This window comes from Oryza sativa, chromosome 6 (assembly GCF_034140825.1).
Source record: "Oryza sativa Japonica Group chromosome 6, ASM3414082v1".
Lineage (NCBI taxonomy): Eukaryota > Viridiplantae > Streptophyta > Magnoliopsida > Poales > Poaceae > Oryza > Oryza sativa.
Genome location: NC_089040.1, coordinates 25,741,324 through 25,863,219, shown reverse-complemented (window position 1 = coordinate 25,863,219; position 121,896 = coordinate 25,741,324). Strand labels below are relative to the sequence as shown.

Genomic DNA, 121,896 nt, shown 5'->3' with positions numbered 1-121,896 from the left:
ATACTATGAATCTGGACAGTGATGAGTGAATGTGAGTGGGCTGTGGGTAGAGGTGGAAAAAAAGCTCGGGCGCATGAACTCATCAGCTCGGGCTTGGTTGGCTTAGCTCAGCTCGTAAGTCAAATGAGCCAAACCTAAGCCTCTTTTTCAGCTCGTTGCTAAAATGAGCCGAGCCCGAGCTGACTCGTGAGCTGCTTTGTTTGGCTCGTGAGTCTAGGCCATCATGTGCTTATATGGATTATTTTATTTTTTATAGAGTTATTATTTGTCAATTTGAAATTTTTCATTAAGATATTAAGAATTGAATATATAAACTTATTTAAATTTTATATGTTGATGATTTGTTCTTGATTTTTTTAATGATTACAAAATATATATGAAGAGGTGTTTCAATAGGAAATCTTGCAAGCCAGCTTGAGTTGGCTCGAGTCAGGAAACGAGCCGAGCCGAGATCAAGTTTTAGCTTGGTTTCCTAATCGAGTTGAGCCAAGCCAAGCCTAATTTGTTACGAGTCACCGCAAGCCTGACTTGGCTTGGCTCGTTTTCATCCCTAGCAGTGGGATGTATCATACCTTGGGATCCATGGTTGCTCTTTTCCTTTTTTAATCAAGCCAACTAATTTATCGAACTGTTGTTATTCGACAGGCGTACCTGTCGAACACAGGTACCTTATCAAACTACGGTTATTATATAGGGTGCTAAATTTGTGATTTGAACAATCAACATCTTTTTTTTTGACAATTTTCCATTAAAAGTGTATTATTTATAATGTTGTATTATTTCTAAACCTTGCCACAAAACATTAGAGCATTAAGTGTGCTTGGTTAGTCATAATTGTCAACTAATGTGATTATTAGAGGAAGATAATGATACCGAAGTTTACCCATCTTCTCCTGCAAAACAACGTAATTTCAATTAAAACCAAACTACGGAAACAAGCACCTAAATTTCACCTGATCATGCCCATGCACACAACACACTTAATTTTGGTGGTTGTGAGGCACTCATGGCGGTTAGTTAGACAATACACAAGGTATGCACGGTGATTTCACGCGGTGAGATAATAAAAGTGTAGATGGCAAACCCAATAACCCAATTAAATTTTAAATAAATTAAAAATGTATTTATTATTTTAATATAAAGAGTAAATTTCACAAAACTACAGGTATTTTGCATAATTTATCACAAATTATATATTTAAGAACTTGTTTCATAAAACTATAGATTTAGTGTACAATCTATTACAAAACTACATATACTTTGTATAATTTATTACAAAACTATATATTTAAGAACTTGTTTTACAAAACTATAGATTTAGTGTAAAACATATAGCTTTGTGATAATGGAGACACTAAACCTGTAGTTTCGTGATAAATGAAGATATTAAATCTATAGATTTGTGAAACAAATTCTTAAATATATAGTTTTGTGATATACTGTGCAAAGTACCTGTAGTTTTGTGCTAAATGAAGACACTAAATCTGTAGTTTTGTGAAACAATTTTTTAAATATATAGTTTTGTGATAGATCGTGCAAAGTATCTGTAGTTTTATGAAATTTACTCTAATATAAATTGTTTCATGACTGGATGATTAATTATTCTCTATCATAACGACACTACCATTATAGCCATTAATATGTGGGGACCGTATATCTTCCAATGTGGGTTCCCTCGTGTCAATCTTTAAGAGCAGGTACAATAGCAGAATATAAACAAGCTATAACCACATATTGAGCTATAACCACATATCCAGAAGAGAGAGAAAAAAGCGGGCTACAGATTTGTAGCCAGCTGCAACATGGACTCCAAGACATTATATGTCAACATGGACTCCAAGACATTATATGTGTATGAGAGGTGTGACCAAATATTAATAGTGTAGTACTCTCTCCGTTCTATAATATAAGAGATTTTGAGTTTTTATTTGCATTGTTTGACCACTTGTCTTATTAAAAAAAATTGTGCAAATATAAAAAACGAAAAGCTACGCTTAAAGTACTTTGGATAACAAAGTAAGTCAAAAAAAATAATAATTCTAAATTTTTTTTGAATAAGACAAGTGGTCAAACAGTGCAAACAAAAACTCAAAGTCCCTTATATTATAAGACGGAGGGAGTATATTTTTATAGTTAACTATTATATGAATAAGCTATTAGATTAGCTATAAATAATTTGAAGTCCGTTGTTGGCTGTACTATTAAACTTGCTCTAATACTACTGCCGTTATGGTAGAAGAGATAACCTTGTGACTTGTTTTGACGTGTGACGTTGGCGGACGGTCAAAATTACTGCAACGGTGAAAAAGAAAAGACTTGTTTTGATGTGTGACGTTGGCGGACGGTCAAAAATTACTGTAACGGTGAAAAAGAAAAGACTTGTTTTGATGTGTGAGGTTGGCGGACGGTCACAATTACTGCAACGGTAAAAAAAAAAGAAAAAGAAACAAAAAGAACAATCCCACGTGGCGAGGCTATATAGGCTTAGGGCTTATTCGGAATGGAGGATTGAAAAAACACAGGAATAGGAAAATCATAGGAATATGATAGGAATGCACGTGTAAAACAGAGAATTGAAAAACATAGGAATACTATATAAACATGCGTTCGGATAGAGCGTAGGAAAAACATAGGAATTTTTAAAGAACCTACCCACTAACTAAAATCATCATGTGTCAGAGGAGTGAAGCTTGTGAAGATTAGTTTGTTGATTGCCTCGTTCCCATGCACAGGAAAAATAAAAAGAGGTTGGAGTGGATTGTTTGTTTTCCTGTGGAATGGATGGCCAAGGAAATTTTCCTTCGAATTTCCTCTGATTTTCCTACAGGGGATTCCTTTGATCCGAATGCTGCTACAGTACCCGAATCCATAGGAATGCAGATCCTATGTTTTTCCTGAGTTTACCCTCCGATCCGAATAAGCCCTAAGGCTAGTAGGCGAGCGGAAGCGGCGTCCGCCTTCAATGCTCCTTCGTATCGCCAGCACAAAACACGCCCCGCTTCGCCGCGCCCAAAATCCCACCGCCGCCGCCTCCTCACCCGCTGCGCGCTCGCCGCCGTGGCCGCCGCCTCCGTCTCCGCCTCGCCTCCGATCCCTCCCGGTAATGCCCGCCGCCACCGCCAAGCCCTAGCTTCCTTCCGCTATCACTCGCGCTTCGTTTTTTTTTTTGGTGGTGGGGGGGTTGGTTCGCTACCACCGCCGTGGATTCCGGTGGTTCGTGTGTGCGTGTGTGCATGCGCTCCGCGGCCGGCGCCGGAGTGCTCGTGGGTGGTTGTTTTTTGCGAGAACCGGGGCTTGGGGGGGTTTGGGGTTTTGAGGCGAAGTGGGGTTTTTGGTGGTGGTTTCACGACTCGCTTGCGTGCAGTGGTTTGGTACGCGATCGGAGGCTCGATTTTTTTTTTCATTTTCTCCCTTGAGAAAAATGTGTCTAGTTCAAACCCCTCACCGCTCTGATTTTTTTCTCCTGTTCTTTTTTTTGGGGGTAAAAGTTACTGTGCGTGGCCTTTGACGTTTGGGTTTTGAGGTGAAGTGGGTAGTGGTGGTGTTCGTGACGTGCTTTGCGGTTGCTCGCGTAGTGGTTGGTGCGTGATCGGGAGATTCGGGTGCCCAAAATTTTCTCTTGGTTAGAAATGTGTGGAGGTGGTCCATTCTCTCTCCGCTTTCAGTTTTATTTCTCTCTCTGTTTTTTTTGGTAATTTACTTTGCAATCCTATTGATGCCTTTGATGCGCATTAAGAACTTGTTTTCTGAGATTTTTTTTTTGGGTGCTCATGGTCTTTATAGAAGACGGAGTCTTTTGGGATTTTTGTGGGGGTTGAAGGTGGTGTCTTTTACCGAGCTCGGTGTGTAACCAAAGTATTCACTCCTGCAATAAATGCTTAATGTTTCGGACAAGATTTGGTTAAACTTTTGAAACTTTGACCATGAGTAACTTCTCAAATGCTTAGTTTTGTGTAGATTTGCCTTGAAAAGTTCTATCATAGCATCATAAGCTTATTCTAATGGTGAATGTTTTAAAAGTTTAATCAAATCTTGTCCTAAATGCCAAATATTTATGATTGGAGGTGTTAAGTGACATAAATCACCACTTTGGACCGTGATCTCAAGTACTTTTTGTTGCTTTCTTTCTTCTATAGTGGAATCACATTAATATGTTGAGTTATGCGAGGCTGTAAGGAGGGCATTTGATGAGTCATGGCCTTCATTGAAGCCTTGGAGCTGCATTTAACATTTTAATATACTGGAGAGTTGAGCCTCGTTGCTGCTTGCTTGTACCTGACTTATGTAGTTATGTAGGGCTGAATCTGATGTTTTTATAATTTGTAGCATTGCTTAGTTCGATTCATCTGGATAGTTTTAAGCATGTTATCTGGCATGTATTTAGCATTCTGGGATATATTATTCACCAGCAAATTCTTGTCGTGTTTGACCTTTGTGATGAGTTTTGGTCGGATTGGCCTGTTTGCCCAGCTGATTTTTTTTTCTTTTGGCATTATTTAATAACTTATAGATGAATAGTCATGTAACTTGGGATTTGATAAGTTTGCTTCCTCTAGTTTGAACAATTAATGATGTACGATACTGTGAGTCTACTATACCACATTTCTGGATCTACTGGCTTGTTTAATGGTCATATGTTACTCCAGAATGACAATTGACCTGCTTAGTTAATACTCATGCTTGGTTTCAGTTTCAGTTTACATGCATGATGATCTTTTGCTTTTAGAAAATATAGTTATCATTTGATGGTTGTTGCTGTTCATAGGGGGTGAAGAGAAGGAGATGGCGGATGAAACACTTGATTTGAATGAGCCGCCACATGAAAATCAAGGTATGATTATATGAGATGCGTTGCCATAAAGGATGGCCAATTGGCCATATCCTTTCTGTAGACCAGGTTCCACTGCAAAATTAAGAGGAAACTGCACCAAGTCCACTTGTACCCCTGAAACTTCACATATTGCAAAATCTGTGGAAACTCTATCACCTATACTCCTAAGTTTATATTAACAGCTCTAGTTTTGTACTTTTAACTGATCAACAGTGTTGATAGATGTGGATAGGGTCCTAGTACCTCACTTTAACATGTGATGAAGTGGCAAACCTGTCCAGCCTTTTTTTATAACTTAAAAATGGTAGTAATGCCAATATGTTAACATTTATTCACATCAATTATGAATGATGCTTGCTTCTTTTATATTGTTGTTAGAATTATCCTTTTTGGTAGAATACATACTGTGTGAATTTTTGCCTGAAGGATATATTTTTTTGTGGTAGGTGGTGGCTTGAACTATGTATTATTACAAAAAGATTCTAAGAACATATGCCGCACCAAAGTCTGTGATATTCCAGTTAAAGTGTAAGTTGATCTCTTTTTCTTTTCCTGATCTGTGAATACTTTACAAGTTTTACATCATCATCCATTGGCCAAAACTATTGTCAGATAAATATTGTTGATGTTCTCTATCGCATACTGTCATCGATTGGTTAAATCTACAATCTACAGTGTGTATTAGTGGGTTTTCCTCTTCTGTTATAAAGTTCAATGCTGGTGTGTTCATGTTTTCATACTAGCATCATCTGACTGCTCCCGCTGTTTCACAGTACTTGTCAGAGACCCTGAGCCCTCCATTGCTCTCAGTCAAAATAAATAGTCACCAGCAATGATTTCAACCATACATACCCCCTGTTAAATGCCATGCTACAACTACCCAATCTCATATGCTATCATCAAAATAGTGGTAGAGCTTTTGTAAAAATATATACTACTAAAGTGAATTGCTGCAGCTATACTGTTAATTTACTCAAATCTACAAACATTTAATCAACATGTCGGTAAAAAAACCATGACTTTTTTTTGGGTGTGTTGTTGTGGGGGGTGGGGTGATTTGTTTCTTAATTTCATGGAGGTATCTTATGTCTGTGCTTTTCACATTTACAGGCCCTCGGTTTGGTCAATTGTTAGGTTTGTGCCAACTAAGGTGTACCAGCAGTGTGATTTCCTGAAATTTTCACTGCTTCCTGAACCTGAAGATGATCGTCAGAATATTGAATGGGGAAAGTTCATGCGTTTCCTCTGGGACAATCAGAGGGTAATTATTGTTTCTATTGCATGTCATAATTGCTAATAAAAATATACAAGATAGGTGCTCTAAAAAAATATATACAAGATATTTTATCTTTTTTTGTTACTTATTTGTTCAAGTAAAATGGGGCAAAGGATTGACCATTTGGATACTATCGTACTTCTTACTGAGAACCCGCACTAGGTGGGGTAGGTGTCGGACATGGGACAAATAACAGGGACATATAGGCTGATAGGGGGGAGGCCATGCACTGTAGTACCTTTTATCTTCCAATTAATCAACTTTTGTCAGGGTTTTGTTCCCCTGCAAGTCAGTAGGCATGTTGTATTTTATTATTAGCACTATTAGCATTGTTCTGTTCTCTACTTGCCATTTTGTATTTTATTATTAACATCATTAGCAATGTTCTCTGTTCTTTTCTTGCCTGTAATGTGGGGTCCTTGTTCTTTTTCGGTGCTTTTTTGAAGGTTGCTGTAGTTAGATTCAGCTCCTTTGCCTTACATATTTTCCCTCCTCAATCTCATGAATCTCATGAACGCCCTAACTTCTCACATGCGGTGGTCATGTATGAGCAAAAAGATCCTGGAGACTGCAAACCGATGGCTGGAGTATCTGGTGAGAGTTTTCCTATGCTGATTGTTGAACAGGAATGCTATGCTTGGATGGTTTACTTCTCCTTTTATTTTGGCTGACCCTATGCTAATTTTATATAAAAAAAAACTTGAAATTTAACAATTGGCAATACATTCCAGTAATCTTTGTTTCATCAATATTGGTCTATTAATCCCCAAGAGTTGCAATTGGAGTCCCTTCTTTTTTTTTATTACTTCATTTGTATTCTCACTTGTCCATGGTGTTGGAGGAAGCTCTCTCTATAGTTAACATCAAAGATATACACCATAATATGCGTGTAGTCAGCTATGAGCTATTTGCTGATTCGTTTCTTTGTGGTATTTAACTTTATTCACTTGTCTATTATGCCACCAGAATGACACATGAATATTGCTATGACAGATGCTTTAAAAAGGTCATACAGAAGTGATTTCCAATCTGGCTCGATGAATCCAAAGTCATATTTGAGAGAGGAGATTTGTGATAGTGGCCCAAATCCTAAGGAGATGAATGCCTCGCGTGTCACAGAGCTGCACAAATCAGTTCCAGAATCATCACCATGTGAGTCTGTTGAAGATGGCCCTAGAATTTTAGATCCAATAGTGAAAAAGAGAACCACCACTCTTGCAAAAAATTTTGTCAGCACGGATCCTAGTTATCTGCGAACACTCAGTCAGACACATGCTGGCTGGGTCTTTGGAGCAATAGCAGAGCTCATTGACAACTCTAGAGATGCAGATGCATCAAGGTATGCCCATTTCTTCAAGGTTGTGTAGCCAGAGATTGGGTGCTGTTTTTTCTTGAGATAATTTTTAGGGCTGATTTGGCATTTCCGGTATTGTGCTGTGCTGCAACATGCGATCTAATTAGTTAAGGGTTTCTTTACTGATTATAGTTACAAAATATTTCTATTGTGGCAAAACAGTGAACTAAAGCTCTAGACTACAATCTTCCACTATGCCAAACTAAGTTTTCTTTATTGTCTTGTTTTACATCTCTTCCAGATGAATATGCACATGCCCATTCTATTAGTATACAAACTTTACATATTTACTGCTTTTGTTGTAGTATTTACAGAATGTAATCTCAGTAATATGTGTAGTTGTGTAGGAAGCATTTCCTCTCTGAGGGTAGTGTTGTATACATAATTTAAAGACTATTTGAGGCTTTTGCTAATTTGACTGTGTTGTTAGCGTATTTTGAAGATTACCCCCCCTTTTTTTTTGGGGGGGGGTGCATTTGTGTTATTTTGATTGAGCTGACTTCTTATTTGTTCTCCTACCTTTCTTGAAGGTTGAATATTTCAGTCAAATCATTGTTTTCGAAGAAAGCAGACAAAAAAATCCCTGTCTTGTCTGTAATTGATGATGGGCATGGAATGACTTGTGCTGAAATGATGAGAATGATCTCATTCGGTCACAAAAGACCGGATAAGCAACGCCAGGATCAAATTGGGAGGTTTGGAATTGGATTTAAGGTAACCTGTTGGCGTCATCCTCCTCTCCGGTTATCAGTTTCTTAACATTTCTGATATTTAATAATTTAAAAAATAATTTATTTCACATCTCAAGCCGATTTTATGCTGTATTGATGTGGCATGTCTGACTTGTTTAAAATGTACCGGGAACTCTGTTGTCTGCATTCCATATACAAAACTTTGGTTATCGGCTTATATGATGCATTACCTGTGAGTAAATTAGAACTTGTTTCTGTATTATCCAATACACTTCTGAACATGCTTTCTGCAGCATATTATTCACCATGGGTGCTAGTTAGGTAGGTTTTGTGTAACACTGTAGCCCGTTTGCCACCTGTAGTGTGGTGTAGTTGAGGCCCATGGCCCAATTGTGGTTGTAGGAGGTGGTTTAGTACCATCTTGGAAGTTTAGGTGGGTGAGGGTCAGCGGCTTATAGCCTTGGTTCTCCAACCATTGTACGAGCCGGGATGAAAGTGTAAGCGGAGTGCTATGCAAACATAGGCCTGCTCCACATAAGAACTGCGCTAACACGGATTTTGGAGGCAGAGTGTAACATTTTGCTATGCAGTGAACAGCATCTCAAAGCTGACGTCCTTTCATTTCTTTTTTCTGTCTGTAAGCTAGCATGACTTAAAAGTCTTGGACTGTACAGTATTTAACTGCTCAACCAATGAACTTGAATAAATGTTAGTTATGTCAATTAGAAGTTAGGAATATCTATTCAGTAAACACACCCTCTGTTCATGCTCCTTTAGCCCTTTTATTGATTTTAAGAGGCAAATCCATACACTTCATGTGCTAGTGTTCAAAACAGTTACCGTATTGCATTCTTGTTCGACCTAAATTTATACTTGCAGATGTTTGTTTATGTGAAAAATTGTTCTTATTCTTGTTGAGTTTACTGTTTTCTTGGTGCTTATTTTGTAGACTGGTGCTATGAAACTTGGCAGAGATGCAATTGTGCTAACCCAAACTTCATCTTCCAGATCAGTGGCCTTCCTATCTCAGTCTTTTAATGAAAATAAAGATGTAAGCACGGCTCTATGTACTTCATTCTTAGTCTACTGGGAACTCTAAAGCTAGGTAGCTCAGTTGTAAAACGTAGCTAACACAGTGCTATTTGCTGCAGAATCTTGAGATACCTGTGGTGACATATCGTAAAGAAGGGCAATACATGGAAGTTGATTCAAGTGTCCAATCTGAAGCTACTGCTGAATATAACCTGAATGCTATTAAGGAATTTTCTCCCTTCAATGAGTATTTCATTGGAGAAAAGCTAGGGATATTTGGTGAAGACGGTACTGGAACACAGATTTATATATGGAATTTAGATAGATGGGGTGCAGATTACACCTTGGACTGGAGTTCAGGGAAGCCATCTGAAGATCCTGTCCACCATGGTCGTGGAGACATACTAATCCGTTCAAGAAGAGTCAGATTGCGCCCAGGACAAACAAGTAACAATGTATGGATTACAATCTTTCCTTGACAAATTTCACAAAACTACAGATACTTTGACCAAACTATCGCAAAACTACAAATTTTTGAAAATTTGTATTACAAAACTTCAGATTTAGCGCGAAATTTGTACCAGAACTACAGATTTAAAGCATCGTATCACAAAACTACAGATTTAGTAATGAGGTTATCAAAGAACTACAGATTTTTAGAGTTTATATCCATAGCACTATTGTGGTTACAAAAGTTGTAGTTTTGTGATAAAACTGATGTTAAATCTGTAGTTTTCTGATATATTGATCAAAGTACCTGTAGTTTTGTGAAGTTTACTCTTTTATTTTTAATTTTTATCTTGTAGATGGGAGCCAATTATCAGTTTCAATTACATATAAACCTGAAATTTATTATATCCTTCTGATGGGTTGCTGTGGCATTGGGAAATGTAAATTATTTATGGTCTGTATATTGCCCTTGAAGGTTGATTAACCTTGATGAGATGTAGCCGCATAGGCTTCACAATCTGTACTCTTATTCTGAATGTACTGTGTGTGTGTGTGTGCATGATTTTTAATCAAGACATCAGTGTTAATGGCTTATTTTTCCAGTAAACTTTGTTCCATGGAAATGCTGAAAACATGGTCTGGCTTCACTAATTGTTTCATGGTATTTTTTAGGTACCATTGGACTATTCTCTTCAGTCCTATTTGGAAGTTATGTTCCTGAATCCTCGGATGAAGATCTCTGTCCAAGGGTCTTCGGTAAATACCCATATGTCATTTCTCTCTATGTTTTGGCACATTCATATTCTTTTCTTTTACTGTTTATTTTCTTGGTAGGTCAAAACTCGCCCTTTAGCAAAGACCCTTAACAAGACATCTGTTATATCTGGTGAAATAATGGGTAGGACTATTCAATTGACCCTTGGAAGGAGCAATGTAGAATGGGACAGAATGAACTGTGGAATTTTCTTGTATTGGCATGGCCGTCTAATAGAGGTAAAGTCAGCATTTTTGTCCTCTTCCGTTCAGCATGTTCCCCTACAAAATTCTCCAAAACCATTTTTGCACTAGAATAATTTCTCCGTGTTGAAGCACACATGCAAATGCAACTGTTCAAGATCAACATTTGATATAGAACAGTAGAACACAAACCGTAATACATTTACACAAACAGGCTGCATAAAGTCTCCCTCTCCCTCTCTCTCTAGTGTAGAGTTGGAGGGCAAAATTTAGCCCCATCTTTGTTGATCATGGGAAATTTGAGGTCTGTTGAATGCTATGCAACAACTATCTGCAGGAATTATAATGAGATTGTGCCTCTTCTTATTGAATTTTATTTAGCTGTAGTTGCAAACAGGTCTTAATCACATATTTTGTTTAATGTTTAGTTGTGGAAACTATTTGCACTTTTTGGCTTTCATGTTGCACAATAAATAAATTAGTATGAACGATAACCTTCCCTCGTGACATGTGCACCCTTATTCTGAACTTCTATTTTGTGTTCTCTTCTCAGTCTTACAAACGAGTTGGAGGTCAAAAGCATAATGCTGACATGGGACGTGGAGTAATTGGAGTTGCAGATATCACAGACCTTATTGTATATTTCCAAATATACTTATCTGCCATGTAATTCAGTTCCTGTTACTTTTCCTTGTGGTGTCCCTTGAACAAACTTTTATGTTCCTCTTTTCTGCAGGATGATGAAGATGGTAATTCATGGGTTCTTAACAGTAAACAAGGGTTCCAAGATTGTGAAATGTATGCTAAACTGGAGGAGTGGCTTGGTAGGAAAGCGGATGAATACTGGGATACAAATTTTGACACTCTCGAATTGGTATGAATGCATGATTTAGTTCATATTTGAAAATATTTTAGATAACACTTGCATCTCTGGCCATGAAGTCCTCTTTAATTTTTCTTTGAATTCAATGGTCACTAGATCTCCCAAATGACAATAACAAGGTATAGAGTAGCTGACAGCATATGCTGACAGCTGACACAGCTTTTGATCATGCATATATGGAGTAACAAGTTAACAACCCTCAGTCAAGAAAAAAAGGAGAAAAAGTTGTCCTAACATGGCTGCACTCAGAATATTTAGGATTAATGGATATTTAGATGGGCTGTGTAAAAAAGGACATGAGCAGATTTATTTTGAAAATTACTGAGACAGAATTTATTATAATCAGGGGATAGCTATAGTACATGAACCTTTAATTAAAAATGCTGTCTCAATATTTCTTTCACTATTGTAGGTTGATAAATGGATAATGGGTTAAGTTTATGTAAAAAGTGCATAGATTATGTTATATGTACTATAATCGTTCTCGTTATAGCATGCTCTCAAATCCAGTTTTAGATTGTTGTATACATTAGTTAAGTCCTCATTTTGCCTTCCTTTTCGGTACAGAGCACAGAGAAGACACGCCTCACAAGCACCCCACTTAAGCTACATATAAATTGCATGTGTACATGTGTTAATAATTTTGTAGATCAGGAGATGTGCTTTCCTGTTGAATGCACACAATTGCATTGGCACACTGTCGATCTTGGTCATGACTCATTCCCTCCCACCACCAGGCTACTAGTACATCCTACTGGTTTGACTTTCAGAATATTCCATTCTCTTCTCTTTTTAAGCACTATTCACTCCATTTAACTTTCTTTATCCAGAGAAAAGGGAGTGAGCGCTATAAGGCTGATCATGAGTGGGTTCAGTGCTACAGCTGTCGTAAATGGAGAATATTGAATGCAGGCTTCGATACAAAGTCTCTGCCAGATGAATGGTTTGTATCAACCAACCATTCTCTTTTAACATTTGGGTTTGCATTTTCTATTGTAAGGGTATTTTTTGTGGCATACCAATGTTATATCAGCTATATGTTAAAGTTCATTTCTTAGTTTGCAAGATCAATTGCACCCTTCTGGGGTGAACTTGATGAGAGATTTCTGTATAGAAAGAATACTAGCCAAGTTCATCTTGTTGGCTCACCAGTTCACCAGTTGAATATTCAGGTTGCAGTTATATTTGGTATAATATAAGATAAAATGGTATTTGCATTGGGAATTCTATTTATTGAGAAAGTTCTGAAATTTCAGGTTTTGCTACATGCCACCATTCAATGGGAAATGTGAGGTTGCAGAGCAACAAATGGCACGTGGTGTCATTGTGATAGGTGAGAAACGATCTGAACATGATAAGCGTGATAGGATTACCCAGCAGGAAGAGGTGGCTAAGGTAAATGCAAGAGAAACTAGGTCCGATGACAGCCAGTCTCAAAAATTTACTCAAGATGAAGATGTGAAGGTAACTAGAAATCCAAATCTTGTACAATTTGTTGGAGGGTAAACTAACGGAAGGAAATAAATTATTCTTGTTATGCCTTCAGGACGTCAAACTAATCTCAACGGTTGTCAACAAGAAAAGGAAATCATCCAATGGGACCCGGTCGATGGACAAAAACAACAGCGAAGATAAGCATGGTGTGTAGACGAAAACACAATCAATGAAAGTGCATATTTTCTGCTGATCTCCTTTTCGTGAACTAACAATCTGCTATCAGATGATGCTGAAGGCGACTCCTCACAAACTCAGCCTGGTACCCCTCGCCCTGTTTTGAAGAGGATACGTAGGGGCCCTGCTAGAAGTTGTAAGCAGTCATGAAGAACGAAAATTGCCAGGTACCTGTTCTTTCCCTTTTTTTCAGCTGTAACGAGGCTTGAGCATTTACTCTCTTGTTATGTTGGAGTCAATTCTCAGAGTCTCACTCACCGTAATATGAAATCTTGCCTGTTCTCTCTTGCTATCTGCTTCATGCCTCTGATTAGTTCTTTTCTCTGCAGCTAGCAATAGATTCCTTTGTTTAGATGCCGATGCGTGATGCTTCTCTTGCCAAAGCAGCTCTTCCCGTGGTGTAGTTGGTTCCCGATTTGTCTCTGCTTGCTTAAGCAAAACTCAACTCATCAATCGTAGCGGCTTGTTTATATATGAAAAAAAAACTGCGACCTCGTCTGTAAGTAGTGTGCATCCTCGCTCATGGAAGTTCTATATATAGGCTTTAGCTTTTAGGTGCTGAAATGTGTACAGTAGCCTGTCAGCAAGCTAGGCGCGACAGTTTCGATAGCATGATTGTTGTGTGATGATCATCACCAGTATGACTAGAAAACTTCTTCACTGCACTAGCGTGTGCTTTACTGCTACTCTCTTCGTAGTTTTTCGTCACTGTGCCTGTGGTGAGTGTGAAACCCAGTGCCATTTGCATGTTCACCCAATGATTCATTCACTCCAGGCCTCGCGAATTGATTCAAGAATACTATGCCACATGACATGTCCTACCACAAAGCAGTGTTTTCCCTGTTATTTATTGTGTACTCTACATGCACTTTTTTATGTAGTTTATGCACCTCTATTATGTCACCAACCAAAAAAATGGTACTCCGTACTCAATTGTTTTTTCTTCAGATGATGCTACTCCAACACTGGACCACTGATAGCACATAACTGCTCTGATTAGCCAAACATTTTTTTTGTCAATCCTTCATTAACTGATTAACTCTATAATAATTTCGTTTGCCATGCTGAGCAGATCAAACAACAACATCCAAACCAAAACCAAACCAAAACAGTTGTTTTTCACCTGTATAATATAATTATAACCATAATAATTACAATCATTCCAAGAATGACACCCACATCGTCGACACCTACTCGACGAACTGCTTGCCTTCGAAGGTCTGCGCGAACATCCAGTCCGGCGGCGCGACGCTGTAGGCGACGACCGTGCGGCCCCTCCCGCCGGTGACCTCGAACGACAGCGGCTGGCCGCGGAGGTCGGCGTCGCACTGCCAGTTCTGGCCCCAGTTCCTCCCCATCGGGATCCACCCGGTCCTCGACCCTTTCACCTTCACCGCCGCCACCTCCCCGTCCGCCGCCACGTTCGTGATCAGCACCTGCAGGAAGCTGGCGCCGCCGGTGATGGTGAACCTCATCCCCCCTGCCCTGTCACAGCTCACCCTGCACCACCACCACTCATTTCGTTCATTCATTAGATGGAACCCGATATGAGCAATGTGCCGATGTGTTCTGGGGCGGAGCTAGAGTATTAAGGTGGCATGCCCAGGAACCTGGTCAAAAAAAAATTATAGCTATACCTAACCTATTTTCACCGTGTGCACCATTCTCAATACAAATTTAGACATCCGCATTAGCTTAAACTTAATATAAGACAGAGTAAATTAAACAAGTAGCACCCCCCTCAATCTCACTCTAGCTCCGCCGCCCATGGATGTGTTTGATGCTTTGATTCACGCAGAGCTGATCAGTAGTTGCAGCTAAATTTTTGGTTCTCTTATTGGAGTTGTAGTACTATCTAGAGTTCATCCATCAATGGCTAATGTCATGAAAACCCAAATTGCGGTAGTTTGTTATAAAACTTCATACTGTTTAATACGAGTCGTTAAAAAAAGTGATGCTTTGACTCATGCGGAATTCAGCAGATTGGCAGTAAGATTTAACCTTATCTTGTTAGAGTTGTAGTACTACTACAGTTCTAGAAAAATGGAATACTTGGAGTGTACTCCTGCATCAGCAGTTGGGGCAATGGGACACACTCATGGCAATTGTCTGAAACTGTGGAGGTGCTCATAATTAACAAAGCACAAGTCAGATTTAAAAAGGGGGAAGCTAGCAGCAGTGATTAAAGATTTAAAGCTGCTCTTTGCTCCATGCAAAGCAGCAGGAAACACGCACTGTCCGCATATTCTGTGTTCCATCTCCAATGATCAAACATCATTCTGAACTTTCGCAAAAGCAGCACTGGTTCAGCCTAGAGAAACACACTCCAAATGCACTACTCAAGAATGATAGCGCCATGCCCTTTTTGCATGGTCAGAATTCACACATCAGCTAGTTGCAGAATGATACGCTACAAGTGATCAATGACCAGCGAGCAAATCATGAACATGATGTGTGCAGTACTAAGAGCAAGTTTAATAGTAGCTCACTACTAACTCCAAATTATTTATAGCCAATGTAATAGCTAATTCATACAATAGTTGCTTACTATACTATTAATACTTGGTCCCATCTGTCATACACATATTACGTCTTGAAGTCCGTGTTGCAGCTAGCTACAGATCTATAGCCCACTGCTCTTCTCTCTCTTCCTTTATCTCTTTAAAATATGTTTATAGCTGGCTTATAGCCTGCTATTGTACCTGCTCTAAGAGCAAGTTTAATAGTATAGCCCACTACTAGCTCCAATTCATCTATAGTCAATCTAATAGCAGTTGCTTACTATACTATTAATATATGGTCCCACATGTCATACACACACTGCGTCTTGGAGTCCGTGTTGCAGCTGGCTACAGATCTATAGCCCGCTGCTCTTCTCTCTCATCTTTTATCTCATTAAAATATATTTATAGCTGGCTAATAGTCTGCTATTGTACCTGCTCTAATACTCCCTCTGATAGATGAAGTTCCAGAATACGGGCAATCAAACTTAAAACTGCTTGGACTACTCAATCGTACTAAGATAGTACTCTCTCCGTCCTAAAATACAGTAATCTAGTAGTATTAGATTAGACACAACCTAGTACTACAAATCTGAACACAACTAATTGAGTCCAATCTAGTACTTTTTTTTGCCGCGCCGGCTTTTCCGACCAAACATTGTACCAAGAAGGAGAACATTCAGAACAGTACAGGGAAAAAAAACAAGAGTCAAAACTCTCACACCAATAGGATCGATAAACAACCCATACTAGCAGAGCCGAAGCTAACACACACTAGATCTAATCTAGTATTAGCTTGCTATATTTTGAGACGAAGCAAGTAGTGAATTTGTCCTAAAAATGTATATCTCCATGTCGCTCTACTCGTTTCACTTCACTAACATATAACTATAAGTAACAAAAACATGTATTGGAGACTATGGTGATGTAAAAGAAAAGTGTGGGAGAAGCTTATTGTTTTACCTCCGGAACTGCACCGGCACAATGTCGGCCTTGGCCTTGGCGACGCGGAGGAACGCGGCCTCCGACATCTCGAAGTGCTCCTTGGGGAAGTTGCACCAGCCGCCGTAGTCGTCGGAGAGTCCGAGGTTGGGCGCGCAGAAGTCGGTGGCCGTCACCACCACCGTCGGGCTGCCGCGGAGGCACCACAGCACGTGGTTCACGCACCGCACCTCGTAGCAGCCGCCGCACGCGCTGCCGCGCCCGAACAGCGCGCCGCTCACGCCGGCGGTGTACCTCCCGTACCTGAAGATGTCCAGGTCGCCGTACCCACAGGCTCCACCACCTTGCATTTGCAGGTTCAAAGTTCAGACTTCAGACAACACATTGCATTCAGACAAAAAATTGATAATTTTTGCTCCGTTGTCAAGTGAGATGGAGATGATCAGCTTTACAGTAGCCAACAAGATGTCAAGATTAAGGCCCTGTTTCAAGATAGAGTTTTGAGCAGATTATTGCCGTGGATTATTGATTTGATTATAGCAGCAAATTAACATTTTATTTCATTTTTTTTAACAATTTCAGTAATTCAATAGAAGAAAGTGTTTTTTTTTCTTTTTATGAAACAAGTGGTTTTGTATTGGTATGTATGGAATGGATGAAAAATGAACTTATTTGGAACAAAGGGTGGTACTAGATAGTTTGATCATGTTGAGATGTCCTTGAATTCAGGATATCCCAAGTGAGGAAATGCAGTGTGGTTGGGCTGCCATGAATCTTGATCTGACAATATATGTTGCGTTACTTTGACACTTAATAATCCATGGAGCAATTACTGCAAATGTACTCTCAAGGACTTAAATGTGTACTACGTCATGGACAGTAAACAGCAAGGAAATATCATATGATAGTACCAGATTGCCTGTCATAACTATAGTAGTATTATTGTCAAATGCATTCAATGTGCCTCAGCTTTTCTATAACCTACCTAAAAGGAAAAAAGATAACTGGTACTACTAGGACAGCATTAGTCCAATAATTTAAGGCCCACTTAGTCCAATAATGTAGTATTATCGTTTGTTTTTTTCGTCCGACTAGGAAAGCATTAGTGCACTAATGCACATAAAAGGTTTTATCTAATGATATTAGACAAAATATTTGATTGGAATGATAGCTTTATTAGCATTGGCACCAACATTCTTTTATAACCCTGAAAGAAACCTTTTTACTAACCTTTTTTACAAATTAAAACAAAATGGACCTGCCAACAACAGGACACACATTGGAAGTTCAGTTCGAAGAGTCACAATCTATCTGAAGAAAGAGAAAGGGAAGAACAAGTTTCAGCAGTGAATCTTCACTCCTGTTTCCTACTTCTAACTTGAACTTCACTTCCCACTATGCCGGATCTGCACAATACTACACCATCTGCCCACCATTCATCCTTGCAAACTACATTCACCATCTCCATGATGAATCCATCCAAAGAAAAATGCAGAAAAAGGGCATATGTTCTTGATCCTACCAACTGACAAAGATTCAGAAGCTTAATCTGTTAAAAAACACACACACAGATTGCACATACCATCATTCAGCGGGTGCCCCAGGGACTCCTTGATGTAGGTCGCCGAGCCCATCCTCCACTCCTCATACCCGCCATTGCCAAGCCTTATGCAGCCACTCAAGCTCACTCCAGAAAGCAGCAGCAGAAGCAAGAACAGCAGCACTGAGCTCATCACACACACACACGCCCTGGCTCTACTCTCTGATGATCAATGCCTCTCTTGGAGGGAAGAAAAATGTCTGTGATGGATTGGAGGAGAGTTCTTGGTGCTGTTCTTTTTGGTATTCTTGTGTTCTTGGTCTGAACTCACTGTGAACTGTGAAGTCTGAAATGTTGCAGTGTTTTGGCCTGTGGTGGGAGACTGGAATCGTGGGTAGTCAAAGATGAGAGGAGCACAGGCACAACACAGGGGGAGAGTGGTGGAAGGGGTCCTTCCTTTCTGCTCTCGCTTTATTGGGATTTGCAGCAGCTGCAGACGCGGCGGCTTCCCTTTTAAGGACGAGTAGCGAAGCAATTAGCAAAGGTTGCCTTCTTTTGCTATTGCACCCTCGGCAACTTGTGATTTTGCAAAAGCAGTAGCACCTCTCGCTGATCCGTGTTTCTGCAAGCTCCAAGATCCCCAGCTTGCAGTCAGAGCGATTGTGAGACTTGAGAGTTCTGCTTATCTTGTCACCTCACCAAAACGAAGGTTGGTTTTTACCCTGTCTTTTGACATTATCGATATTTTGATAGTAATATTTACTTGTTGCTGTAGGAAACCAAACATAGCCAAAATACTATTCAAAATGCCGGCATTTTGGTAACGGAAGTTTTAGCTTCAAACCTAGACGGCAAAAATCACTACTCAGAACTTGAGAGTGATTTTTGGTTGGAAGAAAAAAGAACTGTGGTGAGTGAGAGTGACTCGAGTGTGTGACCGGATGACCGGAGAGAGCAACTGTTTTTTACCATCGAGATGACACGGTATAGAGAATATACTCTATAATATTGAGTTTATCATAGTTTAATGATTTATAATTGGCATTAATACTCCCTCCGTACTCGTAAATGAAGTCATTTTAGACAGCAGCACGGTCTCCAAAACACAACTTTGAGTTCTTGTTTCCATAAAAATATTTATTGAAAAGTTATATATATATATATATATATATATATATATATATATATATATATATATATATATATATATATATATATATATATATATATATATATATATATATATTCTTTTATGAAAGTATTTTTCAAGACAAATCTATTCATATAATTTTACATTTTCAAACTCAACAACTTGAGAGTTATTCATCACTTATATTCTCAAGATTTAACTTAAACATTGTACTCAACGACTTTCTTTACTAATATGAAGGGAGTATATCATTAGGTTGGCCTTACATGTAAGATTAACTATTGATTTATCCTATTAAAAGTTTTTAAAAAAAATTATGAATTTTTTTAGCCTCTATACACAATGTGAAAGTTTGTGTATAAGTTTAAAGATTTTTGTATTTCATTTTTTATAAAATATTATAATTTATCCATTTATGCTATATAAAATATTTTGTCTTTGTTTTTAATATAAATCATATTTCATATCCTACCCAACATAATTTTATGCTATTATATTTTACGTAAGCAATTTCTCTATCAGTTATCACATAAAATTATTTCTTTTAAAAAAATAAAAATGCCCCAATAACTTGAAAATCTATATGCAAACTTTCATATTGTGTAAGGATGCTATATAGACAATTTTATATCTTATTTAAATATTGATGAAAAACACGAGGCCTGAGAGATCTGCTTAATTCCAGTGCAGGTCCAAAAATCGTCTTCGGGTATGCTAGCGTACCAGTTGATTTGATCCTGTAATCAACAAGAAATAAAGACAACTATAAATTAAACCTATAAATTAATGCTAACTTCGATGTCTTTAAGGGTATTCTGCGTATTTTTCATAAAAATGATCTAGCCGAATGGCATATTGGAGAAGAATTAATAAACTCATCGGCATATTGCAGAAATAAACAACATCAATAGTATATTGTCGAACTGGAACAAACTCTGTGACATATAATACATTCTATTGGATGTAAAATAAATTTATCTAAAATACTTTCTTTGTCCAAACAACGAATTTTTTTTGAGCTTAAAGAGGGAAACTTTATTAATCACGGAGAAAAGGATTACATTCCTGGTCTATTAGGTCTATGATTCCTGCAGGAGCACACAACAACGAATTTGGATAGGTTTTTATTCATATTTGTTATATTTGGATATATTACATTCAATTCTAAATTTAATTTTTATGGGATAGAGGAAGGAGTATAGCACATCAACAGTTTCGATTGATCTACATTCGTGCTAGGCCTTTTCAGGCCTACGGGCTACGGACTCGGGGTTGGGGGCAGCATGAGCATGAGCATGAGCCAGTAACAGTGATTGTGAACTGAGCAGCGCAGTTACACTTACACCAGGATTAGCTGCGATCTTGATCCGAGCTTTAGGGAATGTTTAGTTCCCAAACGAAATTTTTCTCGCTGTCACGTAGCTGCAATTTTTCACGCGGTTTGGACACATGTATGGAGTATTAAATATAGAAAAAAACCAATTACACAGTTCGCCAGGAAATTACGAGACGAATTTTTTAAGTCTAATCGTGTCATGATTTGACAATGTGGTGCTACAGTAAATATTTGCTAATAACGGATTAATTAGGCTTAATAAATTCGTCTCGCACCTAGCGGAATCTGTAATTTGCTTTGTTATTAGACTACGTTTAATACTTTAAATGTGTGTGAGTGTGTTCATATATCTGATATATGCGGGGGCAATTTTTTTTTTGGACTATTAAACAGGCCCTTAGCTCGTAGTACTAGTAGCTCTAGACTTCTGGACAAAGGCCAGGCATGTAATTGCTCGAAACCGTACTTGGCGTCTGATCCATCTCACGCGGTACAAATTGCAAGCAACGCGATTACTTTTTCTTTCGCGGCCATGGAGGAGTCTGATGGTGTGATACCGTGGGATAGTGTGTTAGTAGGATCAGTGTCACCTGGCAAGACATCCTCCTTCTGTTAATATGTTTTACAATATGAATTAGGATATGGTTAAATCAGGCAACAAATAAAGAAACAGTTGAACACATCAACCGAGCACAAACTTGTGGAAACATTTGATTGCATTGATCTTCTGGTTCAACTTCTGAATATTTTGGTGATTGGCATACAGAGATTATTTTTACAGTCTAGTCTACCACCTTAATTTCCTTATTCTTAAGTATGGAGAATACAGGCTGGTTATCCACCAGTAAGGTTTGTTTGGATTCCTCGGTGTCAGTAGATCTCAGCATTGCCATATTCCACGTTGCTACACGCTCCATGCGACCATGCCCTGTTCCTGCCTCCTGCTCTACTGTTGTATCCATCCTTCTCGGAAGAACAACCATTTTTTTTTTCGAAAATAGGAAGAACAGCCTTTGTTCCCATGAGGCCATGACAGCCATGCCGACATCTCTACGAAGTTGCTAGCACATCCGTTTCATAACAACTGATACTAAACGGTGAATGCTTCACTATAGCCAATGTAATAGCTAATTCATACAATAGTATAGCCCACTACTAGCTCTATATCTTCTATAGCTAATGTAATAGCCAATTCATACAATAGTTACTTACTGTACTAGTAATACCTGGTCCTACATGTCATACACACATTATGTCTTGAAGTCCGTGCGTCCGATTTCGATTATTATTTGCATTTATTAATTTGAGGAATTAGCTCTAGATTAAATTGAACAATTTCTTCGGACGATTTATTTTACAAATTTTAAAGCTGGAAAGGGGAACTTCAGGGCGTGACACCCGCTGCTCTTCTCTCTCTTCCTTTATCTCTTTAAAATATGTTTATAGCTGGCTTATAGCCTGCTATTGTACCTGCTCTTAAACTTTAACCACTCATCTTTCTTCTTAAATAATTATGAACGCTAGAAATGATGTTATGGTATTAAAATGGGTTATTTCCTAAATATACACATAAAAAAAAGTCCATTTCGATCCAACAATATATAGGTAATTAATTGATGGTTAAAGTTTAAATGAGAAAGTCGAAATTATCAGTTGCTAAAACTTGGAAGGGGGAGTATGTTTTGGACGTCTAAAACTTGCTGGCGGTCATGAATGAATTCAGCCCACTATTTTCTCGTCAATGAATTCGGTCCACTGACTGATTCCAATGAATTCGGCTTGGTTAGTTCATGTCAGCAATTTGGGCCCAGAAGTGAATTCAGCCCACAAACATCCCATCAACAAAGTCAGCCCAATAAAGGCTAAAATGAATTCGGCCCACTTAAATTCCCATAACAAATTCAGCCTACAAAAGAAATTGGCCCAGCTACTGCGTATGAACGAATTAGGCCCATGAATATTATTGGCCCAACTTTAATTCCAATCTACGAACTGGGCCAAGAATAAATATGGCCCACCTAATTGCAGTCGACAATTTGGCCCACCAATGAATTTGGTCCACTGAATTCTCGTCAGCAAATGCAGCCCACGAGGGAATTTGGACCACAAAATTCCCGTCACCAAATTCAGCCCACTGGAAAATTTGGTCCACCTGTCTCGTCAACAGATTTCATCGCCCGCGGCCACCGGCGGCCGGCGAACGCCTCCGTCGCGGCCGGCGCAGGCTGGGGAATTCCACCGGCGGGTTCGCCCATGGCCTCCCCTCGCGAACCGAGATCCGGGAGCGCTGCACCGCCGAAAGGGAAGAAGGCGGCGGCGGCGATGGCGGCGCCTCCCAATTCACCGATTGGGTGGTGGCGCGAGGTGAGAGCGCGCTTGTGGCTGCACACGGTGGAAGTATGTCCCCCAGACCAATGGCTTGTTTGGCGCCGCTCGGCTCCGCCGTGCCGCCGCCACCGCCTCGTTTTGCAGAGCCGGCTGGCCCGCCCTGGTAACGCTTTTTCTTAATCTTAGGGTAAAGTCTCCGTAGAGTTTTTAAATGTCGCACATCGGTGAAGTCAATCATGTGTTGTCCTAAGGGAATGATTAGTGGATTAGTGGATTATTGAGAGGGAATGAAACTAATAGGAGTTGAGCGGGTTTGATGTTATTATTAACATTTTTTTTTCTTGTCAGTGGATGGATGTAGGAATTTAACAGGGATGGAAAATATAAGGGATTGATACACCATCATTTCAATACCATTTTTTTTCTTGTCTGTTGATGGATGTAGGAATTCAACAGGGATGGAAAATATAAGGGATCAACACCATCATTTCAATACAGGAGAGAAATCCTTTTTTTTTAAAGCAGAGAGATGAGTAGATCTTAGCTCCTTATGATACTACATCCAAGCTAATTTTTTTATAACCAACCAGATATTTTATATTGTAGTTGCTTGGTAAAACGCAATCAGCATTACACACAGAGCTAGGATTGGTAATAGAAGATAGACTTTAATCCCACACCAACACTTTCATCTAAACTCCTCCCCTTCCTCAAGACTCTAAGTGGCAAAACAGTCTGTATATTATTTTCTTGGCATCTCATACGGAACAATTTGTTAGTAAAACTTTCTCCACAGACCGACTGCCACTGCCTGCTTTGATGCATCGGAAGCCAAACCGCTGGAATTTCACGGTGATTCCACCTATTCTGCTAGGTGGAGTGTACCTACCTCCGCTCTCCAGCTGTTATAAGATTTGGTTGGTCGTCTCTTTGGTCAACCCGGCTAATAAAGCCCTCCAGCTGTTGTTTGTGTGAGAACGTGGGATGCATACAAGATACGGAGTAATTCTTTACTCAAAGTTGAAAAAACCTCTCCTTTTTTCTTTGTTTGAAGAGGTGGAAGTCAACTTTCTTGCACATCCATTTGTGGTTTACTCCCATTTCCCTCTGTTTGAATCTGGCTCTCCTCCTAGTTTCTCTCTGAAAGCAGCCTTGCATTTGATCAGCAAGAAGAAAGATCAAGGGCCTCTTCTTCTAGGAGTGAGCTGCAGTTCTGATCTTACTACTAGTCAGGTAAACAATATTTCAATAATCACTAGCTGGCAGTTGTCCTATTCTGTTTTCTGACTGCATCATTGAAGAATGAAGACAATATTTACTCTTACTCGTGTATCCAATTTTTGCCGTTAAAGTTGCAAATTTGTGTTTGAGGCCCATATTTCGGTCTTCTTATACATGGCCTGATAGAGTTTAAGAGTAGAGTAGCCCATATTGACTGCATCTTTGAGCAATAATTTCTTATTTTGGTTAGTTCTAATTATTTTCAATGTTTATTAGGTGAATGGATTATTGAGTTTCAAGCTGTAATGGTCATTTGAAGAAAACAGTATATTTTGAAAAAAAGGGAAATAGGTTTGTACATTGACCAACATGGCTACACTACCAATAGCCACCGGCATTGGGTGGGTAGTTTGTCCTATCATCAAGCTTATCTTTGAGAAGGTCCAATCTTATACATCAACCCAGTACAAGTGGCAATCTGACTTGGAGGATGATCTAAAAAAGATCGAATCCACTTTGATAAAAATCCAATTGGTGCTGGGTGCTGCTGAAAGGTCGCAAATGCTAGATTGCAACCAAGAAGCTCTACTTTGCCAAAATGAAAGATTCTGCCTATGATGCCGACGACGTCATGGATGAATTTGATTACCTGATTCTGAAGGCAAATGCTCAGCAGAAGAGCAAGCTAAGTAGCTTGGCCTCCAGTTCTCTTGCCATAGGAAAGCGTTTGGTTGGCCAAGACAAGTTCAGATCCAAGTTAAGGAGGGTCCTCAATAGCCTGATTAGAGTAAAAGAATGTGCTGACATGCTCATCAAAGTGATTGGGGCTGAAAACTCTAATTCATATATGCCTCCTCAGCCACTTCAATGGCGTGTCACCAGCTCAATTTCTCCTGGCCAAATTATCATTGGCCGACAAAATGAGCAGGATGATCTAGTGCACCGACTTCTGAGAGAAGCTGATGGACCAGAGCCAAGCAGAGGACTAACAATATCACCAACACCATCTATAATTACCATAGTTGGCAGTGGTGGCATTGGGAAAACTGCATTAGCTCAGCTTATTTACAATGACAGAAGAATAGTCAGTGGTTTTGATCTGAGGACATGGATATATGTTTCAAATATCTTCAATAAGGTCAAAATCACCAAAGAGATTTTGAAATCAATTGATAGAAACAGTGATATAACAAATTTCAGTTTTAACATGCTCCAGGAAGATCTTAAGAACAAGTTAACAGCAAAGAAGTTTCTACTTGTGCTAGATGATGTGTGGTATGATGAAAAGATTGGTGAGCTTACAAATGCTGATAGATGGAGAGAATTGTTTGCTCCTCTATGCTATGGAGCTAAAGGAAGCAAAATTCTTGTTACTGCTCGAACAAATATTGTTTCAAGGATTTTGGGTTGCCCAGCACCATTCCATTTGGAGGGTCTGAAGGGTGAAGATAGTTGGAACCTCTTCAGGATCTGCGCATTTGGCGCTGAAGATCCAGGAAATTATCCAGAACTAGAGTCTATCGGTGAATGTATTGTCCAAAAGTTGAATGGCTCAGCATTAGTCATAAAGGTTGTTGGTGCACATTTGAATGCTAACCTCAACGTTGAAGAGTGGACACGAGTTATGAAAAGTAGTTCATCAAACAAGGAAGACATTATGCAAATTTTGCGTCTGAGCTATGAATGCTTGCCAGGTCACCTCCAGCAATGTTTTACTTTTTGCAGCCTGTTCCCCAAAGGCTATTCTCTTGAGCCTGACTTGTTGGTGAATATGTGGATAGCCCATAAATTTGTTCATGGTCATATAGGCACATATGAAAGTATGAGAGAAACTGGTAGAAGTTATTTCAATGAACTATTATCTAGATCATTTTTTCAGGAACTTCAGTATGGCCATACAATACGTTATGTTATGCATGACCTCATGAATGACCTTGCTTCTCACATTTCCAGAGGTGAGTACTCCAGAATAGAAAGAGATGGTAATCTTGCAGAAATTTCAGGAACAACTCGGCATCTGTCTATACCTGTCGAAAGAGTAAATGAACTCCATGGATTCCATAACTTGCAAAGGCTGCGCACGCTAATAGTTTCTGAACGAAGGCAGGTCTCTTTGCTCAAAACTTTGTCTGCAGGCGGATGTTTTTAAGGAATTCAAGTGCATAAGAGTATTGGATTTAAGTGGCTGTTGCTTAGAATTTCTGCCTACATATATTGATCATTTGATACATCTCAGATTTCTTTATCTCCAACATGTTGGATAAGTCTTTGTGATCCTTGGTTGTGATTCTTCTTTTTGCTTTTGGATAGTTTCACCTTTTTCAGGACAGCATCTACCCTTTAGCATATTTTTCAGGTGCTAGGACAGCTGCGGTTAGTAGGACAGCAACAGTTAGCATCTTCTTTATGCCTCCTTTATGCTTTATTCAGTTTGGATGCCCTCTAGGACAGCATCCCATTCAAATTTCGAATTTTAGACTAGGAGGGTGTAGCAATAGGCTAGCAGCCAGCTCTGGCTATATATATGTATCCAACCTCCCTCGGGTAGGTATGGCTTTTGTGTTTTTGTGAATGAAGAAAACCAGAAAATTGCCCCATCTCGAGTGCCATCCTCTTCTCAATGAGAGTAACCATTGAAATTCTAACATCTGGTATCAGAGCCACACTTTCCTGTAGGCTAAACATCTCTTGTTCCACCCCTTCCCAAGCTCGGTTGAGCTCTCAGCCAGCAGCAGCAGCACTGGTTGCTCCTCCTTCCCCTTTCCCTTCCCCCTCTCCACGCAGCAGCCCCCCGGAGGTGCGCCATGTCCGACGCTCGGTCTCGGCGTTTGGTCGCCTCGAGCACTTGGCGTCAGCAGGACGCCGAGCTCGCCGCAGCAGAAGAGCGCAGGCGAGCAACGGCTCAGACCGCTGCAGCAGCAGCAGCGAGGGTGGCCAAACTGGCGGCAGTGGAGTTGGCAGCAGCCAGGGCGGAGGCGGAGGCGGAGGCGGCGGAAGATGCGGCACGTGCGGCGGAGGTAGAGGTTGAGACCTTGCGCAGCAGCATCAACGGCTCCATCGCCGGCGACATCACCGCCGACAGGGAGCTTGAGGAGTTGGCAAGAGGAAGGGCATGGGAGCGGGCAGAGCGGTGGGCAGCAGCCCACCTCCACGGCGGCGGCGGCGGCCCAAGGGACCGCGCGCCCGCCGACGGGAACCCAGACGGGCGCTGGCGTGCCGGCGGCAGCCCGGAGCCCGCACGCGGCCCTCGCAGGCAGCGCGGCTCTCTCTCCCCTGACTGGCGCCATGGTCACCACGGCGTCCAGACGGTGGTCAGGGACTTTGGTCCCGGCGGTGGGTGGCCTACCCTCACCAAAACCAACTACATCGAGTGGGCCGCGGTGATGAGGGTGAGGCTCCAGGTGCGGCACATGTGGGAGGCAGTCCGGTACGGGCGACGTCGACTACGACGAGGATCGGCGGGCACTGGATGCCCTCATCGCTGCAGTCCCGCCCGAGATGCAGTTCTCGCTTTCCCAGAAGCGGACTGCCAAGGAGGCCTGGGACGCCATCGCTGCGGCACGCATCGGCAGCGACCGCGCCCGCAAGTCCACACTGCAGGCACTCCGCAAGGAGTGGGAGAACCTGCCCTTCAAGCCAGGTGAGGATGTTGATGACTTTGCTCTCCGTCTCAACACTCTCTTGCAGAAAATGGTGCAGTACGGCGACGACACCTACGACGAGGAGAGAGCTGTCGAGAAGCTCTTCCGCTGTGTCCCTGAGAAGTACAGGCAGATCGCTCGCTCGATCGAATCTCTGCTGGACCTCTCCACGATGTCGATCGAGGAGGCGTTAGGTCGCCTCAAGGTCGTCGATGGTGATGAGCCACAGCCTCTCTCGGGGCCCATCACCATCGGCGGGAAGCTCAATCTCACTCGGGAGCAGTGGGAGGCCTCTCAGGGTGACGGGAGGAAGGGGGAGTCATCTTCCCCGACAGGCGGCCGTAAGCCGCGCAAGGCGCGGGGAGGTGTCCAGCTACGGTGGGCGCGAAGACGTGCCGAGGGTGGCGCCCGCAGAGGCGCCCAGGGCGTTGCCACCGGCAACCACAAGCCGGCACGAGACAACGCCTGCCGCAACTGTGGCAAGCTTGGCCATTGGGCCAAAGACTGTCGACAGCCACGACGTGGCCAGGCCCACGTCGCACGGGTGGAGGAGGAAGAGCCGGCTCTGCTCCTGGCTCATGCAAGCATCGAGCTACCTCCAGCGGCACCGGCCGCAGCGGCTTTCCTCCACCTTGATGAGCCGAAGGTACTCGTCTCCCTCTGCAACGGCTCCAGCAACGACAAGGCTGATGGGTGGTACCTCGACACCGGCGCCACCCATCACATGACCGGCTGACGGGAGTTCTTCACCGAGTTCGACTCCAGCGTCCAAGGCTCCGTCAAGTTCGGGGACGCCTCCGGCGTGGAGATCAAGGGTGTTGGCTCCGTCACCTTCACTGCCAAGTCCGGTGAGCACAGGCTGCTCACCGGAGTCTACTACATCCCCGCGTTGAGGAATTCTATCATCAGCGTGGGACAGCTGGATGAGAACGGCTCACGCGTGTTGGTCGAGGACGGACTCATGAGGATTTGGGATCGCCGTCGTCGCCTTCTTGCCAAGGTAACCAGAGGCACTAATCAACTCTACATCCTCAGCGCGCAGGTCGCACAACCAGTTTGCCTCGCCGCTCGTCGGGACGACGAGGCGTGGCAGTGGCACGAGCGCTTCGGGCACCTCCACTTCGAGGCCCTGAAGCAGCTCAGTGCTAAGGAGATGGTGCGAGGCATGCCGTGCCTGGACCACGTGGAGCAGCTCTGCGACGTTTGCGTGGTGACGAAGCAGCGGCGGCTCCCCTTTCCCCAGCAGACGAGCTTCCGAGCCAAGGAGCGGCTCGAGCTCGTGCACGGGGACTTGTGTGGCCCAGTGACAGCGGCCACACCAGGAGGACGACGTTACTTCCTGCTGCTCGTCGACGACCTCTCCCGTTACATGTGGGTGATGGTCCTCGGCAGCAAGGGAGAGGCTGCGGACGCCATCAGGCATGCGCAAGCTACTGCAGAGGCGGAGTGCGACCGCAAGCTGCGCGTGCTGCGCACCGACAACGGCGGCAAATTCAGTTCGCGTCGTACTGCGCTGATGAGGGCATTCAGCGCCACTACACCACGCCGTACAGCCCGCAGTAGAACGGCGTCGTCGAGCGGCGCAACCAGACGGTTGTGGGGATGGCTCGGGCCCTCCTCAAGCAGAGGGGGATGCCGGCCATCTTTTGGGGGGAGGCGGTGGTGACGGCCGCCTACATCCTCAACCGCTCGCCTACCAAGGCCCTCGATGGCAGGACACCGTACGAGGCTTGGCATGGGCGCAAGCCGGCGGTCTCCCACCTATGGGTCTTCGGCTGCCTCGCGTTCGCCAAGGAGCTTGGCCACATCGGCAAGCTCGACGACAGGAGCACCCCAGGGGTGTTCATCGGCTACGCGGAGGGCTCGAAGGCCTACCGCATCCTCGACCTGGAGACACAGCGTGTGCGCACTGCGCGCGACGTTGTGTTCGACGAAGGGCGAGGGTGGGTATGGGACAAGGCGGTGGACGATGGTTCGACTCCGATGTACGACGACTTCACCGTCGAGTACGTCCACTTCGAGGGAGCTGGGGGAGTAGGCAGCTCTTCTTCATCGAGCGTGTCTACCCCAGCCCCCGAATCTCCACCGACTCCGACACCAACACACCCTCGGGCCACGACTTCGACTACGACGAGCTCTTCGTCGACACCACCCCAGCCAGTGACTCCACATGCTCCAGCACCAACAGTCACTCCTCCAAGCACGTCTACTTCGACGCCAGCTCGTGTTGAGCGCAGCCCGGTGGAGTTCGCTACTCCGCTCTCCCACGACGGGGAGCGCATCGCATACCACGACGGTGAGCAGCTACGGTACCGTACGATGGAGGATCTTCTCGGCGACCAGCCGGTGCCGGGACTGGTGCCTCGCGACCTAGAGGCGCAGTTGCACCTTGCGTGCGACGACGGTGAGCCTCGGTCTTTTGCAGAGGCCGAGAAACACGCGGCATGGCGTGCCGCGATGCAGTCGGAGATGGACGCGGTTCAGGAGAACCGCACCTGGGAGCTTGCTGACCTCCCTCGTGGTCACCGCGCGATCACCCTTAAGTGGGTGTTCAAGCTGAAGAGGGATGAAGCCGGAGCCATCGTCAAGCACAAGGCTCGCTTGGTGGCACGCGGTTTCGTGCAGCAGGAGGGGATCGACTACGACGATGCCTTCGCTCCCGTGGCACGGATGGAGTCCGTGCGACTCCTTCATGCGCTGGCTGCTCAGGAAGGCTGGGGCGTCCATCACATGGACGTCAAGTCGGCGTTTCTGAACGGCGACTTGAAGGAGGAGGTCTACGTGCACCAGCCGCCGGGATTTGTGATCCCCGGCAAGGAGGGCAAGGTGCTACGCCTGCACAAGGCCCTCTACGGCTTGCGGCAGGCACCGAGGGCGTGGAATGCCAAGTTGGATTCCACGCTCAAGGGGATGGGCTTCGAGCAAAGCCCACACGAGGCGGCCATCTACCGGCGGGGCAATGGAGGAAATGCCTTGCTGGTGGGTGTCTACGTCGACGACTTGGTGATCACCGGCACCAAGGATGCGGAGGTCGCGGCGTTCAAGGAGGAGATGAAGGCCACCTTCTAGATGAGTGATCTGGGGCCTCTCTCCTTCTACCTGGGGATCGAAGTGCACCAGGACGACTCCGGGATCACGCTTCGACAGACCGCCTACGCCAAGCGCGTCGTTGAGCTGGCTGGGCTCACCGATTGCAACCCAGCTCTCACTCCGATGGAGGAGAGACTGAAGCTGAGCCGCGACAGCACGGCGGAGGAGGTGGATGCTACACAGTACCGGCGTCTTGTGGGGAGCCTTCGCTACCTCACCCACACACGGCCGGACTTGGCCTTCTCCGTCGGCTACGTCAGTCGGTTCATGCAGCGACCGACGACGGAGCACCAGCAGGCTGTGAAGAGGATCATCCGCTACGTTGCGGGGACTCTCGACCACGGTCTCTACTACCCAAGGTGTCCTGGCAAGGCACACTTCGTCGGGTACAGCGACAGCGACCACGCCGGCGACATCGACACCAGCAAGAGCACGAGCGGGATTCTCTTCTTCCTCGGCAAGTGCTCGTTAGCTGGCAGTCGGTCAAGCAGCAGGTGGTGGCCCTGTCCAGCTGCGAGGCCGAGTACATGGCGGCCTCCGCCGCTTCGACCCAGGCGCTCTGGCTTGCTCGACTGCTTAGTGATCTCCTCGGCAGAGACACTGGAACGGTGGAGCTCAGGGTGGATAGCAAGTCCGCTCTGGCCCTGACAAAGAACCCCGTTTTTCACGAACGGAGCAAGCACATCCGGGTGAGGTACCACTTCATCCGAAGCTACTTGGAAGAAGGGAGCATCAAGGCGAGCTACATCAACACCAAGGACCAGCTTGCGGACTTGCTCACCAAGCCTCTTGGGAGGATCAAGTTCCTCGAGCTCTGCTCCAGGATCGGGATGGCCCAACTTCCCCACAAGACGACGCACAAGACTTAGGGGGAGAATGTTGGATAAGTCTTTGTGATCCTTGGTCGTGATTCTTCTTTTTGCTTTTGGGTAGTTTCACCTTTTTCAGGACAGCATCTACCCTTTAGCATATTTTTCAGTTGCTAGGACAGCTGCGGTTAGTAGGACAGCAGCAGTTAGCATCTCCTTTATGCCTCCTTTATGCTTTATTCAGTTTGGATGCCTTCTAGGACAACATCCCATTCAAATTTTGAATTTTAGACTAGGAGGGTGCAGCAATAGGCTAGCAGCCAGCTATGGCTATATATATGTATCCAACCTCCCTCGGGTAGGTATGGCTTTTGTGTTTTTGTGAATGAAGAAAACCAGAAAATTGCCCCATCTCGAGTGCCATCCTCTTCTCAATGAGAGTAACCATTGAAATTCTAACACAACATACGCAAAACTCGCTTCCAAATTCACTCTGTAAACTTCACCATTTACTTGTGTTGTCCATACGCTGGCATTCATGTTTCATGGACAGGCGACTTGTTACTTTTCCTAAGTGCTTGGGCACCTTGAGCAGCATTTTGTGTATTGATGTTCATCGTATGTGCACTGTTGATTTAGCTGCCAGCAGCCATATGCCATGTCTTCGAGCGGCTGGGGAATTCTGTGTTGATAAGAGTAAAGTGCAGGGACTAGAGGTGCTGAAGCAGATGAATGAACTTCAGGGGTCGCTTGCTATTACATCTCTTGAGAATGTGAAAAGCAGGGATGAGGCAACTGATGCTCAACTATTCAGAAAGAGTCAAATCTTTAAACTGAAACTGCAATGGGGTTCTTCTAATGCTTCTAGCAAGTCTGACAAAGCGAATGATGTGTTCGATGCTTTAAGACCTCACTCGGGCCTTGAGGAATTGATTGTTCAGGGATATCCAGGGTGTGTGTCCCCATCTTGGTTGGAGTCAGAGTGGCTCTCTAGACTGAGACACATTAGCATTTCTGATTGCAAGTGTTGGAAGTTGCTTCCATCTTTAGGCCAAATACAATCTCTCAGGACACTTCGTATTGCTAGACTGAATGCAGTGGTTTGTATAGGCCCCGAGTTTTATGGGACTGCTGGCTTTCCCTCACTGGAGATTCTGGAAATGATAGAGTTGCCAGAATTGGCAGAATGGTCTTCTGTGGACTGTTTTTTTCCTGCTCTTCTTGAGGTGTGCATCAGAGGATGCCCCAAGCTGAAACAATTGCCACCAGTTGTTCTCCCACCTGTAAGAATGAGTATATATGTATCTACCGAAGTTTGCAGGCTGCGAAATCATAATCGCCTGGAGACATGTTTTACTCAGGAGGTGAGCTTAAGCACACTCTTGGATATGTTGCATCTTCGTCGTCTGGAACCTGTGAAATGTGTAAATATCATCTTTGAAGGAGCAAACACTCTGGAAGATGGACTTAAAGATGTAACAACAAATCTGCCATCCCTTGAAGAGTTGGTTATCAGGGGATGTTCTGATCTGCAGCATGCTTTTGCAGCTAGTAAACAGCGGGAAGAGGATGGGAATGTCTTTTCTTCGGCATCTATTCAATGTCTCAAAATGATTGGCTGCAACCTGACAGTGGACATTTTTCTTAGTGTGTTTCAGAACATTAGTTTCCTTTCATTGTGGATAAACGATTGCAACATCACTTATTCAACTCCTGAACGTGTGTTGGCCATGCCAAAGTCAGTGACTGGAGTACTTGAGAAGCTGTGTATTTTAAGCTGTGATGGGTTGACAGCTTTCATGGGCCTAGAAACATTCTTAAGGTTAAGCACAATAGAAATTGCAAGTTGCCCCAAGTTAACGTCAGTGCCAGACTTTAGGTGTCTTCCAGCCCTCCAGAACTTGATCATAAAGAATTGCCCTGAGCTCAAGGAACTACCTGAAAATGGTAACCTAACAACATTAACTGCACTGGTTGTGGAACACTGCAACGCGCTAATATCACTGAGGAACCTGCGAGACCTTTCTTTCCTCTCAAAACTGGTGGTCAGAAATTGTATGAAGTTAATGGCTTTGCCTCAGATGATTAGTTTCTCTTCCCTCAGAGTCTTGATCATAAAAAACTGCCCTGAAGTAGTTTCTTTACCAGAAGATGGTCTTCCTGTGTCCCTTAATTGTTTGTATTTGGCTGGATGCCATCCAGTGCTGGAGGAACAGTTTGACCAGAAAAATGGTAGTGAATGGGAGAAGTATGAAGTGTTGCCGTTTTGTTTCTTTGCTGATAAATCAATAGAAGATATCGAAGGTAAACATCTCCCATCCTCGGATTGCTGTCTGTGAAATTCAGGCACATAATATTTGAATTTTGATGATGATGAATCTACAATTTCTTTGTTGCAAAAATAAAACGTCAATTGACTGACTCCTATTGATTCCAATCTACTGCAGAGATAGCCAAAGAAGTACTTATGGCGGATGATCTTACCAGGATTTCCATTCAGGGCAATCGAGTTCATGCAACTGATTCTGCAGCAAGCTCGTCCAGTTTCCCTTAGTAAGCTCTCCGAGGGTAATATGAGCTGTTGTGATATGTTGATCATTTTGCATCATGGCCCTACCTGCGCAACTGTGCAGCTGCTGAAATTCATGTGCTTGTATATTTGTTCCATTTTAAACCGGACTCGTTTTTCCTAAAAGACAGGAAATCGAACATCGTATTACCAATTTATCATGCTGGTGCATTTACGGATGTTAACACATTGGATGCACCACACACTGTTCAACCGAATAATGATTGTGCAACTCATTAAAGTTAGTCACGGTTATTCCTCATCAAGGAAATTATTTTTTATTCTTGAAGGATAACTTGATTGTGATTCTGGAAGAACACATTGGATGCACCACACACGTTGCAACTTATGCTTTATTAGTATCAGTTGATGTAACAGCCCTATAGAACCGCGTAGCCTAGCCCAACCGACGGGTGGGCCCAATTACACATACCATTTCACACTTACATTTTCGTCCTCGCTTCGTGTAAAAGGGTTAACCCGAGAGTGGCATGGTTGAAGAGACAAGGCTTATAAGTTGGTTTCACCTTTACTAAATTAGCAATGTGTTAATAAACATACGCACACAGCTCTCATGGGCCACACATGCCGCATCTTAATTGGACCAGAATGTCACGTACACCTCCCTCAAAGGACTTATGTCCTGTCGGTCCAACTCACCACATAGCCACACAAGCATATAGGCAAATGTACAGGAACACGCTCCCTCTTAGCATTGGACCAACTCACCCACATAACCACCAAGAAGATAGGCAAATGTCCAGAAACATGCCCCCTCTTAGCACTGGACCAACTCACCCACATAACCACACATGCAAATGTCCAGAAACATGCCCCCTCTTAGCACTGGACCAACTCACCACATAGCCACACATGCATAATGTCCAGAAACATGCCCCCTCTTAGGAACACATGCATACATCTCACCCACATAGCCACACATGCATATAAACTCACCCACATAGCCACACATGCATATAAACTCACCCACGTAGCCACACATGCATATAGGCAAATATCCAGCAACACGCCCCCTCTTAGCACACGTCCAATGCTGGTGCTATATGTCATGCCATGTGTCTCACATAGAAGCCACATGCGCCATGCACCATAACACACTAACCCGCGCAACCGCGAGGGTCGGCTCTGATACCATTTGTAATAGCCCTATCTCCAGAACCGCATAGCCCAGCCCAACCGACAGGCTGGTCTACTTACACATACCACTCCACTTACACATTCGTCCTCACTTCGTGTAAAAGGGTTAACCTGGAAGTGGCATAGTTAGAGGGACAAGGCCTTATAAGTTGTTTCACCTTGCTAAACTAGTAAGGTGGTAATAAACATGCGTACACAGCTTTTATGGGCCACGCCGCATCTAATTGGGTTAGGATGTCACGGTTGATTGGTTGGTCTCCTAGCGGTTGTATCATAATTTCTCCATAAATTGGTCATGTGCTGTCATTTTTTTTCTGTACGATTGATTTAAGTTTTTGTGCATGTAGTTACTCAAAGTCATAATGAACGTCTGATCCATCTCTTGCAAATTACAAGGGCGTTATGATCAACGCGATAAGTTTTCCCCCCTGCAGATATGCAGAATTCTTATGGTTTAATTGCACGGTGATACTGAGATAAATACCATAGCAGACGTAGTTTTGCACTTTTGCTCATGTTTATCCATATAGCTTATCAAAAACTTAATAATACTGAATTTCTGAGTAAAACTTTTATATATATGCCATGATTAAAAATTCAAAAGTTAATGTAGTAAAATAAACTATGATTAAAAATCATAAAATTAACTCATGAGATTTAAAATTTGGCTTATAGGTATAGGCACAATTAAAATGATGCTCATTAAACCCAGTGTAACAGTGCAATATGGCAGGATCAGTTATCCATGAAGGCTTAATAGTTCTTTGAGCACTCTTGCCCCAGAAACAGGAGACCATCTGTTCGTGGCATGTCATTTTACTAAGCAAGTAAAACGAGAATCTGCTAACAACTTTTCCTCTAGCGTCGTCTCCTCTCGGGCGGCACGGGAGGTGCCCAGGCCGCCGTCGCCCGCCCTCCCTCCCTCCTCCTCTGCCTCCGCCGCCCGACCGGCCGCCAGTAAAGCCGCGCAGCGGCAAGGACAGCGGCGGCGGGGCTTCGCTTCGTCTCGCCGCACAAGGGCAGGGGGAGGTCTGCCGGCATCGGGAGGCAGAAACCGCCCAGATCTGCGTCGGCCAGCCGGAGTTCGCGGGGAGTTAAGCCGGCGGTGGGGCAGTGTGCTCGGGCGCGGCCTTTGGCGGGGATGGCGGCGGAGCTTTGGAGGCGCTGGCGGCGGTGGAAGAGGCCGCCAGATCCGGCGCGGATCTGGCGGGGAGGTTTCCGGCGGCCCCCGGTGGGGGTCCGGCGCCGGCGGAGGAGGTCGGCGTCCTCAGGGCGATAGCGACGACGGTGCCGGTGCCACGGCGGCCGGAACTGGCGGCGGTGGAGCCGGACGACGACTGCCGAGGAGGCGGCCGGATCCGGCGGCGACGGGCGTGACGGCGCGGAGACGCTGGAGAAGGAGGTGCGGTGGCTGCGACGACGGTCGAGGGGTGGCCGGGTTTGGTGGTCGGCTGGCGACAGCAGCAGCGGCGGCGTCGGCTGGCGACGACGGCGGAGGGCATGGAGGCGGCATCGGGGCGTTGCTGGCTCCTTGGTGGCGGAGAGCGACGGTGCAGCAGCGGTCTGCGGAGGCGATGACTGGTGCCGGTGGCAGCGGCGACGGCGGCCGTGACTGTGGAGGCGGTGGTGACGTCGGCGGCGGGGAAGGAGTCGGGTGCGAGTGGCTGGGCGTTCGACAACAGTGGCTGTGGTGGTGGTGACTGCGACTGCGGTCACCGGAGGCATGACAGTCTCGGACGGCTAGCCGAGGGCGTGGGAGACGGCTGCTTCTGGCAGGCGCGGCATCGTTCGGTGGAGGGGTCGGAGACCGGCTTGGCGCAGAGAGTCGCAGTCGATGGTAGCGGAGGCCGGCTCGGCGCGAGAGGCGCGGGCAGCGGAGATGGAGGCTGGCTTGGCGCGAGAGGCGTGGCCGGCAGTGGAGGAGGCGACCTAGGTGTGAGGAGGAGTTGCCGGTGGATGTGGCGTGGTCTTCGACGCATGAAAGATGGCCGGCGGGGGATGCCGGTGTAGGGGTCCCACATGTCGGCAAAGCTTATGTGGTGGTGGAGCATCGGTGCGTCAGCCGTAGATTTGCAGCCGGTGAGCGGCGGGTGAAAACCCAGTCCGGCCTTGGCTGGACCGACAACGATCCTCTTGAGGGCGTTGTCGTGCTGTCTCACCCCTCAAGGGTGATAGCCGGGCGAAAGCCCAGTCTTGATTGAGTCCCGACGGACGGCGGCGGCGGTTTTTCCGTCGCTTCTCTTCTTGCAGACATCGTTTTGGCATTCCTTAGGGGGCGATCTCGTCTGTGTCCCTTTGTTGGTCTAGTGGCGGTCGGTCACGCTTAGCGGTGGCCGCTCCGGTGCTAGCCTTCTCCTGGGCTTGTGTGTTGGCGATGTCGGTGTGTGGGTGGTGGTATTCTTTTTTCTTTTTCCTGGTTACGATCCTACAGGGTTGTAATCTCGTTTTTTTTTCCTGCTCTATCAATATAACTTCGCACCGTCTCGCGCGAGCCGTTAAAAAAAAATTTACTAAGCAAGTTTGGACCTTTGAGGGGTCTTCCACCGAGGGTATGCCACCTTCTCAACCACCTGATGCCATCGATCTTGCATCTTGAGGCCTGTTTAGTTTGCAAAAAGAAAATTTTGGGGTGTCACATCTGATGTTTGACTGAGGGTATACCACCTTCTCAACCACCTGATGCCATTGATCTTGCATCTTGAGGCCTGTTTAGTTCGCGAAAAGAAAATTTTAGGTTGCCATATCGGATGTTTGACTGTATGTCGGAAGAGGTTTTTGGACACGAATGAAAAAACTAATTTCATAGCTTGCCTGGAAATCGTGAGACGAATCTTTTGAGCCTAATTAATTCGTCATTAGCACATGTGGGTTACTGTAGCACTTATAGCTAATCATTGGCTAATTAGGCTCAAAAGATTCGTCTTGCGATTTTCATGTAAACTGTGCAATTAGTTTTTTTGTTTAATCTATATTTAATGCTATATACATGTGTCCAAAGATTCGATGCGATGGTTTTGGGAAAAAATTTGGGGAACTAAACCATGCCTTGGTGGCTGGATGCACGTGCAGGGCTTGACAAGCTGGGCAAGAAGGCGTTTGATGCGGCCTTTTCCCTGTTTTGATGGATGATCTGGAAGGAATGCAATGCGCGAGTGATGCTCCGCCCTTTGGTCTATGTTTTTTTGGCTTGTGATTGTGCTCCATAGTATCTTAGCACCTTGATACTAAGATTTTCTTTTCATCAACTGTGTTGTTGTTCACAGCAACCAAATTTCTCTTTAATCTTAATAAATTTTGGCCGGTTTCTCTTTGCGGACCCGACAAAATTTTTTTTAATAAATTGGATTAATTTGATCGTACCATTGTAAATGTGCCAATTCCTATAAATATCATTACAATTCGTCTATTCGTAACCGCATCACTCAAATTTTACAAAGTCGGAACCATGCCTTCGCTGTCACATTTTGCATCTTCTTCCTCATCTACACGTGGGGCCCATCTGTTAGATTCATCTTCTTTCTCCATCATTCCCTCTTCTCTTGGGGCATGTGGGGCGCACTCAGAACGCCACGGGGGCGTGACCGTCCCGGCATAGCTCCCGCGTCGACGACAGCGAGGCGGAGCGATGGGGACGACATGGAAGGATCGCGAGGCGTGCACAATTTCGCTTCGGATTTCTGTTGCACCGGAGCGCGCTGCCCACCGATGGGTGGTGATGTTGTTGCGAGCCGTGGGAAGATGATAGATTGGTGGAGAGGAGGCTAAGAAGGAGAGAGATGGGAAAAAAGAGAAGAGGCGGGGATGGAGGAAGAAGATGAATCTGACAGGTGGTCCCACCTACGAATGGGGAAGAGGAGGAAAACATGACGACGATGGCATCATTCTAATTTTATAAAATTTTAGTGCCACAACTACGAATAGATGAATTGTAACATTTTAATATATGACGACGTTGACGACTATTCGTCTTATTAAAAAAATTTATATAATAATAATTTATTTTATTGTGACTTGATCTATCATCAAATATTATTTAAACATGACATAAATATTTTTATATCTAAAATGGTCCAACGTTAAAGAAAACCAGGGGAGGGAGTAACATTTATCATCTGGATATACACATTTGCAGTGGCAATGGTTCAAATAGTTAAATGCCCGGGTTCATCGCCTGGCGCTGCGCCGCCCCGGCCAACGGCGGCGGGCGAACGCCTCCGTCGCAACTCGCAAGCCGGGGGATCCGGGAGCGCTGCGCTGCCCGACATGGATACATGGAACGGGAGCTCCGGTTCACCGGCTGGCCGGCGGCGAGGGGAGCGGCCGCATCGATCCTCCGCTTACGCCGGAAGCAATGTCTTGTGTGGTGTCGCTCGGCCGTGGTAAGGGTTTCGACTGCAATCAATCTCTCCACCCGTATTTTAATGATCTAATCAACTGCGTAGACAGCTTTTCAGGGCCCAGCGAAGCAACCACTACATTGGCGTCGTCCCGCTGCCATTTACGACCAGATCGGGTTCTTCGCCCTGGCGGCTAGCGCACGGGCCATGAATTTCGGTGATTTTCAATCGCTCTCCCTGTCTCATAAAAAATACCTAACCTCATAGTAAAATGAGACGCATCCTAGTACCAGTGGCAAAGCCAGAACAAATTGAAGGGGGTGCACCACTCAACTGTACATGTAGTGGCACGTAGAATTTTCAAGCCATGATATATAAAACGTACGATGAAATGTGATTAAAAATTCCTACTTAAAAATGTAAAATCAAGGGAGCCATAATAAAAGAGATACTCAGTATTGCATCGAACCATTAAATAAGGGTGTGTTTTTGTGAGGAGAGGAAAGTAGAAGAAAGCGTATGATTAATTAAATATTAATTATTTTAAACTTGGAAAATGAATTAATATGATTTTTAAAGTAACTTTTCTATAGAAGATCTTTGCAAAAACACACGGTTGGGGAAGTATGTGCGCAAAAAACAAGGGATTTTTCTCCATGCTTCAAACCAACGCACTCTAAAACTGGTGGAGTATGAATACTAGATATTAGAATGTGATAAAATTCAAAAGTCAGGGAGCTAGTGCCATAACTTCTCAAATTGAAATTTTAGTACTTAATTAGGATCAATATACAATTACTCCACTTTCCTAAATCCCAACGTAAATCCTAAACTAGTATGTAGAACCATTAAAATAATAACTGAAATTGAACTCTATATTTAAACTTTAACTCTTTAAGGTTTGAAGTGAAGAATTCAGATAAATTGAGGAAATACGATGAGGAAGATCTATGCCCTTGCCTCTATGTCATTAACATAAGCACATACGGGAGATACACATGATCAATAAAACGATAAAACAAATGAACAAAGCAGTACGCTGATGCAGCAAATTGGGCACCAACTGAACGCGTGCGGCCAAGTGACCTCGCGGCCGTGCGTCCGTCGTCCTGCCGCGCTTTGGCCAGCCGTCGGGGGGTGCACGTAAGGGAGCTGAGGGGGGTGCACATGTGGCAAAAACAGGATATCAAGCACTGTACAGCCAATATAACTTCGCCCCTGCCTAGTACAACGAATTTAGACGTAGAGTATATCTAGATTTATTGTATGAGGTTGGTTTTTTTTTTTGGGATAGGGAGTATGCCCCCATCTCTGCACTATTCAATTCGAGTCTATTCTCACTTATTAAATTGTTCACACTCCACACTGCAAACTAATCATGCGCCATTGTGAGGATTCTCCACCTAACCTCAACTTGGTCTGGTTCCGAGTTGCTTAGTGCTATTGCTACTAGCTAGAACCAGAACACGCTCTGCCTTTCTCCTGCTGGCTGCTGCTCTTTGGCCTGCTTCAGCCTTCAGCTTCTCCATGGTTTTCTTTTTGTTTGCTCCAGCTTCTCCATGGTTTTTTTTGTTTTTGTTCTGAGAGGAAAAAGGGATTTTATATATTGATAAGGTATTATTCTTGGTTTCTTTCACTTGATAGCATGAGTTCAGCATTTGTAGGCTGTCAAATTTTTAAGGATTTCTCACCATAGTAAAACGATTATATTGAATTTACTTGGTGGATCTTGATCCGTATGTAGCTCCTCTTTGCTTCCCAGGCATATGAGTTATCTATGTTTCCCTTTTGCTGAAATACATATGGAGTTAATTTTGCAAAACCATAGATATTTTTGTCAAAACTATAGATTTATGCCGCTGTATTGCAAAACCACGTACTCCCTCCATTCTAAAATATAATGGATTTTTGGAGGGATGTGACGCATCATAGTATTACAAATCTAGAACATAGTATTACCACGAATCCGGACAGCCTCTCTATCCAGATTCTAGAACTAGAACTAGGATGTGTCACATCCCTCCAAAATCGCTTATATGGGACATAGGGAGTATTTAGCATATGGAGTTCCATAATTCTTGACGTTTGGACAAAATTGAGGGCTATCTATAACTTTTAAAATATTTAGTTTGAAGAAGCTAGAACATGATATAGATTATTCTTAAAAGTATTTTAACAAAATTAAATATTTCATAATTTCCCTCCTAGGAAATTTTAGGAACTGAAGTCTACTTAACAAAAGACAACTGCAGCTGAGACACAGAGAGTCCGAGATAGCTGCAACATTAGTACTAATTTTTTTGGTGTCTAGGGGTCTACTGGTTTAACTAATTAATGGAATCAAGGAATAATGGGAAATTTTATATAGTTCCATCTCTGATAGTAATCTTACATGCATTTGAATAATGCGGATTTTATTTCTGAATTGTTCTATTAAATGTACTGACTAATGGACACCAGTATGCCTCACTTCGACATGTTTTCTTTATGTTCTTATATTTAATTAATTATCTTATCAATGCTAGGTACATCAGTTGAAAGCTGTAAGGAGAAACTGAAGAGCCAAGAGACAGTATATTGAGCAACATGGCCACTTTACCACTAGCCACTGGAGTTGGATGGGTAGTATCTCCTGTCATCAAGCTTATGTTTGAGAAGGTCCAATCATATATATCAACTCAGTACAAGTGGCAGTCCAATTTGGTGGATGACCTTAAAAAGCTGGAGACTATTTTAACTGAAATTCTCTTGGTAGTAGGCACTGCAGAAAGGCGGAGAACACTTGATTGCAATCAGCAAGCTTTACTCCGCCAGCTGAAAGATGCTGTCTACGATGCCGAGGACATCATGGATGAATTTGATTACATGTTTCTGAAAGCGAATGCTCAAAAGAGAAAGCTAAGAAGCTTAGGCTCCAGTTCTATCTCTATTGCCAAGCGTTTGGTTGGCCATGACAAGTTTCGGTCCAAATTGGGAAAGATGCTCAAAAGCTTGAGTACAGTAAAGGAATGTGCCCATATGCTCGTCAGGGTGATGGGAGTAGAAAACTTTAGTTCACACATGTTACCTGAGCCCCTTCAATGGCGTATCTCCAGCTCGATTTCAATTGGTGAGTTTGTAGTTGGTCGTCAGAAGGAACGGGAAGAACTAGTGCACCAATTGCTGGAACAATCTGACAAACCTGAATCTAGAAGCAAAGGAGCAAGGTCAACATCATTAGAGGTAATTACTATAGTCGGCAATGGCGGAATTGGAAAAACTACTTTAGCTCAACTTATTTACAATGATAAAAGAATCGAGGATAATTTTGATATGAGGGCATGGGTATGTGTATCACATGTCTTTGATAAGGTCAGAATCACCAAAGAAATCCTAACAACTATTGATAAAAGCATTGACCTAACGAATTTTAATTTTAGCATGCTGCAAGAAGAACTCAAGAACAAAATAACCATGAAGAAGTTTCTACTTGTATTGGATGATGTTTGGTATGATGAAAAGGTTGGGGTACCCATAAATGCTGATAGATGGAGAGAATTGTTTGCTCCTTTATGGCATGGGGCGAAAGTAATCAAGATTTTAGTTACAACTCGAATGGGTATTGTTGCAAATACATTAGGATGTGCCACTCCATTCTGTTTGAGTGGTCTAGAGAGTAAAGATAGCTGGGAACTTTTCAGAAGATGTGCATTTAGCACTAGAGATCCAAATGAACATCTCGAATTGAAGTCTATAGGTGAACACATTGTGCAAAAATTGAATGGATCGGCATTAGCTATAAAGGCTGTTGGTGGGCATCTTAGTTCAAACTTCAACTATGAAGAATGGAATCGAGTTCTAAAAAGTGGTCTATCGAATGAGAAAGATATTATGACAATTTTACGCCTAAGCTATGAATGCTTGCCAGAGCACCTTCAGCAATGCTTTTCGTTCTGTGGTTTGTTCCCAAAAGGTTATTATTTCGAGCCTGACATGTTGGTTAACATGTGGATAGCTCATGAATTTATTCAGGATCGTGGACGCACCTATGGAAGCTTGACAAGCACTGGGAAAAGTTATTTTGATGAGTTGTTATCAAGATCATTTTTCCAGGCACTTCGATATGGAGGTACAGTGCATTATGTTATGCATGACCTCATGAATGATCTTGCTGTCCACGTGTCCAATGGTAAGTGTTACAGAGTAGAAGCCAATGAACCTCAAGAGATTTTTCCAGAAGTTCAACATCTGTCTATACTGGCTGAAAGAGTTGACCTTCTTCGTGCCTGTAAGTTGCAAAGGCTGCGCACCCTAATAATTTGGAATAAAGAAAGATGTTATTGCTAACGAGTTTGTGTGGGAGTAGATTTTTTCAAAGAGTTCAAGAGCTTGAGATTATTGGATTTGACTGGTTGCTGCTTAAGATATTTGCCGGACTTAAATCACATGATACACCTTAGGTGCTTAATTCTCCCAAATACTAACCGTCCTCTACCTGATTCACTCTGCAGTCTTTACCATTTACAAATGTTGTTTCTACACCGGCATTCATGTTTTATATGTGCAAAACATGTCATCTTCCCCAAAAACCTGGATAACCTGAGCAATATTTTGACTATTGATGTTCATAGGGATCTTACTGTTGATTTGGCTTCTGTGGGGCATATGCCATACCTCCGGGCTGCAGGGGAATTCTGTGTTGAGAAGAGGAAAGCGCAGGGGCTAGAGGTGCTGCATGACATGAATGAAAAAAAAAACTAGAATATTAGGGAAGGACCTAATATCAAATAATTAGGAGGGGTGAGGCTTTGAACCCAGGTCGTCTAGCCCACCACCTTGTGGAGCTAGCCGGAAGACCCCTGGGCATTTCTCCTGCATGACATGAATGAACTCCGAGGGTTTCTTATATTTACATCTCTCGAGAATGTGAAAAACAAGGATGAAGCAATTGATGCTCAGTTAGTCAACAAGAGTCAAATATCTAGGTTGGACCTACAATGGAGTTTTTCTAATGCAGATAGCCAATCTGACAAAGAATATGATGTGCTCAATGCTTTAACACCTCATCCTTGCCTTGAGGAATTGAATGTTGAAGGATACTCAGGCTGTACATCTCCATGTTGGCTGGAGTCCAAGTGGCTATCTAGATTGCAACACATCAGCATTCATGATTGCACATGTTGGAAGTTGCTTCCACCTTTAGGTCAGTTACCATCTCTCAGGGAACTTCATATTGATGGAATGAAATCATTAGAGTGCATCGGCACATCTTTCTATGGAGATGCTGGCTTTCCCTCCCTGAAAACACTAGAATTGACAGAATTGCCAGAATTGGCAGATTGGTCTTCAATCGATTATGCTTTTCCTGTTCTTCACGATGTACTCATCAGTAGGTGTCCAAAGCTGAAAGAACTGCCACCAGTCTTTCCTCCACCTGTAAAAATGGAAGTGCTCCCATCCACCATCGTTTACACACAGCATACTGATCATCGCCTGGACACATGTATTACTCAAAAGGAGGTTAGCTTAACTAGCCTTTCGGGTATTTTTCACGTATGTCACCAGGAATCTGTGGAAATTGCAGAAATTAGCTTTGACGGAGCAGACATGGTGAATGATGGGCTTAGAGATCTAGGCCCCAATCTTCCATCCCACCAAGGACCATTTATCTGCTGGTATGCTGATTTACACCGTGCGTTTGCGAGTTTAACAGAAATGAAAATTGTTGGTTGCCCCAACATAACATCGTTGTTGGACTTCAGATATTTTCCTGTCCTCAAGAACTTGATCATACAAGATTGCCCCGAATTGAATGAACTACAAGAGGATGGACACCTAACAACCTTGACAGAGGTTCTTATAGAGCACTGCAACAAACTGGTATCACTGAGGAGCTTGAGAAACCTTTCTTTCCTTTCCAAACTGGAGATCAGAAATTGCCTGAAGTTAGTGGCTTTGCCTGAGATGTTTGACTTCTTCTCCCTCAGAGTCATGATCATACACAAATGCCCTGAAATTGTTTCTTTACCGGAAGATGGTCTTCCTCTGACCCTTAAATTTTTGTATTTGAATGGATGCCATCCATTGCTAGAGGAGCAGTTTGAATGGCAACATGGTGTTGAGTGGGAGAAGTATGCCATGTTGCCGTCATGTTTGTTTGCTGGTGAATCGATAGGATATGGTCAAGGTAATTCACAGCAGCTTGAATTTTGAAAAGGATAGGTCTAGCAATTATTTGTTGCAAAAATATTACCACAATCCACTGATTTGTGTTAGTGCCAACCTATTGCAGATATAGCTGAGGAAATACTTCGCGAGAATGATATAATCCAGCGGTCAATTCAATCCAGTCTACTGCATCCAACTGATTCTTCAGCAAGTTCTTCCAGTTTTCTTCAGTAAACTATCTGGGCTGTCCTCCGAAGCTGTAGGCCTGCCGGTGATCACCTACAGCTTCATCACATCTACCTGTGTGGCTGTGCTGACCTGGCCAAAAAAAAAAAAATTCCACCTGTGGGTTCTATTTTAATCAAGCCAACTTATTATGAGGCTTGTGCATTTTCACATCTAAACCTATTATTTATGCATTACAGAACATTCACCATTCATTGCTTGCGTTTTATACTTTTTCTACAAGATGCAATGTTGCCATCTGCTCACCAGGAGTATCTTTCTTGTGGAGTTATTTTTTCCCTTTTCTTTGGAATAATCAGATATGTATCACACAATATGTATGCTGGCTTTTGAGATAAATACCGGAGATTGAAATGACATTTTGAGATTTGAGCATATCACATTAAGTTGAGAAAACTCGGCAGCCTTTTTTGCCTGCATCATGGTCTTTCTAACCATACTTTCTATGCTACTAATGTATTATATATGATATACTGCTAGTATGTGATCATGAGGGATCCAAGCTGCATTTATAGAAGTCGTAGCTAGTTCGCAACATTCTTACTGTTTGTCATTCACAGAAGTCATTTATATCATTTACAGAAGTTATACTAGGCTTGTCCGTGTAGTTGTAGCCTGTTTATTTTGCTGCCATGTTATTAGTAGCTTTCAGTATGAGGATCAGCAAAAAGATGATGGTCCCCCCTTGCAAAATACAGTGATCACTGATCAGGTTGATCTCCTGAATCCTGGGTAAGGTCAATTTTGTTGTCTGCCCGGCTTTTTTTTTTTGGTTGTCTGCTCAATTTTCAGGGAAAATACCTCTCGGCTCGTTAAAACACTTGCCAATTCTGATGGTTTTTATTGCACGGCGTGATATATAGCTAGATATATAGCTTTTGCTCGTTAAACCCGTTATAATGGCAGGATCAGTCAACAGGCAACCCAATCCTCCATCCGTTAACATATACGAGTATATGATTCAAGAAATAGGTAAGGCAGAAGAAAATTTAAGAAACAGCTGAGCAAATCAACCAAGCAGCAACCTTTTCGAACTATATTTGACGAAGCGAATACTTTGCCATTTTGCCAACTGACCTATTTCTGCCACCTCTTTAGTCGTAACTACGGTATGGTCTTCTATGTTTACATAGGGGAGATTTGCTCTGAACCAGTAAAAATATCTTACGGTACCAAATATTCCTCTCAATATATTCGGCCCACAAATGAACTTGGCCCACCTAATAGCCATCAAAGGATTCAGCCCACCACTGATAATTCCCGTTAACAAATTCAGCCTGCGAGATAATTTGGACCACCTAATAACCATGATTGAATTTGGCCCATTACTGAATTTGCCCCCACTTAATTCTCGTCCATAAATCCAGCCTACTAATCTATTTGGCCCATCAGTTTCCAGTAACGAATCAGGCCTACTGGATTCAGCCCATCTCTTTCTCCTCAACAAATTTGGCCCACGTGTTAAAAAAACAAAACGGCCCATATACAGAAGAGAGTGAACTCATGGGTGTATTTTTTGGCCCACGAGAACGTGGCCGACGTGGCCACCGGCGGCGGGCGTACGCCTCCGCCGCGGCCGGCGCAGACCGGGCGAATACTCCGGCGAGGTCACTGGAGGTCCATGGCCTGCCCTCGTGAGCCGGGATCCGGGGGGCGCTGCACCGCCTACGTGGTGCGGGTGCTCCGGTTCACCGGCTTGGCCGGGCGGCCGCTGGCGGCGGGGCGGGCGGCCGTATCGATCTACACGCTTTGTGGCGGAAGCATGGCTTGTTTGGCGCCGCTCCGCCGATCGCCGTGGTAGGGTTTCGAATGCAATCAATTGCTGCATCCTTTCCCCCATTTTCTATATGGATTTCGAGACACCACCCGTATTTTAATGAATTGCATAATGTGCATAGGCTTTTTCAGGGCCCAGCTAAGCAAAATCATACAGCTGCCTTTGAAGACTAGATCGGCGTCTTCCCGTGTGGCTGGCTGCTGGCGCGCTTCCGACCAAACCGCCCAGGGATTCCGTGCATTTGTTATGTAGAAAAATATATGTGAGAGGAAGATTGAGATTAATGGGACAATTGTGGCTTGGTGATTTAGTGACCAATCCAATTCTCTAAAGATAAGTAAAGACCAAATCCCATCAAATTAGAATCGATCATAATCTGGTATAATTTATTTATTGAATTAGTGTTCACATGACAAACTAATCATGTGCTGGGGGAAGAAAATGACAACTGTATGGCTCACCATTTAACCCCATCTTGCTTTGGCCAATGCCCACCACTTTGTCAATCCCCATTGCTTGCAGTATCGCTACAGCTTCTTTATGGTTTCTTGTTCTGGAAGGGAAAAAAGAATTTATGCCATAATACTGATCAGGTATTATTCTTGGTCTCTTTCGCTTGATAGCAGGAGTTTATGCCATAATATTGATCAGGTATTCTTCAGAGTTTAAAGGCTTCTAAATTTCGAAGGATTTGTTTTTTGAAGCAGGAGCAGTGCTATTCATTAGCTTGACGGAAGTTTATTTACAAGGAAAAACAAATCAACTAAGACATGTACTTAGAATTGAAGTTCAACATTGCTACGCTATTGCTTCCTAGAAGGTTTCAATTTCTTCCTTGATCATGAAGCGCTCATCTACCATCTTCAGTTGATGTTCAACAATTTTCCTATTTGTCTCCTTCCATTATTCCAAACTGTGTATGTTCCTATTGTTATTATCCTCCTTCTCCTGCTTTATTTTTCCTACCGTCAGTGCATTCCCATGATGCCAGAGTATAACCATAATTTGTTGGATAGAGATTAATGTCCAGCCAAACAGAGATCTTGGGCCAAAGTTGTTTGGAGAATGGCCATTGATGAAGCAAGTGTTTTGCTTTTTCCTGTACTTGATCACATAATTGAAAAATATCATCATTCAGAAATCATCTTGCTTGTAGTTTGTGAGCTGTTAATATTTTCTCCTGCAATAGTAGCCACATGAAGAACATAAGGTTTTGTTATGTTTCCAACCTCCAGATACTAGCTAGGCATGTTTGCTGAACAGCGCAACAAATTGTACTCTATAATCTGATCTAGCACTGTGGATTCCAGAATGGCAGAATGATGTCCATTTCCAGGTTATGGAGTTTGGATGGTCATTAGAACTTATATTTTGCAATTTTATCCACAAGTAGAAGATTGCCAGGAAGTTAACATTTTTACTTCTATGCAATCCTCTCATCCTTTTGTTGCCTGTAAAATTTCGAAGGATTTCTCAGCATAATAAAACTCACAAAATCGAAATTTTCGAAGGATTTTTCAGGACATATGAATTATCTATGAGTGTGCTGGATTGAAGTTGGTATCCCCAGCAGTTCATGTTGTGCCCATGCTTTTGTTTTGTTTGGGCTGTATAAGACTCTCTATTTGTTCCTTTTGGCTTTCTCCAAAAAACCGGGTAATTAAAATTACCTGTTATCTAAAATAAGTATGATTTATCTATGCTTTACTTGGTCGAAGTATATATGTTGAACCTAATTCTGTCTTTTGATTACTCAAATAGATTTTGTGAACTATAAGGAACTTGTGAACCTGTGTGGTTTTGCATAATCAATATGATTGCCCTTCTGTCTGGACTGTTTCACGGGGAGAGGATTATTTATGTCTCAGTAACAGTTGCTGACAATTGAATTTGTTGGTCCCAATCATAGTTTAGTATCTTTGTTCTGAAACACCTAAATCAGGCTTACACAAGCTTTTATATTTTACACATTGGGCTCCTAGGTTGTTTCATCCTCTCTAGAAATTAAGCTTCTGAAAATTCTTTGCATACTGTGTTTTCGGCTATTTTGGTCCCCATAGTTATAACAATTCATTATTTATGATATCATGCAGGGAATTTCTGATTACATGGCTGAGTTTTCAGCAATGAGTTCTGTAGGATGGATTGTTTCACCTATCATTCGTAAAATGGTTTCTGTGGTGCAGTCCTATATATCAAGCCAGTTCACCTGGAAGTCTGAGATGATGTCTGATCTCAAGAATTTGGAGTCCACTTTGGTACAGATTTTGTTGGTGGTTGGCGCAGCGGAAAGACGAAGTAGAAAAGACAGTAGTCAAGTGATGTCATTGCACCAAATGAAAGATGCAGTCTGTGAAGCTGATGATGTCTTGGATGAGTTTGACTATCTGATCAAAGAAAAGATTGAAGACCTAGGCATGTTCTCATCTGTTCTCTCTATTGGCAAGCGTTTAGTTAGCATTGATAAGCTCAGATCAAAATTACAAGAAGTTATAAAAACACTGGGCAGAGTTAGAGCTTCCGCAGAGATGTTTGCTCAAGTTATGGCAGGGGAGGTCTCTAGCTTCAGTCAGTCTCCTGAGTATGCTCCAGCAAGAGCCACAGGATCTCTTTTGCGTGAAGATACAATTTTTGGACGGAAGAATGAGATTGATGAACTAGTAAGTATATTGGTGAAGGATTGTGATGAACATTTGTCTTATGATTGTCAGTTATTTAATACAGTGGTGCATTCTATTGTTGGTGTTGGGGGCATCGGCAAGACTACACTAGCACAAGCTATTTACAATGATGAGCGGATTACTGAGATTTTTGATCTGAAGATATGGGTTTGTGTCTCCCATAATTTTGACAAAACTAGACTAACTAAGGAGATCATAGCATGCACAGCTGGCACAGAACATATTGAATTGGCCAGTTTCAATTTCAGTATGCTCCAAGAAAAGCTTCGAGATAGACTGATGTGCAAAAGGTTTCTTCTAGTGCTGGATGATGTGTGGTATGATGAAAGAGTTGGAGAGCACATGAACAGAGAAACGTGGAAGGAGTTGATAGCTCCCATAAGAAATATATATATAAGTTCTGAGGCTTTAGAGAGAAAGAGAACAGGAAGCAAAATACTAGTGACAACCCGGGCAGAATTGGTAGCAAAAATGCTAGATTCGAGAAGCTTATTTTTCTTGCAGGGCCTTGGAAAAGATGACAGCAGAATGCTCTTCCGGAAATGTGCATTTGGAAACAGGAATCCAGAAGATTACCCAGAGTTGAAGATAATTGAGGACCAAATTGTTGAAAACCTAAAAGGCTCAGCTCTAGCCATTAAGGTGACTGGAGGCCATTTAAGTGGCAAATACAACGCTCTGGAATGGAACAAAATTCTTCAGAAAAGTGTACTCAACCCTAATGACATTATGACAATCTTACGCTCAAGTTATGAAAGCTTACCAAATTATCTTCAGCAGTGTTTTACGTACTGCAGTTTATTCCCTAAAGGTTACCGCATTGATCCAAACAGGCTGATCCATATGTGGGCAGCTCAGGGTTTTGTTCATTCAGACAGAAATATCAATACTAGTCTGGAGGATATTGGCAGAGGCTATTTCAATGATTTGCTACAGCGCTCATTTTTCCAAGTGTTCCGATGTGGAGACCAAATTTACTATATTATGCATGATGTATTGAATGATCTGGCACTTCATGTTTCTGGGGGCGAATGCCATAGGATTGAACATGGCAGTCCGAGTGAGTTACCCCATCATATTAGGCATTTGTCTGTTTCTGCTGAACTCCTGGAAAATTTTGTGAGTTTTGGTAGTTTGGGAAGATTGCGTTCACTACTAGTTTTTAACAAGTCTTGGTTTTGCTCAAAACTCAGCCTCACTCATGGTATACTTGCCAAGCTGAAGGGGGTGCGGGTGCTGGATGTAAGTGGCTGTTGCATGAAACGCTTGCCTGATGCTGTGTACAATCTCATTCACCTCCGTTTCCTAGCTATACAGCGGACATGTTACACACTACCTAAAACAATTTCTAGACTTCATCATCTAAGGGCCTTGTTTGTACAGTATCATTCATGTTATTCCTCTGGAAAATTTAGCTCACATTGTTCCTCTCACAAACTTTTGAATCTTTCATGGGGGCAAGTGAACATAGCTGGAGGTTGTTTCAGTCTTCCTGAAAGCATTAACAGACTCAGTAACTTGGTGCATGTTGATATAGAGAAGTCATATGCTCTCATGCTAACAGGCATGCATCAACTTCCATGTGTTGAAGGTTCAGGAGAATTTCATGTTGGCAAGAAGGGGCAAAGTATTGTTGGGCTGAAGGATCTGAATGAACTTCGTGGAGAGCTTGCAATTAGATTGCTGGAGAATGTGAAAACAAAAGAGGAAGCTGCTAAGGCCAATCTTGAGCTAAAGAAGCACATAAGAAAGCTGGAGCTAGAATGGGGATCGGGTGACCATGATGGTCACACTAGCAATGGTTGTGATGTGCTTAATGTGCTAAAGCCGCACCCTAATCTTGTCGAGCTAACTATAAGTGGATATCCAGGTGCTACTTCTCCCACCTGGTTGAATTCTGGTTGGCTGAGCAGTTTGCAATTGATTTGCTTACGTGATTGTAAAAAATGGGAGGTACTTCCACCTTTAGGGGATCTACCATTGCTTAAAGCTCTTGAAGTTCGGAGAATGGATGAATTAAAAATACTAGATCAGGAGTTCTTGGGCCGTAAAGGATTCCCCTCATTGGAGAGACTGCTGCTGGAACGCTTGCCCAAACTAGAATGGAGTATTGTAGAGAACGACCAGTTGTTTCCTGCTCTCAGAGATCTCTCATTTTCTGGATGCCCAAGGTTAAGAGAATACCCGACCTATGTGCGTACCCTCAGACATATTGCTATACTTGATAAGGAACAAATCCACTTCAAGGTTTTTATGGACAACTTTGAACTCACAAGATCATTTTGCTGCCTGTTGTCAAGCTTCTTCTATGTCTTGCGTGTTCATCACCTAGAGTTTGTTGAAAAGCTGAAGATCTACGTAGATCATTTGAGAGACATTCCTAAGGTAGCCTTCAATAATATGAAGCAACTCAAAGAGCTCACAATATTTGGTTTAGGATCATCTTGGGAGAATACATACCCCATAATTAGCACATTGTGGGATGAGGATGGGGTTACTGTGCTTCCTACATCACTTCAACGTCTTGAACTAATAAAGTGTCAGTTGCGAGCAAGTTCTTTATCCAAGTTGCTGAACAACCTCGTATGCCTCGACACACTAGACCTTGGACCTTGTGATACAGTTGGAATGCCATCTCAATTATCATTAAGCATGCACCAGTTGAGGATGCTCAGACAATTAAACATATACAAATGTTATTGGCTGATGTCACTCGAGGGATCACAATCCCTTGTCTCCCTCAAAGAGTTGAGATTGGAAAATTGTGATAATTTGGAATCTGTACCAGACATGGATAACATGCCATCCCTCCAAATTTTACTTTTACGAAGTTGCCCCCAAGTGACACGACTATATCAATCTGGTTGCCACACAGCTTTGGAGGAATTGAGAATTGAATCCTGTGATGGGCTAGCATCACTAGAAGATTTGAATGAACTTGTTTCCCTTAGAAAGATGAAGGTTATAGAATGCTCTGCTCTCATATCGCTGCCTGATATGAGCACCTTTTATTCACTAAAGATTCTTGTAATTGGTCGATGCACTCAACTTAGGGCACTGCCGAGGAATGGTCTCCCTGTATCACTTAAAGCTTTCTTCTTGATAGAAGGCCATCCATTATTAGGCAAGCAGTTTGAGCTGAAAAATGGTCCTGACTACAACAAGGTTGCTGCCCTTTCTGGATGCATGCGTCATACAAATCAGAGTAATATTACTTTTTATTCACTGTTCTGAATTTAGTATTGGAATTTGGAAATTGAATATGTCATTTATTTATTCTGGAATGTCAAATTTCTCGTTGATACATAGTACATAGATCTAATTCTAGTGCCATGACCCGTTCCTTGTAGGGAAAGTTTGGGAGTACTGGTCGAAATTCTGAACTGGCAACCAAGCGAAACTGTTGTGGACAAGTTCTGATCTGGCAACCAAGCTAAACTACTGTGAGTATAATAGTTCCGAGTTCGTAAGAAGTGATACTCCGTATTACACATACCGACACACCTACACGCACCAATTACATGACCATTTTGAAACGCAAGTTAGCGCTTACATTTTATATATTTTTGTATGCAGATCGCTTCTTAGCGTTTACATTGACTGTTTATGGGGATCGGAGAATTTGAAGATCACCAGAGTGGTCAGCACTTGTTAAGTTGCATGTTTTCATGAGGATTATGATGGGTTGCACTGGCTTGAGGAGCGATCTAGTTACCCAGATAAATTTGGGTGTCAGGGTGGCAAATGGCATGCGTCCCCTGCGTTGTGCTGCTGTTCCTGTGCAAATTCCAATTGCATGCTGCAATTTGGGTTTTCCATGTGCCAATGTTACTGAAATGGTGCACCGTTCGGTTTCTGATTATGCAAATGTGCTCATGATTCAATCGGCAAAATCCAATGCCCACGTTGTTCTCTTCGCTCTATATTGTTCCTGTTTAAAATGTAGAAAAGCTCAGTTGTTGCTAAAGTGGAATTACTGGATTTCAATTCAATGGCTATAATGATTATTCTAGGGGTATGCAACTAACAAATGTTGATATTTAGAAATAATGGGTAGAAATCCGAACTCTATATCCACAAATGGATACTCCCTCCGTACTCGTAAAGGAAGTTGTTTAGGACAATGTTTAAGTCAAACCTTGGGAATATAAATCATGAATAACTCTTAAGTTGTTGAGTTTGAAAATATAAAAATTATGTGAATATATTTGTCTTGAAAAAAGTATACATATATTACCTTTCAATAAATATTTTTATAGAAACAAGAAGTCAAAGTTGTGTTTTGGAGACCGTGTCGCTGTCCAAAACGACTTTCTTTACGAGTACGGAGGGAGTATACTCTATCAATAAATATTGATAGCAGCTGTCTATGCGACGATCGTACTCTTGACAGGCAAAGTAAATGAGAAATTTCCTCTCAATTCTAAGGCATTTAGCTTTTTACCACTTTTAAGATGTGGTAGTTAAGAATATGCCACTCACAGTATATGACATGTGGGCCCTCATGTGTCTGTAACATATAAGTTCAGTGGCAATTTCTTAATGGCCACTTATGAAAGTGGTAAGCCAATAGTTAAATACTCCCTCCGTACTCGTAAAGGAAGTCGTTTTGGACATGGACACGATCTCCAAAACACAATTTTGACTTCTTGTTTCTATAAAAATATTTATTGAAAAGTGATATATATATATATATATATATATATATATATATATATATTTTTATGAAAGTATTTTTTCAAGACAAATATATTCATATAATTTTTACATTTTCAAACTTAACAACTTGAAAGTTATTTATGATTTATATTTTTAAGGTTTGACTTAAACATTGTCCTAAACGACTTTCTTTACGAATATGAATGGAGTATCTCTGTAAACTCCCAATACCTCCTTAGGAACTGTCCTTCAGTCAGTGTCGTCTGTCGTGTCGTCCCCTTCCTTGATCCTCTGCTCTCTTTCCCATCCAGCCTCCGGGACTCCGGTCTCGCGTCAAACGCGGATTGATCGACAAGGAGATTGGAGTTCTGATCCTGCCAATCAGGTATGGCGTTTGTTTCCCCTGTAACCTAGCTTCATTAAGTTATCCTAGGACTCGTCGCGCCGCCGCGAAATCGTGCTTAGGTACTCCAGTGGCGCAGGATTCAGTCCTTATAATATCCTCTATTTTTTTTTAAATTTTTCGGAGGAAATACAGATACTTCGGGTTTTCGGGATAGTACTTCATACATGAAGCAACGAAGTTTTTGAGAACTTAGTTTATCTGGGGCAGCATGGGCCATGGAGAGATACTCCAGTTGATGCTTATTTGGATTTCGGAGAGGGATCTGCTCTAATTAGGAATGGAACTCCTACCAGTTTGGAGGCAAATAATTTTGGATGCGTGTATGACAAATTATCAACCCCCCCCCACCCCCCCCACCCAAAGAACTTAAGTTTCTTCTCTGTTTGGATATTTGTCTTTTAGCCTCTTTAACCGGGAAAAAAACGAGATAGTTACATCATTTGTACTCCTACCCTTATTTTGCCTAGGGGCCTAATGATCTGATAAAACAAAGCAGCAGAATCAGAGCATAATGGGAAATTTATGTACTTATAGTTCTAGTATCTCTGGCAGTAATCTTACATGCATTTGAGTAATGCGAAGGTTATTTCTGAATTGTGCTATCAACTATATGAACCAGCACCAATATGTTCCACTTCTACATGTTCACGTTATGTTTTTCTCTTTGGATAATTGATCTGACCAATACATGATAGGTAGATCAGTTGAAAGCTACACGGAGAAACTGAAGAGCCTTAAACACTATATTGAGCAACATGGCCACTATACCACTAGCCACTGGAGTTGGATGGGTGGTTTCTCCTGTCATCAAGCTTATGTTTGAGAAGGTCCAATCATATATATCAACCCAGTACAGATGGCAGTCCAACTTGGATGATGGCCTTAAAAAGCTCGAGACTATTTTAACTGAAACTTTATTGGTGGTGGGCACTGCAGAAAGGCGGAGAACACTTGATTTCAATCAGCAAGCTTTGCTCCACCAGCTGAAAGATGCTGTCTATGATGCTGAGGACATCTTGGATGAATTTGACTACATGCTTCTGAAAGAAAATGCTGAAAAGCGAAATCTTAGAAGCTTAGGCTCCAGTTCTATTTCCATTGCTAAGCGTTTGGTTGGCCATGATAAGTTTAGATCCAAGTTAAGAAAGATGCTTAAAAGCTTGAGTAGAGTAAAAGAATGTGCTGACATGCTTGTCAGAGTGATTGGACCAGAAAACTGTAGCTCACACATGTTGCCTGAGCCGCTCCAATGGCGTATTACCAGCTCATTTTCACTTGGTGAGTTTGTGGTCGGTCGTCAGAAGGAGCGAGATGAACTAGTGAACCAATTGTTAGAACAGGTAGGCATACCTAAGTCAAGAAGCGAAGGAGCAAGACCAACATCATCAGAGGTAATAACCATAGTCGGTACTGGTGGAATTGGAAAAACTACTTTAGCTCAACTTATTTACAATGATAAAAGAATAGAGGATAATTATGATTTGAGGGCATGGATATGTGTCTCACATGTCTTTGATAAGGTCAGAATCACCAAAGAAATTCTAACATCTATTGATAAGACCATTGACCTAACAAATTTCAATTTTAGCATGCTCCAAGAAGAACTCAAGAACAAAGTAAAAATGAAGAAGTTTTTACTTGTGTTGGATGACGTTTGGTATGATGAAAAGGTTGGAGGGTCTATAAATGCTGATAGATGGAGAGAATTATTTGCTCCTTTATGGCATGGGGTGAAAGGAGTCAAGATTTTAGTTACAACTCGAATGGATATTGTTGCAAATACATTAGGCTGTACCACTCCGTTCCCTTTGAGTGGTCTAGAGAGTGAAGATAGCTGGGAACTTTTCAGAAGATGTGCATTTAACACTAGAGATCCAAAAGAACATCTGGAATTAAAGTCTATAGGTGAACACATTGTGCAAAGGTTGAATGGCTCAGCATTAGCTATAAAAGCAGTTGGTGGTCATCTTAGTTCAAACTTCAACAATCAAGAATGGAATCGAGTTCTAAATAAGGGTCTATCAAATGAGAAAGATATCATGACAATTTTACGCCTAAGCTATGAATGCTTGCCAGAGCACCTTCAACAATGTTTTTCTTTCTGTGGTTTGTTCCCAAAAGGTTATTATTTCGAGCCTGATGTATTGGTGAACATGTGGATAGCTCATGAATTTATTCAGGATGGTAGGCACACCTATGGAAGTCTTAAAAGCACTGGAAGAAGTTATTTTGATGAGTTGTTATCTAGATCATTTTTCCAGGCGCTTCAGTATGGAGGTACAGTACATTACGTTATGCATGACCTCATGAACGATCTTGCTGTCCACACATCCAATGGTGAGTGCTACAGATTAGATGTTGATGAACCTGAAGAGATCCCGCCAGCAGTTCGACATCTGTCCATACTGGCTGAAAGAGTTGACCTACTTTGCGTCTGTAAGTTGCAAAGGCTCCGCACACTAATAATCTGGAATAAAGTCAGGTGTTTTTGCCCACGAGTTTGTGTGGATGCAGATCTTTTCAAGGAGTTGAAGGGCTTGAGACTATTGGATTTGACTGGTTGCTGCTTAAGACATTCACCTGACTTAAATCACATGATACACCTTCGATGCTTAACTCTCCCAAATACTAACCATCCACTATCTGATTCACTCTGTAGTCTTCATCATTTACGAATGTTATCTGTACACCCACATTCATGCTTTATGGATACAAGACCTATTATCTTCCCAAAAAATCTGGATAACCTCAGCTGTATTTTTCATATTGATGTTCATAAGGACCTTTTTGTTGATTTAGCTTCTGTGGGGAATATGCCATATCTTTGGGCAGCTGGAAAATTCTGTGTTGGAAACACAAAAATGCAGGGACTAGAGGTGCTAAAGGACATGAATGAACTCCAGGGGTTCCTTACAATTACATCTCTCGAGAATGTGAAAAACAAGGATGAAGCAACTAATGCTCAGCTAGTCAACAAGAGTCAAATATCTAGGTTGAAGCTGCAATGGGGCTCTTGTAATGCAGATAGCAAGTCAGATGAACAGAATGTGCTTAATTCTTTAATACCTCACCCTGGCCTTGAGGAATTGACTGTTGATGGATACCCAGGTTGTTCATCTCCGTCTTGGCTGGAGTCCGAGTGGCTATCTAGATTGCGACACATCAGCATTCACAACTGCACATGTTGGAAGTTCCTTCCTCCTTTAGGCCAGATACCATCTCTCAAGAAACTTCATATTGATAGAATGGATGCATTAGAATGTATAGACACATCTTTCTATGGGATTGCTGGTTTTCCCTCCCTGGAAACACTAGAATTGACACAGTTGCCAGAACTAGTATATTGGTCTTCTGTCGATTATGCTTTTCCTGTTCTTCGTGATGTATTCATCAGTTGCCCAAAGCTGAAAGAACTTCCACTAGTCTTTCCTCCACCTGTAGAAATGAAAGTGCTTTCATCCAACATTGTTTGCACACAGCATACTGATCATCGCTTGGACACATGCATTATTCAAAAGGTTAGTTTAACTAGCCTTGTGGGTATTTTCCATCTTTGGCACTTGGATTCTGAGGAAATCGCAGACACCAGCTTTGACAGAGCAAACATGTTGAACAATGGGCTTAGAGATTCAAGCCCCAATCTTCCATCCCTTGAAGGACCATTTATTGGCTGGTGTTCTGATTTTCACCATGCATTTGTGAGGTTAAATGAAATGGAAATTGTAGATTGCCCCAATGTAACATCATTGGTGGACTTTGGGTGTTTTCCTGCCCTCCAGAATTTGATCATAAGGGATTGCCCCAAATTGAAGGAACTACCTGATAATGGCAACCTGACAACATTAACAAAGGTGCTTATAGAGTCCTGCTACGGACTAGTATCACTGAGGAGCCTGAGAAACCTTTCTTTCCTCTCCAAACTGGAGATAAAACATTGCCTGAAGTTAGTGGCTTTGCCAGAAATGGTTAACTTCTTCTCCCTCAGAGTCATGATCATACAAGATTGCCCTGAACTTGTTTGTTTACCAGAAGACGGTCTTCCTATGACCCTTAACTTTTTGTATTTGAGCGGATGCCATCCATTGCTAGAGGAGCAGTTTGAATGGCAACATGGTGTTGAGTGGGAGAAGTATGCCGTGCTGCCGTCATGCTTCTATGCTGGTAAATCGATGGAAGATACTGAAGGTAACCCATCACGACTTGAATTTTGATGAGGATAAGTTTAGAAATTGATTTGTTGCAATAATATTACCGCAACATACTAACTCATGTCCTTTTGCAGATATAGCTGACGAAATACTTCTTGAAAATGATATGATTGAGTGGTCAACCCAGACCAGTCTACTGCATCCAACTGATTCTGCAGCAAGCTCTTCCAGTTTTCTTCAGTGAATTATCTGCATTGATCAAGACTTCGGCATGGCCATTGGGCACACCGCGCACCGACGCTGTTGGCCAGCTGGCCACGGCTGGCCATTCATGCCTGTGCAGCTCAGCCACCCTGGCATGAAATTCATTTGCATATTCCATTTTAATCGGGCCAACTTATCATGAGGTCTGTGCATTTTCGCATCTAAACCTACTCTTAGAGCACTACAGAACATTCACCGGTCATTGCTTACAGTTTGTACCCTTGCCGTAGGATGCAATGTAGCCATGTGCTCCTTTGAACATCAGGAGCATGGTTCTTGTGGAGTTTTTTTTTTTCTGAAACAATCGGGTATGTATTTTTTCTAGAAATCAGATCGATAATCGGGTAAATACCCATAAACAGGACATGGCCTTTTTAACCATACTGTCTGTACGTGTACAATATTAGTGTATGCTACTAGATTGCTAGAGTGATGGCTAGTTCTCGACTGCCTACTGTTTGTCATTTACAGAAGATACGTTAGGCTCATTAGATGTAATTTTGTAGACTGTACATTCTTTGGGATGTTATTAGCTTTGTATCTGGGGTTCTACAAATACAATGGACAGGTTGATCCCATGATTCCTGTGTAAGGTCGTGCTATGTGCTCAGTTTCTGTGTTTAGCATCTTCTTCTCAATGTCTTTGCTTAATTTTTTTATTCTCTGCGCAATTTCAGGGACAAAAAGAAGGAAATTTTGTGCTCGTGAAAACATGGGCCAATTCAGCAATTCTGTTTGCTGAATGTTTCCATATTGGGAGAGTTCAGCTAGAGTTGACGACGAGAAGATACCCTTGAACGGAAAATTGGAAGCTGCTTCCCAGTTGAATTCTCTTGTATGTATTCTGATTTCTGAGTTGAAGTCTATGCTACTAGTTAAAAAGATCTGAAATAGTATAATGCGTACTCTCTCCGTTATATATTAATTATAAGTCATTTTGATGAAGCTTATAAAAAAATTTAGCAACAATGTTTCATTAAAACTAACATTTTATATATTATTTAATATGTTTTGGTAGTAAGTTTGTTTTGTGTTGAAAATATTATTATATTTTTCTGTAAACTTGATTAAATTTAAAAAGTTTGACTAGGAAAAAAAACAAAACTACTTATAATATGATAAATAATGAAAAGGAGGTAGTAATATGTTGCAGTGCTCTCATGTTTTGGGGAGTGATCTGCTCACCCTTGCTTTTGATTCCCAGCTGATGGCTGATTTTTTTAAATATAATTCTTTCATGTATAAGAAATTGAGAACATTTTGTATTTTGTGCAGGCTCAGGCAGTGCAGGTATTGGCATAATTATTCGTGATAACTTCGGCTCAGTCTTGTTATCATCCTGGAAGTACATTCGACATGGAGCATCAGCAGAAGAATTGAAACTATTGGCTTGTCGTGGAGGTTTAGCTCTGGCCACTGAATGGGTTCATATGCCAGTAGTGCTAGAAACAGATTGTTTATCCGTAGTTATGCACTAAATTCTCATAAAGAGAATCGATCTAAATGATGTCATATTATCATTGATGTGCAATGTACAAAGGAGTTGCTTTCAGAGGTGAAGATTTGTCATGTTGTAAGATGAGGTAAGATGAGGCAACAGGGTAGCTCATGAGTTAGCACCACTGGCTAGCAAAACGAAGTATTGTGCAGTTTGGCGGGAACATGTTCCTACTTGCGTACAAGGCTTTGTTCTCAACGATTGTAATAACTTTGTTACCTATCAATGAAGCTCTCTCTTCCTTGAAAAAAAAAAGAAAATAAAAAGAAACTGAGAACATTATTTTCATGTTCGGATATAGTATGAAATTGTATCCGAGATATATTAATATCGTTATGATTTGATACGATTTGGTCTTCCCTTATCTATAGAGAGTTGATTTTAGACCGGACAATTTAGGAATCAATTTGGAACAAGTGAATTTTATTTTACAGAAAAAAATGTAGAGATTTTATGACCATATCCTTTGAAATTAACTACTCCAAAAGATGCTTTGTCAATGAAATGGAAATATCTGATGATTTACGTCAGCGAAATTGTTGTGAGAGAGAGAGAGAGAGAGAGAGAGAACAGTTGGTTTGGGCTCTACTTGGGCCGTGACTGGGCTAGGCACACTTCCACGGCGAAGCAGTTCGTCTGGCCGGCGGGGAAGCCAGAAGGAAAAAGTACACCGAAGGTCCCTGAACTTGTCATCGAGTTACAAAAACGTCCTGCAAATAAGATATCCGACGTCTCTTAACTAATCAAAATCAGTCACAATAAATTCGGTTTTGATCCCGGTTTGACCCTACGTGGCGGCTGAATCGGCATGGGACCCACGTGGACCCATATGTCAGCATGCCACGTCAGCCTCTTCTCTATTTCCCCTATTCTCTCCCTTCCTCCTCTCTCTCTCTCTCACTCCTCTGTGGGGCTTTGGACGGCCGGCGGTGGGGACGAGGTCGCCGGGGCATGGAGGTCCGACGGCCGGCCGGCAATGAGGCGGCGGCGACCCAGAAGGGAAGGGCGGCGGCGGCGGGAGCACGGAGGAGCAACACCAGCGTCTTGTGCCGCGTCCACAACGGCGTGCCAGCGCTGGCGGCCGGCAAGCAACACCAGCGTCTTGTGCCGCGTCCACCGCGGCAGCCGCGACCGCGGCGTGCCAGCGCCGGCGGCCAACGAGGTCGCGTTGGCGGCGCCGGACATTGCTGCTGCTGCCTCCCGGAACTCGATCGAGACACATCAAGGGATCCACCAGCTGGGATTTATCTACGGCCATCGCAGCCATTAAATCGGGAATCAAAGCTTGCAATTTTGGCATCCAGCAGAAACAGGCAAGAAATTAATCTCGTGCTACAAATGCCATCTCATCATACTCATCTCTTCTTATCTCATCCAACTAAGAGGCCATAGAAAATCAGTGTCATTCTACTGGCAAATCACAATTAGGCAAAAAAAAAAGCAAGAAGTTAATCTAGTACAGCTACCGCAGCTCGCATAAGGGCACCGGCGAGGAGCTCGCCGGAGCGCCACTGCCGCCGCTTTGCCTCAGGGCCCTTATCAAGGGCTTGGTCGCCGACCACGACGAGGCTGCGTCGGCCGTGCACGCACACGCGGCCAAGCTCGGCCTCGACCACCGCCTCGCCGTCCGCGATGGGCTCGTCGAGCTCTACCTCGCGCGCGTCGAGCTCGCCTCCGCGTGGGCGCTCTTCGACGGATTCCCCGCCGGCTGGCCGGGACGTCGTTTCTTGTACGGTCATGGCGGATGATAGCGGCGTGTGCATCGACACCGTCGCCGCCGCTGCGGCGTTCTCGGCGTGCGCGCAAATCGGGGGCCTTGCGCTGGGTCGGGAGCTTTAGGGGGATGCCCGTGAAGAAGAACGTCCTCGTCCCGGCCGCCGCCGCCACGTCGCGGCCGGCCGTCGGACCTCCTCGCCCCGGCAACGACCTCCCCACCGCCGGCCGGCCTGCCCAATCCAGAGAGAAGAGTGGGAGAGAGAGAAGGGAGGAAAGGAGAGGAAGGGAGAGGCTGGTCGCTGACGTGGCATCCTGACGTATGGGGCCCACGTGGGTCCTACGCTGACTCAGCCGCCACGTCAGACAAACCGGGGTCAAAACCGCTGAGGGATCTTCGGTGGATGCGTTATATCCTGTTTTGCGGTAAGGGGACGATTTTGTAACTCGAGGACAAGTTGAGGGACCTTCGGTGTACTTTTTCCAAGCCAGAATGGGGGAGGCGGCGGCGCTGGATGCTCGCTGTCGCTGGTGACACTCGCCGGCCGGGAGTCCCGGAAGCGCGCGGGAAGTAGAATCGGGGCGCTCCAGTTCACCCCACCTGGCACCTGGCCGGCGGTGAAGCGAGCGGCCTTATCCGCTGCATACGGCGGCATGTTATCCTCCCCGGCGACGGCGATGGCCTGTTTGTCGTCGTCCCTCCGCCGTAGTCTAGTTCAACAAGGTAAGTTTTAGTACTTCGTTCCAATTACTCGAGGGCTTCACAATGGCAAATTTTCCTTTTTTTTCTAATATTAGTGAAAAAAATTTGCTGATCTCACTGGCTTCCGCTCTTCTGTTTTATACGGGCTAGCTTGGTCTGACCTTACCAAAATTCTACTCCCTCCGTCCGTCCGACCTTACCAAAATTCTACTCCCTCCATCCCATAATATACCATCCCATAATATAAGGGATTTTAACTTTTTCTTACACTGTTTGATCATTTGTTTTATTCAAACAATTATTATTTATTTTATCTGTGACTTACTTTATTATCCAAAGTACTTTAAGGATAACTTTTGTTTTTTGTACAAATTTTTTAAATAAGACGAGTTGTCAAACAGTGTAAAAAAAAGTTAAAATTCTTTTAAGTAGTTTGTGGCCAACTAAACACACCATAAACAACAAAAAAAACAATACCATTTCATAAATTCTTTTAGTATTACCCATATATTTATATATCTTGTAGGAGTACATCAAATTTGTTTTTTTTTATCAAATCACACATGTCAACTTGACCCTGTCAAATTTTGGTAGGCAATATCATACCACAAACCAGCACTATATGTCTCCGGTTCTTCAAGATTTGGAAGAGTCGAAAGCCAGAACCTTCCGTGTTCTGTTCGTCCCCTTTGATCCAGCTCTGTTTCCGGTTTCTCCTCCGGGCTCTGGTCTCACGACAAAGGCAGCTTGATAAACAAGAAGATATTTTGGGAGCGTCTTCTTCTTGGAGGAGATTGGAGTACTGATCCTACCAATAAGGTAGGTGTTCATTCACTACCGTCGTTTTATACTTTTTACTAGTTACCCTAAACGTTTGTTTACCTGCGACCTAGGTTGATAGCTTCCTAGCTGTGTGCTCTCATAATACCAATCAGGCAGACATGCTCCTTCACCTCATGCCTGTGTGCGACTGTGCGTACGACGACCTATCTTCACTAGTTTATCCTAGAACTCGTCGCTGTGCGGCGAAATCGCGCCTAAGAACTCGATCTTGCTGCAGGGATTGGGTCTTTTTTGTACGCTTTGTGTTTTTCTTTTCTGTGAGGAATTAAGGATATTTTTGTGCTTGGATCAACGAAGTTTCCGAGACTGATTATTTGGAGCAGCATCGAGGCATAATCCACAGTTTGATCCGTATCCATGGAAGGCATATATTATCTAATTAATTATTAGGACGGGAGATATCGGTTTGTAGGTCCAATAATTTGAATACATGTATGACAAATTGTCAAAAGGCTTCCTTTTTGGGATAGTTTTGGGACTGAAGTTACTTCATCAAAGATAACTGTCTTAGGCCGGCCTGGTTAAGTGAATTTTTTTATGTGTACTGGTTCAACAAATCAAGGAATAATGGGGAATTTCTATAGTTGTCTATGACAATGATCTTACATGCTTTCGAGTATTAATTATACTAATGGGCACCAATATGCCTCACTTCTACATGTTCTCCTTATGTTGTTACCTTTAAATAATTATCTTACCAATGCATATTAGGTACATCAGTTGAAAGCTGTAAGGAGAAATTGAAGAGCCAAGACAGTATATTGAGCAGCATGGCCACTTTATCACTAGCCACAGGAGTTGGATGGGTAGTTTCTCCTGTCATCAAGCTTATGGTTGAGAAGGTCCAGTCATATATATCAACCCAGTACAAGTGGCAGTCCAATTTGGAGGATGACCTTAAAAAGCTCGAGACTATTTTAACTGAAATTTTATTGGTGGTGGGCACTGCAGAAAGGCGGAGAACACTTGATTGCAATCAGCAAACTTTACTCCACCAACTGAAAGATGCTGTCTATGATGCTGAGGACATCTTGGATGAATTTGACTACATGCTTCTGAAAGAAAATGCTGAAAAGCGAAACCTTAGAAGCTTAGGCTCCAGTTCTATTTCCATTGCTAAGCGTTTGGTTGGCCATGACAAGTTTAGGTCCAAGTTAAGAAAGATGCTTAAAAGCTTGATTAGGGTAAAGGAATGTGCTGAAATGCTTGTCAGAGTGATTGGACCAGAAAACTCTAGTTCACACATGTTGCCAGAACCACTCCAATGGCGTATTACCAGCTCATTTTCAATTGATGAGTTTGTGGTCGGTCGTCAGAAGGAGCGAGATGAACTAGTGAACCGATTGTTGGAACAAGCAGACATACCTAAGTCAAGAACTGAAGGAGCAATATCAGTATCACCAGAGGTAATAACCATAGTCGGTACTGGTGGAATTGGAAAAACTACTTTAACTCAACTTATTTACAATGATAAACGAATAGAGAATAATTATGATATGAGGGCATGGATATGTGTCTCACATGTCTTTGATAAGGTCAGAATCACCAAAGAAATTCTAACATCTATTGATAAGACCATTGACCTAACAAATTTCAATTTTAGCATGCTCCAAGAAGAACTCAAGAACAAAGTAAAAATGAAGAAGTTTTTACTTGTGTTGGATGACGTTTGGTATGATGAAAAGGTTGGAGGGCCTATAAATGCTGATAGATGGAGAGAATTATTTGCTCCTTTACGGCATGGGGTGAAAGGAGTCAAGATTTTAGTTACAACTCGAATGGATATTGTTGCAAATACATTAGGCTGTACCACTCCGTTCTCTTTGAGTGGTCTAGAGAGTGAAGATAGCTGGGAACTTTTCAGAAGATGTGCATTCAGCACTAGAGATCCAAATGAACATCAAGAAATGAAGTCTATAGGTGAATGCATTGTGCAAAAGTTGAATGGCTCAGCATTAGCAATAAAGGCCGTTGCTGGGCATCTTAGTTTAAACTTCAACTATGATGAATGGAATCGAGTTCTAAAAAATGGTTTATCAAATGAGAAAGATATTATGACAATTTTACGTCTAAGCTATGAATGCTTGCCAGAGCACCTTCAGCAATGTTTTTCATTCTGTGGTTTGTTCCCAAAAGGCTATTATTTTGAGCCTGGCATATTGGTGAATATGTGGATAGCTCATGAATTTATTCAGGATCATGGACACACCTATGGAAGTTTGAGAAGCACCGGGAGAAGTTATTTTGATGAGTTGTTTTCTAGATCATTTTTCCAGGCACTTCAGTACGGAGGTACAGTACATTATGTTATGCATGACCTCATGAACGATCTTGCTTTCCACACATCCAATGGTGAGTGCTACAGATTAGATGTTGATGAACCTGAAGAGATCCCGCCAGCAGTTCGGCATCTGTCCATACTGGCTGAAAGAATTGACCTACTTTGCACCTGTAAGTTGCAAAGGCTGCGCACACTAATAATCTGGAATAAAGACAGGTGTTTTTGCCCACGAGTTTGTGTGGAAGCAAATTTTTTCAAAGAGTTCAAGAGCTTGAGATTATTGGATTTGACAGGTTGCTGCTTAAGACATTCACCTGACTTAAATCATATGATACACCTTAGGTGCTTAATTCTCCCATACACTAACCATCCTCTACCTGAATCACTCTGCAGTCTTTATCATTTGCAAATGTTATCCGTACACCCACATTCATGTTTTATGGATACAGGACCTGTCATCTTCCCAAAAAATCTGGATAACCTCAGCAGCATATTTTATATTGATATTCATACGGACCTTCTTGTTGATTTGGCTTCTGCGGGGAATATACCATTTCTTCGGGCAGTCGGAGAATTTTGTGTTGAAAAAGCGAAAGTGCAGGGATTAGAGATTCTAAAGGACATGAATGAACTCCAGGAATTTCTTGTAATTTCGTCTCTTGAGAATGTGAATAACAAGGATGAGGCAGCTAATGCTCAGTTAGCCAACAAGAGTCAAATATCTAGATTGAAGCTGCAATGGGATTCTTCTAATGCAGATAGCAAGTCAGATAAAGAGTATGATGTGTTCAATGCTTTAAGACCTCACCCTGGCCTTAAGGAACTGACTGTTGATGGATACCCAGGTTATAAATCTCCGTCTTGGCTAGAGTTCAACTGGCTATCTAGATTGGAACACATTAACATCCATGATTGCACATGTTGGAAGTTGCTTCCACCTTTAGGTCAGCTACCATGTCTCAAGGAGCTTCATATTGATACAATGAACGCATTGGAGTGTATAGACACATCTTTCTATGGGGATGTTGGTTTTCCCTCCCTGGAAACACTACAATTAACACAATTGCCAGAACTGGCAGATTGGTGTTCAGTCGATTATGCTTTTCCTGTTCTTCAGGTTGTATTCATCAGGAGGTGCCCAAAGCTGAAAGAGCTGCCACCAGTCTTCCCTCCACCTGTAAAATTGAAAGTGCTCGAATCCATCATTTGCATGTGGCATACTGATCATCGCTTGGACACATGTGTTACTCGAGAGATTAGCTTAACCGGCCTTTTGGATTTACGTCTTCATTATCTGGAATCTATGGAATCTGCAGACATCAGCTTTGATGGAGCAGGCATATCAAACGATGGGCTTAGAGATCGAAGGCACAACCTCCCAAAGGGACCGTATATCCCTGGATTCTCTGATTCTCCTAGCACATTTCTGAGGATAACTGGAATGGAATTTATAAGCTGCCCCAACTTAACATTGTTACCGGACTTTGGTTGTTTTCCTGCTCTCCAGAACTTGATCATAAATAATTGCCCCGAATTGAAGGAACTACCTGAGGATGGAAACCTAACAACCTTGACACAGGTGCTTATAGAGCACTGCAACAAACTGGTATCACTGAGGAGCCTGAAAAACCTTTCTTTCCTCACCAAACTGGAGATCAGAAATTGCCTGAAGTTAGTGGTTCTGCCTGAGATGGTTGACTTCTTCTCCCTTAGAGTCATGATCATACACAATTGCCCTGAACTTGTTTCTTTACCTGAAGACGGTCTTCCTCTGACCCTTAACTTTTTGTATTTGAGCGGATGTCATCCATTGCTAGAGGAGCAGTTTGAATGGCAACATGGCATTGAGTGGGAGAAGTATGCCATGTTGCCGTCATGTTTCTATGCTGATAAATCGATGGAAGATACTGAAGGTAATCCATCACCACTACAATTTTGATGAGGATAAATCTAGAAATTTGTTTGTTGCTAAATATTACCACAACCAAGTAACCGACTGATTCGTGTTAGTGCCAACCTTTTGCAGATATAGCTGAGGAAGTACTTCGCGAGAATGATATGATCGAGTGGTCAATCCAGACCAGTCTACTGCATCCAACTGATTCTGCAGCAAGCTCTTCCAGTTTTCTTCAGTGAGTTATCTGGGAATCTAGCACTTGTGGCATTGATTGCAACTTGGCCACTGGGCACACTGCGCACCGGTGCTGTTAGTCAGCTTGTGCTTGCCCATGGCTGGGCATTAACTGTGCAGATAAGCTGTCATAAAATTCATTTATGCGTTCCATTTTAACCAGGCCAATTTATTATGAGGTTTGTGCATTTTCGCTCCTAAACTACTCTTTATGAGCTGCAGAACATTCATCAGTCATTGCTTACAGTTTGTACTCTTCCACAGGATGCAATGTATGTGCACCTTTGAACATCAGGACCATGGTTCTGGTGGAGTTTCTTTTATTTTTTTTTGGAAAGAACTGAGTATGTATTTTTTGTTTGAAATCAGATGGATAATCGGGTATGCATTACATCATATGTATTTTTCTGACTAGTTAAATACACCAGAGATTCAAACATGAGATGGCCTTTTTAACCATACTGTCTGTACGAACTAATGTACAATATGTGCTGGATTGCTAGAGGGATGGCTAATTCTCAACATGCCTATTGTCTGCCATTCACAGAAATTATATTTGGCTCATTACTGTTGTGTAATATCCCTGTACATTTTTTGCCATGTTGCTTTTGATCTAGTGATCTGCAAAAAAGTGCAGGCTCCCAGCTGCAAAATACAATGCACAGGTTAATCTTATGATTCCTGTCATCCTGTGTAAGGTCATGCTATGTGCTCAGTTTAAGTGTTTAGCATCTTCCTCTCCATGATTCCATGTCTCTGCTTTAATTATTTTTTGTTCTCTTGTCAATTTTCAGAAAGAGGTTCTGGTGCTCGTGAAAACATTTGTCGGGTTCAGCAATTCTGTTTTCATGAATGATTCCATATGCAAAATGGGAGAGTTTATCTAGAGTCGACGGGGAGAAGATGCACTCGAACGGAAATTGGAAGCTGCTTCATACCAGATCTAGGTGGCATGCCATGACTTCAGAAATTAGATTTGTACCACTGCCCTCAGGTGATGCAACATCTGGCCACCAGACAACGTTGAAGGAACTGAACCTATGATCTTGCATTGGCCTATCATCTATGGAAGGGTTGTGTGATCTTGTTTCCCTTACAAAGCTGTATGTTATTGATTGCTCTGATCTGTTGCAGCTTCATGATATGGATGACTTTTGCTCGCTTCGTTTTCTGAAGATCGATCAGTGCCGTCAGTTGAGGTCACTGCCCTGGAGTGGTCTTCTTGTATCACTTGAGACATTCATCTTGTTTGGATGCCATCAAGCGCTGGAGGAGCAGTTTCAGCGGAAAGAAGGTCCAGACTGGGACAAGAAGCGGGGAAGAGATCCGGGCGCCCAATGGCATTCATCACAATCCAACAGAATTGTGCGGATTCCGGGCAGAAGATCAGGATGTGGTCAATCGTTTCGTCGTGCTGGTCGCAAAGCACACACCTCGCCGGGTGAGGAAGGCAAGCCTCGCGGCCTCAGTCGATCCGCTGTCCAGCAACGACGATGAGCCACAAGCCACATGAAGTATCGGCAGCGGTGCGGCGTTTTGTTCCTCCAGACCAAGTTCACTGGGAATTTTTCTCTTCCAATGAATGAACATTGCCAGATACGCCGATCGAGCCGTGTAACATCCTGTGGTTGTCCAAGTCCAAATTAACTTATCTGGCTGATTGACGATCAGGGTCGTGGTTGAGACGGCAGACCATAAGTGCAGGTATTCCAAGAATCTGCCCCCTCAATCCGTAGCGAACCCAACTTCTGTGTCGCAAAGCATCAGCCACCGATATTTGACGGCGAATCCTCTTGGGAACCATGTCGTAAATCGACGGCGCGATCGATCTGATGCTTGTTCCTCCCAACCAGTGATCTTCCCAGAAAAGGGGTTGAGGCTGCAACCAGATCTTTTTCACGTGGAATAAGTTCACTTTAGGTCCCTCTATTTGTCGTCCAGTCCGATTTTTGTCCCTTGACCGCAAAACCGGGTATGACCCATCCCCCAACTTACGAAAATCTGTTAAACGTGGTTCCTCGGCGGTTTTGAAGGCGGTTTTGGCTGACGTGGCATCTACGTGGCTTGTTTGACTAGGTCTTCATCTCACGTGGCATTGACGTGGCGCTTACGTGGCAATTATATCTCGGAAAAATAATAAAAAGCGTGGCCCCACATGTCAGCTGTAAAAAAATAATTTTAAAATAGTGGGGCCCATGTGGCCCCACATGTCAGCCACACTCCTCTCTTCTTCCCTCTCCCTCTTTTTCTTCTTCCCTTTCCCCTCTCTCTCTCCCCTTCCCGGGCAGCGGACGGTGCAGGTGGGCGGCGGAGCAGGCGAGCTCCGGCGGTGGCGGAGGGCATGGTCGACGCTGCCCCCTGACCGGAGCGCCACTGGTCCGCGTGAAGGCAGATCTGGGGAGGTCCGGCAGCCAGCGCTACGGCAAAAGCTCATCAAGATGCTGCTCGATCCCAACCCGGGCACCCGCATCACCATCCCTGGCCTCTTCGAGACGCCGTGGTTCTGGAAGACGGCGCCCGTCCTACGCCCCATCATCGCCGACCTCGTGCCGACGCCGGTACACACATGGCAATGCCACCCGAGGTCTGCACGCGGTTCCACCTGATCTCCCTGTCCGAGGGCTTCGACCTGTCGCCGCTGTTCGAGCATGACCCCGCCGCGTTGCCAGGGCGAGCCACGGCGCGCGCGGGCGGCACGCGGTTCGCGACACGGGAGGCGGCAAGCGGCGTGGTCGCGCGGCTGGATGCGCTCACAACGGGCGGCGCCACGCCCACGCGCGTGACGAGGAGCGGCGCGCGCGGGGTGCGGCTCGCCGTGGCGGCCGATCGACGTCTTCAGCATGGCGCCGTCGTTGCTCGTGGTGGTCCTGGTGGACGTCAAGAGGGATGGCGGCGACGCCATGGAGTACCAGTCGTTTTGCAGCGAAGAGCTCCGGCCGGCGCTCAAGGACATCGTCTGGTCGCCTGCGGCGACCTGACGACACGGCGGGACGTCGTTGCCGCCATTATTGCGCGTCATCGAATTGTATCCGTTGCTATCCATCGGGGTGCATTATTGTTTGTGTGAGAAGATATGACTCAACGCAATAGATTGAATTAATCACGGAGTGCGTACATATATAGGCATAACCAACCATATCTACTCAACCGACTTATAGCAACAGAATCGGGAGGATAGGAATTGGTCCCATTGTGTTGGTGCACCAGGAAACCAACCCATGGGCTGCGCCGGCCCGTGAGGTGTGCTCGGCTGGCTTGAGGAAGACAGGCCGACTTGGAGCTGGGCCTGCGGGAAGGTGGCTTGGTAGGCAACCGGCGTCACGCCGATTGGGCCGTTCGGCGGCCCATTGAACGCCGCGCCAGCAAAAGGAGCGCCTTGTGGTCGTGGGCCGAGCAGTCCGCGCCCCGCTGGACCCGGCCACATGTGGATAGTGCCGGCCCAGGGGTTCGCGGGAGTGGGCCAGCCGGCCTGGCCCGGTGCGCCTTTGTAACGCCCCGATTTTCGTTCGGAATTAAAAATCATTTAATAATGCATTTCCTAGAAATTAAATAAAAAGTTAAGCAATTTATCCAAGTGAATTATTGGGAGAATTAAAATTTTCCCTTTAAAAATCATTGGCCGGGAATATTTTGTAATATTCTTTGTGCCCTAATGTACTCTCCGGAATTTTCCGTGAATTTTCGGAGCTCGAGAAATAGTTTTAATAGCACAAAGATCATTGCATCAATTAAAATAAAAAGAAAACAAATAAAATCCCCCTTCCTCTCTTTGGGCCATTTTCGGCCCAAGTCTTCCTTCTCTCCCGCGGCCCGCGCGCCCCTTTTCTCTCCCTCTCGGGCCGGCCTTCTCCCTCGGCCCGCTCGGCTCTCTCTCTCCCTCAAGTCTGCTTTACCTCCCTCGCCCGTTTTCCCCTCTCTCTCTCCCCGACAGGTGGGACCCGAGGCCCCACCTGTCATCTTCTTCCCCAACCTCCCGTCGCCCCAACCGCCGCCATGGCCGCCGGATTCGCCCCACGACGCCGCGGCTCCCGCGCCCCACCCCGCCCCACGAGCGCGTGAAATCGATCCCCTCCACCTCCTCCACCTTTCCCCCCACTCTCCCCGCGAAAATCGGCGCCGGTTAACCCCTCCACCACCCCACGTCGGCGCCCCACTTCGCCGGCCGATTCCGCCACGTCCAGCCTCGATCCCGCCTTCCCGAGCCCATAACAAGCACCCCCGTGCTCCCCTCGTCCATTTCCCCTTGTTTCCCGAGCCCGGCACTCTCTCCCTCGCTCTCCCCACGCCGCTCCCGCGCGCCGCCACACTTCGGCGAACTCCGGCCGCCGTTTCCCGTCGCTAGGGTCGCCGCCACACTGCTCCGCCGCCACCGCCAGCTTTGCCACCGCCCGGGCAAGCTCGGCCACCGCTCCATTTCCCCCCTCCACCTCCGTAGCGCCGTAGCCACGCGAACCACCTCTCTCCGCCGCCGCCGCCGACTCCAGCCGCGTCGCGCCGCCGCCTCGGTCGACGCCGACCCGCGCCGTTGCCTCCCTCAGCTCCGCAAGGACGAGGAGGACCTCGGCCGCCGCCCCTCTTCGCCGGAAATCCGCCGGAGCTCCTCCTTCCTCGGTCGCCGGTGAGATCCTTCTCATATTGTCGCGGTCGGCAGTCGTTACCGGTCACCACGCACCAGTCCTCCCCTCTCTAACCCCTCCTTTATCTACCTCAGATCGAGGCCGAGCCCGTCCGCCCCATCCCGAGCGACGCCCGTCGCCGGAGCTCCGTCGCGTCGTCTTCCTGAGGAGCCCCGTCGCCACCGTTCCTTGCCGTCGGCCGCTCCTTCGCCGTCGTGCATCTCGGTGAGCACTCCCCTCCCTCTCCCTTTTCCTCCCCTTCGTCGGCCGCCTCCCGGGCGTCCTCGCGACGCGCTGCCGCCGCCGGTGGCCGTCCGACCGGGTCGCTGCCGCCGCGCTCCGGCGCTCCGTGCCCGCGCCGTTGCCGGTGGTGTCGCCTCCCCCTTGCCGCGCCGCGCCGCTGCTCTCTCGCGTGCGCCGCTTTCGCCCACGGGAGCTGTTGCCGGCCGTCGCCGCGGGTGGCCGCGCCGCCGCGCGCCGTCGTTTGGCCAGCTGGCTTTGTGCCGTGCTGTGCCCAGTCGCGCCGCCCCTGGCCGCCCGATCGGCTTGGGCCGATCCGGACCGTCGGTTCCCGTGGACCGGCGGTGGACCGCCTCGGTGGTCCCGGTCCATGGTGGACCGGCGCCCTTGTGTCGCTGACCGGTGGGACCCGCTTGTCGGCGCCGGCCCCCTCTCTTGCTGACGTCAGCGGCAGTCCTTTTCCTTTGTGAAAATATTTAATAATTGCGCAATAATTCGGTAATAATTATAGATATTAATTTAATGGCTCAAAACCTTCTAAAATTCATATCTAATTCATTCGAACTCCGAATTGAGCCATTCAACTTGCAAAATTCATCTAAAATTGAGCTCTACATGTTTGTTTACTTTTTATGTACTGTTTCCTTGGTTTTTATTAGAGTTTTTCCTCGTTTTGCGTGCCAGCGTGTAGAATCCGTCCTTTCAGAAGATCGCGGTCGCGAGGAAAAGAGTTCAGAAAATCCAAGTGAAGAAGCAAGGCAAGTCACACATTCCCCTTGAGCATGTTGTTCCCAATTTATAAATGTTTTACCGTTTGCAAATAAATATGCATGTTTTGCTAATTACATGGGATCAGGGTTTACCTATCTGCTCGCTTGTGCCATGTTTACTTGATATCTGTCCTTTGTCAACCGTGGGTAATAAATCGCCTAGCTTGTGTTACTTTGATGACCTAGCTAGAACTATATGCTTAGCCATGCTTAATTACCACTAGCTCAGTCGATGGGATAATTGCAGTATTAGACATTCTAGTATCTTGTTGAGCCGCGTGCTCGAGACATCTAGCCATGTTTTATGGTCGTAATTATCCAACTAAAATGCGACTAAATGGTGGGCTGTGGGTGCATGGTTTTGTGAGTCGCACCCATGGCAATTAAGGACCGGTTCACGGGAAACCCTGGAAGACTTACAGCGCTTGCCACAAGCGGGAGTGGGTAAACTGCTTGATCTGAAGTATAGCTCGACCCTTTCCTAGGCACCGGTGGCGAGGGTGGGCGTGATGGAGTTGGGTCGGCCGGGGTGTCCGGTTGTCCAGCTGCCGGATTCACCGCGGCGCAAGAGGGGACCGCCCACTGCCTTTTGAGGGGTGGGGGTGAAACCTTAGCGTGGTGTGGATGGTTAGGGGAGGGTTATGCGAAGGGTCTCGTCACAATCACTCGACATGGTGACGTGTGCATCATGGGCACATGATGACGCGGTGACATGTCGGTGGGTTGTGTCTTGTGGGTACAGTTGTGCACCTCTGGCCAGAGTAAAACTATTCGAATAGCCGTGCCCGCGGTTATGGGCGATTGACCAGATTCACCGTGATTAGTCTCACACTTAATAAATCGACCCAATGCACTGTAGTATAGGTGGGTTGGTTGGGCCTGTTCAACGTGGTGTAGCGTTGATCAGTGGAGATCTAATTTACCTTAATTATTCAACAGTGTTACTGTTTTGCTCAACAAAATATTTTACAACCGCCTTTATGCAAATAGCCACAAACCCCTCCTTGTATCCCCTTGCACGTCTGCATCGTTGGTGTGGCTTGCTAAGTACGGTGGTTGTACTCAGCCTTGCTATTATCCCCCCTTTTCAGAAGTGTAGTGCTTCTGAGCTGAAGACGAAGTTAGAGGACCAAGGCTCAGACCCCAGTTGAGTTTTGCCTGTGGAGTGGAGCTGAAGCCCCGCTAGGATCGCCTTTTTCCGCTGTTGCTGCTTTTGTTTCTGTGTGAGGACTAAGTGCCTCTTCTGTAAGTATTTTACGCTTTATTTACGTTTGGAACTGTATATTACTTGTCGTTTTGTGTACCCTGGCTGGTCCTGGACAGGGATTTAATACGCAAAATGGTCTGGAAATTTGGGGTAAATTTCTGGGCGTGACAGCCTTGCGCTGGAGTCTTGGGGCCGCATGGTGTGTTGCCGCCGCCGCCGCCGCCGCCGGTGTTCGTCCCGCCGCCGCTGTTGCCACTGCCGCCGCCGCGACGACGGCGATTCTTGTTGTTGGAGCTGTTGCCGGAGCCGCCGGACGCGCCCGCGCCGTAGCCGGTGACGTGGGCAGGGTTGGGCGTCGATGGCGGCTTGCCTCTAGAAGCGCCGGCGAGGAGGACGGTGGACTGCCCGGAGGGGCGACTGGCCTTGGTGAGTTCTTCTAACAAGAGTTGCGAGCGAACGTCGGCGAAGGACGGGAAAGGACGCTGCATGGTTACGAGGCTACGCAAGGTATCAAACTTTTCATTCAAACCATTGAGAGTAGCAAGAACCAGAGCACGGTCGGTGAGAGGATCGCCAAGGTCACCAAGTGAGTCCGCCATCGTCTTCATGCGCCGGCAGTAGTCGTTGACGGAAAGGTCGCCTTGGTGGAAGGTCCGGAACTCCGTGGTGAGGTTGAGGGCGCGCTGCTCACAGTAGCCGAGAAACTGTAGCTCAAGGGCGCGCCATACCGAGCGGGCGGTGGCGTCGTGCGACATGACCTCTTGAAGCAGATCGGAGGAGATGGTGCCATAGAGCCAACCTAGCACCACGCAGTCCATCTGGATCCATTCAGCGAGGTCGGGGCGGCGCTCGTCGGAAAGAACGTGTGCCGTCAACGCATACTTGCCGAGGGCGATGAGGAAGAGGCCGCGCCAGCGCGTGAAGTTGGCGGTAGCGACGTCGAGGGTGATGGGAACTAGGGCCTTGATGTTGAGGACTGAGACGGCCTGCGCATGGAGGGCCGCGAGGGCGTCGGGGCCGAGCGCCGGCGCAGCAGGTGGGCACCGTGAAGGCTGTTGAGGAGTGCCAGGAAACCGCACCGGGTCGAGGATGGCTTCCAGGGCCGGCAGGAGCAACACCGCAGGATCCGGTGATGATGAAGTTGGAGGAGGAACTGCCGGGGCGGGCGGAGTCGAGGAAGAAACCGGAGCCGACGTCGAGGTCGAGGATGAAGTCAAGGAAGAGAGCACCGTATCGGAGGTAGACGCCGAGGAGGAAGCAGATATCGGCGATCCATCGATGTTGGTGGAGAGGACAAACGCGGTGAGGGCGTCGGAGAGAGCGGCATGCGCTGCCTTGGAGGCCCGGTTTGCAGCGAGGTTGGCAACGGAGGACCCGGTGGCAGGGTCGACGGCGCTGCCTTCACGGGGAGTAAAGGACGTGCGGACGGCGTCGGCGACGGCTTGGACGGCGTCGTCGAGGGCCGCGCGAGCGGAGTCAGGGAGGAGGGTGGGCGGCGCCATGAGAAACGCCGGGAGAGAGGAAGTGTGCGGAAGCTAGATGGAATCTGATACCATGTGAGAAGAAATGACTCAACGCAATAGATTGAATTAATCACGGAGTGGGTACATATATAGGTATAACCAACCATATCTACTCAACCGACTTATAGCAACAGAATCGGGAGGATAGGAAGGAAGCCGGAAACTACACATGTACATATATCACGCTAACAGTTTGGTGCCGAGGTGATGTCTGGCTCGCTCGTTTGTCCGTAGCAACTCGAAGTCAATGGCTGTTGCAGCCTGCTAGTGTTGCTGGCTGGAGTAGCTTGCTGCCGTGGATGTAGTAGTAGGTCGGTATCAAGATCATGGGCCTTTTCATCTCCAAACGGCGAGGGCGGGGACACGGCGGTGGAGGCGGCGAAGCAGGCCATCGCCATCGGGCACGTGGAGGCTGAGAGCGCGGCGAACGGCGTAGGCCTCACCACCGGGGAGAAGGGCGGCGGACGGCTAGGCGAGTGGCGCGCAAGAGAGAGATGGCCGCCGCCACCCCACACGCCTCGCGCGCCGTCGCCCGCCGCTGGCCATGCGCTGTCCATCTCCGCGCCGCCCGCCGCTGCCGTGGTCCGCCGTCGCCTGCCGTGCTGGACGCCGCCTGGCGAGAGGAGGGAGGAGAGATGGGGAGAGCCGGAGAGAGGAGGAAGAAGAGGATTGGATTTGGTCATTTGAGAATGGCATGTGAGGCCCACGTGGGCCCCACCATATTTATTTTTTTAGCTGACATGTGGGACCCACCATTTTTAAATTATTTTTTTTCTGTGGCTGACATGTGGGCCCACGATTTTTAATGTTTTTCCAATATATAATTGCCACGTCAGCGCCACATCAATGCCACGTGGGACGGATAACTAGTCAAACAAGCCACGTAGACGCCACGTCAGCCAAAACCACCTTCAAAACCGCCGAAGGATCTCGTTTGCCCGGTTTTCGAAAGTTGGGGGATGGGTCGTACCCGGTTTTATGGTCAAGGGACGAAAATCGGACTGGACGACAAATAAAGAGACCCAAAGTGAACTTATTCCTTTTCACGTTGAGAGACCGCCATGGACAGACCTTGCCACGGTTTCTCAGCCGCTGTGCGGGCTGACCAGACCCAGCGAGCGCGCATAGCGCAGCCCATCAGGTCGAGGTTGTGCACCCTAGTCCCAGCGATGTCAGCTTTGTCAGTGTGCTGTAAATTGTAAAACGATCGAAGACATATTTTCATTGCAACTCGTCTGGGAAAAAAAAAAGGGATGCTCCATACAGTTGTAAGCATCCCGATAGTGGTGCGGGATGTTTCTTTTCTTCTTGAAGGACAATTTGATTGTGATGTTGGAAGAAGACAAAAATTGGATGCTCCATGCTCAGTGTTACTTAAGCTTTCGTGGTAGTTGCTGGTATGACCTTTGGATGTGTTCTTCCCCATTATTTCCTGACTCACCTTTCTCTTTTTCCACATGCACGTTTTTCAAACTACTAAATGGTGCGTTTTTTAAAAGTTTTTCTATAGGAAAGTTGCTTTAAAAATTATATTAATCTATTTTTAAAGTTTTTTAGCTAATACTTAATTAATCACATGTTAATGAACAACACCGTTTTATGTGTGGAGAAGTGGAGATGAACCCAGCCTAAGAGTTCGGGACTGTTCACTTTGATGTCATTTTCAACCTTACCAAATTTTAGTACAATTACCAAAAAAATGGCTATATTTAGTTTACTGCCAAATTTTGGTAGCTATATAAGAAATCCTACTAAAATTTTGGTAACTATGCCAAAAGGTTTTTTTTTTATCAAAGTGAACAGGCCTTTCTTGTATCATAATTTTCTGTCAAAATTGTATCCTAATTGAAAAGCTTTTGTACGATAGATTCAAGCTTTTGCGTCTGTCAATCTCCATTGCTGACAAGTCAGCAACTGGGCATAACAGTCTGTTAGAAGCTGAGGACATATGATTTACATTTCTTCAAAGGGGGGAGAGAGAAAAAAATTGAGAAGATTTAGCAGATGTTCCTCTGTGGTATCACCAACTACACATCTTGGACCCTTGGTGTGATCACAAGCGAAAACCGAAGCGCAGGAAGAAGAAGCAGAGGTTGGCGAGGACGACGACCGACTCCACCACCCACAGCACGTAGAACACCACATTCTCGTACACTCGGACCCCAAGCCCAAGCCCAAGCCCAAGCCCGAGCCCGAGCCCAAGCCGCCGCCTCCGGTGCAGCACTGCCGTGGACACCGCCCGGACACGCCGCGACCACCGCGGCGACCCGCTCCCCGCCGCCGCCGCCGCCACCTTCCTCCGTATCCACTCCCGCTTCCTCCCGCCGCTCATCGCCGGAGATGCTTCTCTTCTCTAGTTCTCTTCTTCTTCTTGGCTGCTGTGCTGGTGGTCGTCGCCATGGCGTGCTCTGCCTTCGAGCTTTTTATGCCGGATTAACACGCGGTTTTGCGGTAAAAAGAAATGATTCCTGGAGGCGAATCAGCCAAGCAGGTGAGACTTTCTACTCACTAAAATTCTTGGAAAATGAGGTTGGTCAAGGGATAAAAGTCGCGTGGACTCGCGCGCCCGGCAGCTTCCTCCTCCTGAGAGGATCATGGAGTAGGTCGCCGCTCACTCTCACCTGACGAACACCATGGGCTAGAGCGCGCACGCGTCGTGGGCCGTGGCGCGGGCGCGGCGGGCCGACGAGGGCTGAGCCCAACGTTGGAACTGCTCGAGTTCTCATCCAAGAAAGAGATCCAAAAAGGCCCACAGTAATTTTGGATCGTATTCAATGGTTGCGATCCTTTAGACCCATCATAATGTTTGGGCCGCTAACATTTCAGGCCCATTATAGTTAGGCCCATCACGAGAAATATCCATCCGGCCCGAGTAGCGTCGTCTTCGTCGGTTCGCTCGACTCGACGTGGGATTTGCTCCTCTTCGCTGCGACGCGCTGCCTCCCTCTACTGCTGCCGCCGACGAATCCCAGCGGCGCCGCGACGCCGCCGGTGCGCCGCCGCAGGTGAGGGTTTCTTCTCTTCGTCCACCTAGTTTGCCCTCCCCGTAGGTATTGGTCCCAAATGCGGGGATCATCCCCTAGTGCGCGTGAGGGCCGAGCGAGCAGTAAACTGCCGCGACGGCGTGAGGGTTTCGTGGCCGATGCGAGCTTTGCTGCGTGTGCGCAAGGTCGCGGTCTTCTCGAGGGAGGCCGGCCAAGATCGCCGGTGCCATCCGAGATTCGGGGGAGGGGAGGGGGGGGGGGGAGGGGATGCGGTCCCAGATCTGGTCGGTGAGCGAGTTCCAGATGTTTTGGTCGGAATCTTGGGCCGTGAGGAAAGCGCAGGAAGGTCTCAGAATGGTTGGGGATGCAGTGATTGATCTTACAGCTCAAATGGAAGGATCATTTGGAGAGGGAGCGAATTGCAACGGGAATAGTTCTTCCTGCTTTTGTTTTTTTGGATTTTTCCCATTACATTCCCAACCCCAAGAGGCAAGCATTATTGTGCTATTTTTGAATCCTAATCCAAGAAAGTCTAGTGCATTAGTAGCTACTGTCCTGAATGACATTCATTCAGAAGGTACATCTCACCACTCCAGTTGTCTATTGAAAATGTTAAATGTTAGACGTGTTACTATTTTGAGTACAATTCTAGGCTACCTGTTGATCATCATGTGTCTAAGCCTTTTTTTTTAATCAACTGTGTCCAGTGGTATCAATAATCGTGTTCTCAGTGTTACATTGAAGGAGGTATTTCACTTGCCGTTTATCCGTACCTAGGGCTAGATGCCATATTTTGGTTGAAGATTTGGTCAGCGTGATAAAAATTTTGCTTTGGTGGTAGTGCAGAAACATTTTTGACCTGCTGTTGTTTCAATTGACACTGGATTTGCCATTATTTCAGTAGACTATGGATATGCAAATCCACGTTGGTTCTCCAAAAGCATTTGCTAGTTTTGTTTTATTTTATGGCAATGGCACTTGGTGAAGGTTATGGTACTATGCTAATTTCCCCTTATTCAAGTATATGTTTATGATACATCTTCTCCTCAGCATATCATGCTCAGTTGGTAGCTTGAATATGTCTATCTAATGGATAGGACATTAGTAATTGGTTCCTCAGCATGTTATTTTCCGTTTGTTTCTGAGAGCCACCGTAGGGGATATTTGTTAAGGTTGTAGACATAAGACGTTTGAGCTGACCTGAACATTGATACATTATTTTTTGAGTCTTTTTTTAGTTCGTTTTTGTTTATGCAGTTAGCATGGCAGCGATGAACAATGATCTGGGAGGACTGGGAGGCAGACCTGCTACTTCACAAGCTAATCCTTTTGAAAGTGCTTTATATGGAGCTGGACCTGGACTCATCCGAAGTGGGTTAGGAGCATACGGCGAGAAGTTTTTAGGTTCAAGCTCTGAGTTTATGCAAAGCAATGTAAGTCATTGGTAAAATTTCATCAAGGCAAATGTATGCTTTCTATATTTTGTGTACCACGTTGTCATCAACACACGTGTTTTCCCCGGAGACATTGAATCTTAACTTTGCTTCATCACATGGACAGATCACTCAGTATCTGTCCAATCCTCAGTACTACTTTCAAGTCAACAGTCAGTATGTGAGAAACAAGTTGAAGGTGATCTTGTTCCCTTTCCTGCACCGGGTAAGATTTATCCACCTTTTTGTAGGTATTATATGCTTATTGTGAAATTTCTTACAAGCCATTTACCAATTTACTTCCTTCAGGGGCACTGGACAAGGATAACTGAACCGGTGGGAGGAAGGTTGTCATACAAACCTCCAATTCAAGATATCAATGCTCCAGATCTTTACATTCCTCTGATGGCTTTTGGGACGTATGTTGTAATTGCTGGATATGCTTTGGGTGTTCTTGGGAGGTAACGACATATTTAGTCTCATTCAACTTTGTAGTGCTGACTTGCTTCTTCTTTAGTAGTAAAGAAAGAACGCTATGCATAGTGTGTTGAGTGACGGTAAGAACAGTAGTTATGTTGAGAATTTGAGAAGAGAAGGATGTGTGGAGAATGGACAAATGCTAAAGCGTGGGAGTATCTAGAAATTAACTTCTGTGGTGCACTGTTTTTCTTGAATGATGAATTCTTGAAACATATTTCTAGTTCAACCAAGTGCCCAAGTGTTAAATAATATTCATTTACTCATGATATTCTTGATTCAGTGATGCATGCATGAAACACATTTTTGCTGATTGCAGGTTTACCCCAGAGGCACTCACTCTACAGTTCACAAAAGGATTACTTGGCTGGTTTCTGCAAGTAATCCTGATCAGAGTTCTACTGTACACGCTGGGAAGTGGTGAAGCGCCATTGCTGGACATTGTGGCCTATGCTGGGTATGGATTTGCTGGTACATCACTTGCAATGCTTGTCCGCGTCTTCTGGAGCCCGTCATATTATTTTGTACTGCCATGGTTCTCAATCTGCACCGGAGTTTTCCTTGTCAAGACGATGAAGAGGGTTCTTCTGGGCGCACCAAGGAGCTATGAGAGACACCCCAGCCGGAATCACTACTTTCTTCTTTTCCTCGCGGTTGTGCAATTTCCCATGCTCTTCTGGCTAGGCAACATCAGCGGGTGATATTTCAGCCTTATTTTAGAACTACATAACTCGATTTATTCGGTATTACTGGAATAGGTTTGAGATTTAGGCATATATGTCGTTCATATTCTTGTGGAAGTGGTAAATTGCTGGACAAGAAGTTGCATACCAAATGTCTGTCCTTCGCCCTTGTCTGTCCGGCATTAACTGAAGACCAATGGATACACGAATGTTCTTATCGTACATCATCGCTATTTTGCCTTCTGTATCTCATTTTTGTTACTTAGTCACCGCGATCGCCTTCAAGCTGTCTTACGACCTGAGACATGTCTGTATAAAATCAGATGATAATGTTCCTTGTCGTGCACTTCAATTGCTTCTGAAATGTGATTCTTCAGTGGACTGGGGATATGGGAGTACATAGGACCAAGAGAGTGTTGTGTAATTCCTTACAAACTCCGTCTGAAATTTTCCTACTTACAAGTCAATACATAATCTATAATTAGCAAATCTAACTTTTTGTTCGCTTTTGTTTATGCTTTCATGGGTTCGTCCAAATGGGGTTTTATGCTTCTCCAGGCTGTATCTCTATTCATATTGGTGGAGGTTTTAAATATTTCTAGACATGTATTTGAGTTGAAACATATTTGTCTCACATTAAGAACAAAAACTGAAAATGCACGATGATATATGGATTGAAAAATGTGATTGATACAAAAGAAATTAAACAAAAACAATCACTTGATGTATGGTGGTCTGAAACTCTGAATAACAATCAAACCCTGTTATTTCCCGCCACCACTCATATTCCCCACCCGTGGACCTATCCTCCTCGATCGCCGGCGACGACGGGGCAGCCAATCACGAGCACCGCGGCGTCGCCTGCGCGGCGGCGAACTCCAGCGGCTGCTTCCACGCGTAGACGAACGTCACCGGCGAGCCCTTCGCCACCGGCATCCCGTCGTTGACGAGGCAGAGCCCGGCTTCGTCGGCGCGGATCTTGCTCTCGTCCACCGGCTCGACGCTCGGCACGCCGCCGCCGCCGCCGCCGGGGCAGCTCACCCTGACGCCGTTCTGCGGGCACGCGCACCCGTTGGACACGGCCACCTCGTACTCCGGCTGCCCCTCCACCACCTTCCCCGTCCTCGCCGCCGTGACGGTGATGTCCGACAGCTTGCAGTCGCCGGCGGCGGCGGCGGTGGCGGTGGAGTTGCCCGCGCGTGCTGCGTGACAGCTAATGACGGCGGCGGCGGCGAGGAAGAAGAAGACGACGGTGGCGTTGGCCATGCATGCCATTTCTGTTTTGCTGATTCTGTGCTGTGATTATATTCTGATTTGATTTTCGTTTGATTTGGAGTGGAAGAAGGGGATTATATGTACAGCGGATTGATCATTGATGTGGTAAAGAGTCAAATTTGGTGTGTGATGATCCGGAGGAGAAATGTATCAGAATGCACTGATTTTCTGCCGATCGCTACTGCTGCTAGTTTTCTCGAATTATTGCCTTCCTAAAGTGAAAAAGTTCCTGTATTAGTTGAAAACTTGAAACCAGCTGATTCATTCGTCTTAATTTTAGAGGAGAGCTGAACCTATTCCAAAATATAAATCGAACTTAATTCAGCAGTAAACCGGGAGCAGCTGCAAACGAGCGATACCGACTTACAAAAATCGCTATCGCCAGGCTGCAATATGATGATGTGGAATAGTTTTGCAGCTCGCCGAGTCAAGTTATTGTACCTGCTTCTTAGGGCACTCACAATGCGTCCTGAAAATTGCTACACCTGGACTACCAACTGGACTAAGGAACACCAAAAGACACTTGAACCACAATACATGGGACTTAAATTCGCACCTGCAAAGTCTGAAGACACAGATGGAGGCTACTCGGCCAACAGTGGGCATGGCACAGCCCACGTTGCCCAAATGGCCAGGAGGGTGTGAAATTTCAGTTTTACCCCCCCCCCCACCACCACCGGATGCGAGCCCACGACTCATCTGCTCTGCCTCGCCTCCATCGCGTGCCGTCTCGCCTCCATCCCTCCTCTCGCGTCTCCTCTGCTTTCCATCCTTCGCTCGCTCTCCTCCGTGTGATGGCGAGGATGAAGCTCCGCAGTGGCTTTCAGTACGCTTGCCCTAGCCCATGGCCATGGGCAACCATATCGGCGGCGGCACAAAACATCACTTCAAAAAAAAGATCTTTCCCAAGAAAACATATAGGAATTAGATATATATTCATCACATTATGCATATGTACATCACTCATAAGTACTATATTTGAGCATAACAATATGCACTCAACTCCTAAAACACAAAATTCACTTAATACATTGAATAATTATCGCTTATACACCATTTATGTAAGAATAACACCTATACATCACATATACACACAAAATTCATTCAATTCCAAGAGTAATCATTATTTATAATGTTGTAATCATTAAGGACAAAAATTGAACATCACTTCAAAAAATTTGATCTTTCCCAAATAACATATAGGGATTAGAAGTTTGTAAATTAAAATATATTGTCCAGCAGCTCCAGTCAATTCCATCGACAACGAACGACATCGATCTGACTCGTGCCTATAACAATATAGAACTTGTAGATTGTACGCCGTTGTTGTAGCCATCCATCGTGCACCACCTTGTCGTCAACACATCTCCATCAGTACCAAGGATCCGCCCGCTCCGACTTCCGATTGAACGCCATCAATCTAGTCGAGAGCCGAAGCCGACAAGTCGCATGCCATCTTCCCAGCCACCGAACGACCCGAGCGTCACGTCTAGCCATCTCCCCATCGAACGCAGCTCATCGAAAGGCCCAGGCCACCCTGCCTAGAGTGTTCGAATCCATCGACCGAGAACACCGATCGCCTCCAGCTTCAATCAATCCCGAGCGTGAGGCCTCATGTCTCCTTGTTGAAAGTGGCTCACCGGAAAGTTCAAGACACCCGCCTGAAGTGTCCGACCTACCGATTGAATCGCCAATCGCTTCCGCCGCCATCAACCCGAGCACCACGTCTGGTCATCTCTCTGTTGAAAGCAGCAATCGAACGGTTCAAACCGCTGCCTGAAGTGTCCGATTCCACCGATCAAATTCCGTTGACCGCTGTCGTGCTCTACCTTGCGTCCTTGTCCGTCCCTGGACATCCTGTGTAGTTTTCGTGGCGTGGAGCACCTCCCTCGCACCTCTACCATGGATCTCCCGCAAGCTCTGATACCACTTGTTAAAAAACTAGTCTTGAAATCACATTGGAAACCAAACTCGGAAGAAAACGTCATAGGAGATCCAAACACGGTGACGACACCGAGGCATGATATTTGATAATGGAGTTCAGCCGAGGCCTACATCTCCGGGGGACTGATTACGGGCGCTCCTCCCCGATCCAGCATATTACAGCGTATCAGAGTTACAATGACTCACGGCCGGTCGCCGCTGGCAGCCGCTCCCTCTCGCTATGCTAAGTCGCAATACGGTTACAACAGGTACACCCCTCTATTTATGAGAGATCCTAGGATAGAGTCTGACTCTTACTCTAATCCTATACCTAGTACAACTCCAAGTCCTAAACTATAACCGACTACGTTTACATATTCAACATAAACTCTATCAGCATCATCCTGTGCTGCCACTTTTCTATGAAACCCAAAATAACCTTGCTTGGCGTGAGAGTCTTCACTCACAAGGAACTCTCCAAAGCAACAAACGGGTTTACAGAGCTGCTGGGGCATGGTGGTTTTGGCAAAGTGTTCAAAGGGATTGTGCATTCACTGGGACCTCCTGAAATTGCAGTGAAGGTACTCGACCAGTGACCACCCTGGTGAGTTTAAGGAAGAGGAGTTCATAAACGAACTACAATCCATCGGTCCAATCCACCACCGAAACCTAGTTCGAATGATTGGGTACTGCAAGGAGGGAAATCATAGAATATTGGTGTTTGAGTTCATCCCAGGAGGCTCCCTTGGCAGCTTCATATTCGACCAGCCGGAGATGCCTCCATGGAGGTGGCGAGCGGAGACAGCAATAGGAATTGCCAAGGGGCTAGAGTACCTACACTATGGGTGCACCTTCCCGATCATCCACTGTGACATCAAGCCCGACAACATACTCATGGATCACATGGAGAATCCGAAGATCACTGACTTTGGGAATCGCCAAGCTCCTTAACAACCAGCAGGTGCACTACACCATCACCAAGATCATGGGCACCAAGGGCTACGCAGCGCCTGAGTGGTTCGTGGAGATAATATGCTGCGGGAGGCTTCCTCCCGATAATCATAGGATCGGCACAATGGTGCCGCTGCTAAACTGGGTTGAGAGCCTTATCGAGGACGGGAGAATGTCTGAAGTCTCAACTCGTGGGGGAAGAAGAGAGAGGGCCGGGGCACCCATGGTGTTAGGCTCGAGCATGGCTGATAGCGCCGAGAGGTACGCACGTGTGGCGTATATGGTGCATACAGGTGGACCCATCTATGAGGCCAACAATACGCGAGGTGGTGCACATGCTCATGGATGTTGCCCCTCTGCCAGCCTTATCTAGGCCTCCTGACTTTTCGGCATTACTCCACCTCCACGGCGGTAGCGGAACCTATCACAAGTTCACAACAACACCACGGGTCTTGGTCTCCAGATCGAGTGAGTGAATGAGTCTGAAGTTTACTATAGTCTGTTGTATTTCTTGTTTGCTAGTTTGCTACTATGTTTATGTTCCTTATAAGATGTGGAGAACAGACCTTATAGGGTTCTTTGTGTCAACTGTTAGGAAGTTTCCATTGCTACAATTATTACTTCCATGTTCCATTCTGTTTAGATGCCTGTGTATGTTTATATATAAGACAACTGTCCTAGTTAGCATTAATTACGTTGTGTTTGTGTCTAATGACCCAGAAGTTTTCTTTAGCCTACGCAAGTATAACAATGGAAGCCAGGCGTCCCTTTCCAGGTTCAGAGTTAGTTGGAGCATCAACAATATCTTAAACCATCCTGATAAGGCTACTATTATACTCCCTCCATCCCAAAATAAACGCAACCAAGAGTTTCCACATCCAACTTTAATTGTCCGTCTTATTTAAAATTATTTTGAAAAACTAAAAAGACATTAGTCACGCATAAAGTACTATTCATGTTTTGTAATCTAATAACAATAAAAATACTAATCATAAAAAAAATTCAAATAAAATAGACGATCAAAGTTGGACACGGAAACTCATAGATGCGCTTATTTTTGGGACTGAGGGACTACTTTTACTATATGCTCCAGCGAAATTAAAAGTACTACCTACTACATACGATTACCAGTAGCCCACATATTAGAACTCCCGTGACCCCCGCGTCGCCCACTCGCAGGTGACACGGGGGGCGAAACCTAGTGCCGCCCCCCTTCCCCCACCAGCCGCCGCCGGAAAGCCTGCCGGTGAGCTAGGAGGGTGGCGGCGGGGCCTTCTCCTGCGGTAGCATCTCCTCTTGGCGCGGGGGAGGCGGTGAACACCGGCGGCGGGGAGTGGTGGCGGCGAGCTCTCTGAGCAAAACGGCGACGGATCCACAGCTGCCGTCGCCGTATCTGGCCTGGTCCAAGCCGGATCTGGCCGAAGCGGCCGGCGCTGTGGCGCAGCGCGATTGGAGGCGGCATGGATGGCGGCGGAGACGGCTCGCGAGGTCGATGCGTGCACCGGTGCACGCAAGCGGCGCGCAAGGCGTCGCCCGACATGGAGCCGTGCTGTCGTTGGCGGGGGGCGTCGGCGACTCTACAGTGCAACGGTGGATGGGGCGACGCTGTCCTGGCCGCCGTGCCGTCCGCCCCCTCCGTCCTGCCCCCCTTGCTTGAGTTGGCGGCAGGGTCGGCCGGTCGGGCGGATCTGTGGCGGTGGCCTAGGGCTGATTGATGAAGAGTTGATGTGGCTTGCGACGTTCCTTCTTGTGCGGGTTGTGTGGATTTGAATGGGGAATCACTGGCGAAAGCTTTGCCGGGCCGTTGGCCGGCTTGACGACGGCGGCGCCTTTCGGCGTCGTTCCTCTCCTTGGAAGCGTTGTTATAGCGTTGACCCCGTGTTAATACATCTTCTCATTTTTTTCAATTTTTTTCATAACCACTTGAGTGACATGATGTAAACAACGAGGGAACATCCTCTCGAGTAATCAGAGTAATCAAAATAGTTTCCTATAAAGGGAGTCGAGGAGTGCACAGTAAAATTGCATTGCAAGTTTGCATTATACCATCATCTCTATTTTTTAATATATGATGTCATTAACTTTTTAACATACATTTAATCATTGTGTAAATAGTATTTAGTGATAAATCAAGTTACAACAAAATAAATGATAATTACATAATTTACTTTAAATGAGACGAATAGCTAAACATATGTTAAAAAATGAACGACATCCTGTATTAGAAAACAGAGGAAATAGCAATAACCAATTAAGCCTATATTTATGTCTATACTTTGGCTCTCTTTATTTACGCTTAGACTTATTGGCTTAGCATTTTAAGTTACTTGTTGGCTTATATGATTTATAAGCCGGTGGATTTAATGTCGTAAGTTTAATGGTGGAGTCATGCATATATCTCACATAAGTCAAAAAAGCTTCTCTAACCTAGCTTTTGGCTTAATAGTGTTAGAGTGGTTTATAGCTTCAAAATAGCCAAACAAAAAAGTCACTTGTTTGTTTAGACTTAGATTTTTCGACTTATAAGTTGGCTTATAAGCCTAAACAAAGAGGGCCTTTATACCACCTCTATTTTTAATAGGTGACACTGTTAACTTCTGGACACATATTTGATCATTTATCTTATAAAAAAATTATGTAATTATCTTTTATTTTATTGTGAGTTGTTTTCGTACTAAATATAATTTAGGCATGATTTATATTTGATGTATTTGTATAAAATTTTTGAATATGACGAATAGTTAAACGTGCGATCAAATTAAAAAGCAATTATTAAAAAAGAAACAGAGGGAGTCCAAGGGTGTGAATTGTGATGCTTGACCTTGACAACCACATGAGACCACGTATACAAACGACGAAACCGCCGTCCGATGCAAATTTTTTTTATCAGCTAACGTGTATATTGAACAAATGAACTATCACGCGCATCCGATTTTATTGAAAACATTATTTTATAATAAAACTATTTAGATTAATAATCTTAGAATATGTCACTTCCATTTAAAATTCTTTATATTTTAAGATAGAGAGTACGTACTACTCTATCCATCCACAAAGTTACACCTATTTCACATTAAAGTTTTTCTAAATAAGTCGTTTCTTTTTTTAGTCTTTATACATTCAAGACTTAAATGAAGAGATAAATTAAATATTTTATTAGAACTGAAGGAGTCATCTAAATACTCATTGGTTGCATGCTTGCATTCATTCTTTAATTTTGTAACATCTAAGGTGATTTAATTTCTCTCTGGTCTTGGTGTCAAAAGTAATACGTGTAACTTTTGTGGACGAAGGGAGAAACATTTTTTTTAAGTACGATGAAACAGGACGTCCGGAGATGTAAAATTCGGCCAATCAATGCAAGTTACTACTACATGACTATGAAGAAAGCTGGCACTGGCACCACTATAATCACAATCACAAAATTGGTGTGACCAGCTGCAATAGCAGCTTATTGAGCAGAAATGAAGTCATTCTCGTTCGTCCCGCTGCTTCTGATCGCACTGCTGCTGCATCAATCATCCTGTCTGCTTCAAGTTGAAGCAGAAAACCTGACGGCAGGATCGACTCTGAGGCCTCCTCACTACATCACCAGCCCGTCCGGCGACTTCGCCTTCGGCTTCCGCGCCCTCGGCTCCGGCCGCCCGGATGGCTGGTTTCTCCTCGCCGTTTGGTTCAACGACGCCGTACAGGAGAAGGCGGTGGTATGGTACGCGAGGGACCCGGGCTCCGGGTCGGCGGTGACGGCCACGGCGCAGTCTGTGTTCAGCGTCACCCTCGCCGGCCAGCTGTCGCTCGCCGACACCGCCGGCAGCAACGTCTGGACGAACGCGAACCCGGGCCAGCAGTACGGCTCCGTGCTCGTGCTGCTCGACTCTGGCAACCTCCAGTTCCTCGCCGCCGGTGGCCGCGCCGTGGTGTGGGAGAGCTTCAGGGACCCGGCCGACACGCTCCTCCCTGGCCAGTCCATGGCCACCGGAGCCGGAGCTACGCTTGTGTCCAAGCGCTCCGATGCCGACTTCTCGGCTGGCCGCTTCAGCCTGTACGTGCAGGCCGACGGCAACGTCGTCCTGTACCTCAACCTCGCCGCCGGCAACGTCGACCCGTACAACGCGTACTGGGCGACCGGCACCAACCAGCCCGGCAACACCCAGGACGGCAACACCACTCTCTTCTTCGCCTCGCCGGGGCGCGTCTATTACCAGGTCAAGGACGGGACGGTGCACGACCTGACAACTCCCATGGCGAAGGCGAACTACTACCAGCGCGCGACGCTCGACCCGGACGGCGTCGTCCGCGTGTACGTCCGGCGAAGGAGCCCGACGAGCTCCACTTCCACCACCACCGCCAACGCGTCGTGGGCCGTCGCCGGCATGTTCCCCGGCGACGGCTGTAGCATGGGGACCCGTGGCCTGGACGGTTTCTGCGGCCCCAACTCGTACTGCGTCGTGTCCGACGACGGCCGGCTCGACTGTGCGTGCCCGAGCGGATACTCCTTCGTCGACGCGCAGCTACGGTACCGCGGCTGCTCGCCGGCGTTCGCGCCGCCGAGGTGCGACTTCGTCGGGGACGATGTCGCCAACCGCTCCGGCGAATTCGTGATCGCCAAGCTGCCCAACACCACCTGGACGGCCTCGCCGTACAAGGTATACTCCTACACGGCGGAGGAGCAGTGCGGCGGCTTGTGCCTGAACGACTGCTTCTGCGTGGCGGCGCTGTTCGACGGAACCCGCTGCACCAAGATGGCGTCCCTCACGGGCGCCGGACGGCAGGGGAGTAACGTCACGGGGAAGGCGCTGATCAAGGTTCGGACGCGCAGTACCCCTCCGGCGGCGGCGGTGGCGCGGAGGAGGGCGCCACCGCTGCCGTACATACTCCTCCTCGGTTTCTCGGCGTTTCTCCTGCTCGCCTCTACGACCAGCCTCGTGCTCCTGCACCGCCGCATTAGAAGAAGAAGCTCCAGCGACCATGACATGGTGATGAGACTCTTCACCAGGAAGGAGCTTTACGATGCCACCAATGGTTTCCAGAGGTTGCTAGGAAGAGGTGGCTTCGGCGAGGTCTACCATGGCGTGGCGAATTCGCTGCATCTGCTGCACTCACCTGACACTGACATCGCGGTGAAGAAGCTCATCGTCTCCAACGAGTACACCGAGAGGGAGTTCGCGAACGAGGTGCAGTCCATCGGGAGGATCCACCACCGGAGCCTTGTCCGCATGATCGGCTACTGCAAGGAGCGGGAGCAGCGGATGCTCGTCTTCGAGTTCATGCCGGGGGGCTCGCTCCGGAGCTTCCTCTTCCACCAGCAGCCTCGACGACGGCCGCCGCCGCCGCCATGGACCTGGCGCGCCGAGGCGGCGCTCGCCATAGCTAAGGGCATCGAGTACCTGCACGAAGGGTGCGCTTCGCCGATCATCCACTGCGACATCAAGCCGGACAACATACTGCTGGATGACAAGAACAACCCAAAGATAGCCGACTTCGGGATCTCCAGGCTCCTCGGCGATGAGCAGCTGCACACCACGGTGACCAACGTGAGGGGAACCAGAGGGTACATCGCGCCCGAGTGGCTGCACGGCGACAGGCGCATCGACACCAAGGTGGACGTGTACAGCTTCGGCGTCGTGCTGCTGGAGATGATTTGCTGCAGGAGATGCCAGGACCCGATCACCAGCCAGCTTCATCAGGATGACAATGGCGATTGCGATGATGACACCGTCACTCTGTTCGGGTGGGCAGCCGGGCTGGTCAGCCATGGTAGGGTGGAGGTCCTCCTGCGCAGCGACGATGATGCGGCGGAGGATCTGGAGAGAGTGGAGCGGTTCGCTCGTGTGGCTTTCTGGTGTATCGTGCACAATCCGTCGCTCCGGCCGACGATCCATCAAGTGGTGCAGATGCTGGAGGGTGTGGTCGAGGTCCACGCGCCGCCTCATCTTCCGAGCTATACGGATTCATCGTCGTCCTCGTTCATCCATACGGATTCACCTGCTCTCAGGCCAAGAGGCTCTTCTTGTCCAGTCGAACTCGATTTGATTTGAGGGCGTAAACTAAGCTAGTACTGGGAGGAAAATGTGGTAACTCTCGAATATCTTCTCAGACTATAAATTTCGTAACATAGGCTGTGTTAGATCCATAGTCTAAAGTTTTGGCGTGTCACATCGAATATATAGACACACATTTAAAGTATTAAATGTAGACTAATAACAAAATTAATTACAAAATCCACTTGTAAACTGCGAGACAAATTTATTAAGTCTAATTAATCCGTCATTAGCAAATGTTTACTGTAGCACCACATTGTCAAATCATAGAGTAATTATGCTTAAAATATTTGTCTCGCAATTTTACGTGCAATCTGTGTAATTAGTTATTTTGATGCGATAGGGTATAAAATTTTGCCAATAGATCTAAACGAGGCCATACTAACATGCATATTGGATTCATCACATTATTAAATAACGTTGATGGGGAGGACTCCTAATACGCGCAGTGGCGCAATTGCGTTAGTTCGCTTAGAGCAGGTACAGTAATGGGCGGTGGTAGTTCCACCTAGGATTTTGGGATGATTTGGAGGAGAGAGGGGAAGAGAGAGAGAGTGTGAGCCGGCGACTAATTTATCGCCGGGCTGCACGCGCCGCTCGAGATTGTGGGGCCCACCTTGTGCTGCCTCTTCTCACAGCAAAGTGCAAGGCATGGAGAAGCATCGGCCATGCCTTGAGCTGCATGCCTCCGTCACCAACTCCCACGGCCACCGGACCGCCGCCCACAGCCTCGCCGGCGCCGACGCACGACCTCTGCTGTCTCCCACATCCGGCGCATGGCCTCCGTCGCCCCCGCTTGCACGGTCGCCGCCGTCTTCCGCCTCTGCTGCGCGGCCCACCGCCGTCTTCCGCCTTAGCTGAGCGGCCCGGCCACTGCTGCCTTCGCCGCCCGACACGGCCGCCGCCGTCTTCCACCTCAGCTGAGCGGGCTGGCCGCCACTGTCCCCGTCGTCCACTGCACGGCCGTCACCGTCTTTCGCTTCCGCCGCGTGGCCTGGCCATCGCCGTCTTCCGACGTATGCCGCACGGTCGCCGCCGTCTTCTGCCTCAGCCGAGCGACCCGGCCGTCGCTACCCCTGTCACCCGCCGCACAGTCGCTGCCGACTTCGCCTCCGCCGTGTGGCCTGGCTGCCGCTGCCCCCGTCACTCGCCACATGGCCGTCGTCGTCTTTCGCCTCCGCCGCGGCCCGGCTGCCGCTATCTCCGACGTCTGCCGCACGGCCGCCGCCGTATTTCATCGTCAGTGATAGGTTATCGAGGGGATAGGAGAAGAAGACGAACTGTGAGGGGATAGGAGGGAGAAAGAGGATGTGAGGTAGGAGAAGATGGTGGGTCCCACGAATCAATAAAATATGCGTGTTACAATATTTCTATTGTAGACATTAGCTACACTGTTTTATATAGATGATATGGCTATTTTTTTTGGAGTCAACAGCGGTCTATATTATTGACCTTGCTCTTAGTACACCGGCTGCACGCTATCACCCCGTTAACCCCCCTATTTCTATCTCCAATTAGACCTCTTTAATTTCTTTCAGCAATAAAATAATAATATAAAGTTGAATCGGAAGTTTTATTATCTAAACACATATTAATACAAAGTTGAAAGTTTCAAAAATTTTGAATTTTCAGAAGAAAATTTTAAAAATTCAGTTAAACGTTTGAAATTGAGTTCAAACTTTAAAATTCCAGTTGAAAGGTTTTTATAAAAAATTGAGTTGAAAGTTTAAATTTTGGTTAACATTTTGAATTTTGAGGTGAAAGTTCTAAAATTTTGTTGAAATTTTAAAAATAATTGTTCAGAAATTTTCAGTATAAAGTTTTAAATATTCAGTTGAAAGTTTTAAAACTTGGTTGGAAGTTTTTGAAATTTAAACTGAATGTTAACTCACTTTTTCAAGTTTCAATTCACATTTTTTCATTGGAAAAATAAAATGAGAGCGAAGGATCAGGCGCGGCTACACGGACACCGCATCCGCTCTACTCCGTATGACCATATCAATAGACAGATATGCCATGAGCCTGTTGGGCTCAAAATGTTGGCACGTAGCGAAGCTGCACAAATTAGATTTCTCGTATAACGTGTACAGCTGCACTAAATGTCTCTATCTTCAATCGGTGAAATTTGACTCGTCAAAGGTAGCAAATTTTTAAGGTAGGTCGATCAGTAGTGTACTACTCCCTCTGTCCCATACTCCCATTAGAGCAAGTTTAATAATATAATCAACTACGGGCTTCAAATGATCTATAAACTAATCTAATAACCCATTCATACAATAATTAACTATAAAACTATAATACATATTAATATCTGGTCTCACATCTTATACACACATAATGTCTGGAGTCCGTCTTGCGGCCGGCTACAAATATGTAGCATGCTTTCTTCTCTCTCTTCTCTCTTCACGTCAATATGTGGTTATAGCTGGCTTATAGTCAGCTATTGTACCTGCTCTTATAATTATAAGTGCAGTCATAAGTTTTCGTGTCCAACATATGATGTTTAAAGTTTCACCGTGGCCGAGTTTAGTTACAAACTTTTTCTTCAAACTTCCAAATTTTCCATCAAATCAAAACTTTCCTACACACACAAACTTCCAACTTTTCCATCACATCGTTCCAATTTCAATCAAACTTCTAATTTTAGCATGAACTAAACACACCTCGTGTTTAGTTTCCTACACACATAAACTTCCAACTTTTCCGTCACATCGTTCCAATTTCAACCAAACTTTTAATTTTGGTGTGAACTAAACACAGCCTTTCTATGATGTTTTTTAATAAAATCTAGCAAAGCATGACACCCAAAAAGAGTTCAAGGAGTTCAAGGGTCTGTAGCAAGTTTTCAAGCAAGCAAGTTTAATACTATAGCCAACTACTGGCTCCAAATCATCTATAGTTAACTTAATAGCTAATTCATACAATAGTTACATATAAACATATAGTACTACACAATCAATATCTGGTCCCACCTATCATACACACATGTGTTTTGAAGTCCGTGCTGCATCCGGCTATAAATTTGTAGCCCGCTGCTCTTATCTTTTTTCTTTTATCTTTTTAAAATAGGCAGTGTATCCTATGCACACAGGCCCTCGCGTGTACACACCGTGTACACCAACTAAAAATTATCACAAAAAATTCTAGGAAAATTCATATATGTACTTTCAATAGTATTACATCTACGTGCAAAGTCGCATCTTCAAATTCATTCTACATAGAGAATAACAAAAAAGATAAAATTATGACAAAATTGCAATCTTAAAACTGTCAGATTTTTTGTTTTTTTTGTTACGGCTAAAATACAGTGAATTTGACGTTAAAATTTTAACCCTAGGTGTAATACAATTGAAAGTATGTGTATGATTTTTTCTAAATTTTTTAGTGATATTTTTTAGTTGGTGTGTACGTGTGTACACGTGAGGGCCTATGTGTATAGGATATGTTGCCTTTAAAATATGTTTGTAGTTGACTTATCTATCTATCTATCTAGAGCTGGCGGGTCTTCCCGCTAGCTGATTGGTGGAGATGACGGCTTGTATTTTCAGACACGTGGCGTGAACCAACAACGTATAGATGATTCTCCAGCGCGGCTGCTGTTCTTCTCTATCCATCGCGTACGTACGCGTGCATCTGGGCCTAAAGCACCTCCTGCATAAGAAGCCCATTATCTAGCCGCCCTGCGGTATGGAAAAGGAATAAGTTTATATGGGGTCCCTTAACTTGTTAACGAATCCGATTTTCGTTCTTCTACCGAAAAACCAGATACAATAGGTCCCTCAACTATCAAAGCCAGTGCAGATGAGATCCCTCGGCGGTTTTAAAAGTGGTTTTAGCTGACGTGACGCCTACGTGGCTAATTTGACTTAGTCTTCATCTGATGTGGTATTGACATGGCGCTTACGTGACAATTCAATCTCGAAAAAATAATAAACCTTATGAGACCCACATATCAGTTTCACATAGAAATTAATAAAAAATGGTACGGCCCACGTGGACCCCACATGTCATTCTCAGCCCCCTCTCCTTCCTCCTCTCTCTCTCTCCCCTTCTCCCTCTCTTCAACTCTCTCTCCCCTCTCCTCTCTAGCGACGGTGGCACGGCTCCGGCGGCTGTGGCCCTGGCTGCGGCACCCGGCGGAGAGGAGCTGGGCGTCGGTGCCCATGCCACCGCCTCCTCCATTGACCTCGCCGTCGCCGACGACCTCCCGCCCAAATCCGCCGACCTGCTGCTCCCGAATGGACGCGAAGTTCTGCAGCGTGAGGCCATGCTCCCGGAGCGCGTCGACAAGTTGCAGACTTGCAGCAATTTGCACCAATCAGATTAGTGCAATATGATCCATAGTTATCTAAGAAAGAGAGGAGTATGTTGTAATCATGGCCTCCAGATAATGTTTTATACACCAAGATGGTAAAAGCAAGTTTAATAGTATAGCCAACTACTAGCTCCAATTCATTTATAGCCAGTCTAATAGCTAATTCATACAATAGTTACATATCACACTATTAATACCTGGTCATATCACACTATTAATACATGTTCCCACTTGCCATACACACACTGCGTCTTAGAGTGCGTGCTACAGCTGACTTATAGCCTGCTACTGTACTTGCTCTAATATAATGCATTTGGAATGAGGCATCAGAAAATGCGCTTTAGGAATCAGGTCAAGAATATCCTTGATCCTTAATTACTCTTTCATTTGCAGAACTTTTCGAGTATACTCAACTGCATCAAGAGGTATATACTCTTTCTAAGAAAAGAATGGCAAGATAAAGAGCTGACATTGCAGAGTAACAACACTGCTACTCCAGTAAACACTGAGAGGCAGAGTGTACATATGTAAATCCAACTCATTTTCCCATTCAACTGCTAATTGCCATGCTAATTACTAAATTGAGCATCGAAAGGATCAAAGAATTAATTAACCCGTCGCCGCCGCGGCTCCTGCAACCAACCTGCACCTTCGCGCTGGTGCCGGCGATCAAGAAGCACCCAGGCTTGCTCCCGAGCTCGAGCGAGACGGAGCCGGGCTTCCCGTCGAGCCCCGGCACGACGTTGAACATGGGTCTGAGCTTGCGGCGCTCCTTGTGGGCGGTGGCGAGCGCGTCGTGAAGGGCGGGGAGTGAGTCGGGCCAGCGGCCTCCCGCCCAAATCCGCCATCTCCGCCCACCCCCGCGGCGGCGCCAACCACCACGCTGTCGGTCTCCTCCACCCCGCCACCCTGGCCCCCACCGCGGCGCCCACCACCCCAGGTCCGGCCACCGCGCCACCCACCAAATCCACCAAGGCACCCGGCCAAGGCCACCCCGCCGCCGCCGGAGCTCGCCCACCCGCCTCGCTCGCCTGCTCCGCCGCCCACCCGCGCCGTCCGCCGCCCGGGAAGACGAAGAGAGAGAGAGAGAGAGGGGGGGGGGGGAAGAAGAGAGAAGTGAGGACGAAGAAGAGAGAAGGGAGAGGGAAGGCAGGACTGAGGCTGACTCCATCTGAAAAAATCCTTCCGAATCCGCCTCGGCCGATGCATGATTTACCAATTTTGGTTGTTAACAGATGGAGACCTAGTCAAACTAGCCACGTGGGCACCACGTCCGTCAAAACCGCCTTCCAAACCACCAAGGGACTTTGTTTATACTGGTTTTGACAGTTCAAGAACCGGCTGTATCTGGTTTTAGGGTTCAAAGATGAAATTGGATTCGATGTAAAATTAAGGGACCTCGGATGAACTTATTCCTATGGAAAATTAGGGGAAGGAGCAAATGCCTATGTCAGCCCACTTGCCCTACATATACACGTTCAATAGTCATTACTATTCTATAGTACATTTACAAAAAAAAAATGTTGAATGCATATATATACAACTACTCATATTCATACATATCTCTATGAGTATTTTTGAAATATTGAACTGCATATCTTAAAATAAAAAACATATTTTATTTCTTCGTACTAATTCAATAGACACTATTAAAAAAATCTAATTTTTGGCTCGGTTCACTTTACTCCATAATAGCACGTCTCAATTTTATTACTCTTTGTATTAATTGTCTTTTAAACTGAACCATACATGGGATCATTATTAAAGTTCATTTTTTTAAAAAAAATGTTATGGATGTTTGCTTGAACTTTAAATTGTGATGTTTAAATTAGTCTTAAGTGCTTTCAACCTACATAAACAATGAGAAAAAAAATAAAAAAAAATGTTGAGATGTATGTTTGTAAATGCATGCAAAATATGACTTATCTACCCTATAATTCACTAACTTCACCAACTGATCTACTCATTCATCATTGTCCGAATCTAACGGACGGTATTATCTGTATTCGATCGAACGACCGAGATTGCTTGGACGTCCCCTCGCAGATCGCTCCCACCCACGCACGTTTCTCCGCCTCCCTCACAGATCTCGCTTCCCTCCCACACGCCACGCGATTTTCTCCGCCTTCCTCGCCGCCTCTTTCCCACAACCGCTCCACGCGCTTATCAATCGCACCCGCCCGCCCTCTCCTGTCGCCGCCTCCTCCGCTCCCCATCGCCGCCTCTCCCTCCACCGCTCCGCCCCCGATCCGTGAAAAAGGAAGAACGCCGCCAGCCGCTCTGCCTCCCTGCAGTCCTGCACCCACCATTCCACCAATCTGTGCGGCCACGAGTACCACCGCCGGCACAAGGTCTTCTCCAAGACCCGTCGTCGTCGCCAGCCAGCAGCAATGCTTCGATCTGTCAACAGTGCAGCAGCCAGCAGGTGCCTACGGTAACTGAGGCTACCCGGGCCATGCATTTCTTCATCATATCTTCTGTTCCTTTCTTCAAAGCTGAAGTCAAAAACTGATTTTGGACCTACTAATTGGACCATCCGTTATATTAACTCATTACTTTTTCATTCTTCATAAATAAAAATTTTAATTTCTGGTAATGGAGATTGGATTGCTGGCTGTCCTCCATGGCATCTCTACTGCTCACTGAGCCCACTGGATCATCCAGTTTGCCACCAGGTACATTGCTTTGTGTATATGCTTCCCTACTGCTCGATAATATGATTCAATGGTTTAATTAATCTCCTGTATATACGGAGTTCATGGTGTTTTCAACAGCTCAGATTTATTTGGTGTATAGTGTGATTCAGTATCTGAAACAACAAACTTTCTCTCCTCGGTCCTCTCATATCTTGATGGAGGACACAAATGGTACCGTAATCCATGGCATCACGGTGTATTGTGTCCAAGTTGGGAAAAAAATATACATATAGTTCTGGGTTTTTTTCTGGGTGGCAACTAGCTTGCACATGGTAATAGTAGCTCCAAGGTATTATTTCATATCACTCTTGAGTACATGAAGAGTTTTTCTTTAAAAAAAATATAGATGTAGTTGTCGATCTGTTTACCTCTGTACAATATTCAAGCGTCATTCAGTGTCTGAGGCATTCAGTGCTGATTTATCCTAGATTTAGATTTGGCTGTATGTAAATACTTAACAAAATTGATGTGATTTTCCATTGGAGAAAATTGAATCTACGGTGACACCTGACCTGCTAGGCGGTGATGCTGCCCACTGGTGTTGCTGAATGTTTTGTCGCAGTGAGGATGGAGACCTCTTTAATCAGAATAATGACTTTGCAATCAGCCAGATGACAAACTATCAGCTCCGAGATATCCCATGAAGTAAAGCTTGCCTTACCTATCCCCTAAATTGTTTGCAACAAGCATAAACTGAACAAAATTCAGATAGCAAATCTAACTAGATTGCTCCTTTTTCTACACCTACTCATGTTACATATTGTTTTCTAGCTTTGTTTCTGTTTTAGTGCTTACATTATACATCAACCTTTTTATGCTTTTGTTTGGCGGATGAGGAGCAGTGTGTTGACCTGAAATTTTACGCAATCCTGATGGAAAATCTCCAATGGCTACCAAGGACCACGAGTTCTTGGTATGCAAATAATGCTGCAATCTATTACTATTAAATCCAATGATTTTCTGCTATACTATCTAATGATTTCCCTTTGATCCGGCAAAATCTTGTGAAATTATTTCGTGTCCAATATTTTCTTATATCATGCCCTTTATAGTTACTTGACGAGTGGACCAAACAGTTTAATATAGCTTTTAGCAGTTCATTGTTGTGATATTTATCCCCTATGCATAGAGCTTTCTGTTTGTTTTGAATCCAATCGCAGATTACTCTTCAGATTTGGAGGTAAGTAGTCCACTAATTTATTACTCACATGTTCTTCTAAAGCAGATTTGAAAACATATGTTTCCTTGATATGGATGGCAAGATGGGCACGATATGTTGCCTCTGCTACTGTTTTGGAAGTATTTTTTTGCAGCTTTCCCTGTTTTAGATAAAATAGCATGCATTTTCTGGATTTATCAGTTGGCCCTAATCCGATAAATCCTCATTCAGTGTTCAGGTGTTGTGGGGTTACTAATTAATGTGTTCAACTTAATGCAGCCTAAGTAATTTGTTAACAAATCAAAATTATAGCAAACTGATGGATGAACTTTGATAGGTTGCTCGATAAAATTTGATAAACAGTCCTGTACAAATTTGAATGCTTACAACTCTATGAGATGATCTGATAAATGAATATAGCAGTTCAAAGCTCAGATTATCTACATATAGCAAGATTTTAATATATAATTGCGAGAAAGTAATGGTCGGTCGCCTCCACCCCCACCCCCAACCAGATTCTTTTTTTTTGGGTGTCACACAAATTTTATTTTCCTTTCTTTTTTTTAACTTTATATGCCCCATTTGGATTCAAATATTTTTTATATAGAATATTTTCTGGGTATGGGGTCGGTTCATTAGTTGCAAATATTTTTGTATTTTATAGAATACGTATATTTGGACCTGTTTATGCACACTGTAGGTTGATAAATGGTTGAGCAATATAATTATCTCACTTGTTCTTTTTCTTTTCCAATCTATAAACTATCTGGAGCATCGTAGTTTTGATTGCCAAAACCTATATTATACTTTGGATGTTTGAATTACAATATCAAATATCACCGTAACGTTACCCATGCGGAGAAACATGCGATCTCCGCCCCCTTTCCCTTGGACATCAATATCTACCACATCTTCAGCAAGAATTGCGTAGCTTCAGATGATGTTGTAGCTTGTGCTGGTGCCCTCAGAGAGGGCATGCAACATTATTCCAACAGTTCTATATCAAGATACTGCTCTTTCATGTGATGCTTGTAGTGACAAACGACATTGTTTCGATCGGATTGCCTAAGGTGATCCTCTTTGTGATTGTTAAATATGGGGTGTCACGCAACAAAAATAAATGGATTGTATCAAGGAGATGAACAATTTTCATTCTGTATATAGCAATTACAAAGTATGGCTGATTTGACAATTTGGATTGACACTAATGCTATACAGATCTTTAGTTGACATTTCTTAGTTCTTAAAACTTATCTCATTTTATATTTGATTGGCAAAAGATACATTATCTTTTGGTTAATTAATAAAATATCGCCGTAGCGTTAGCACGGGCATGCTACTAGTATAGAGAAATTAAAAAAGAGAGAGAAATACCATTAGGGAAGTAAAGTGAACTGTTTTCAATAATTCAGGATGTAAAATGAGTAAAAAAAAGTTTAGGAGGTTAAGTGCTCTGGCGAAATAGTTCAGAGGGTAAAATAGACTTTCTCTTTGAATAGATTAAATCACCATATATAACTCATGGTCAACCTATATATCACCTACCACTAATTAGCCATCAATACAAAACATTGTGACTCCTAACAAAACGAAATTCTAGAACACTTTGTTTTTTTAAAATAAAAGAAATACCGACACCTATTTTATCATTAGCAAACAATTTAATTATAAATTTAGACAAATAAAAGAAGAATTAATAGCAATTTAATTATAATTTTAGATAAACAAAAGAAGAATTAATAGTATGGTTGGAAAAAAGAGAGAAAGTTTGACAAATTTCTCTACAATATGATTGATTATGTTAAATAGGAACTCTAAAAATTCCGTTCAACTATGATTTTTACATGAGTTTCAAGGAAACTAAACTGATTTCTGTAACTTTTTTTTATGAAAAATGCGTTAATTAATAACACAAAAATAACATACATAGGCTATAAATCGAGCGCGCCAACTGTCGCGCTTATTTTCTAGTAGTCTACTATTGTAACCCAGCGAGCTGCAAAACTATGCCACATCGTCGTATTGCAGCCTGGCGTAGCCATTTTTTTAGTCGGCCGGTATTCAGCTTTTCTCTAAAATTAAGACGGATGAATCTGGTTTCAAATTTAACTAATACAGGAACTTTTACACTTTAGGAAGGCAATAATTCGAGAAAACTAGCAGCGGTAGCGATCGACAGAAAATCAGTGCATTCTGACACATTTCTCCTCCGAATCATCACACACCAAATTTGACTGGCTGTGTTTTTCCTGGGTGATTTTGAGTGAGTTTGTTTCGTTTTTTGCGTGCACGTTTCCCGAACTACTAAAATATGTGTTTTTTGTAAAAATTTTCTATAGAAAGTTAATTTAAAAAATCATATTAATCTATTTTTGAAGTTTAAAATAGTTAATACTTCCTCCGTCCTATAATATAAGGGTTTTTGACTTTTTGCTGGTACTGTTTGACCACTTGTCTTATTCACAAAATTTATGCAAATATAAAAAACGAAAAGTTGTGTTTAAAGTACTTTAGATAATACAGTAAGTCACAGATAAAATAAATAATTATTCCAAATTTTTTTGAATAAGACGAATGATCAAACAAAACAATAAAAAATTAAAATCCTTTATATTATGGGACGGCAGTACTCAATTAATCATACGCTAATGGCTCGTCTCGTTTTGTGTATCTTTCCAATCTCCTCTATCTTCTTCTCCTCAGACACATCAATGATCAATCCTCTCACCCACATATAATCCTCTTCTTCCACTCCAAATCAAACGAAAATCAAATCAGAAGCAAAACAGAAATGGCATGCATGGCAAATGCCACCGTCTTCTTCTTAGTTCTTCCTCGCCGCCGCTGCCATCGTCATTAGCTGTCACGCAGCACGCTCGGGCAACGCCGCCACCGCCGCCGGCGACGGCAAGCTGTCGGGCATCACCGTCACGGCGGCGAGGACAGGGAAGGTGGTGGAGGGGCTGCCGGAGTACGAGGTGACCGTGGCCAACGGGTGCGGCGCCTGCCCGCAGAACGGCGTCAGGGTGAGCTGCCCGGCCGGCGGCGTGCAGAGCGTCGAGCCGGCGGACGAGAGCAAGATCCGCGCGGACGAAGCCGGGCTCGGCCTCGTCAACGACGCCATATGCCGGTGGCGAAGGGCTCGCCGGTGACCATCGGTTTTCAAGTTTTCACCTTAAGTAAAAAATTGCAGCATGGTCACCTATCAGCGACATTTCATGAGCCAGTGGACACATCAATTACATTGGACCGAAGAAGCCGAGAGACATTTTCCTCTTTTTTTTTTATATTGTGGGCCTGGGCCCATTAACTATGCTGAGTCTGAGTGATCTGATCATGCTGCTTAACAAGAACGATAAAAAAAAAAGTACCCATCGATCGATCAACTGCGGCAGCTCGTACCCATCGATCGATCGATCGATCCCCCATGGCGCTGCCGGTGCCGGACGACGCCCTCGCCGACATCCTCCGCCGCCTGCCGCCACGCAGCCTCGCCGCGGCGCGTTGCGTCTGCAAGCCGTGGCGCGACCTCGTCGACGGCCGCGCGCTGCTCCTCCCGCGCCTCCTGCCCCACTCGGTGCACGGCGTCCTCATCAACTACATCGACCACGACCGCCCCCACCTCTTCTCCCGCCGCCGATCCCGGTCCCGATCCCGGTCCTCCTCCTCGCCGGCGGCGTCGAGCGGCGGGGGGGATATCGACGGCAACCTCTCCTCGGTGCCGCCCAAGGGCGACATGGACTGGTGGCACGTCATGGACCACTGCGACGGCCTCCTCCTCTGCGCCGTCGAGTGGGGGAATCGTCTCTGCGTCTGCAACCCGGCGACGCGGCGGTGGGCGACGCTGCCCCGATGCCCGGAGTCGCCGAAGCCGATCCGCTACGGCACCGGCGGCGCGTACCTCGCGTTCGATCCGGCGGCCGCGTCGCCGCCGCACTACGAGGTGTTCTTGATCCCCGGCTTGCCGGAGAAGCCCCCGCCGCCACCACCAAAGCAGAAGGCGAAAGCAATCACCGCGCCGCCGTTCTGCCTGGATTCGCTGCTCGCATCGCTGGACGGCGCCTGCTGGACTATGGAGGAGGTGGAGCCGCCGCCGCCACCATCTCCACCGGCGTCCTCCATGGGTGATGCTGACCTGTACCGTTTGATGGAATGGCCGCCGTCGCCGTACAAGGTGTACGTGTTCTCGTCGAGGAGCGGGCGGTGGGAGGAGAGGGCCTTCGTCAGGGAAGGCGGTGAGACGGCGGCGGCGACGACGACGGTGGATGACATGGAACCATGGGAGTGTCCTCTTGAAGGCCCTCGCCAAGGGTACACCGGTACAGCGTGTCCTGGCAGGGAGCACTGTATGTGCATTCTCGTGGTACTTCTGTTACCAGGTAAGTTCATCGCCAGCAGATCACGCCTTGGGCCCTCGTTTCTTATTTCACATTTGGTTCATTTACTGATCCTAAAATATATAGCAACTTAGGATGTCCACTAGAGAGATTCTAATCCATCTTCAGCAACTTAGGACCGGATTAGATGTATCAGAGCCTGTCTAGATTCGTAGGATCCCATCTAAGCTCTAGCATGTTATATTTTGGGACGGTGAGAGTATATATTTTGGTACGAGAAAAAAATCCGAAATTTCGGTTATTTCGCTCCCCTCCGGCAGAAACCCTTCTTTCGAAATTTGAAACCTGCTAGCACTCTTACAGAAGTTATTTCAGTTGCAACCAAAATCAGGTAGTGTTCATAATTTTCAGTAAAGGACACAAATGCTATGCTATGGAAGCTTAATGATTAGCAAATTTAGCTTCAGTACTGCTACTACTGCACATACAAGTTGGATGTGTTTATTATCCTTGTTTATGCTCACGTTATTCTATACGCTGAATATTTTAATAACTTGTAAGATATCATATGAATTACTTATATGTTGTAAATTGACTCATCTTTTCTTTTTCAGGTTTTCACTGTCAAATGACAAGTACCAAGTAATCAGTACATGATTATGCACACTTAGATATTCTTGGATTTCATCCTTATAAGGAAGCTATTTTCTTGGATGAAACATTCAGAACAGTAGCCTATCATTTGGATAGCTCGAAGGTCCAATATCTGGGCTACTCACGCCCAAAGTGTTACTACCGAAACTATACAAATGGTATATATGAGTCATTTGTTTATACTCCTTGCATGATTGGAGAGCTTCATGGAGATCACAGTGGGCAGAACTCATCTTTTAAATAGAACCAACCTATGTACAACTCAGGCAGTTGAAGAACATACCAGGCTGATCACTGGGCACAATTTGGTTTATTATTTATATATTTTCTCCAATCTTAGTAGTTGTTCCTCGGTTTGTGCTACAAGTCCTAAGTACTGCCCTGTGTCTTTTTTTCATTGATCGTGATCATACATTTTATTAGTTTTCCTTTTTTTTTTTTGCTTTTCCCTTTTGAGTTTCTACCTCTTCAAATTATATGTACACATCTTTGCTATCAGATTCTACAGTTAAATACGCTTTCACCTTGTTCAGTTGTTTGACTCATGGCAACCCAATGAACAACGCATTGGACCAAACGGAGATAACTGAACAATTCTCCCGTAACTTCAGAGGGCTGCAAGACCGCCTTCACCCAGTGGGAATGTGGGATTGTCAGTCACTTTTATCTCCACCATCAGATCATCTTCTTTCTCGAGCAACCTTGCTGACCTTCTTCTCTGTCTTGTCGTTCTCCCATGGCGACGAGACTCCCCTGTCCTGCCTCACCTTCGTTGTCTCCCCACTACCTCCTAACCGCTCGGCATTTGTCGGCAACCAAATTTAGCATCAGTCTCAATATAGAACGATTTTGAGTTAAATTTGGAAATATTCAGAGCCTTACACCAAGGCCTGTCAGACTACTAGTCATGTGAAGGTCTGACTGGGCCACGACCGGTCGGACCACAACTTAACTACCAGTATATGACCGGCGGCGCAATGGCGATCTGACCGGTCTTGTCCCAATCCCAACGGTCTGAGACCCAGTTTAGTTTCCAAAATTTTTTTTTTCCAAAAACATCACATCAAATCTTTTAACATATGTATGGAGCATTAAATATAGATAAAAACAAAAACTAATTACACAGTTTGCATGTAAGTCGCGAGACGAATCGTTTGAGCCTAATTAGTCCATGATTAGCCTTAAGTGCTACAGTAACCCACATGTGCTAATGACGGCTTAATTAGGCCTGGTACGGGGATGGGGGAGGACGGCTGGAGCGGCGGCTCGTTGGGGACAGCCTCACGGATGAGCAAGGGCAGGAAGGACAACGACGGCGGTGGCGACAGCGTGTCGGCCGGCCAATTCCCTCCTCGCCGCCTCCATCCCCACCTCCCTCCCGCTGCCGCCGTCTTCGTCTTCTGCTCCTTCCTCACCCTAGATGGGAGTTTAATCAGAGTGGCGTCCTCCTCCTCTGCCTCGCCACCGCTGCTCACCTCCAACTCCCCTTCGCTCTGCCCCTATGGTCCCGCCACTAACGCCCCTCCCCGCTTGCATCCGCCGATCTCGTCGGCCGGGAGGCCTTTGATGGGGCACACCGCGTCGCGGACGTCGTGCTCGCTGCCGACCCTTGGGGCGAGGAGACAAGGGAGGCCATAGCGGGGACGAAGGCGCGGCGGAGACAAGGCAGGCCATGGCGGCGCCCGACCGCAACGTGCTCCTCTGCACTGGCGACCATGCCTGCCGCACCATCCTGCCGTGCCCTGGCTGCTCTCCACCGGCCACCGTCCGTGGAGAGGGGAGGAGAGACGAAGTGAGTTGAGGGGGGAGGGTAAGAAGTGGCTGACGTGGACAGTCTGACATATGGGGTCCACGCGGGTCCTACATTGACTCAGCCGCCACGTCGGAGGACCTAAAGTGAACGGTTTTGTAAGTTGAAGAATGTCATATATCTGGTTTTGTGGTTGAAGGATGATTTTGTAACTCGATGTTGAGGGACCTTCGGTGTACTTTTTCCGTCCAGCTAACACCTGAAAGCCTGATGTCTTCGTCTAACGGGCCAAGCCAAAGTGAGCCCAACTTCCAAACGATACATATCACTTCCTGCTCCCCCGGTCGTTTCCACGTTTGACGCGCATAGCAGGGCAGGAGCCAAGCGCCGTCGTCCCGCTCCCCCCTCCCTTTTCCCCCTTCCGTCGATTCTCCTCACTCTGCGTCCGTTTCTCTAGCAAGTGGCAGTAAAAGCAATCTTATCATGGCACAAGTTGATAGAAAAAGGTCGATCAATTTGGCCAGGCAAGGTGAAAAGCTACTGAGTATGCTCAGTCTTAATCCTAGGAATATAATGGCCAGCACTTACTACTGTTACATTTTCCTTATTTGCAGCAATGTATCCTATTTCTTCTGTACTTCACAACATGTCAATATATATCCACAACTATTTCCTTCAGGATTCCAGGCAAAACACTAGATGATGTTGATTACTATGCTAGTTCCATGAGAAGATCCAAAGAAGATACATGGATGCAATTAAAGAACCGAAAGTCCAATTTGTGTTGTATAACTATCAACAATGAATGGCCGATAAAAAAACAGTAACAATCTTCGTACAATTTAGTCAGGTTTGCAGCATCACAAACAAACATATTTTTTTATAAAGAAAAAGATAGGAATTAGTATCCCTCCTACATTTCAACTACTGTCTTATACTTTACAATATTACACAATTACATGTTTTTCTGTTACTGCATGCATTTACTTAAATCATACGAATAGTACATGCTATAATTTACCGTATTACAATCAACATTACTTGACATTTTGTTCAATATTTTCATTGCCCTTACTAATATATCTTAAAAAGTCATATACAAATTATATGCACAAATTCCCACAGCAACGCATGGGTATCATCTAGTTTGATGTATGCGGCTGTTATTTATTACAACGACGTGTCTTGTTTACCACACCATAAAACCGTAAATGCTCAAAAAAAAAAACAAACTTAAATACACAGAATATGAAGCGCATATCAAAGTAGTAAGATTTCACACAGTGTATGCTTTTGCTTGCCTTCTATGTTCACATAGGCTGAGACTAGTCACGGTATGGTATCAGAAATAAGTGAAGCCATGAGATGAAGGCTGCAGTACGTTCTTGTGAGAAATCAAATCGAGTTCAACTGGAGAAGAAGAACCTGGGAGTACGTGAATCCTTAGAGATGGACGGTAATGTATCTATAGAGCTCGGAAGATGAGGCATCGCGTGGACCTCAACCACACCCTCCAGCATCTGCACCACCTGATGCATCATCGGCCGAAGCGACGGATTCGTCTCGATACACAAGAAAGCCACACGAACGAACCGCTCCACTCTCTCCAGATCCTCCACAGCGTCGTCATCGCTATGCAGGATAACCTCGACTCTGCCATGGTTGACCAACTGGCTTGCCCATCCAAACAGTGTGACCACGGAGTTGTCATGATCGTCACCGCCCTCGCCACGGCTGGTTACTGGGTCTTGGCACCTCCTGCAGCATATCATCTCCAGCAGCACGACGCCGAAGCTATACACGTCCACCTTGGTGTCGATGCGCCTCTCGCTGTGGAACCACTCAGGGGCAATGTACCCTCTGGTTCCTCTCACATTGGTCACCGTCGTGTACATCTGCTGGTCACCGAGGAGCCTGGCGATCCCAAAGTCGGTAATCTTTGGATTGTTCCTATCATCCAACAATATGTTGTCGGGCTTGATATCGCAGTGGATGATCGGTAAGGTGCACCCTTCGTGTAGGTACTCGATCCCCTTGGCGATACCGAGTGCGGCCTCGGCACGCCAGCTCCACGGCGGCCGTGGGGTCTGGAAGAGGAAGCTCCGAAGGGAGCCGCCCGGCATGAACTCGAATACCAGCATCCGCTGCTCCCTCTCCTTACAGTATCCCAACATGCGGACCAGGTTCCGGTGGTGAATCCGCCCGATGGACTGCACCTCGTTCGCGAACTCCCTCTCGCTGTACTCGTTGGAGGTGACGAGCTTCTTCACCGCGATGTCAGGTGGGTGTAGCGACTTGGCCACCCCATGGTAGACCTCCCCGAAGCCTCCTCTTCCTAGCAACCTTTGAAAGCCATTGGTGGCTCGGTGGAGCTCCTTCTTGGTGAAGTGTCTCACAATGTCATGGTCGTTGTTGTTAATTCTTCTCATGTGCCAGTGCAGCAGAAGACTGGTCGCGGCGGCCAATATGATCAGAAACGCCAAGCAACCGAGGATTATGTACGGCAGCAACGGTACCCTTCCCCGTGATGGCGGCGCCGGAGGACTGCGGCTCGTCCGAACCTTGATCAACGCTTTCTGCGTGACGCTTCTCTCTTGCCGTCCGGAGCCCGCCAGCAACGCCATCTTGGTGCAGCGGGTTGCGCCGGGCTCGAACAGCGCCGCCACGCAGAAGCAGTCACGCAAGCAAATGTCGGCGCACTGCTCCTCCGCCATGCGTTCGTAGATCACGTACGGTGAGGTCGTCCAAGTGGTGTTGGGCAGCTTGGTGATCTCGAATTCGGCGGAGCTGTTCACCACGTCACAGCTCTGCGGTGCGAACGCTGGGCGGCAGCCCTCGTAGCGTATATTCTTGTCGATGAAGGAGTAGTTGCTCGGGCACGCACAGTCGAGCCTGCTGTCGGCGCCGGACACGACGCAGTACGAGTTGGGGCCGCAGAAGCCGTCCAAGGCACGGGTTGACATGCCACAACCTACGGCTGGGAACAGATCGGCGACGGTCCACGACGCGTTGGCGGAGCTCCTCGGGCGGATGTACACGCGGACGACGCCGTCCGGGTCGAGCGTCGCGCGCCGGTAGCTGCCGCCGGCGGTGGAGCTCGCCATGGGAGGTGTCAGGTCGTACAACGAGCCATTCTTGATCTGGTAGTAGATACTCCCCGTGGAAGCGAAAAAAAGAGTCGTGTTGCCGTCTTGGGTGTTGCTGGGCTGTTGGGTCCGGGTTGCCCAGTACGCTCTGCTCGAGTCGGCATGGCCGCCGATGTACAGGACGATGTTGCCGTCGGCCTGCACAAAGAGGCCGAAGCGGCCAGCGGAGAAATCCGCATCCGTGCGCTTGGACCGAAGGTTTTCTCCAGCTCCCATGGATTGACCAGGAAGGAGCGTGTCGGTCGGGTGCCGGAAGCTCTCCCACACCACGGAGTTGTCGCCGCCGGTGAGGAACTGGAGGTTGCCCGAGTCCAGCAGCACGAGCACAAATCCGTTCGGCTGGGCCGGGTTCACGTTCGTCCATATGTTTCTGCTGCCGTTGTTGGCGAGGGAGAGTTGGCCGAAGTTGACGCTGAACACGGATTGTGTCGTGGCTGTCACCGCCGATCCAGATCCGTCCGGATCCGTCGCGTGCCATACCACCGCCGCCTTCTGCTGCACGGGGTCGGCCGCAGCCGTGTTGTCGTTGAACCATACGGCGAGGAGGAACAACAAGCTGTCCGGGCCGCCGGAGTCCAAGGCGCGGAAGCCAAAGGCGAAGTCGCCGGACGGGCTGGTGATGTACTCCGGAGGCCTAAGAGAATTTCCGGCCGTCAGGTTGCGGTTCTCCGCTTCAAGCTGGTGGGGTTGGTGCAGTACGAGCAGCAGCAGCAACGGAGCGAGCGAGGAGACTGATATTCCTGCAAATGGCTTCATTTCTCCTCAATAAAGCTAGTGCCTTCATTATAGCTTTCATCTTCCCGTTAATACGGTAATACTTATAGTTTAGGACAAGGATACGGTCTTAAAAAAATAAATTTGACCACTATTTTCTATCATAATTTATATAAAAATATTAACAAATATATGATTTTATTCAAGTATAATCTATGCACATGGTCTTCATATTTCTAACCTAAATATTTTAGAAATTATCCATAGTTAAAGATTTTAAAGTTTGATAAATGATATCACTCTTATCTAAGATAAAAAGTATTATCAACCCAGAAGAAGTAACTATGCTAGGTGATGGGTGGTAGTACTAATAGCTTTCTACATAGCCATACAACCTTGCATTAGTTTTCTTCATGGAGATGGTTTTTCATCCCACGGAAGGACATTCCCATTGTTTTTTTATGTCAGCTAAATAATAATAATTTTTATAAGAAAAAATAAGATAGATTAATATAATATATATCATTTCATAAACATGTAAGATCAAATTCGACTTGCATATGTTGTAGCAAAAACAATAAATAAAACTAAAACAAGTTAACGTAAATTCACGGTTATATTTGTTATTTTTGTTATAATTTGTAGAAGTTGAATTTTAAATTACATGTTTGCATAATGATATGTCATATTAATCTATAATATCATTTTTTTATAACTATTCAAGTAATATACCAGAAATGAGTAGATACTTTCTTTAGGCATGAAAACGCTTTCCCTTCTTCATACTCTCTATCCTTCTTCATACATAAGTATGGAACACTGCTGTCCCCTTCCTCGCCCTTTTTTAAAGACTAGTTAAAGTCGTCAAAATCTGATAGGCCCACACTGACTGCGCTGCAAAAGAAATTTTTTTAATGCATCAGAAAAATTCTAAAGAGGCCAAGAGGGGGCTGTGGCAGGTAGCACGTACTAGGAGATGCGAGTTTTGAGGCCACGTCACATTGAATTTTCTTCCGCTGCGCAATCGAACTATAGATGATTGGGTTCCAAGACGGCACTCGTCGATGCGTCATCACGTATTGTTGTTAGAAATCGACAGTGGAATAAACGAATATAATCAGGAAGAAGAAACAGTGAAACTAACTCAAGATCGAGGCCAAGGTTGAAAATTATAGCAGATGATTTTGATAGATAATGCGATCACTAGCAGACTTGGCAGCTATCCTGTGGGCGCGAAACCCACAGGAAAATTCGTTTTAACATCAGAAATTATTTTTTGTGGATGGACGACAGGAATCGCCAACAGATAAAACGGTCCACGGAAAAATCAATTTTCCTATGGGTTTTCCTACAGAAAAATCATCTCCGACGGCTTTTTCCTGTGGATGCAACATAGAAAAATCCACGGTCATCAAGTTTGTGAGATAAATTTCTGACGTGCTAACCGACAGGGAAAAAATGTTCACACCGTCAGAAAAATTGACTTAAGGACAAAAAATATATATAAACATAATACAATTCACATTGCAACTTGAAATAGTAAATGAACATTAACCACGTACCATAACATGTACATCAATACATCCACAAATATCGAAGCTTGCTAAGCTTATGTCAGACATCCATCAATTCTCAATACTAATGCATAATGCATTCTTCCAAATTGAATATCAGTTCTCGTGGAAGTTTGGTGGAAGGAAAACTCAGCTTGGCTCGGATCGCTAGTTCAGCTAGAGCAGCACCAGCTTATAAGGATGGGAGTCTGATTTCCGGTTCGAACTTTTTCGTGAAAGCGAGGACAAAAACGTAAGAGAGTTAATAGTGTAAGTGTGGTCCAACTAAATGAGATGGATCTAATACTGTTTTCGCGCCCTGGACGTCATGGCTTGTTAATAGGCTCGAGCCAGATCAAGCTGTCTCGCAAGCCCTAGCAACAAGTAAACCTGAAGCAGGTCAAGGAGAAATCGAGCAACATTTTAACACATAGAATGTGTAGTAAAGTGATTTTTTCTTCAATATGTCATCCTAACACATGAATAGACAACATGGTAATCAAGATTATCATTTTCAACAAATCTTAATATATGAAAGTTGAACCCCCAAAATGTAAAATTGTAGCGCCACGCCATTCAGTAAACATAAGCCGTCAGATTCTACATTTGGACGCTACTGGCCGTCACATTGCTTGATTCGTGAAATATCTTCTCGATCCTTTAAGAAGTTTTTTTTGCACACAGGTCCCTCCACCTCCACGTTCGTACGAGAAAAAAAATTGTCGCTTCCCCATCTTCACCGCACGCGGCGGCGCCGCGATGCGTCCATCCGTGTGGACCGCCCGTCCGTTGCCGCCGCTGCAGGGCCGGTACTGGGGTTTTGGGGCCTCAGGGCAAAAACTTATATGGAGGCCCTTATTGACACGAGCGTGGCTACTGGCGAGCTACGATTTGCTGTGTCCACTTGCTGTTTTCATTTACGAGACTGAGAAGTCGCCGCGAGCGCAAGAGCAGCGAGTAGTGTGATGTGATCGAGGCGGCGCGACGCGAGTGGCGTGATGTGATCGAGACGAAGCGACGGGAGTCAGATGAATATCTCTTCGGCTTCACTGAAACATGCCTGGCGATGGACTAAAATTCATTTTCTGAATTGGGCTATTCAGCTGTCTAACTTAATATAGGCACATGGCCCATAGATTAAAATTATACAATATGTAGTATATATACACTATATGTGTGTAGGGGGCCCCTAGATTTTGGGAGCCTCGGGCGGCCGCACGGCCTGACCCCCCTAGGGCCGGCCCTGTGCCGCCGCCGCCTCCGTTTCGACTGCTGCCTCCCTATCCTCTTCCCCATCGACGGTTGTCCTCCCACAGGATCATGGAGAGTTGGAGGCATCAAATCTGGCCATCGAATACAGCCACCGTGGGTGTTCGTCACGAACAACCCCACCACCCAACAGAGAGGAGAGGGAGGAGGAAACGATGCAACGATGCTACTGGTGAGGCAGGTCGTCGACGGCTCCGTCTCCGCACGGAGGCTACCCTTCCAAGCCACCTTGCATGCCGCCATGGCAGCGTCAACCCCTACCTGCTCCTTGCCACCCCGTCACTTCCTGCCGCAATGATGGCGTTGCAGACGACGGCGTGCCCCTCGAGGGTATCATCCAGTCACATAAAATTGGATTTTCTAACCAACAGCGATCGATGTGTCTTGCCTCCCTATCTTCGCTGATGAGTGATCGATCACTTGATTCTGATGAAGATTCAGGCATTCAGCCATTGGTTGCTCCGTTCTTGGCGTGGAGACGCTCAAGATAGCTGATCCCTTCATTGATGGCCAGGAAAATTTTGCCAGCCTTTCCTCCAGTTTAACATCTTCTAGAAGATGGATTGCTTACCAAATCGTCTATTGCAGAATGGTTGCTCAGTGCCTACCTCCCCTCGATTTGAGGATGATGCAAAAGATGATACAGCATTGTGAATAAAGCTGTTATTGTTGTGGCCGGCCAAATCCTGGGCTATTGGGATACCGGTAAATATCAGATCTATTTTTAAAAATATGCCGGTAAGACAATCACTGTTATATTATGTTTGCCTGTATGACATCTCAAAGAAGGATAGGGGAAACTACTTTGAATGAATGATGACAAGGAAATAAGATGAGCCAGTCAGCGTGATTTGGTTTACTGGAAAAAATTAGGGGGAAACTATCATAAGAGATGGTTTGGCTTGCATAAAATTTGCGCATATTTGAATCAAAAGCATTTTATATATGGAATTTGACTTTCTGTTAACCTGTCACGCAGGGCAGCAGACTACAGCGTGTGTTGAGGTAGGAGAGTACGAATGTCCACACAGGGCGACAGATATAGTAGTGACGAAATTCTAAACATGGTTAAGACCATGCTTATGTGATGTATTCATGACCACTTTTTCAGCTAGAACCATTAATTGTGCCGAGGGATCAAATTAAAGCAAAACAAGTTAGCTCATCTGCTTTTGATTGACACTAAAAGCAGTCCCAAATTTATTTACTGGAGTAATATCTTCTTCAATTACAGTAACTAAGGCATGCAAACAAATGTCATTTCCAATTTGAGTGTATATCACTGAATATTCTAAATGCTCTTTTCTGTATATATCTTATCTTCACAAAGCACATAACAAAATGGTTAAAGTCGCGCAGATGCGCAACTTCATAACCTAATAAATATCTTGAAAAGATGCAAAATTATTGTATATGACCCTATTATACTGAGCCAAATGAGCTCGCGAGTGGCTCGTGAGACAGCTCAGGCTTGGCTCGTTTTAGAAACTAGATGAATACCCCGTCGCGTTGCTGTGAAAAATTAAGTTGCATAATATGTACAGAACTAAAACAATTTGATACATTTTTGAGCCTAAAAGTAATTGAGATTGTATGTTTTTAAGAGAGAAAAAAGAAGAGACAATTTGGATCATAGATCTATCATCCAAAGGTTAGAAATAATTAGGGTGATGTGGCTTAATGAGAGAAGAGAGAAATAGCATTGACTACACTTAGTGGGGATGAACTATATAAGTATATAGGATGAGCTAGGAAAGAGGCTTGGGCTTGGCTCGTTTGGCTTTCGACCGAGCCGAGCTATGCGAGCCCAAACCAAGCCCAAGCCGAGCTCTCCTCGAGTTTTTTTTCCACCCCTACTCTCTTCATCCCAAAATATAAGGCAACCATTTTTCTCATATATCATAATATAAGACGTGCATGCATACATACATTAATTAACACCTCTTGGTTCTCTAAATTTGGTTTATTTTAAATCCTCTACAATCAAGCCCCTCAATCACATTCATTGCTTGCTTGTATTGAGATGATCAAATTGAGGAGGTGATTAGATTTTTTTTCTTCGTCTTTGCATTCCAATGCAAAGTCAGTCAAGCAAATGCTGCGTAAATTCGACTAGGATAGAAAAGAGGCTATCTGAGAAGAGTTCAACAAGCTCCTCAAGGTCGGCTTCATCATAGAAGTATTCCATCCAAAGCAGCTCGCTAACCTAGTAATGGTGCACAAGGCCAACGACAAGTGGAGGATGTGCGTAGACTTCACCGACCTTAACAAAGAGTGCCCCAAGGACCACTTCCATCTTCCTCTCATTGACCAACTGGTGGATTTAACCGCGTTGTGAGTTGTTGAGTTCCCTCAATGCCTACTCTGGCTACCACTAGATCAGCATGGCCAAAAGGACGAGGAGAAGATGTCACGTCCCGATTTTCGTATGGGATTAAAAATCATTTAATAATTCATTTCTAGAAATTATACTAAAAATTAAATTAATGAAGTGAAATTAATGAGAGAATTAAAATTTCCTTTAAAATCATGGCTGGAAATATTTTTGTGATATTCTCCATGTCCTAAAATACTCTCTGGATTTTTTTTGTGAATTTTCAAAACTCAAGTAATAATTTTAAAGGCACAAACAACATTTAATCCATTAAAATAAAAAAACAAAGAGTACATTTCAGAAAACTGCAACTATAGTGACAAAACTATCAGTTTGCTACAACATTAGCAACATATTTCAGTTTGCTGCAACGATAGCGTGGAAAATTATCACAAAACTACAACTTTTACGTGATATGTTGCTATAGTTGTCACCTACATGTCCTGTAGCAGTTTTTTTTTGATGATTTCCTACGCTATCGTTGCAGCAAACTGATAATTTTGTCACTATAGTTGCAGTTTTCTGAAATTTACTCGAAAACAAATTAAAATCTTTCCCTTCCCCGCCTTTGGGCCGTTTCGGCCGAAGTTCGCTTTACGTCCCTCACAGCCCGCTCTCCCCTCCTTCCTCTCTTCCCTCAGGCTAGGCCACCCTCATCTCTCTTCCATCCGCCGGCCCACCTCCCTCCTTGGCCCGCCTGTTCCTTCCCTAGTGCCACCGACAGGTGGGGCCCATCTATCGTGGCCATCTCCTACCTCCAGCCGGCCACGGGCAACACCATCCCGTGCACCCCGGCGCCCCCACTTTGCCGACTTCCCCGCGTCACCCGCAACTGCTACACGTGCACCCACTCCCCCGCACCTCCCATGCCCGCTCTCCACTCTTGGGATTCGATTTTCGAATCCATCGCCGCTGTATCTCTCACCTCCCCCACATCACCGGCTTTTCCGCCCCTCTCCGGCCATGATCTTCGCCTTTCGAGCCCATAAAACTCCCTCCCGGTTCCCGCTCTCTCATTTTCCTCATTCGCCCGAGCTCACTGCGCGCTCCCTTTTACTCCCCGCTGCACTCCGCCCATCCATCGCTTGTTGCCGCCACTTGCACCACTGGCATCTCCGTGCCAAGAGCCACCGCGGCAACCCCTCCGCTCCTCCAAACTGCCACCGTAAAGCTAAAGCCGCCTTCCCTATTGACCCGAGGCCACTGTCGTATTCGTCATATCCAGCCGCTCGCCGCCGATGGGTGGGGCCTCGCGCAACAGTGCCGCCGCCACCTCCAACCACTCTGCTTCCCCAACCCACTGCCAGGATAGCTTTTTCCTCACGGAGGTGAGCTCACCCCTCGCCGCCGCCGCTCTGGCCGTGTTTTCCCGCAACCCGAACCACGCCTTCCCTCTCTAATCACTCCACTTCCTTCCCCAGGTCATGGTCGCCCCCGTCCGCCTTTCGCCTCCCACAGAAAACCACCGGACTCCCGTCATCGTCGTCGACCTGAGGGCGCCGCCGAACTCCTCCGACCGTCGTCCCTCACCTTGCATGCCTAGAGAGCCTCCAACTCCCTGCATCCCCCGTCTCCTTCCGCAGCGTTTACCGCCGCTCGTCACCGGTATCCTTTGGGACCCGCACGCCATTGTGTGCTCGCGCCACCCGTGCAGGCCGGCTCCCCTTCACCCGCAGCCATCCGATCCGGCTCCCCTCGCATGTGGTGGCGGCGGCGCATGTGAGGGGAGGAGCTGAGGAGGAGAGCATGGTGGTGCACAGAGGGAGGAGAGCGTGGCGATGCGCAGAGGCTAGGGTTTGGTACATGCCAGCGAAATCCGCACCGTCCGTTGCGGATCCAACGATTTCACGGGTGCGGAAGGGCCACCACAGTTGGACACGTGTATGGCCAGATCTACCCTAGATCGAGATCGGACGGTTTACGGTGGATAGCAGCGGGGACCAATGCGTAATTAACAGAACTGTGGGGCTTTTTTTTTTGCAAAAGTGGCATCTGACGTGGCCCCCCTAACTCTCCAGCAATCCCACAATGTTTAAGTAAACAAATATAAGAGGAGAGGTATACTGCGTAACGTGGATTATTGTATTGAGTCTCAAAGGGCCGGTACATATAGGAGTACTTGGGTAGGAGATAAGGAAGGATTATAGATATGGAAGTAATCCACACAAATCAATCCTATCCTAATAATATGACTATAACTACCATATACTCTAATATCCCTCCGCAGTCCAAACATGAGCAATGCAGACGTCCAAACGTGAGCAGCGTGGACACTTGGACTGGAGAAGAAACCGACAAGAGTGCTCAATAAGGATGATAGCCCTTTGTGCCATAGTTTACGTAGTCGAAGCAAAGGGTGCGAGGGAGCCGTAGTCGATGAAGCCGTGCGTAAAGTAGCCATGGTCGATGTAGCCGAAATCGGGTGTGTTGATGTCGAGATAGCCGAGCTACAAGGTGCGCATGGGGCGCCATAGAGTAGTCGTGCGTGAGGACGCGCTGAAGATGATGACGGTGACGCGATCAAGGCAATCGTTGAGGAAGATGACACCAAAGAGTCTATGCTGTCGAACCGTGGAGGATGAGACGTCATGCCGGGTTTGCCAGACCTGGGGACAACTTGGGACGAACGCGCGCAATGGTGTTGCCAATACCGCGCGGGCGAGGTTGGAGACCACCATGAATCATACTCCAATGTCGGAGGAAACTAGCAGAGAAGGCCTCCAAGACGGTCACGACACGAGAACGGCATAGAAGGAGAATTGCCGGAGCAGCGCGGTGTTGTCAGAGAGGAGCGAAGTGTAGTCGAGGAAGATACAACAACGCTAGTGATGAGACATGCTGGATGAAGACGAAGGCGAAGTAGTGGGACCAACGGCCGGGACGACGTCGTCGGTAGCCATGTAGAGGTAGCGAGACCACCAACCCAGAGCGGCGAAGGTGGCAACTTGGAGACGCGGCGGCGATGCTCGAAGTAAACGAAGAAGAACCTGACGGCTGAAGATGACCAGTGCGGATGACGAGGAATCACGGTGGATAGTGGTCTTGAGCATGCACGTTGGAGCCGAGCGTTCGTGGTAGTGGGAACCGGGGCCTCACGACGCCTTGCCATGCTTGTGGAGGTCGCAGTGGTCTTGCCGCACCTTAACTCGGGGACTGCAGCAACACTGCTTGGACACACGAACTGGGCAAGTGCAGATAGGAAACAATGGCTTCGATGAGAAAAATGTGGTCAGAAAGTGGAAAAAGAGAGGGGGAAGAAAATAGAGATCCACCGCCACCGTGCACCATCGAGGAGCACATCCACCATGGAGCTCGTTGCCCTTCGCTACGCAGAGCTCACCATCAAGACCACGACACCAATGACGTTGGCGCTCACGAAAAAGTTTCATTCCCGAAATAAGTTTTTTTAGGATCTGTTTGTAAAATAAGTTTTCACAAGGGACAAAAATTGAAAAATCCAAACTCATCTTATATGTGGTTGATTACTTAATGGACTGTTTCTTTCCGGTTGAATATCCTTGCATTTCTTTCGTATATCTTATGTGGGTCATAAGATAGATAAATAGATATGTGAACACGCAATTTCGCTTTCATATTAATCTGTCAGCAATAAATTGATGTAGAATTGTGCCAAGGGAGTAGCTATAGAACTGTCGACAGTTTTTGGGATGAAAAACTTTCAAATGTAACTACTATGTAATTACGTTGTAACTACTATGTAACTACTATGTAATTGATATGTAACTCAAGTGTAACTCAAAAAAGCATGATGGAGCAATTGGTTAGTTGAAAAAAATCCAAGTTGGAGGTGTTGGGTTCGATTCCATACCTGCTGTACGCGTCTGATTTTTTTTTCGTTTTCCTTCACCAGCAGTCCAGCATATTAGACGGCTTAAAATTTGAAAGTTTTCACCCCTGTTAACTGTCGACAGTAGTATAGCAAATCCGTTGTGGCAATGCAAGGTTGCATGCCTATGAGGAAACCTATTAAGCGTATTACTACAACTCATCACAACAAGGCGCGCGTGCCGTAGCTTTATTGAGAGCAGAAATGAAGCCATTTGCAGGAATGTCCCTCTCGTCGTTCGCTCGGTTGCTGTTGCTGCTGATCGTGCTGCACCACCAACCCCGTCTGCTTGAAGCGGATAACCTCAACCTCACGGCCGGATCCACTCTGAGGCCTCCTCAGTACATCACCAGCTCGTCCGACGACTTCGCCTTCGGCTTCCGCGCCATCGACGCCGGCCTGTTCCTCCTCGCCGTATGGTTCAATAACGACGACGACGAGCACAAGGCGGTGGTGGTATGGTACGCGACGGATCCGAGCTCTGCGTCGGCAGTGACAGCCACGGCGCAGTCCGTGTTCAGCGTCACCCTCGGCCAGCTCCTCCTCGCGGACACCACCACCGGCGGCGGCGTGGGCGGCAACGTTTGGACGAGCTCGAATCCAGGACAGCCGAACGGGTTCTTGCTCGTGCTGCTGGACTCGGGCAACCTCCAGTTCCTCGCCGCCGGCGACAACTCCGTGGTGTGGGAGAGCT

At 45.4% G+C, this 121,896-nt stretch overlaps 14 protein-coding genes, 1 long non-coding RNA gene and 1 pseudogene across 30 annotated transcripts; 12 read left to right on the top strand and 4 right to left on the bottom strand.

Moving 5' to 3' along the window:
- The first annotated feature begins 2,918 nt into the window (after window positions 1–2,918).
- LOC4341550 (uncharacterized) lies at window positions 2,919–13,992 on the top strand. The gene is made up of 18 exons (XM_015785561.3): window positions 2,919–3,100; window positions 4,766–4,831; window positions 5,278–5,359; window positions 5,942–6,092; window positions 6,554–6,701; window positions 7,101–7,446; window positions 7,992–8,175; window positions 9,103–9,204; window positions 9,305–9,640; window positions 10,308–10,391; window positions 10,470–10,628; window positions 11,146–11,229; window positions 11,329–11,466; window positions 12,306–12,418; window positions 12,732–12,939; window positions 13,022–13,115; window positions 13,196–13,313; window positions 13,476–13,992. The coding sequence occupies exons 2-17, from the start codon at window positions 4,783–4,785 to the stop codon at window positions 13,294–13,296; spliced, it is 2,379 nt and encodes a 792-aa protein (XP_015641047.1). The 5' UTR covers window positions 2,919–3,100; window positions 4,766–4,782; the 3' UTR covers window positions 13,297–13,313; window positions 13,476–13,992.
- A 150-nt stretch (window positions 13,993–14,142) lies between these two features.
- LOC4341549 (expansin-A16-like) lies at window positions 14,143–18,614 on the bottom strand. Its single transcript, NM_001421650.1, has 3 exons — window positions 18,172–18,614; window positions 16,611–16,932; window positions 14,143–14,646 (listed from the first exon to the last, which is right to left on the bottom strand). The coding sequence occupies exons 1-3, from the start codon at window positions 18,320–18,322 to the stop codon at window positions 14,337–14,339; spliced, it is 783 nt and encodes a 260-aa protein (NP_001408579.1). The 5' UTR covers window positions 18,323–18,614; the 3' UTR covers window positions 14,143–14,336.
- Window positions 18,615–22,966: 4,352 nt separating this feature from the next.
- Window positions 22,967–26,761, top strand: LOC9268388 (putative disease resistance RPP13-like protein 1). The gene is given in 4 exon segments (XM_026025946.2): window positions 22,967–23,106; window positions 24,110–24,176; window positions 24,441–24,761; window positions 24,763–26,761. Coding segments are annotated over 2 exon segments (1,779 nt in total). The 5' UTR covers window positions 22,967–23,106; window positions 24,110–24,176; window positions 24,441–24,533; the 3' UTR covers window positions 26,314–26,761.
- Window positions 26,762–29,351: 2,590 nt separating this feature from the next.
- On the top strand, window positions 29,352–34,431 carry LOC112939294 (retrovirus-related Pol polyprotein from transposon TNT 1-94). The gene is made up of 2 exons (XM_026026172.2): window positions 29,352–34,008; window positions 34,152–34,431. The coding sequence occupies exon 1, from the start codon at window positions 29,408–29,410 to the stop codon at window positions 30,872–30,874; it is 1,467 nt and encodes a 488-aa protein (XP_025881957.2). The 5' UTR covers window positions 29,352–29,407; the 3' UTR covers window positions 30,875–34,008; window positions 34,152–34,431.
- Window positions 34,432–41,236: 6,805 nt separating this feature from the next.
- Window positions 41,237–46,515, top strand: LOC4341547 (disease resistance protein RGA2). The gene is made up of 3 exons (XM_066311522.1): window positions 41,237–41,382; window positions 42,294–45,934; window positions 46,040–46,515. Exon 2 carries the CDS (start codon window positions 42,355–42,357, stop codon window positions 44,092–44,094), a length of 1,740 nt encoding a protein of 579 aa, XP_066167619.1. The 5' UTR covers window positions 41,237–41,382; window positions 42,294–42,354; the 3' UTR covers window positions 44,095–45,934; window positions 46,040–46,515.
- A 1,186-nt stretch (window positions 46,516–47,701) lies between these two features.
- On the top strand, window positions 47,702–54,642 carry LOC107281450 (putative disease resistance protein RGA3). 5 transcript variants are annotated; one of them, XM_066311520.1, is made up of 6 exons: window positions 47,702–47,958; window positions 48,060–48,531; window positions 48,646–48,758; window positions 50,032–53,824; window positions 53,970–54,062; window positions 54,196–54,642. In XM_066311520.1, the coding sequence occupies exons 4-5, from the start codon at window positions 50,047–50,049 to the stop codon at window positions 53,999–54,001; spliced, it is 3,810 nt and encodes a 1,269-aa protein (XP_066167617.1). In that variant the 5' UTR covers window positions 47,702–47,958; window positions 48,060–48,531; window positions 48,646–48,758; window positions 50,032–50,046; the 3' UTR covers window positions 54,002–54,062; window positions 54,196–54,642. The 5 variants fall into 5 exon arrangements, with proteins under 5 accessions (XP_066167617.1, XP_066167615.1, XP_066167618.1 ...); XM_066311518.1 differs by having other exon boundaries at window positions 48,646–48,855; XM_066311521.1 differs by having other exon boundaries at window positions 48,643–48,758.
- Window positions 54,643–55,529: 887 nt separating this feature from the next.
- LOC4341546 (putative disease resistance protein RGA3) lies at window positions 55,530–61,864 on the top strand. Of its 7 annotated transcripts, none has more exons than XM_015788680.3 (6): window positions 55,530–55,663; window positions 56,380–59,869; window positions 59,967–60,239; window positions 60,327–60,404; window positions 60,774–60,931; window positions 61,372–61,864. In XM_015788680.3, exons 2-3 carry the CDS (start codon window positions 56,440–56,442, stop codon window positions 60,074–60,076), a joined length of 3,540 nt encoding a protein of 1,179 aa, XP_015644166.1. In that variant the 5' UTR covers window positions 55,530–55,663; window positions 56,380–56,439; the 3' UTR covers window positions 60,077–60,239; window positions 60,327–60,404; window positions 60,774–60,931; window positions 61,372–61,864. The 7 variants fall into 7 exon arrangements, with proteins under 7 accessions (XP_015644166.1, XP_066167755.1, XP_066167759.1 ...); XM_066311658.1 differs by having other exon boundaries at window positions 60,327–60,689; XM_066311662.1 differs by lacking the exon at window positions 60,327–60,404 and having other exon boundaries at window positions 56,389–59,869.
- A 2,827-nt stretch (window positions 61,865–64,691) lies between these two features.
- LOC4341545 (putative disease resistance protein At3g14460) lies at window positions 64,692–70,885 on the top strand. 5 transcript variants are annotated; one of them, XM_026026490.2, is made up of 4 exons: window positions 64,692–64,829; window positions 65,565–69,047; window positions 69,161–69,444; window positions 70,060–70,885. In XM_026026490.2, the coding sequence occupies exons 2-3, from the start codon at window positions 65,624–65,626 to the stop codon at window positions 69,268–69,270; spliced, it is 3,534 nt and encodes a 1,177-aa protein (XP_025882275.1). In that variant the 5' UTR covers window positions 64,692–64,829; window positions 65,565–65,623; the 3' UTR covers window positions 69,271–69,444; window positions 70,060–70,885. The 5 variants fall into 5 exon arrangements, with proteins under 5 accessions (XP_025882275.1, XP_025882273.1, XP_025882276.1 ...); XM_026026488.2 differs by lacking the exon at window positions 70,060–70,885 and adding an exon at window positions 69,530–69,787; XM_026026491.2 differs by lacking the exon at window positions 70,060–70,885 and having other exon boundaries at window positions 65,565–67,476; window positions 67,584–69,047; window positions 69,161–69,724.
- A 4,909-nt stretch (window positions 70,886–75,794) lies between these two features.
- On the bottom strand, window positions 75,795–77,600 carry LOC107281308 (uncharacterized). The gene is made up of 2 exons (XM_066311765.1): window positions 76,226–77,600; window positions 75,795–75,814 (listed from the first exon to the last, which is right to left on the bottom strand). The coding sequence occupies exons 1-2, from the start codon at window positions 77,598–77,600 to the stop codon at window positions 75,795–75,797; spliced, it is 1,395 nt and encodes a 464-aa protein (XP_066167862.1).
- A 2,936-nt stretch (window positions 77,601–80,536) lies between these two features.
- LOC4341544 (uncharacterized) lies at window positions 80,537–83,544 on the top strand. Of its 2 annotated transcripts, none has more exons than XM_015785538.3 (5): window positions 80,537–80,626; window positions 81,863–82,038; window positions 82,166–82,264; window positions 82,348–82,499; window positions 82,835–83,544. In XM_015785538.3, exons 2-5 carry the CDS (start codon window positions 81,868–81,870, stop codon window positions 83,214–83,216), a joined length of 804 nt encoding a protein of 267 aa, XP_015641024.1. In that variant the 5' UTR covers window positions 80,537–80,626; window positions 81,863–81,867; the 3' UTR covers window positions 83,217–83,544. The 2 variants fall into 2 exon arrangements, with proteins under 2 accessions (XP_015641024.1, XP_015641025.1); XM_015785539.3 differs by having other exon boundaries at window positions 81,844–82,038.
- Window positions 83,545–83,920: 376 nt separating this feature from the next.
- LOC107275567 (TPD1 protein homolog 1) lies at window positions 83,921–84,581 on the bottom strand. Its single transcript, XM_026026516.2, has one exon. The coding sequence runs from the start codon at window positions 84,471–84,473 to the stop codon at window positions 84,039–84,041; it is 435 nt and encodes a 144-aa protein (XP_025882301.1). The 5' UTR covers window positions 84,474–84,581; the 3' UTR covers window positions 83,921–84,038.
- A 6,230-nt stretch (window positions 84,582–90,811) lies between these two features.
- Window positions 90,812–94,856, top strand: LOC4341543 (G-type lectin S-receptor-like serine/threonine-protein kinase LECRK4). Its single transcript, XM_015786901.3, has one exon. The coding sequence runs from the start codon at window positions 90,812–90,814 to the stop codon at window positions 93,383–93,385; it is 2,574 nt and encodes an 857-aa protein (XP_015642387.1). The 3' UTR covers window positions 93,386–94,856.
- Window positions 94,857–99,816: 4,960 nt separating this feature from the next.
- Window positions 99,817–101,199, top strand: LOC107281346 (uncharacterized). Its single transcript, XR_010741849.1, has 3 exons — window positions 99,817–100,128; window positions 100,305–100,378; window positions 100,919–101,199. It is a non-coding gene; the product is annotated as an uncharacterized lncRNA (long non-coding RNA).
- A 3,660-nt stretch (window positions 101,200–104,859) lies between these two features.
- On the top strand, window positions 104,860–107,064 carry LOC107281307 (uncharacterized). Its single transcript, XM_015786900.3, has 2 exons — window positions 104,860–105,937; window positions 106,510–107,064. Exons 1-2 carry the CDS (start codon window positions 104,986–104,988, stop codon window positions 106,539–106,541), a joined length of 984 nt encoding a protein of 327 aa, XP_015642386.1. The 5' UTR covers window positions 104,860–104,985; the 3' UTR covers window positions 106,542–107,064.
- Window positions 107,065–109,705: 2,641 nt separating this feature from the next.
- LOC107275820 (G-type lectin S-receptor-like serine/threonine-protein kinase LECRK3) lies at window positions 109,706–112,201 on the bottom strand. The gene is made up of 2 exons (XM_015786899.3): window positions 110,862–112,201; window positions 109,706–110,759 (listed from the first exon to the last, which is right to left on the bottom strand). Exons 1-2 carry the CDS (start codon window positions 112,199–112,201, stop codon window positions 109,706–109,708), a joined length of 2,394 nt encoding a protein of 797 aa, XP_015642385.1.
- Window positions 112,202–121,264: 9,063 nt separating this feature from the next.
- Window positions 121,265–121,896, top strand: part of LOC107277062 (G-type lectin S-receptor-like serine/threonine-protein kinase LECRK3) — a 2,682-nt pseudogene continuing 2,050 nt past the window's right edge.

What these genes read in the sequence shown, in the direction of transcription:
- LOC4341546 (XM_066311662.1), top strand. Translation starts at nt 56,440, where the DNA reads ATGGCCACTATACCACTAGCCACTGGAGTTGGATGGGTGGTTTCTCCT. An exon ending in ATCGATGGAAGATACTGAAG is followed by an intron (nt 59,870 to 59,966) that starts GTAACCCATCAC and finishes GTCCTTTTGCAG; the next exon opens with ATATAGCTGACGAAATACTT.
- LOC4341547 (XM_066311522.1), top strand. Translation starts at nt 42,355, where the DNA reads ATGGCCACTTTACCACTAGCCACTGGAGTTGGATGGGTAGTATCTCCT.
- LOC107281450 (XM_015788613.3), top strand. Translation starts at nt 49,526, where the DNA reads ATGCTTTTGTTTTGTTTGGGCTGTATAAGACTCTCTATTTGTTCCTTT. An exon ending in GGCTTTCTCCAAAAAACCGG is followed by an intron (nt 49,595 to 50,031) that starts GTAATTAAAATT and finishes GATATCATGCAG; the next exon opens with GGAATTTCTGATTACATGGC. An exon ending in CATGCGTCATACAAATCAGA is followed by an intron (nt 53,825 to 53,969) that starts GTAATATTACTT and finishes CGTTCCTTGTAG; the next exon opens with GGAAAGTTTGGGAGTACTGG.
- LOC4341544 (XM_015785538.3), top strand. Translation starts at nt 81,868, where the DNA reads ATGGCAGCGATGAACAATGATCTGGGAGGACTGGGAGGCAGACCTGCT. An exon ending in TGTTCCCTTTCCTGCACCGG is followed by an intron (nt 82,265 to 82,347) that starts GTAAGATTTATC and finishes TACTTCCTTCAG; the next exon opens with GGGCACTGGACAAGGATAAC. An exon ending in GCTTTGGGTGTTCTTGGGAG is followed by an intron (nt 82,500 to 82,834) that starts GTAACGACATAT and finishes TGCTGATTGCAG; the next exon opens with GTTTACCCCAGAGGCACTCA.
- LOC4341549 (NM_001421650.1), bottom strand. Translation starts at nt 18,322, where the DNA reads ATGAGCTCAGTGCTGCTGTTCTTGCTTCTGCTGCTGCTTTCTGGAGTG. An exon ending in GGGGCACCCGCTGAATGATG is followed by an intron (nt 16,933 to 18,171) that starts GTATGTGCAATC and finishes TGCAAATGCAAG; the next exon opens with GTGGTGGAGCCTGTGGGTAC. An exon ending in GTGCCGGTGCAGTTCCGGAG is followed by an intron (nt 14,647 to 16,610) that starts GTAAAACAATAA and finishes GTGGTGGTGCAG; the next exon opens with GGTGAGCTGTGACAGGGCAG.
- LOC107281308 (XM_066311765.1), bottom strand. Translation starts at nt 77,600, where the DNA reads ATGGCGCCGCCCACCCTCCTCCCTGACTCCGCTCGCGCGGCCCTCGAC. An exon ending in AAATTTCCAGACCATTTTGC is followed by an intron (nt 75,815 to 76,225) that starts GTATTAAATCCC and finishes TGAATAATTAAG; the next exon opens with GTAAATTAGATCTCCACTGA.
- LOC112939294 (XM_026026172.2), top strand. Translation starts at nt 29,408, where the DNA reads ATGGCTCGGGCCCTCCTCAAGCAGAGGGGGATGCCGGCCATCTTTTGG.
- LOC107275567 (XM_026026516.2), bottom strand. Translation starts at nt 84,473, where the DNA reads ATGGCATGCATGGCCAACGCCACCGTCGTCTTCTTCTTCCTCGCCGCC.
- LOC107281307 (XM_015786900.3), top strand. Translation starts at nt 104,986, where the DNA reads ATGGCGCTGCCGGTGCCGGACGACGCCCTCGCCGACATCCTCCGCCGC. An exon ending in CGTGGTACTTCTGTTACCAG is followed by an intron (nt 105,938 to 106,509) that starts GTAAGTTCATCG and finishes TTTCTTTTTCAG; the next exon opens with GTTTTCACTGTCAAATGACA.
- LOC4341550 (XM_015785561.3), top strand. Translation starts at nt 4,783, where the DNA reads ATGGCGGATGAAACACTTGATTTGAATGAGCCGCCACATGAAAATCAA. An exon ending in TCTCTGTCCAAGGGTCTTCG is followed by an intron (nt 10,392 to 10,469) that starts GTAAATACCCAT and finishes TTTTCTTGGTAG; the next exon opens with GTCAAAACTCGCCCTTTAGC. An exon ending in AAGTCTCTGCCAGATGAATG is followed by an intron (nt 12,419 to 12,731) that starts GTTTGTATCAAC and finishes CTGAAATTTCAG; the next exon opens with GTTTTGCTACATGCCACCAT.
- LOC4341545 (XM_026026490.2), top strand. Translation starts at nt 65,624, where the DNA reads ATGGCCACTTTATCACTAGCCACAGGAGTTGGATGGGTAGTTTCTCCT. An exon ending in ATCGATGGAAGATACTGAAG is followed by an intron (nt 69,048 to 69,160) that starts GTAATCCATCAC and finishes AACCTTTTGCAG; the next exon opens with ATATAGCTGAGGAAGTACTT.
- LOC4341543 (XM_015786901.3), top strand. Translation starts at nt 90,812, where the DNA reads ATGAAGTCATTCTCGTTCGTCCCGCTGCTTCTGATCGCACTGCTGCTG.
- LOC107275820 (XM_015786899.3), bottom strand. Translation starts at nt 112,201, where the DNA reads ATGAAGCCATTTGCAGGAATATCAGTCTCCTCGCTCGCTCCGTTGCTG. An exon ending in ACGCAGAAAGCGTTGATCAA is followed by an intron (nt 110,760 to 110,861) that starts GGTTCGGACGAG and finishes GATCATATTGGC; the next exon opens with CGCCGCGACCAGTCTTCTGC.